The sequence below is a fragment of the Pomacea canaliculata genome, linkage group LG12 (assembly GCF_003073045.1).
Source record: "Pomacea canaliculata isolate SZHN2017 linkage group LG12, ASM307304v1, whole genome shotgun sequence".
NCBI lineage: Eukaryota > Metazoa > Mollusca > Gastropoda > Architaenioglossa > Ampullariidae > Pomacea > Pomacea canaliculata.
Genome location: NC_037601.1, coordinates 7,684,251 through 7,828,429, shown reverse-complemented (window position 1 = coordinate 7,828,429; position 144,179 = coordinate 7,684,251). Strand labels below are relative to the sequence as shown.

Below are 144,179 nucleotides of genomic sequence, written 5' to 3'. Positions count from 1 at the left end.
CGCATCTTACACTCGTGAATGAACTTGTCTACTGTCGTCAGCAAGGACGGGGAAGGGTGGGGATGGATGTAGGGTAGGAGTTGGGGACCATGGTGGTTTGAGCAAAGAGGATGCCCTCACCTAAGTAGTACTGGAGCTATCAGTCGTAGAGAAGACAGGACTGGACACAGCATACCCCCTCATAAGAAGATCCCCCTCCCTAGTGGACAGCCGGTCCACTACTTGATTTAAGTCACACAGCGTTTCTTTTGTTTGCCTCGGTGACCACCGCTTTCATCGCATCCGTGAACCGTCTTCAGTAAGATGACATGTCGGACCGAGCCACACCCACCTCTGTCGCTTGACGGTTAGAGGTCCTGTGATTGACTGTTTACCTTGCCGTGGAAAGAGTACCTGACTCCGATTTTGAAGTCAAGGAGGGTAGAAGAGATTAAGAGCTGGTTCCTAGCAACGTGAGGATTCTTACACCTTTCTTCTCCCCCACCCACCAAAACCCTATGGTCACGTGCACTCTTTATCTTTTGAGAAACGAATTCAAAGTCTCCCGTCAGTAAATCCACACTTATTTCATTTTGTTGCTATTTTTCATTTTATTATCATTATTTTGATTTATTTCTTGTCAGCGTTGGGTTGGTCAACTTTCACGAGTGACAGAGGCAGCACCATACTTAAACTCAATAGAGTGCAACGATTTTTCTTTATGATCTGGTTAACTTCATTTTAAAATAATAATTCCTAAACTATGAGTACATAACTATGCTTAAGAAGGCCAATAGAAGTAACAAATGGTCCACCAAGAAAACAAACTTTTCTGGCTGACGTGTATCAAGACTTGAAGGTAATGACAGCCTGCTCAAAGCATCTCCCTGTTTCTTGGTCGACCCTGGTCTATAGCTGATGGTGAAGATGTGTTCAGATTACCTAATGGCCCAACGTTAGAGAATTCTTGGATAGGTTTGTGTTCATTGCACAAGTTGGTGATCAGTGTACACCTAAAAATGACACACAAAAAGACAGTTTTTGAATTTTTATTTTTACACTGAATATAACAGCAAAGGCTTCTTCCCATACAGTGTTTGAATAGTTTCGTTTAGTCTGGTAGAATGATTAAGAAGCATGATAGGCAAGTCGCTGTCATCTGGCAGTCTGTGAACAATAACAGCGCCAAGACCCACTCCCAAACAGTTAAAGGGAGCCTATTCTGGTTTTAGCACGAGCCTTTCAAATTCTTTTGATTACCTCCCTGGTCTGGAGAAAAATAATATTTAAATGGCACCAACAAGAAGCTTATCTATAATGACAAAATGTGTGAAGCCAGGATATAATATAGAGTATGAACATTTACGTAAATTATTTTATTTTAATGTTCTTGGTAGTAATGATATTGTTCTTAATGTTCATGCTATTATTGACTTCGCATGTTCTGTTATTTCTCAATGTTTTTTTTTTTACTAGGCTCTCTTCTTTCTGCTGTGAGAATGCGCCACAGCTAAGCGCCTGAAATATCTCTGTTTCTCTGACCCCAACCCTCGCCTAAGAGGCCTCTGATTTATATCATACGGGTACTTTGCGACTTGTGTCAAAGGTTAAGTTGGATTTCTCAACGATCTACGCAGCAGACTACGGCAAAACTGCAAGCGCTCTTAGATATGCACCATCCTGATTGTTCAGATGAACCTGGTGTTTATTTAGGCACGAACTTTCAGTGTAAACAATTTTATTTTGAAAATGCAAATTCCTGGTACCTCATCACACAAGCACCCTGCTGGCGGCGTGTTTCTCACAAAACAGGATTGGCGAAGTTGGAGTACATCCTGAACTGAGTAAAGTGCACAGTGTGAGCTCAGCAAGGTGCATATTGTGATCTCTGAAAGCTCACGGAGATGCCTCCACCCCCCTGGTCGCTTGGAGGTTTGAAGTGTGTTGTAAAAGCTGGTGGCTCTGGCCACTCATGTCAAACAAGTTCAGGTGAAGACCATAAAGGTGTCGCCATGTTTTACAAGAGTCGGCCCATGGCAGGCACATGATGATATCGATCATGGTGTATGGCACAGTAATTACAGCCATGTACATGTGTTTGTGTACATACGAAACATGATATATGAGTTAGTCAAGAACAGTAAACGTGACTAATATATAAATGAGTCATGTTTATAGAATAGGGCATATGACTAGTTTCCAGGGGAATGGGCGAGGCAGGCAGAAAGACAAATATGGGGAGATTGATATGGGATGCGAAATATAAAGAATAAATGTGTGTGTGTGTTGGTGGACGCACACTTACTGTAGGTTTTAAATTGCATGAGTCAGTTTTTAGTCAGTCTTTTCTTTCTTTACCTCTCCACCACACCCTGCTGTGCTACAACTGTATCATGGTGTTACCAAACTTTTACAACATTTTTTTCCATCAAACACGCCTATTTCTATCAAGACGTGCCCACAGCTATGTCACCCATATTAAACAGTGTCAAAGCTCCTCTTCTACAAGGCTATTATCTACATAGTATTTTGCAAAGCTTTAAAAGTCAAATTTCACTGAGAATCTCCTTCCGTGGCTGAAGCAAGACTTGGAAAGGCGACAAGTCAAACCATAAAGTAAGGGGGACGGGTTTCCACATCAAAAATGCCCCAACCCTCATTCCATCCTCTACATAAAAACTATTGAACAAGAGAAAAACTAGAGGAAACTATAACAAATCCGGATTTAAAAATTTTTTTAAATGTGATTAGAAGGCGGCTAACACTCGCTGATATTGAGGACACAACGGTAGAACAAAAGATCAAGAGTCCAGCATGCACAGCGTTTACCTGTATCCCCAAAACATGGCCGACAGACTAAACCTGTGTCTTTGCTTGTTCCACCACATTTCCCAACTTGGGTCATATGGAGGAGGCTTAAAAAAAAACACTAGAAGGAAAAATCTAACCCATAGAAAAAACTTTCCCAAGATTGGACGTCTAAAAGTGGATTTTAAATGCATTCTGAGCACCTGCAGACTTATTTCCGTTTTTAGTCAAGGTAGTCATAAATGTACTCTTGAGTCACAGGCACGCAGACGTGTAGAGGAGGCAATAAATTTTTACAAAGGCAGAACGGCATAGACTACGACAGGAGGTTTATAGTAAAAGATGTGGCTGCGAGAAGAAAGAAGAAAAATATAGAACATTTAGGGAGATGGACTTGAGAATAAAGTCGCGAAGAGATAGATAGAGAGAGAATAATGGAGGAACAAGAAATAAAGAGACAGTGAAGAAGAAATCAAGGTAAGTTGGGAGTCGGAAAGAAGGGACTCTCTTAGGTCAAGATCCCCCTCAAGGAGGCAGCACAAAAATACGATCAAACCGAGAGTAAAAAAAAAAAAAAATGTGCCAGTTACTGTCTTCGGGGTTTTCACCAAGGAGAGTGGTAGGAGAGGATAAAATCCCATCATGCTCTGTTCTTGACACACATTGTTGTTACTTTCCTGTTTGCTTCTTTGGAGCTTAGGACAACGTGGATTAACTTTACCGTCAGTCGCAAACGGAGAGTTCCGGGTACACAAATCCACCCTACATTTTCAATCTGCCTCTGAATGTAGCTCAGAGCAATTTATTCAAGCCTTGAAGGTTTACAGTAGCTGTGGTCTTAAAGACTGTGTGGCGCCTTCTCACCCACTGGAAAGTAAGATGAGCAGTAAATACCCTATGTAGCTAGACCAAACTGTTTCACGACTCAACTCCTATTGTGCAGGGTAGTGCAATACATCTCGAGTCCCTCTGATAGATCGCCAAAAGATTTGTCTGATAATTGAAATTAATAAGATAAAATTATCGATACCCCATTGATAGATTTGGCATGCTCAAAACACACAAAGCCTTTTACCCGACCTCCCCTCCACAATCTTTTTGTGGCTTGAAAGTGCAGTTAACAGGACAGTATAAGGGAAAGGACAAGTTTAAAACCAAACTAAAAAGAGTCCCACACATAATGTGCAGGTAGAGAAAAAGAGGTGGCCGAATATTGAGTAAGGAGCTGTGGGGTGGGGGACTTGTCATTTATTGAGGATATTGCCTCCATCAGCTGTTACTAGTGAGTGACCCAGGCCACATCACAACAGTCGATTCATGACTACTTTACTACTGGCAATAGCGATAGACTCAACATGCTTTCATCATTCGTAGAGAAAAGAAGAAAGATTTGAATATTTTGGTTTATTCCTTTCAAAATATGGAACAGATCACTGAAATTTCTGTTTTTTAATTTCCTCTCGTTCATCTCCAGCTCGGTATAATTTATTTTATTGTCTTACTTGCTAGTGTATTTCAAATTAATGTAGTCCATTCCTCTTGTCAGAAGGTTCTGATCGTTAGATAAAAAGTGTGCTGTTTCAGAGCTAACCTGTATGACTAAACATGTTCAACTGGTTGAATTGCTAAGAGAGAACACCTTTTGTATATTTTGGAAACAATATTTGAATAGGGAAATTTGGGTTAAAGACTGTAGCATACTTTACAAAAAATTAACAAGTAAAGTCAGCGCAAGAACCCTAAACCCTAATGGCCATGGAGAAGCGGAGGCAATAAATTGTGAGTGGATCGCTGCGTGAGAGGCAGGTATTTCTGTAGGTGGGCAAAGGGAAATTTCCATCGTCATGGGCGCTCAAGAAGCCATAGTACTCATATAGTATCCGCACTTGATGCATCGTAAATACCTAGAGATCAACTCATCGCTTACCTGGGCTGCAGGAACTAACCGCTTGTCTCGGCCCTCCACATTTTGAGCCAGCGAGCGGGCAACAAGCTGTTGCTGCGTTCCTGCTTTCCCCAGGCAAGGATGGCTAGGTGATGACGACAAGCACCTCACAGTACACCACGGAAACACTGACGTCACTACCTAGCGTCACTCTCTAACCTTGCGCCGATAAACCTCGCCAGCTATTCGTGTGCACATGCGCAGTGCGCATTAATCGCTCTGAGCCTCACCCGTAGTGGACAATTCGACGACTGTTGTTGCTGCAGTTCACTTTCTTTGTTCTGACCAGTTTTGGTTCTGGAATGGATTAAGACAAAAGTTTGGTGGTGTATACCTGTTGTCAGTACTCGGATTTCTCGGCAAATGTGTGTCAGGTGATGAAGTGGGGTTTGGTTTAGGGACCACTGAAGGTACATTCGTGGCTGCAGTCATCAAAAGGTCATCGAGCAAGCGACCAGGAAATCGGGGTGTCACTACAAGATGGCGGCCAGGAGACCCATGCTACCAGTCGTGGTCTCGATGTTTGTAGTTTTGTGCACTTTTGTCTCTGCCGACAAAGGATTTGGGGAAAACTTGAATTCATTGTCATTGCCAGAAAAAGTCGCCGGCCAAAACTTTCATGAAAAAAACTTCTGGTCACAAAGCATCGACTCAGACAACATGCAGAAGCGATCCTTTGTCGTGGATTCGAAGGTCGCTGATGCGAGCTACTTTGGCTCTCCGGGTTCGTCTCTCGTGGCGGGGGAACCCTATGATGACGTGGTGGCTGCTCTATCTCGGTCTCGTCAGAGGCGAGCAGTGAGAGAGATCACGATCCCTTTATACGAATACTACGTGAATCAGTCGATATCGCTGGCTGACTATTTTCCAGGCAACGTAGCGAGAACGTACACCCTCGTCTCCTCTTCCGTAGACATCAGCCTGTTCTCGCTGAACATCACCACCGGCATCCTCAGCCCGAGAGCAGCACTGGATTTTGAGAACCCAAGCGCGAGGACTGTGATTCTGGAAGTCAGTGCAACAAGTAATACCGACAAAACGGGTGAGTTGTCAAAATTATGGTGCAACATTTTAAGTTTTTAAGTAACAGCCAGTTATTGCTAAACGAAAGCTTTAGGCAGTGGGGACGCAAAAATTAGGGGATGGGGAACGAGAGGAGACTTGTCTATGACTTGTCGGTTAACGTCTGCTCGAACTGGTTTTAAATAAAGCTTTCCATAAAACTGTTCCCACTTTCCTCATACACCTCATATTTTCTTTTAGCTTGAAGAAAATGGTTCATTTGAAAAATAATTTTTTTTATCGACTTATTCTATTCTTTTTATAATTTTAAAAATTTTATATGTATATACATTTCTAAAGAACCAAAAACAGCTCACCGAACTGAAACTGGTCTGGAATTTTTCTTACCGATTAAATAGATTAACCTTTTCACCCTTCAAAACAACAACGTGGAGGACAATAAACAATAATGTCGAGTCTTGAGTAATAGAGCTTCATTGCTAAATGTAACAGGTTTACTTTATCTTAGACGTCATTGAGACTTTGAATTCCACTTTGTAAATTGACAAAAGGAAAGGGTTATGAGGATAAAAGCAGGAAAGTGTTATGGATATACCTGAGAGTGGAAAAGAAATCATGTAGACATTGGCCTTGTTAGTACTGCGAAATCACACGCCAAGGTGCTACATACATACCTGGACCTTAAGGCCAATGAAAATTCTACAACTCTATAAACATCTGGAGCAACTATAGCAAAAGTAATATATATTTCAAGTATGCTTAGTACTGTACAGCTGCAAAGTCAATATAAAGTCTGTGTGGTCTCAGCAGAGCAAAAGATTTATTTTCCACAAGAATTCAAAAGACAACATAGAAAAGAAAGAAGACACAAGCTCTATCAGCACTTATAAACTACTTTTTAATAATGAGAACTCATCATCATTTGATGACCAGCTATCATATTTTTAGAGCAGGGTTTGTGCATAAAATCGCAACCTTTAGCAATATGCTGTCTGGAACACACTGGAAATCATATGCACGGATATTAAAGACAATTTACACAGGAGCAGTTTGTCCAGTTTTGGAATGTGCTTTGTCAACAGCAACCAAGATACATACCAAACACGCTAGACTGAATCTAGAACTAAGAACAAATCCGCTGACCTACCCATTTGCTCACACGGAATAGAAGTCAAGTCGGACACGAAAGAAGAAAGAAGAAAGAAGAAAGAAGAAAGAAGAAAGAAGAAAGAAGAAAACCTTACTGTATGACAACGCAGATAACGACAATGATAGTAAAAGTTTCCATATCTTTATGAAAGTTTGAGTCTCAAGTCTAGCTGTGCAAACCACCGCTGCTGTCTTCTTAAATTGCCCACAACTCATTAACCAAAATTTAATTATAGATTTGTAACAAATATATACCAACCTTTGACTGTCGTCATACGCATGTTATTAGCGAAAAAAATAATCCTGCTTTGAATTATAACAAATAACTAAAACAGGGCTTCTGCTTACGCAAAAAATTGCGTACAGTACGCATTAAATTTTCAGAGGACACCTTCAATTTTCGTCAATGGGGTCCCATTCAAAGTTGGGCGAAGAACAGGGACCCCTTAAAAATCTGAAGAAGGGGTCCCTGGGACCCCAAAGAATTTAGGCTTAGCAGAAGCCCTGCTAAAAGTTTATAGTGCACCTTTATATATTTGGCATCCTAACAAAATAAATTGTAATCGAATATTTTAAATTCAAGTAAGCTTTTAAATTAATTTTTAGTTCAATTTTTGAGCACATATATATATATAGTGCGTACACGAGTGCCTCTGTGTGTGTGTTTTCATGTGCGTGTCATACCTCAGATGATATTTTTGAAAGTACAGAAGGATATCTAAATCCTGTTGAAACAATTTTCCTAGCTGCCTATTAAATAACTGCGTTTTAGAAAGTTCCTGGTAATATCATAAAGGAACTAGAATAACAAGCTCTTCACGATCTTTTCGTTGTAATTTCCACTCTAATCAAGCCCCTTCAATTGAATAAATACATCACAGGTTGTGTTTTAAATAATGTTCTCTTGTGTCTTGGCGGCGAGTAATTTGAATAATAAATACTACTTTACTTGCACTGCTTCTACATTGTCTTCCGAAACTTGATACTCTTCTTCAAATTAAAACGACTGATGCAACTTTTGCCCTGTGGATTTTTTTGGATGTTGGAAAAGTCAGATTATTGATTGAAGTTCATTAGACTAAGATCTTTTGCTAGCAACGGACATTATTACTCTTGCAAGCCATAAAAAAAGTGTACTAACACATTTAAAAACATCTGATTCTAGGGTAATTAATAGGCTAGACCTCTTTCATGAAGAACGGACTCAATGAAAAGAATGCATTACAATATGTTGTAATATTAGCAACACTTACAGATTCTTAAATCTTTTCCATTTGTGAAAAAATACTTCATAATCAACCCAAAATTCAGAATCAGCTGTCAAAATACATCTGACATTATAATTCGCTGCCCACAAAATAGATAATATATGACACCATCGGCTGACCACGAAAGGAGAAAAAATGATATTCACCGCTACTTTTTTTTTTTACTCTCTCTCGTGTGTATGTGTGAGCGCGTGCATGCTCATGCATGGTATCTTGTGTATATGTCTATGTGTATGAAAACTTTGAACCCGCTTTTATTTAACGCTACATTAATTAGCAATATGTATTTCTTTTATTTATAATCTGTTGCTCTTAGCTCATTATTGATTATACAATTCTTTCTCTGCACGGGTGTAGCCTGTAAGATAAACACGAGAAACATTATTATTGCCTTTTATCAGAAAGTCAAATAATATTCTTTCAATCAGCTAAATACAACTGCTGTCTTCTATAACTCTGTGTGCTTTGAAAAGCGATGTGATGTCAATCTTTGGCATTTAAGATTTATCCCTTTCAAATAAAATGGAAATTTCTTAACAACAGCAGTATTCACATATTCATGAATATTTAGCGTGATTACAGAGTGGTCATGCTAAGAAGACAACACTATGTGAGGACGCATGCAAGAGTAGGCGTCTATCAGAGCAGTGAGCACCGGTTCGAAAACCGTGTGGTGCAGCAAACTTCTCAGTTAATCCAGTGGTCTCGGATGAGTACCTGACTTCAAAGAGGATACGGGGAAAGTCACGTTTTTGCGAGATGGATACCAATGCTCAATTTAAAAAAAAAAAAAGACCATGAAAGAGGTGCGGTTTCTCACCACCTATTGCCACTACGACCAAAAGGTTAGGGGACGACCTTTACTTGTTTACATACGTGAGACTTTCGCAGCATGTTCAAGTCGTTGAATTGTTTCCCGTGGCAGATGTTAATGTCACCCGGGTCCTGATCACGTCATGAACGTCAACGAACCGGCGATATTCGTCACCAAGCCTCAGCCATACCTGGCCACCCTTATGACCAATGTTATCCCGGGAACTCGTATCATCCAGCTACAGGCCTATGACCCTGATGAAGGAGCGGTTGTCGGGTACAGTCTGACGTCAGGTTTGTCAAAACACACACACACGCGCATGCACACTGCAATCTTTAATTTGCTTTCTATTATTAATCGCCGTTGTTTCTTATATTTTATTCTATTTCTACATCAGAGTACGCTGCGGTTCACGTTTATCGTCAGTTCTCCCAACCCTTTTTAGCAGAAAAAAAGAAGTGTATTCATGCCCGTGTACCCCAACTTAAGAAGCTTGTCAGTTATCTGGGATTGAAGTTTATTAATTTTATTCCTCGTCCAGTTACACCAAGCGAGTACTTTAATCTCTTCGAGCTGAGAGAGGCTGTAGGTGCTGATGGTCTTCCATACTGCGAGATTCTCACAAGCAGCTCGCAGTCTCTGCCGGAGGGCAAGTAATCAACATCACTGTCACAGCCAAGGACAAGAACTCGGCATCGGGTGCCACGACCACGACGGTCAGCGTGCTGGTAGGACTCCGACCCCCGCAGTTCATGGAGTCCCTCTACTGGGGCTACGTCCTGCAGAACAACCACCCCCAGCAAATGTGAGTGCAGAGGTTGTAATTAATATTCTTGTTTTCCTTGCTGTTTCTGTTGTTGTCCATTCATCTTTATCATTCTTTATTGCTATTTTCATGCTTGTTGTTGTTGTTGTTTATTTACTTGTTGACGTCTTCTTTAATGATTTTTGTTTTTCTCTGCTTCACGCCCGCTTACTTATAAACACACACACATCGACGTATTTACTGAGACGATCTGTGCAACACCAAAATTAGAGGAGGAAACCACATATTTCTGTCTGTATGTCAGGGTTTACGCACAAGCAGATGGTAGCAGGGGACTTACAATAGAGAGCAAGTTGTTCCAGCCTGATGAGCCAGTCACCTACAGCCTGCTGGACTCCACGGGCCTTCCCTCCGCTGACTTTGCGGTGGACGATGATGGACTTGTCATAAACCTACATGTAGGTGGTCAGAGTTCTACACTCCGACAGTAAACAAGACTTTTAATGACATCACTTTCAAACAAAGTTGCTTTCTACATTTTTTTTTTCACTTCGTTTCAAAGTCCTGGGGACAATAATTTGTGTTTAATCAAACAGATTTTTAATGGGAGGAATTTTTTTTTTGTTTTTGCTTGATGGATCGTGAGAGAGAAAAAAAAGAACCTTTCTTGAAACATAGATATGGGGAGTTAAAACATTTTTGCTCTAAAATTTTGTTTTTTGGAAAAACTTTATTTTAAAACATGAAAGCAATGTATAAATGTTTAGATTGTTTATCTGTCTATATCGTATGATCACACGTCCTAATACTTGTCTTTATTATGCTTGTTGTATCTATTACTTTCTTGTTGAAGACAAAGTTCCAAGTAGATAAATCAATATGTGTTGCCTTGATACGTCACTGTTTTCTCTGAGAAATGTTTTAAAAAAGTACCGGAAATATATGTCTATTGCTTCTCCTCAGACAATAGACTACGAGAACCCGCCAGCTCCTCTGGCACAGCTGGAGGTCAGAGCTGTGCAAGCTGTGGGGACTGTGCAGCTGACCAGCATTGCTTCCGTAAGTACAGTGTACACCGCTTTTTTTACCAATGGCCAGTTACTTAAGTGACATGGTCAACATATGATTTAAAAAAACAAAAAACTGGCTGAACTTAATTTCTAAAGAGTGAGCATGAGAGCTGTCGAGCGCTCTATCTCAAGCGATTAGTCCAATACAAATATTTGGCTGGAATCTGCGTATCTTTGATACACATAGTAAACCTTCATCATTTGAAATTTATAGGAATTTTTATGCTCCTGCAGCTTGTTAGGATATTTAGGCTTTTTTTTACTACTACTTCTTCTTCTTCTTCTTCTTCTTCCTATTATTATTATTCCCTTCTAACATAATAAAAACTGTCTTCTTAACAACAACAACAACAACAACAACAACAACAACAACAACAACAACAACAACAACAACAACAACAGAAGTACTCCCTTCTAACATAATAAAAACTGTCTTTAAAGTCGAAACCAGATATTTAAGGAGTTAAAAAAATTCTTAGGCTATATGTTATGTTAGTAAAGTTAAGAAATGTTATTTATATATGTTATTTTATATATGTCATAAATATTATTTTGCACGAAACTGCTTAAGTTTGATATGTCGACAAACATCTCAAGAAACATTTTTATTACCTTTCCTTTGCTTTATATAGGTATTTATTCGGATTGGAAACATCGATATCGGCCCGCAATTCGAAACGCCTCAATACGTGACAACAGTGCCAGAGGACACGCCTGTAACCACACAGATATTAGAAGGTGACGAACGCATAACTACGTGTGTGTGTGCGTTCGTGTGTGTGATGGTGGTTAAACATTAAACATGAATGTATTATGAGGGTAATAATGATACAGAGACAAACTGACTGCATTTTTAGCCCACAATGTTACCATGCCCTAGGAAAGCTGGTTAGTGGTCCGTGATCTCTTTGACCAAAGGAGGGCCTTAAAGAAAGAAAGGAAACCCGAAGAGTGAATTGTATCATCAGGAAAGGGATGCGGTAGCTAAAGAAAACTTTGACGCACAAGTGATAGGTTTTGAGTTACAAGAACTACATGGTATTTTTATTCATTTATCCCGGTTTCAATCAAGATATACAATCAACATAGGACACGCGCATAAATGCAGAATACTGTTTGCTCCCATTCAGGAGCCCCCATATTTATGTATGCTCTTTAACTGATGTCATACTTTGTTTTTCAATTTTGATTGGCAATATAAATGATTACAGATTTTTAATACTGAATTAAATGATTACAACAGGGGCACAACAATTAAAAGTAGATATTTTATGCTCTATTTAGTCTGTTTTGTATAGCAATTTTCTAATGTTTCAGACAATCATTTTTGAAAAGAGCATTCATAAATATGTTTTGTATTTGTATTGAATAAGGTCAGAGAAAGAATGTAAATACATCGGATCCTGCCGCAGATGATAAAGATTTATCTTAGTGCTGACTGTCAAGCTTTCCTAATTCGGTTCAAGAACGAATACGTCACGTGACAATGAACTCCTCTTTGTATTTTGCAGTGAAGGCTCGGGATTACACGAATGCCAACGCAGAGATCAGCTACAGTCTGAATGATGCAGGGAATTTCTCCATTGTGACTGAATATCGCAACGGCTTCTACGTGGGAATCATCTCGATAGAAGAGTAAGGAAATATTTTACAATACGTTTACTAATGTTGGGAAGAACATATTTTTTGCAGATATTACTAGAGTCTAAGACGATTTGTTTCTCAAATCACTATCAGATCGAGAACCTTTTTTGTGAACTACTGAACCACAAAAATCCCAGCAGCAAAGCAAACTCTTGAAGTAAACATTTACACACACACACAGAGAGCTGAATGTTATAATGTCGGCTTTCACTTTCAGGCGGCTGGACTACGACAGAATACCTACTCATTATTATGAATTTGTTGTGGTGGCTGCTGTTAACGGGCAGCCAACCTCCAGAACGAACTCAGCAAGTGTGCGCGTGTATGTCACCAATGTCAATGACGAGGCTCCTGAATTCGTCCACATGCCAGGCAAGATCTTCAACATCTCGGTGAATCTTCAGCCAGGCTCGGTGGTCACGCAGTTTCTGGCTTTTGACCGCGACGGAGACGGAGTGAGCTACAATTTTACCGGTTGGTAAACGGAGGAGCCGTCCTTCCCTTCTTAAGCTCCATTTGATTATCTGAAATGCTGAATTTAGAATTCCGTTATTCTCTTATTTTCGTGTGTATCTCATTTTAAGCAATGTTGTTCCACTAATCCAGGATGTTTGCATTCTTACGAACTCCGTCGGCGTTCATAGTCTTGGTGTGTAATTAGATGTCCAAATGGCTATGGACGTCCATTTATATGTCAACCAGCTTTGTAATTTAGCCCCAGCTTATCGGGAAGATTTTTAAGCCAGGGCTTACAGAACTATGCAGAACTTTCAAAGGTACCTTAAACACATTTTCCCCCAAATACTAACCAGATTGACTTGTATGTGTATGTGATTTTGTTTTGTGCGCGGAGAGAAGTTTGTAGTTAGAAGTAGTCGCAATAGAAAAGTTCTTTTTATTCTTATTTGTATTAGAATGTTTATGCGAGGAAATTCAAGCATGTGTGCACACACGTTGTATAACAGAAGAACTTTGTTGAATTCATGCAAAATACTCGTTTTGTGCAAGTACTAATAAAACAGATTTGATTCTAGGCCCAGCAGTGGCCTACTTTAGTCTGGCTCTAGAAAGCGGGATTATCACACTGATGTCAGCCTTTACGGAGGACTTCTATGAGTTTGTGCTGAACATCACGGCAAGTGATGACGGCTCGTGTTGTGGAGGGGGCAACTCTTTGAGCAGCACGACGACATTTATGATTCGGGTGATGGGCGCCAACGCTCACACGCCCACCTTCACCAACTGCTCCGACTACGACCTGACTAGCGTCATTGAGGAGTCGGCGAACTACACGTTCGTCATGCAGGTAGGGTTTGTGTGCAAGGAATTTTAACTTCCTGTACCATCTTAAGTACCATACCATTGGTATACATAGAGGGGACTGTGAAAATGCCTGTAAATTTTCAGGTGTATTTGTACTGACTTTTTTGGGGGGAGAATTGAAAGTCGATTTCTGACAACCACTTTTTGAACTTTGTTCACAAAATGCTGAACTGCGATCAAGACATTGACGAGATCGTCCTCGACGGAGAGCGCAAAGTCATGAACGTGTAGTTATACTCCAGACCTTGAACGATAGACTTCTGATGAAGTAAATTTTGATATTTAAGAGAGTAGGAGAGAGAATTCTGCCCGGAGGACACCCATTTCCAGTTCCCAAAAGTTAGACAATACAGACCCAACTCGAGTTTTTACAAAAATACAGATACAGACCAGATTGACCCAGGCAGCAGTATTAAATCACGACCAGTCGATTGTTTAGTCACACCCGCCTATAGAAGAAGTCCTACCCAAAGGGTATGTTAGTGTGATGGATGACAACTGATCAAGGACTTCGACATCTGACATTGGTCGATTCACGTCAAATGTAGGAGGAGTAGGGAGAATTGGTGTTTTACCCCGAGCCAGCAACTAAGGCTATACCACGGCAAGACAGCCAGCCCTGTAAACACATGCAACATGCAGAGAAAGAACAGCATGCCTGAGACGAGAACTAAACCCAGGACAGGCAACCTTCACTGTAATGGTGACTGGCACTAACCGTTGCGCCATCGGACCGCCCTCAACGCAGGGGGACTAAAGGAGGCCACAAAGAAGGGATATTAATGGACAAGAAGGTGTGACACAAAAACATATCTGGTAATGACAAAAGATAGCAAGGATAAAACAGAAGTGTAAAAATACGAGAGTTTGTTGGAAAAGAATATAAACAAAAGGGTCAGTAAGAGAATAAAAGTATAAAAGAAAGGGGTGGGTCAGTTAGTCACCCAGCCAGACAAAGGCTGGGTGAGACACACCCAACCACTAGAAGCTGGGACAACAGCACAACTATAGTGCAAACAACAAACAATATTCCTTGGATAGGGAATTGCAACGCTGAATTAGTAACAATGCAAAGCAGCCAACCCTGAAAACAGGTCTCGCATACTAGGAAAGAAAAACAGGCCCAGTATAGTCACTCAAATAAAAACAGATCAACGCAGAAAGATACAAATTCGAGTCGGTAAAAAGCAGTCAGCTGCATGGACTCGTACACCTGGAATAAAACACATCTTGATGGATGATGTAGATCAGAGGTCATTGCAGAAGTTTTCAATAAATATTTTTAAAAATGTAAAGCAACTTGGACTTTACAGTAGCCTCCCCTAGAGTCCTTCGCGGATACGAAGCTCTTTGCATTGGCCAGTTAGTGCACGTGACATGTTGTCGTCTGCCGATTGTCTTCGAGTGAATACTGTCACTGGACTTGCACTTGAATAAAGGTAAATCTAATCAGTAGACTGGCAATTAATGTAATGTGCAACCAAAAGTAACACTTTCTTTTAGATAAGAGAACAGCTTGTAGTAAACTCTACAACTTCGTATTGCATTCTTTTCTGTCTCGACTTCCTACCACTCCGAGACGAGTCGTCTGCTAACGTGTGGAGTGCAAGGCAGCGAGTCACTGATTTTAAAAGTCCTCGAATGTTCGTTTAACATAAAGTTAAGATAAATATGGATAAAACAATACAGATATAAAGGGGTTATTTTCTGTGTTATTTTATTAAATAAATCAGAAACCGCTAAGCTCAATGTGCTATACAGAAAAGAAAAGATCAAATCTAAGCGATATAGGCCATAAAGAATATAGATTTATAGATTCAAAAGACTACAACTCGGAAGTGTTGATGCTTTAAATTGTATATTTTAAAGTATACATAGTTAAAGGAATCAGAAAAGGAAATCAGTCCATGTTCTCTTTGCTCAAATTTACCGTAAAGTACCGAAACTTTCTAACTATAAACCGAAACTTTTTTCCCCAACTTTCAACCCTGAGGCTTAAACAGCGACGTGGCTTGTTCGCGGATTTTTCATATTCCGATTAATTTTTGGATGAGCTCCATGTTAAAGTTTCAAAATCAAAGTCGCAGATAATTTAAGCATCCAGCTTAGTTGATGAAGCACACACCCTCAACATGCCGAAAGCGAGACGAAATTCCTACGATGCAGCTCTTAAGTTGTATATATTTGCCGCTTATTTGTGAAAAAAAAAGTTGAGATTTTCAAAAAATTTAGTTGGTTTGGCTCATATACAGGTGAGCTCAATAGACTGAAATTTACGGTACCTAACAAAATAGATCTTCATTTGTCCATAAAAAAAAGCAATGTTTTATATATCTGCATACACCAGCAGGTTAAAAATAAATAAAGCAGCAAATGCTTATGTGCGCATTAGTGCCATTCACACCCATTTTCACTAATTTATATACTTAAATAATATATTTTAAACCTACTATTACTTCTTTTAAAACTGGAGATTTCTTTTTCACGTTTCACTGGAAAATGAACTGTAAAGGTAATAGAAATTATAACTGGTTATATTTAGTATTTAGGGAAACAAGTAATTCTGGAGTATAGGTAGTGATAACGTACAAAATCAGTAAGTGGAAAAGATAGATTTTTACTAGCTGCTTGAAATACAATCGATATTTGTGTTTTACGATCTTTGTTTTAATTTAATGCTGTTTCGATAAGTTACTCCATTTCTACAAACCTGGCTAGAAAAATAAAATTATTTTCATTGTATTGACATTTTCTCGCATAATATAAACTTAGCATTTGGTCCACTCGATAGCGTCTAAGCAAGCAGAAGTCAGACGTCAGCAGAGAACTTGACAATAATTTTTTTCTCTTGCATTCATTTTCTTTTTCTTTCATGGGTGAGATTCTGCTAAATTTTTATTTTGGAAAAGGAACGTTCGCTGACGGAACATTCAACATTGTCAGGAATTTAACTTAATTCAATTTTCTTAGCCTCCAAATTAAAGTCTGCATGTAGTCCTGAGCATCAGTATAGAAGTGCAATAATTTTTATCAGGCAGGAATAAAAGTATATAACTAGATACAATTCAATAAATTAAATAAAATGAGATTTTATTTCAGGATTGTCTAAGCATCAAACTGTTCGTTTAGGTATCAGCTGTGGATCCCGACAAAGGCGTTAACGGCCAAGTCACCTACTCTCTCGTCACCCCATCTCAGTACCTGAAAATCGAACCCAGCAACGGAACAATTTATGTGGCGGGTAGAATCGACAGGGAGGCACTTGGCACCGAACAGAATCTTCAGGTCTGATCTTGTTAGCATGTGCTTTTATCTCTTTTACAGTTTTTAATCGACACAAGTTAATTTATTTTCTTAATTTTTCTGCAGTATATTTCTTTCATTATACAACACGTCTTTTAATCTTTACATTATATTCCCTCTTGTTGTGACTTTTCATTATCACAGTAATCCAGTACAAATGTACTGTCTCATGAGCTAAACTTACATGCATTTTTGTGAGTAATCTACACGCAAATCATAAATTATCAACAACATCTATTTACCATTGCAAAAATATGACTGATATATATATTATCTCAGGTTATTGTTGTGGCCCAAGACGGTGGGATTAATCCCTTGAAGGGCGAGTGTGGATTTAGACTCCAAGTGCAGGACATCAACGACAACGCGCCAATATTTGACAAGAAGGAATACTTTGTGAACATCACCAGTCAAACCATCATCAGGACTACCGTGCTTGCGGTACTTGCATACGATGACGACTCCGGTTCTAATGCTGAGGTGGAATATTCTTTATTTTTTAACCAAGATGACACATTTGGCATCGTTACGTCCAGTGGTTCCATCTTCCTTAACAAGCAACTTCAGCAAATTGTAAGTACAAGATAAAGCTAGTCATATTTCTTTTTTGAAAACACTAGCAAATATTTAAAAAAGTTTGTAAACTAAAATAATCGAACATTCCATGTCAGTTTATTTGTCTGTCCGTGAAAAAGCATTGTTGGTTCTGGCGGTAAAAGAGAGTATTATTTTCGCTGCTTTCACTATTTTTGCAAACAGTTGACAAATTGTTTTATAAGAAATTTTTAGATACGATTCTGTTAGCTTTAAAGGAGACCGGAGAGGATTCTTTTGTGGGATCTAAGGAATTAGGTTTACTGTAGGACGAAAATCGTATGCTGCAAGATCTGTTAGGGTTTTATAAGGAACATATCGTTCATATTTTTATCCCTCCTTGGTAAGTTGCTCAAACATTCACACATTCTCTCCATAGATATAAATTCTTTTAGAATCAGTTTAGACAGTAATAAACATTGTTTGATGACGAAAAGAAAAGTAACTATTAAGAACATACTTTTGACACAGCCAACATCCCACATGAATACATAATCCTGATTTTACATCTGAAAACATAAGACATTAAAACACGAAAATAATCAATTTTTAAGTATATTATTGAATTCTTGAAAAATGAGAGAAGTTCTCAGGAATTTTCACTTTCTCTTTCGCTCTGAATCACTGGATGAAAGGCTCATATAGAACATAAATTCAGTTATTTTTCGTAAGCATTGTTGTTGTTGTTGTTGTTGTTGTTGTTGTTGTTGTTGTTGTTGTTGTTGTTGTTGTTGCTGTTGTTGCATTCCTTACATTTTATGCTTGTGCATTTTTGGAGTTTTTCAAAAAAATAATTTTGCAGCCGACTTCTTATACCTTCATGGTGATGGCGAAAGACAAGGGCATACCCCCACTTAACAGCACAGCCTCTGTGACCGTTAAAGTCTATGTCAGCACAAACAAATCCCCCAGCTTTGACAAGAATTACACAGGAATGGTGTACAATGTGAGTCAAAATTTTCCTACTCTCTCCGTTCTGACGATGCTATATCATCATTTCAAATTTAAACTACTGACTACACTTTTCAAAATATTAGAGTACATGACCCATGTAATAAGTAAGTAATGTAAATTATTTATTGCAATGACACTTCCAGTTAAGAACGAAAATTTAAAAATTATAGTACAGTTTTACTTTTGTTGTGAGCTCAGAATGTCTTGCACTCATTCAAAAGTTTTATTGATACTATCTCTCTATTAGATCATTTTAAGTACTCCATTCACCCCTTCACCCTTCACCCCACAAATGCAAGCATCCCTTCACAGATACTAGCTGTAGTACATTAATTTGTAATTTTAAATCTTGCATGTGCTTCGTTCCCTGTTGGATCGTCGCCAGATCAGCGAAGCGATTGCCCTGGGATCCTCAGTTATTGACAACATCATTTGTAACTCTAACGTAAATGACCCGCGCGTGAGCTTCATTTTTATCGACTCCAACTCCGCTCAAAACAATTTTTTTAAAATCAAAGAAAACGAATTATTATCTACAACAGTCAACATATCCGCCAACAACCAATTCGACTTTGAGACCAAGGAAAACCACGTCGTTCGTCTACTTTGTGTGGTAAGGCTGCAGCTGATGATTATTCACAAAGCTTATCAATTATTATTGACTAAACAAAGAAGGTATTTTAACTGCCAGACATTCCAAATATCTCCATAGAAACGAAATCAAGGCTCGGTTTAACGAAAAGCCCTACGTAGGACTTGGCATTAAGCCCAAGGTTTTCAAATTAACTTCCAAGCATCTCCTATGGCTTGTCGTGATTTCTGATTTATTTTCACGACCTCGACTACAGTCACAAACAAATGTTTTAATACTGTTTACAATAGCATGGTCTTATGTTTATTATGTAAACAAGTGTTATCCTCTCTGTTGTATAGAACTATGACAGTGTGACCTTGTCATCTGAGGTTGACCCGGTAGTGCAATTGATAGACGCCAACGACAACGTCCCAACTTTCATCGGATTGTTAGACTCGGTTGGACGATTAAACGGCTTTGTGTCGGAGAACTTGGACGCGGGCAAGAGTGTCTGACCATCATTGGCCAGGACTTGGACGTCACTCCACTCTTCAGCAAAGTAATTTTATGAAAATTCTTCTAACGAACGTTTTTCGTTTTAAACCTTTTACACACCGTGCGTGCCTGACAGCTAAATACAGTCATTACACATTGTACAAATGCTCTTGGGTCTAAAAACCAACCACACAATAGAGTTGTCAATAGGGTTTCAGTACATTATGCTTTATCCATTAGAGTACTTAACATTCTTTTTTCCTTTTAAACTCTAAAGCAACTTACCAAATAAATGTAGTCTCATGGACTGAATGCTGATCGACAGACGAAATCTGACAAAAGTTTCCCCCAGTGAACATCCACAAATTCCTCGCTTACATCCAAACCAGAAAACAAAATTTTAATACAGGCACATGTCCTTATATACTTAACGTTTCCACAATAAATTAAAGATCATACCGATGTTTCTCGTGCAATTATGGCTTGGCCAGTGGTGCTAAAGACAAAAGGTCTGAATAATTAAGTTCTGCTACAGTTCAGTTGTATGTCCTGATACAGGCCCCGCTGCGATGTTATGCGGTATTCCTGCCAGGGAAAGACACACCACGAAATATTTCCGCGTATGCACATTAGCAATGTTTGATAAAAGCATTGGATAATAACAATGTCAAATCAACGTACCAATATCTGAATCTCAATTGCTTCAAGTTTGCTTGCAGGTCTCGGCCTGTCGTACTTAACAGCCAAAGAATGATTACAAACCCTCACACTAGCTTACTGCAGTCGGCTGCCCAAACATCGATCCGATATGAGATCAGATATTACACCATCGCTTATTTCAACTGCACAAAGAAGGGGACGGCACTTAACATAGGTGATTAAGCACACAATATAGATGTTTGTGTTAAAGTGGGGAAGGGAATAGCCGAGAGATTATATCACTTGAGTCCAAACCCTGAATTATGGGTCTCTGGTCATAGGACTCAAGCAGGCAAACATGGTATAATCCTCTAATATTAAAACATTGTTTTATATATCTAAGTGAGATATCTATGGTAAGCTCATAGAGTTTTCGAGACCGTTATTGCGCTTGACGTCAATAAACAGCGAACGGAACGACAACCTGGTTACAATAAAATTACAAAACTTTCCTTACCTAATAAGGATTGTAAATCCGCATAAGCGATTCCCTTCTTTAGTTCAAACTTCTGGTGTCAAACCTTCCAACGACTTACTGTGGGAATAACATTACAATAGTAATCGCTCATTCACCACGTGTCATTCCACCTTGCAATTTAAGAGGACACAAATTAAAAAAAAATAAACAAAATTTTGACTTATACATCCTACAAACTTCATTGCACAATTTTTACGAAAGCGCTTTACTTTAGAAAGCAGTCTTTCGCATTAAAACAGCCAGTTGCTGACACCATCTGGACAGAAACGGGGGCCGAAAAGAGCATTGAAATCAGCAAATGCCTCCCTGACCGTCATAACTGTAGAGAAAGTGGCAAAAAGGGTTGCCGGGGGAGGGGAATGATGAAGGAACCAGGACTTCTCTTTTCATATACTGTGTTGAGGCGAATAATGGCAGCACACTGGTGGTCAGCTGATAGTGTGAAGGCCAAAGGGATATTTCAAGGGAAGTAACTAGCGAGGGTAACTACGCCTTCGAGTATAACGTGTGATATTCGAAAGGGAGGGGTTGTTTGGATGATCATATCAGAAGGTAATGCCACTCCTATAGTTACTTCGCCTATTAGAATATAAAAAGAAATTCCGCGATGAACACTACCTGTGGCTGAGAACTAGGTGGTATGCAAATATGTTTTCCCCTTTCTCTCTGCTTCGCAGTATTTTTTTTTTTTTTTTTTTTTTGACTTAACACTGTTTCTGTTTCACATTTTTACATTCTGCTTGTCTCCTTTCTCTAATTTTTTTTATCAGCTGACATTTGAGATTGCTGGCTCCGACAACAATATGGACTTTGAACTAGTCAGGAAAGATGACCGTTCTACTGTCCTCAGAAGCAGACGATCCTTCGACCGCGAGACCGAAAACGTTTACCTGATAAAAGTCGTCGTTAAGGACGGAGCACCCTCAGCGCGTCCAGACTACTTCCCCAACCCAAATTCAGGTAGAGATCACACACACGCACGCAAGCAGATATTGTTGTTGTTTTTTTTTTTTTGTAACCTTTGCTTAGTTTTTCACTGCCGTCGCCCTAAAGAGGATCCACATGAAACACAAAGTGTGCCTGCTCCCACCCAGTGTTTTTGCAAGTGCATCCACGCACAGTATTTGCACACTATTGCATTGGCATATCTCTTTTACAAACTGTCTTCGTTTTCGTTTCATTCTATGGGGGCTGGGGGAGGGAAGTATAAAGGTCTCCGCTCTTACGAAAGTTTTTTTTTTAACTTGCTGATGTATGTCCCTGTGTTTCGTTTGTAGGAAGATGAAATGAAATAAGCTCCGTTAGCTTTACTAGAGTTGATAAAATCTTTCCAAAATTTGTCATTTTCCCACTTTCAAATCATATAGTTCATCCATAATTACCTTATAATGACGACAGTTACGTAGGGTGTAAGATTCTCTTCCCTTCAAGTAGTCACTCAGTATGTCTCCGCAGATTTTATCACCGTCAGGGTCGACATCGGCGACGTGAATGATAACCCACCGTACTTCCATTATACCAAGTATACTCTGAACGTGTCCGAAGATGTTGAACTCAACCAGACCATAGAACCCTATATTACTGCTGAAGACCCAGACGAATGTAAGGCCTTTTAATTTTTTTAAACTTCACACTCATTCCATCCACTTCCTCTTTCCTGTTTACAAGCTCTCGTCTTTCTTTTACGTGTTTTGTGAAGTAGTTAGCTGGTTTCAAGGCTTGTTAGTTGTTGTATATTCTCTATTGTTCCTACTTTTTTCTAAACATGCTCAGTTTTGTTCCTATTTTATCTTTCTTTTAAATTATTTTTATTTCGTTTTCTAAAAGGAGTTATTTTGCTATGTCTTTCATGATATGCTCTGTTATATCTTTCTGTGTTGGTAATTATCTACAATCTAGAGTACTTTTTATTTTAACTGAGTCATGTGTATGCTGATCGAATTTCCCACTTTGATAATAGCTAAGACTAATTGACATCTTGATGTGTAGATGCTAAGGTAATGAATTTGTGTTTATTTATTGTTTATACCTCTGAGTATATGCGAATATATGTTCATAACTTTCAGGGGACAAAAAAATACTGTCCTATTTCATTGATTCCGGTAACGGACCAATTCCAACATTTGGTGTGAGAGAGGGCAGTGGAGGTCTGTTTCTCGTGAAGAAACTCGACTTCGAAGCTGGCACCAGGGTAGGACACGTAGCAGAGAAAATAAAATCACTTATTCAACTCAGAGACTGTGGACAAACTACCAGTACGACTATCGCAGAAAAGACATTTGCACAATTTAGTAGAGATAACCAATGGAAGTCCTATCGCGGATAAAACAGGCTAGATATCAAATATGTCAGACATAGATTTAGGAAATATTTCATACAAACCGTGTAAAGATACTTTCCTTGATGCTGCAGAAAGATGAGTTAAGTTTAGTTAGTTTAGTCCTTGCTATTCCTTGACGAGCATAATGCCACAACAACACCTCGTCAGCGGACCCGGTAGCCCACCTCGTTGGGGCCCATGTGGTTCTGAGGTTCTTTGCCTCACTCTGTCTACTGTTCTTTTCCAAGTCTGCTTTGGTCTCCCAACTCTTCTCTTCCCCTGATGGTTCCAGTCAAGTGCCTGCCTGGCAATGGTGTCAGCTAATTGGCCCCACGTCCGCTTCTTTGTTCCTTGGCTAGTGGGATTTTTTTCCCCCGCAGGCTGCTGTTGGAGATCTTTTCAAGTCATCTAATTCCCAGGATATAGCGTAGGCATCGGTGGGTCTGGAGCTTGTTGATGGTATAATATAAGCAAAACTGCATTATTTAGAAAGTATAGTGACAGTCAGCTTCTCATGCAAAAGTCCGTTACTCAGCGAAATAAACGCACAACCGCCGTCCTTGGAAAAGGTCACGCCCAGATACTAAAGGATTGCACCTCCTCCAACTTCATCCCGTTTATCCGGATCTCTGTCTTGCTAGACCTGATGGTGTTGACCATAACTTTGCTCTTCTCCGTGTTGATCTCCATCCCGTAAGCTCGCACTGGCAGCGAGTTTATCCGCGAGGCTCAGTCACTAGCTGCTGCTGCCCGCCATGAGATCCATGTCGTCACTATGTTGTTTTGATTGCGCTAAAACCAATCGAGACATTTCCATGCTCAGAGAGGCCATTATACCAGAACAAGAATAGTGCACGACTCTCTTACCAGGTATACTCCGCGTGTCATCGTGCATCTTCCTTTGGCCTCTTCATGCGCACTTGAAGTTTTCTTTCATTGCAGCCTTTATATTTATACCAAAATCGTGATACACCATAAAACAATTAGGTACATCCCTATTAAAATGTATCACGTGCTTCGATGAATAGTAGAAGTCGACATACCGTTCTGACTGTGAAGAAATGTTCACCAACGCAGTACACAGAAAGATAGCCTCAAAAGATATTGTTACTCTTACATTACACTGCCTGTTTAGCAACAGCATAATTATTAATTCGATCGTTCTCATACTTTTTTTTAAGCGTGACGAGGTAATGTGGGAACAGCGTCCGTGACATATTAAGAATGTCATTTCCCTTGCAAATAGATATTATATGGTGAAGCACACGATTGTAAAATATTTTGAAAAAACATCATCGCGGTCACAAAGATATTCACAATTTTCCTGTCGCTGGAGCTTTTTTGTTTAGGCTTAGTGTCCACTGCAGGGGAATTTTCTGATTTCTCATGAATTGTGAAAGCTATATAGAGAGCTTTTGATATCAAATTCTAGACACTTGGTAGATTCACATTCCCGCGGCATTTTCTTGCTCTTATAAGGTACAATGCTCGAATGGAAGAGACAGGCAACAGTCTTGACAAAGTCTGTGCTTCAGATTGTTCTGATGCTTTGATTATCAACCACTGCGCATACGTGCGTGATTCTCCGAGATGCCGAATAGTAGACTAACGATTTTGTGCAAAGTGGTTTTCATTTTACGATTGTGAGAGCATAAGGATTGCATAAAGATATGCATAACCATGAAGATAACAAATTTCATAAAAATGATTAAACAAATACTCTACTTTCTAAGGTACACCATTATAACAGTATTTTAGTTCCTTTGCTAACCGTAACGGTTATAACCTTAAATTTCAATTTTACGTTCTGGAGTATTTAGTTTTCGATCTGTTTCAAACAAGTCAAAAAGCATCTTCAAAACGTTTTCAGTATTAGTATTATAAAAAGTGGGAATTAAACGAACTATTCATGTTGTTGTTATTGTTAACAACAGTTCTTTCAACTAACACTTCGAGTGTTTGATGGAATCAATTCAGCAACTACGACAGTTGAGGTGAACGTCTTGAACGCCAACGACAACAACCCTGACTTGTCTCCACCGTCGCTCATCATTGAGGACACCATTGAGGAAGACACGAGTGTCATCGGAAACCCAAGACTGCTTCTAAAGGTATGCTTGGGTCTTTTTAAAAAAAAAGAGATCAGATTGAGTTTACTTCTAAATAAGAAATTTTCAGTAAGAAAGAGAAAATCGATGGACTGTATTGGAAATTGAAAAAAAAAAGAAAGCTTTATGCAAACTCATGTCTTGGCCTAATGCAGCCAGATTTTGGCATATTTTACTTTCTTTCTTTTCTTACTTCCTAAAACTGTCGTTTCTTCTTTCCGAAAATTGTGGAAAAAACTGTTTTCTAAAATCTGTTTCATCATTAAGTTTTCGATTCAGCGCACATTTGCATGCATACGACCGAGTATGTGTTTTATGCCTAGAATGCTTTTGTTTCGTGTATTTAATCTGAGAGATTAGAAGTATTCGAATGTTTTACCTAACTTTCGGCAGGTAGCATTTCAATAGAAGGTGTGGTGAATGGCGTACACAAATGTAGAAAGGCAAATAAAGCAGAAAACATGGGCATTTTTCTGTGGAAAAATTAATAAATTGCGGTTTTATGTTCCTGTGTGTGCTTGCGTCTATGCATTTCTTTGTCGGCTTACACACTTCTCTGGAAACGTACTTTTGTGATTGCAGTTCAGCGCAGCCGACGCTGACTTGGACCGTCCCAATAAATTTCAATTTTCGATCGATGACACCTTTGCCAGCCAATTTTTCGAAATTAGAAGCGACACGGGGGAACTGTACCTTATCTACCCTCTCGACCGCGACTTACCTTACGGCCGGGCCAACTTTACCATCAGTGTGCGAGTGACCGACGAGGAGGTTAATCCCAGGACCAGCTTCGCCTTTGTCTTTGTCATGCCTCTAGACATCAACGACAATGACCCCGCATTTCTCAACGTCCCGCTGGTGGGAGCCGTCAACGAATTTTCCGAAAACGGCAAGCTGATTCCCTTTATCTTGTCACCCGATCATCTAACTCAAACCCGACCTATGTACTCCTTCCTTTTAGCAAACACTTGTGTAGAGGCACGATTTTTTGTCCCTACCTGCTGCTTTAGAAAATATTCAACATTTTTATATCTATAAGACTGCTCATCGCCTTTACGCACTCACAGACTCACTTGCTTGTTCGCTAGTCCACATTTTACAGACTGTGACTCGCTTCCTCTCTTGTCCTTATCAGTCGCCACGAAACCGTGACACATAATCAGGTGTGTCGACAGGGTCTTTTGTGATGGTAGTCAGTGCTTTCGACCCGGACTTTATGGAGAACGGCACCGTAGTCTTCAGCATTCTCCGCAGCTATGACACCAACAATGCCTCCGGCAGCTATTTCACCATTGACTCCAACACCGGCAACGTCACTACCAACGTGGCCAAGGAGTTGCTGGATCGCGAGAAGGACCGCGCCCTCTATATGGTCGTCAAGCTTGCCGACAAGGGAACACCCCCTCGCAGCACCACTGGTACCTTCACTGTCGTCCTCCATAATGTCAATAGCCGCCCTCCAATGTTCGAACAACGTTCATACACGTAAGATATTGCTACAATCAGGTGGAGGTTCAGTTGATAAATGACTTAATTCTTCCCCATTAGACTCATAATCAAACATTTTATTACACACTTAGCATTTTTATACTTTTTGAAGCATGTGTGGATATGGAGCTAGGAAAAGTCACTCTGCATACCCAACTTCTACAGTACATGATCGTGTATCTGATTTATCAGCTGAGGTACAAACGCCAGAAGGAGAGGTAAAGCTCCGCTTTCCACATGGCGTGTCCTGGATACGGTGGACTACGTTCTCTGCCTACAACCTCTATGCTCTGGAGGCTTATATATTTATTCCTTACAGTTTTCTTGCGATTTCTAATGAAATCTTCACCTCTTCACGATAAAAGTGTAATAGTATTGGTTAACGAAGTTCAATTGTTCTTTATTTTATATGATTTCCGCCTATGCAGAACAAAATACAACAGAATACTTTAGCACACAGCAACACAGTAATACTGTAGTCTATAGCTATCAGATATGAAAATTTTTTGTCGCACACTATTTAACCATGTTGGCAAGAGTGATTGTTTTTGGTCTCCTAGAGTGGATATGTCAGAGGCACTGCCCAAGAATGGAGAGGTCGTGACTATCACAGCAACTTTATCCGACAATGTTTTGATCTACTGGCTTCCAGTAGCAACTGACAGGATACACTTTGATATCACTACAGATCAAAGTTCTGGAAAAATTATAGTGCGCAAGGTAAAAAAAAAAAGGTCCTTGTTCATCGTAATGCCCATTCTGAGTACCGTGATAAGTATCTGCATTACTTCAGGGTCAAAAGCTGGCGTCGAAAGTTACCCTGTGTGTAACTTATTGCTCAGCCTTTTCTCTTTTATGCTTATTTTCTGGCTGACTTGGAGCTATTTCCTCTGCTTTAAGATCTCTTTCTACACTTTTTAACCACACTTTGGGCTTAAATGTTTCACTGGAAAAGCATTTTTATCTTTTAGACTTACTGTCACCGGACTGATCTGCTTCACGAGAACGCTAAACATTACTATAGCTAAACCGACAGTCCTAATGTGGCTCCTAAAAACCTCAATCAGTTCAGGGAAGAGGACAGGAGTTCCCAAAGAGAATTTTAAGCGAAAAGTTTACCACTTCTAATGTCGAGTGTGCTACGTCTTGTTTATCTTATTTCAGAATTAAATTCTTATTCCATCTACATAATACTTAAACTTAGCCGACCTTGGAGTCCACAGAAAACCCTACTTTATCTCAAATGTGTTTTTTCTTCGATGTGCTATTCAACTCCGGATCGAATGGCTTGTTTGCCTCGTACTGTGTAATTAACAACTACTTTCATTCAAATTACATAATTGTTATTGTATTTATTGTATTTATTCGGACGTACAACCACAAGTATTCTTGCCGTTTCATGTAAACACAAAACGGATTTATCAGCAAACATTACATTCGCGTTGCGGCAATTAAGATACACGGTGGGGAAAGGAAGGACCCAACATGTTAAAGCGAGCAGTGTGCAGGTACTCGGTATGTCACCCGCCCAATGTGGCTCGCGCGACCAACCGAGGTGCAGGAAGGGAGTTCAGGGTGCAGACAGGCGATACCTCTACATGGGAATCCTGGTAGTCTAAATGTTAAAATAGTTGCTTGTCACAACTGCTGTGAGAACTGAAAGGTTATGGTTTTAGATTTTGTTTAGAGACACTCGCTAAGTGTTATTCCTGTTCGTAGGGCTGGCCGATGGAGTTTTTCTCCGGGTATTTCGGTCCTCCGCACCCCCCACCCCAATCCATTATATTTTTCTCTAATAGTGTGAAATCACTTCTTTAGGTGGAGGCATCTTTCAACCAAAGAAACCAACCATAAACTCGACTAAGTTATATGTGATCTATTCCCAACTCAGTTCACAAACTTAATTTCTGTTTGTGTTTTGAATTTCCGAAGACTAAAGTGCATCGAATTTGAAACTGTCAGAACAAAAAAAAACAAAAAACAACAACAAAAAAAAAAAAAACAACAACAACAAAAACCCGAAACACTAAGCAAAAAAATAAACAAACATTAGCCAAACGAAATAAATAAAAACCCGGATTGCACCGCAAACATATCTTCGCGGCTTGAACAACATTTAAACACATATTTGAGCAAAGAACTTTTCTGCGCCATGGCTTAGTCTGTGTAGTGTATTTCAGTAGTTGTCACAGATTGACCTGAGCAGATTAGCAAAGTATCCAATTCAACCAGTGATATGCCATTTTTTATTCCTCAATCAAACGCAGATGAATTATAGTCTGTCAGCAACAAGTACCTATCTGCCAATCATTTAGTATGTCAGTCAATCCACCATAGGTTTATGACTAATGCTATTCAAGCCAAATTTCTTAAGCATTATTTACCTAGTTTTCTTTTTCTATTTGCATTATTCATTATTGTGCAATTTATATTTTTTAAAAGGAACTTTTAAATAAAATATTGAATTTACATATTTAACATTAAAATTCTTCTGCTTCAAAACGGCACAGCCCGTTGACTATGACCCACCTTGGAATCAGAGGTTCTTCAACCTTACGATCTCAGTGACTGATGGAAGGTTCAGTGATACATGCTACGTGGCGATCAATGTGACTGATTTCAACGATAATGCTCCTCAAATTGAGCCCCGAAGCGTCAATGTCGCATTGTTTGAAAATGCACCAGTTGATACTTTGGTTGCCAACTTTTCGGCAACAGACAACGATGAAGGAATCAATGCCAAAATCCAGTGAGTAGCCTTCATTTTTTTCTAAATGTTTGCGTGGGACTAGTGGAACGAAGAGGAAGAGAGAGAAACCACACTAATTTAAGCATGTAGCTGTTGCGTTTGCACAATTTCTAAGGTCAACTATTTCCTCACATCATTTGCTGATAATGTTTCAATCTGCACAGATTCTCGATTGACCGAAAGACAGACCCACTACGTCAGTTCACCATTGACCCACCAAGTGGTGTGGTCCGTGTTCGCCGCCATCTTGACCGAGAAACTACTGCTTCGTACATTTTGCGCATACTTGCTATTGACCAAGGTCAGGGTCTAAAATGTAACCATATGTTACACATTCCATAGCATGAACACGTGTTAGCATGTAATGTTTTCTGTTTCACCTTTGCTGCTTTTATGACCACGACGAGATACGCACTCTTTCTTCTGGAATTTCTCGCTTGTTTGTGACCATACTCAGAAGCAATCTGCCTTTACATTGGATATTTTTTTCAAGGAGAGATCGTTCCGCATAAGGAAATGATCTCTGCGAGTGAATGAGCTTGAGATCGTTTGAGTTTCACTGATATTAATTTCGTTTTATCTTAAAATCTTTGTGCTTTTGAATGATTGTTTATTTTAACAAAACGGGACACATCCGACCGCTTGTTGAAATTCATTCTGCTGTTACCAGTGTTTTTTTTTTTTTTTTTTGTTTTGTCATCAGCGTGAGCAGCTCACTCCCGAAACCCCTTTCCACAAACAAAGCACACCACACACGCACGCACACACACATACACACCTTTCCCATTATCCGCGAAGCCAAAAGGCCCACGCCATGTGAATTTCGACTATCAAGAGTTACAGGGAAACATATTTTTGACAGATACATTTATGACGATAATGAAACAGAACTGCGATCTCATTCTGTCCTTCAGCTGCCATCGAAGTGTAAACTGTTTGTGTTGTGCGAGCATGCTATATATTTTTCGTACAGGTAAACCCCCCTTAACTGGAACAGCAACACTGAACGTCACTCTGGAGGACGTGAACGATAACTACCCGACTTTCTTGAACGACTACCAACCTCATGTGCCGGAGAATGATCCAGATTTTCGTAAGGACATTCAGGTGAGTAAGCTGCCTTATAGCCAACACTTTAGCGTTAGCTGAAAGAGCAAGATTTATTCAAATTCTATTATCGGAATGGTGTTAGAGCCGTGTAGGTTATGGGAAAAGTGCCACATGGCATTAAGGTAACTAAGACATCATTTCTTCAATTTGATAAGACAAGTGTTTAGGTTGGACTTCTAAGTGTATTTTGTGTTGAAACTAAAAGGATTGGTTACATATTACTAGCACAGTCCGTTACTACTGGGAACTGAAGTAATGGTTCATTGCTTGAAATTAACAGAATTTATTACTTTTTGGAACTAATAAAATAAATCAAAACTGGTGGCTAAGAGCAAAAAATAAATAAATGAAAATAAAATAAAATAAAAAACAAAAACAAAAACAAAAACGAATTCTAGAGCCATAAACCTATGTGATATGGATGGAGCTTTATGCCAAAAAAGCCGTAATGGACCCAAGGCACTTGATCACATCGGATTAATAATGCAGTGGAATTATTCCTTTGACTTTTCAAGCCATTAAGCACGGGGAAGAAAGATATGTTATACTTTTATGTCTCCTTATCACAGTTCTATAGCCATGCACATTAGATTAAAACTCCAACAAACAATATAAATTGAAAATGAATGTAATATTAGAAATAAATCAACATTCACAATGTATAAAAACAGAACAGTCATCCTCTTCTCCGCAGTTAAAGCCTTCGATTAAAATTTCACATGACAAGTCCGCTTCTACAGTCTTTCGTCGTTGCCGCTCCCATTGGTTAGATTCAACGTGCCAGCCCATGTCGAACATAGCAGATAGAAAAAAGAACTGAACAACAAATGCACTACTTAAAAATCTAACAACCATATAAAGACATTATACTACTATTTTCGCCAAAAAGGTACAAACAAAACTTCAAAAATTTAAAACCGTGGCAGACTCGCCTCAACAGGTTTCACATTAAAATTGTATACCTTTTATTAGTTTGGTCAAGACTTTACAAATGTATAGTCAGGACTTAAATGCAGTTCTGGAGAGAACGGTCAAGTATTTCTCCCGTCACAGTCAAGGCCACGTGCACCAAACAACAAAAATCGCTCTCTTCCCTGGCACTCTTAATCTTCAACATTTATAAGAAATGAGCCACTCAGTGACGCTGTTACATCTAAGAAAAAGGGACCGTCGTTAGACGCACACACCCATGCTCGCGCCCACGCACAGACCAACGCAAAACACTCACCCATCCGCCCACGCTTTCAGTTCTCAAAATAAAATATGAACATAGCTGGTTTATGATATTCTGCATTAACGGCTCTTCGTGGATATTAATCGTTAAGTCTTCTAGTCTGCAACAAATCAGTAGATATGTCCAATATCTACGTGCGAAAAATAAAGATGTTAAAAGTTCACCACGGCTGTTAGCACTATTCTTCTTATGTTACAAATGATTCTGAAAAAAAACGTGAGAGAAATATGACTACAAAACGTCTACAATGATTGTTAAAGAGAAGGTCATCTGATGAAATCTTCCCGGTGAATGATGGTTGTCTGTTATTCAACCGCTGTGAAAATCTCCCAAGCGTTCCTTTTCACAAAACCATGGTACCTGTCACAAACGTTTGTTTCAGCCTGTCATTTATGCAAAGGATCCAGACTTGCCTCCATACAGTTACCCCTATGGTTTTAGTATCTGCAAAGACGGGTCGGACACCTGTCCATGTGACGGGAGACCTTCGTGTCAAGCCTTCGGTCTTCGAGAAAATAGAAGTGAGAACACTGTAAATCTCTGTTTCACTACTACTGCTTATCCCGCCGACACAATTATCCTTCTCCATGCAGCTTATAACAAATGGTTAATTTGCATGTAGGTGCATTGAGGTGACTCAAAAGAAGCTGCCTCACAATTACTATTAGCGTTTATTTATGACAGCATGAATGCAAGAGACATAGCAGCCTACAGATCTAATCTGTTTACTCTTACATGTCCGACGCAAAGCACCTCCAGCAGTCCTGTGCATATTTCATGTTTTATTTTTATCTCGCAGCTGGAGACAACGGTAATGGGGTGGCCATCATATATACAAAGATGCAGTATGACAGAGAGGAACAAAAATATTACGAGATACCCATCATTATGTGGGACATGTACGGGTCCGGAAGTTCATTGATTCAGACTGGAACCAACACTCTAACTGTCACTATCGCTGACAAGAACGACAACCCCATGAGAGAGGGGCATCAAGATATTTTCGTCTTCAACTACGAAGGTTTGCATTTTTCGTTTAAATTGATAAAATAAAAGAATAAGCCGTTGGACCTAGGCACAAGACAGGATATCAGAAGTCTGAGAATTCAATGACATGGGAAACTTACAAACGCTTGATTTTAATCATTCACAGACACAATTTCTGTTTCGTGTTATTATATGGCGTTCGTCTTTTTTTGACTCCTATAGTCGGTCGAAGGAAGTTTAAATCTGGTCTATATCCTATCTTTTTTGAATTGAAAAAAGTCTTTTATACCTAAAATTGTTCCTTGATATATAATCTTGGTAAGATAAATAAATATTAAATATGTTGTCCTATTTTCACGCGGAATGTAGATGCCCTCTTAACGAATTTAAGTAGAATAAAGAATAATCCGGGTCATAAGCTTGTAATTCTAGGTGTAAAAACAATAAAGATAAGGTTAAAATTAATGAGATAAATTTATTAACAAGAGTAGCCAATTAACTAGGAAGTTGTAAACTATTTGTGAGCTGCAAACTAACAACGGAGATTGCGACAGGTATGTTTGGTCCCATCGACATCGGCCGCGTTTACGTGAATGATCCTGACGACTGGGACTTGCCCGACAAAACCTTCACCTTCCTGGAACCCAAATGGATGGAAGCCTACTTCCAGTGAGCAGCAACGATTTGTCTTTCTCTGGACTTGAAAGTATGGAAAACACACACACACTCATGCGCGCGCGCAAGCACGACTTAAGCAGGGCAAATGAAACCAAACATTTCTTCTGTGCAGGGTACTGAGCAACGGGACCATCGTCATGGAGAAAGGTGTGCCTAGCAATAGCGACAAAGAAAAATACACCTTTCGTGTCCAGGTGGTAGACAATGTCCGAAACGAAAAGGTCGTCGCGACCGTCTCTGTTGTTGTGAACGATCTAAGCGACGAGGCCGTCAGGTCTTCTGGCGCTGTACGTCTTCAAGGTAACCAATACCCATTGTGCAAGTCAGTAAGATAACCGAGTTTATGCAAAATTATAGTTTGTATCATTTGAGACAGATGATTTTCCCATCCCTTGCCAGGAATCTCTGCCGAGGATTTCATCAAGCGACCGCCGTTGGACGCCAGCACGTACGGCGAAAGCCCCTACGACAAGTTCCGGAAGTTGTTAGCGGAGAAGCTGGGCACGGCGCTGGAAAACGTTCTGATCATCAGCGTGCAGGACGTGGAGGGCGGTGTCTACACCGACGTACGCTACACGGCTCACGGCTACCAGTCCTCGCAGACCGACAGCGTGGTCGTCAACAACCTGCAAGAGGTAAAGGCCGCACAACACATCGCCTCTCTCCTAGTACATGTGGTGGCCTGTACCCTTTGTCACATCTGCACTAGAACGCCCTCCATTCGTAGCTGTGGAAAACTTGCTATGCTACTGCGGCTTACAAAACCTTGTTTCCCACAGTGTTGAAAAATAATACTAGCTGTGATTCACTGATGCTGGCTGTATTACACTTTCCTTTTGTTGGGCTAGGCTTCTGCGTAGCTTCAATGCATTTTCTCATCATAGCTATAATATTATACAGCGTTTTGATAATCATAACTATTGTCCTTTTCTTGTTGACTGTGAATTCTTTTCTTCCTTGCCTTCCTTCTGTTTTGATGTATCTTTAGTTGTTGACTGGCTGTAAGAAGCCAAACAGCTTTTTTTTTTTTCTCTTTGTCGCTAGCTTTTCTCGTTATTTTTAGATGTTGGACGAGAGAGAGAGTTCTAGTACTATGCAAGTTCGCATTGACTGTCACAAACAGTTAAACTTATTTTTAACAGTTCAATAGTACCGAAGGCATCCACATCGTCCAGGTTCCCATCGATATGTGCGCGGAGGAATTCTTTGAAGGTGGATGCTACAATTACCTGGACATCACCGGTCATCCTGCCATGATCAATTCCAACGGAACGTCCTTTGTGGGAGTCGAGGCATTCGTTTGGGCGAGGGAGGGGTGCCGTGCGCGTGACTTTCCTGACCCCGTGAAATGTTCTGGAGACTACTGTTACAACGGAGGAACCTGCAAGCAGGATGACTTTGGAGTTCTATCGTGAGTGCGCGTGCGTACTGTAGAGGATGCTTCTTCTTGGAAACATTTACGGATGAATGGTAATGCGGGTGAATGATTCTGACGGAGAAATAAGTAATTCATTATGGGTCCATCAAGGAAAACTTTCATTTTGCAAATTATTGTACTAAGGTTCCTGAGCCATCACGCGCGCACGTGTGTGTGTGTGTGCTGTAAAATTACTGTAAAATTACGAACAGGTTTTTAAGGGATGATAACATTAAACGATACGGCCCATTTGTTTTAGTCTTGTTTCCTCTTCGGCGTAGGATATTTATTCCTCCGAGAAGGGAATTCTGATAAATTTGCGAGGTGTCAACCAAAAATACAAATGAAGGCACGTGACTGTGCAGGTGCCTGTGTTTGTCCGGATTTGATGGCCCGCGCTGTCAGCAACTGCGGCACAGCTTTGACGGCAGTTCGTATGCGATGTACCCGCCTCTGGAGCAGTGCGAGGACAGCGAGACCTCAATTGAGTTTATGACCAACCAGGTATCATACATACCTGAGCAGTAAGCGCATGATTGTGCTTTAATGAGAATCTGGAGGCGTGTCAGGGTGCGTGTGTGTGCGCGCGTGCGTATATGTTTTATTTTTGTTGTTGTTATTGTTTGAACATTGTTTATGTGACTTAGTCTTAGAAGGATCCCTGATCTGCGCTGATCGTTACTATAGCATTATACTTTCCCATATGCACTGGCTTGCGTCAATACATATCTCTGTGAACGTGTCCGTGTCCGTGTTAGCAGTCGGATGGTCTCCTTCTCTACAATGGACCTAAGGCCAATTCTTCAGACCAGCCACGTGACTTCATCTTGCTGGAGTTGAAGGGTGGTTTTCCTGTCTTGTTGATCGACCACGGGACAGGTGCTACAAACTTGACCATCGATGGACTTAATTCGAATAAAATTGTCGTCATGAGCAGCCTGGCAGATGGCAAATGGCACCGCATCGACATCATCCGCACTGGCAGGGTTCGTATTTGGTTCATACATTGAAAAGGTTTTCGTCCCTTGGCATTGGCTCACGAGAGGCCACCTGGCAGTCTAGACGAAGAATGAAACAGTAAAAGTAGTGGAGAAATCTCTGGGCAAAATCCCCTCCTCTGGTTTATTTTCCCACTACTGACAATCTATATAATCTTTTGTTTTGACATTTTGTCTGTAAGATTCTTTTTGAAATTTTAAAAGCTTAAAAAGAAAATGAATCCATCATGATGCTAAATGCTTCCATTCTTAGGATAGAACATTCTGTCTAAATTTTGCTATTAGATATAGCTTTTCTACTCATCTTGAAGTGGTTGCGGCTACATACTGTTGTGGTAGTATTGTGTGTACGTATGTGTGGCTGTTGTCTACAATTGCTGTATGGTTGTGCCTGCACAATGTGGTGCGGCTGTGTCTACGCACTACGGTGCACTGTGCCTACTCGGTTCAGAGCTTTGTATTTCCCTTTGTTGATAGCACGTGGAAATGATCGTAGACTTCTGTGAAAGCGCGGCGTCGAGAAATGACCACCCTTGTCGAGCAGCAAGCGACACCCCAGGTGACTATACTTTCCTCAACGTCGGTACTCTACTTCAGCTGGGTGGAAGGCAGCCAGATACAACCTACCCGCCTAACTTAGTGGTTGGAGGATTTAACGGCTGCATACGTAACCTTCGCCACAACAGCAAGGTGAATACCCAATTTTTTTTTTCTGCCGTAGAATGCTGGAAAAATATTTGAAACAATGTGTCAGATCATTAAATATTTAGATTTGTCAAACTGTACTGATCAGAAAGTTTAGAGTTAGCGTCCACGTCAATAATTTGACGTGATTATTTTTGAATGTTTTGGAGTGCGTATGAAGTTGTTAAACTGTTAAGAAATAAGTGTTTTTATTCCTCGTCACAAAGTGCCACTGATGTTGGGCCATCTATGCATGTGTTAAAATAGTTCAAACGATCAGATAGTTTACAGACGCGAGTCTATGTTTCAGCTTTACGACCTGCATTACAAAGAAATCCCAGGAGTCTCCTCTGGTCAGAACGGCTGCCCACGCGAGGACGAGAACTGTGGGGCTACCTGCGGTGTGAATGGCGTGTGCACAGCTGGTCTTACACCTGCCCAGGCCCCTACCTGCGTCTGCAAGCCTGGATGGCGAGGAAACCAGTGTTCCACAGGTTAAACGTTTATTCTTGATAGTAGTAAAACTAATACGATTCCATAACCACACGAGGACATGTGACATAATAATAACAGCTATTGACGAAGAACACCTTTCGATGTAAAAGTCAATTTAAATGTAGAAAGCAAAACATGATCGTTGAGTTAATTTTATATCAGCTAGTTTAGTTATTGACACCGCAGTTATCGCAATAAGGGAGATCCAAAATTCGTGGATTTATCAATAAATTGCATTTTTCTACATATCTTGTGCCAGAATGCACGCAAATAAAATGAAAGAAATTCAGAATTTGAAACCAAAAGCACATTCAATGCAAGCATCGATGTTTTTTGAGAAGTTACTATTTATTAACTACATATTTAGATAAAGTTTTGTTTCGTGTGCTTAATTATTTAAAGGTTTTGACTGTTTTGAGGATTTTCGAAGATATTTATGTTGCTTAAGTACATGTAATATGTATTTTCAGCGTTTGCCGAGGGTTCCTTTCTCACATTATTAAACTGAACTCTGACAGTAATCAATTTTTCACTCGACTGCTCTTTTTTTAATCGATTAGAAATATATTGCTTCTGGCCTCCGGTGGTTGAAGACCTATTGAATGTTTTGGCTGTGAGCGTGTTTACAAGTGTGAATTAGTTTATGCCTGCGCAGACCCGCAACACGATTGCATAAAGATACCTTTTGAATTGTGTCCTGATGCCCAGAGACCACTATTCGAGACCTAGGCACCTCCAGTTATTTCAAGTGGACACTGAGCCCCAACTTCGTTTCTACCAGCGTCCTCCCTTACAAGATAGAGATGCAGGCTATGTTCCGCACACGTGATGACTCCGGGGTCATCTTCGCTATCTTCGGCACAAACAACAACCAGTACATCACACTTCAGGTGAGCATTCGTGACTAGCGCGTCGCACTACATGGCAAAAGCACTGTATAGGTCACTGGTCTCGAACTAAAAATTAGAATGTTCTTTCTTTCTCATTGAGTCTGTGCAAGCAAACCTCTTTAAGTGTCATGTAATATCAAGTGCTCATTTCTTTATATAATTATTTATTGTTCTAGATGTTCTTCTTAAGTAGTCAAAGTATTTCAGTATCTTGAACTTTTTAAGACCCTTCAATAATCTTTTCTCAAGTGACCATACATTTCAAAATCTTTTGAGACGCGGAACGCTTGGAGAATATGTCTACACGTCAGGAAAGATAAAGACTACGACTATCATAGGTTGATTCAGCGGTAACCACTATGCTTGCATTTCAGATAGCCGATAGCAAGCTGCAGGTCAGATACAATCTCGATAACACGGAAGAGGTTCTAGAGCTGTCCCTTGCGGCTGTCAGCAATGGACAGTGGCACGTGGTCAAAGTCGCGAGAAATTTACAGCACGTGACTCTGATCTTAGACGGAGGCGAAGGACGCAACTACAACTACTCTCGAGGAAATCCTGATGGAAGCTTCTTAATGGCTCTATCAGACACCACCTACGTGGGTTGGGTTGTGAGCAGTCGTCAGGGAACAACTGACCAGGATCTTGCTGACAGTATGGTTCTTTCTTCTTTGCTTTCATCTTTATTTCCCCTTAGCTCGTTCTTTTCTTTCTTTCCTTTAACCATTTTTCTCATTACTTCTTGCCACTTCGTTCAATTTTTTTGTGCATGCGTCTTGTTATATTATTTCCTTCCTTTCATCCTCTGTATAACTCAATTTCGAATGAACCATGAAAGTTTACAATATAACAGTAAAACAGATGGCACGCAAGTCAGTATCACTAGTTTCAGGCTTACACATTCATAACACGATAATCCATAATGTGTAATTTTACACAGTTGTTACTAACGTAGTAAGCAAGCGATTAATCTGTGAATGGAAACCTTTGATGGACAGTCTTGTATTTGTTCATATGTGAATATGAGCACAAGTGGTGGGCAGATTGCAGCATTTTGATTGACCGTGTAGTTTCCCACAGCGGGCATACTTCAGTATGTTGACTGACCATCGATCGTCTGATCAACGCCAGATTTCGATTGACCAACGTCTGACTTCAGTTAACTTTTTTCATGATACCAACAGCGTGCGTCCAGGACATCCGACTCAATAACGTTGGGTTCCCGATGACTCCGTCAGAGAACGCTGACGGGGTGAGTCTGACGGAACAGGTAAATGTCAAGGACGGCTGCGCACGTGACGACTGCACTGGTGTCAGCTGCCCAGCGGGTACCTTCTGCTACCCTTTGTGGGGAAAACATGAGTGCAGGTGTGTGAAAATATCCCAGAGTTGGGACTGATGCTTGCGAAATTTTTTTCTTATTTCTTTGCTTTTCTACAGTTTTCGTTTTCTTTCTTTCTTTTCTTTTTTCTTTCTTCTATTCATTGCGTCCTCTCAGCACATGCTGTACGCTCGTGATATATCCTCTATTCACAGATGTAATGATGGCACTCACTCAAGTGGTACAACATGCGTGTCCGATTGCACGTCCAATCCTTGTTTTAACAACGTGCCCTGCAGCATAAACAACGGAAGTGTGATCTGCGCATGCCCGCCTGAGTGGTGTGGACCTCTTTGCCAGTACTATATAACGTCCTCAACCTGTAGCGGTGAATCGGAAGAGGCCTTGTCTGCCGGGCTTACAATAGGTGGCATTGCCGCGATTGTCGTTTCCATCATCGCCGCGTTGCGTGAGTTTTTTCGATAACTGATACCTTAGGGATGCGAAAAAAAGAGAAATAAAAGACCTGCTCTTAAAAACCTTGCTCTTCTAGCATTTAATCATCTAATTACAATATTTTGTAATAACTGTTTACTGCGGTGTGTTCATTGCTGTTAGTTATCATGAAGCATGTATTTGCCATTCACAGTAAATCGTTCATGCTTTCGCTTATTTTCTGTCTTCTTGCAGTCATTGTCTTATTTGCCATCATGTGCTTCGCCTATTGCCGAAAGAGGGCGCTGGAAAAGGTGGTTGTAGAGACTGACGATGACTATGACATCAGAGAAAATGTTATGTACTATGACGAGGAAGGAGCAGGTCTGTACGATAGAGTTTCATTTTCTTTTTTGCCTGTCTTTCTGTCCCTGGGTCTGTATCCCCTTCGTTTTTAAACTATATGTGAGTAAGGAAGTTAATGCTATTTATGCCTTGTGCATGGAGTTATTTACGCCGTAAAGTTTGGAGCTCCGGTATGAAATGGAGACAGACACAGTCACACCTCTCAAAATCCAGCAAAATCCAGCAAAATCCAGAGCACCAATATACGAAGAACACACAAATAAAAGAAAGTAAAACCTAAAGAAAAATACAGTACTTAAAATCTTGCCATCGTTCTATCAAATTTACAATGCTACTAATCAAATATTCCACAGTTAATAATTTACATTCTCTCAGCGTACAGACTAAAAAGATTCAGAAACAGAACTAAAACTCACTTGAACAGGTTTTCAAGTAAATAGACCAACTCTTTTAACATGTCTACTCATGACTTAGCACCACAGCACCAAGGAAAGCCGCCAGGTTCCCCGATCCTGTCAACGCAGAGAGTACTCCAGAATGAAACGCCAAACAGGAGCAAAAATCACTCGTGGTCTCAGCCCTAACTTTTCGGGCCTATCAATGATGACGCTTACATGAAAGAAAAAGTGACCGTCACGAGGCGCTCACACCCATGTACACATCCACTCACTCCCACGCAAATCCCATGCCTTACTCCCACCTTTTCTACTTCCCATTCCGTTACCATTTGAATGATTCAAAAATAACAGGTTTGTGACAATCTCTCTTTCACACACACACATTATGCTATTCCTTCTCTCATCGCTTACTAGCTTCCCACCATTTTTTTTCACTCTCCTGGATGCGCGAGCGAATAGCCAGCCATGTGCAGTCCTCTTTCCCTTCCCGTTTACCAGGAAAATTTTCATAATGAATGAATATTACAAAAAAGCTTTCACATCGCTCTAAAGCCCACTAAAATACCATTGACCAATCGTGGGCGATCTTACAGGGGAGGAAGATCAGAACGCCTACGATCTGGACACCCTAAGAAAGCCTGTCAGACAGCTCCAGCCGGACATCAGAAACGCTCCCTTGCGGCGAGAACCTCAATTAGCCCGAGGTGAGACATTCTTGCAACAGGCAGACACTCTACCCAAGCACCTGCATAGGGAGGGAGGGAGGTCAGAAAGGTCTGCAAGACAAAATGTCTCACTTTCGTTTCAGCTGTTTCTGAAGACGTGGGTGACACCATCCACGACCGCATGAGGGATGCCGACGACGACCCCGACGCACCCCCATTCGACACGCTGCACGAGTTTGCCCTGGAAGGAGGCGGAAGTGACGCAGGCAGCCTAAGTTCGTTGGCTACCAGTAGCAGTGACGCTAGCCAAGACTATGATTACTTGAACGAGTGGGGTCCCAAGTTTGCCAAACTGGCGGACATGTACGGCGCAGTCCGGGAGGAGGACGCATGATGGAAACCCAGGCTTGCTGGGGAAGTAGTCCTCGGTAACGCGGACGGTGGAGGAAATGAAGTGATGAAGTTCTGAGTTCTCATGCAAGAAACTGACCAAATGCAAGTAAATAATACGAGTGAGTGAGCGCGAGCTATAAGTGTTTGCGCATGCTCGCTTGTGAACGTGCGTTATCGGGAATAATCAGAGTGCCATGAAAAAGCTTAGTGGAAGGGATTTCGTGGTCAAGGTAGGGAACGTCTTCTCCTTTGACACCAGATTGTTACTAATATATCTACTGCCATTCTTATCTAAGTTATCATAATAATAAAATATTGTATGTACAGTGCTGCTCTGTTCTGATACAGTTATAATGCATGTGTATCATTTTTATCATGTAAGGACACATTGCAGTACCTGTTTACATTAAATATTTGGATCCCTCCACTTACTGGAAAATTTATGTTCTTTAATTTCTATAAAGATGTTCATTCTCGATTATTTGGGGGATGGAGGTAAGGGGGAAGGGTAGATGTATTGGGGTTTAAATGTAAAAGTACTTGTACAAGTAGTTTCGATGCTGATTTTTTGTTACGATGTGCTTGCGAATGTTATTGTCTTGCAAATTTTAGCAGAAAAAAACATAGGCGAGACTGATGGCTAAACGTTTGATTCCTCAACAAATTTCTTCACCTTTATGGACACATGCTACTCTCTGCAGTAGAGAACCGATTTTTGTCATACGACATATCGCCTATAACTTAATCTTTTGCGATTAGCTAAATTTAAAAAAAAATTTTTCTGCTGCATATTGCAAAAAAATTCAATCTTGTTGCTGGTTATTATTATATAATATATAAATTTAAATTTTGAAATATACTCTATCTGGAATATAGTGGCTTTCATGTAATTAATTATGCCCCTTTGCACTTGAATACGTATTAATCTCACAATTTCAGTCGCTGCTTGCTATTTTAAAAGACTAGCCCATGGGGCAACTTTGAAAGTTAAGTTGGCACTTAATCACCAGCATACAGAATGGAAAATCTTTGTATGAAAGTAAAAGATCAGAAACTGTTTTTGACATAAAATTATCCTGTTTTGTTCATCTTCATGTTCAATTTACCATGCGGCTTGCAAGGTTCAATTGTGGTGTGTTCAATTTTTGTTTTTATTTTCTGTGCTGAAGTTCAAATTCCGCTGTATTTTGTTCATCTCATACTTATAGCGTGTAACTTAACAATTTGCATACATTTTTTAAAACAAATTTTTCTAGAGATTTCAATATTACCCTATTTTGAGATTAAGACAAAACAATGTCTTTAAGATATACTATATACATCTTTTTGTAAAAGTAATAGAATGTTATTTTTTTAAATCCTTAAAATTGTAGGCTTTTAGAGTGATTGACTTTTCTTCCAAAAGACGCTGATGTCGTCATATTTTCATAGTCCCTAGAATTCTGAAGCTAGTCGATCACATGAGTTTGCTCCTTTTCTTCAGTGTTATTGACCAAAAGATTTTTACTGTAATTGCTTGTGAGCATGGAGCGTATTAGTCAGCGCCTAACCTAGAGTTAAGACACATGAACAGAGTTGCGTTACCTTAATCCTGTGCAAAACACTGTCAATGATTAGGTTTATATATTCTAGCTGAGTATGCCTTGCTGCTAGGGAAGGCAAACCTGATTTTTTTAAAATCTTATATCGCACTGTTGGAAAATGCAAATTCATCTGAAGGCAGAGAAGAACAATTTGCCGCTGCTTGGCACATTCATTGCTAATACTACTAATAATAAATACTAACCAAATGTAATAACAAAGTTTATTGGAAACGCAATGCTGCTTTCTTCAAACAAAGGTGTTAACCCCTTTTAGGTGTTAAAGGAAAATTTAAAAAGCAAATGTTATAAGCTAATGTTATAAAAACATCTTTCGATCTTTGGAAATCAGAAGCATGCTTTGACTGTTGGCATTATTTCTCAGTGCATATATAATTCCCCTTCCCTTTTTTTCAAACCATATAAACTATGCAGATGTTCTTTATTATCTTCTATGCCGACACTTTCAATCACACTTTCATAGATATATTGCGAAACGATTTAAAGTTGATCATACACTGATTTTTTTTCGCGTATAAAATTAACCAAGGCACAAACAGTGGATGTTTCTGGATATTTGTGTTGATAAGCCAAATCCATAAAATGTTATCCAATTTAAATAAGGTCATAAGTACTATTCTGTCTGAAGTAGCATGCATGGCATGTACTACAAATCTGTTGTACTTCTAAAGCACACGTTTTCCTATCAGTACTTGGCTTAACGAAGTCCGCGCAACAGTTCAAGTCAACAAATAAGAACCAAATTTTCCAAAACCTTCATGCATATTACCCAGACCTATGGCGCCTTGCGTCATCCTGATGCAAAAAAAAAAAAAATGTCATAGGTGCGTCATGTAACTTCTGGTCTTGTAATAATTGAGCGAAGGTAGCTATTGGAATGAGCACCGATCCACCTGAAGTCCGCATCGTCGACAGCTGACGAAAATGAAGTGTTAATGATCTGTGCATGTCACCCTACTGACAAGTGGAAAAAGATGCAAGATATACCTTGTACACGTAACAGGTTTTTATATAAAGCGTCGCTGTGTTATTGTGCTGGGGCTGAGGAATCATTACTATTTTTGCCTTACTTCTGGCAGCATAGCTTGATCTATGATCTATAAAGATTTTTTTGTTTTAATTTTCTTACCTGTAATGATTTTAAAGTCTAAAAGTATTTAATTTGAGCTACTTCTAGTCTTCTTCCTGAGGCACATTTAGTTTCAAACTACCTGCTGAATTTACTCATTTTTATTCCAAAAGATATAAAAGGTTAAAAATTTTATGACCTTCTAAGTATTTCAATTACTGTGTGTTCCATGACCACTATTTTTTTTTTCTGGGTTAAAATCGTCTCTTTTGTGCAATCATGAAGAATTGTTTTGATCATGCCTGGAATTCTGGCTATAGAAAAGCCGTTGGCAACTCTCCTGTGGATTTGAATCAACAAGAAGTAAATAAAATCTGCAAAGCATAGCACAGCAAGAGTGGAGTAACTACCAATCTGGCAAATTGGAGAAGCAAGGAGGTAAGCACAAACCTACCAGAGATGGGAGTACTGTACACGTTGACGTCAGCAACTTCAACACCTCACGCAGCGCTGATATTCGCACATTCTACAGTGAACCCACTCGGACACACATGCATGACGCACAAACAGATGCAGAGACATAGTTACAGTGTAAACATTCTCAAGCAGGCTTACTCTTGCAAGCCAGACTAGAGTTACTCTAGTAAACCAGACATTAAGAACTACCAATGACATATTTCAAACAACTGACTTAATGACAACAGACGGAGGAGTTTACAGACTGATTAAGTAATTAGAAACATTATTTGGAAAGAAGAGAATGAGAAAGGAAAAGTCTTCTCACAGCAAAAGTTATTTTCTTAGTTTGTACGAGCTGGTTATTGTGTTTCACTAATATCTTTCTTTTATACCTTTTATGTGACCAGAAACAAAGGACCAGTACAGGCGAAGATTACAGGGAAAGAGAAAAGATTGAGAAGAAAGAGAGGGGCTAGGAAGAGGCGTAGAGAGAAAGATGAAGAAAAATAAAAATGTTTTTCTGACTGAGAAAAAATAAAAATGCATATTTGTTCAAAATATCTACATGAGTTTTTATTTTGGAATTATCCGAAAATTTAGTTTATTTAATTTCTTGACCTTTCTTTGCTGTTTGGGTGGCATAATTCTATAAGCAAGCTATTTATTGTGTGCAGATTGTCCATACCACCTTGCGACAGTCTGTCGGAAGAATATCGCTCGCGTCGGCTCGCTGTACACAAACAGTTTTTGGCCTTCGGGAACAGGGAACAAAGATAGATTCTGAAACAACGGTCGACATACCTGATAATCACCTTGCCGATCGTTGATAAGTAAACTGTGTGAGATGGGAGAGGGAGGGAATTTGTGTTTTATGCTGAGCCAGCAACTAAGGCTGTATCAGGGCAAGGCAACCAGCCATGTAAACAGATGCCACATGCAGGGAAAGAACAGTGTGCCCGAGACGAGAGCTGAACCCAGAACAGCAAACTTTCACTGTATTGGTAACACTATGGGGCGCCAGGAGGGAAATTTTCTATAATTTTCTTTTTCTAGCTACAAAAAGCACCTATAGCAATACAATTCATTCTAGACTTACAGAATGCATTCGATATTTATAGAATTGACTCGGTACGATACGTTTGACTGAAGTGCTCGTTATCTCTGTAGTCATAATCTTTATCTACAACAGATCCAGTTGCTTCTGTCGACTTTCTACCAAATTCATCTCACTTCGACAATTTTTTTGCAGCACTAAATTCCCGTTCTTACGCGTTGCCGCCACTGGATCTCAAGGGTTTGGCCGCGCCGCGCCTACTACGTGAGAAGACGACATCACACATACCTGTACACGTCTTGGCCGCAAATTGTGGATCTCAAACACTCATGCAAGTCCCAACGACAGCCATCCAGCGAGCTTAAACTGCGATCCCTGACAGGTAGAGCGATCACAGACTTACATGTAGAGGTTGCCGAGTGGGATACGACCGAAGCACCTGACGACTGAATAGGGAGCCAGGTTTGAAGTAGCGCGAGTACTAGGAAGCAGATTTACCTTAGCATCAGCGAATAAATCTTCTCTCGGCCGGCGCACAGTTAAAGGTGGAGGAGCAAGACACAGAAAGTCTGTGCTCCACTCTGTCACGTATTAAACAGGCAAGCCTCGCTTTGCTTTGTTTCTGCTACCCGCTATCTAAGATTATTATACAATGCAAGCAACTGTTAAAGCGATTTCGTCAGACCACGTACCTGTATAGGTGGATTGATGACTGTCGAGACCAACGCCTAGCCTCCTGCGAAGTTCTCCGCTGTTAGTCTCGGTGACTTATCCGGAAGCTTTGTACACACCAGCCTCGTTTTAGTAGTTAAATGAAAAAAAAATCGTCTGCTAGCAGTCCATTAAAACAAGTTTGTGGTGAGACTCAGAACTTCTCTTTGATTCAAATAGTTTTTTATGATGTTCATGAAGCTGAAATCTAAAGATGCTAAAAGTGACATTCTCAATTACCGTCTGGTATGCCAGCGCCGAACAGAAACAGAAAGTCCTACTCAACCTGGAAATGCCTGCAGCTAGCAGCTGTGACATATCCCCTGTATGCACAGTCTGTGCCCATCGCAGTCTGTACAGAGCGACCATGACAGACGGATGTAATCCACCCGCCTATGACCTATTTGTCTCATGACCTCTGAGGTCAGGTATAATCACAACCAGGCCAGGCTTCCTGGTCGAACAAAAAACATTTATGAGTAGTTTCGTCTTTCAGCGGAGTGCGTCTCGTCTTTCGGGTCATAACACCAGGGGTGTGTACTATTTATACCTGTTTTCAAAACTCTCAAAAAGCTAAGAATTTGTCTAGTAAAGCTTTGGTATAGGGACGATTGTGAAGGGCCACACGAACTCCCAACAGTGAAAACGAAATCGTGGAGACATTACAAGATGGCGGCGATTAAGGCCGCTCTCCCAGTCGTCGCCTTGTTGTGTATAGCTGTGTGTGCTTTAGCCTCTGTCCACGAAAGGTTTGGAGAGCAACCGAAGCCGTTGTCATTCTCTCAAGACAAAGATCTTGATCATAAGATCGACAAAAGGGATGTATGGTCACGGTACAATTACATCTCACTCAACAGGCGGAAGCGATCCTTGGTTGTGGATTCGAACCTTGCTAATGTGAGTTACTTAGATATTCCGCTTTCGTCTCTCGTGGTTCATTCTCGGCAGAGGCGAGCAGTGACGGACATTCCAGAAGTCAGCGTTCAATTCAGCGAAAACCAGGCTGGTCAGGTGCTGTCGTTTGCTAACTACGTGCCTCGGAATGTATCGAGGACGTACATGCTCATGTCCTCATCCGTAGACAGCACCTTGTTTACCCTGTCCAGCACGGGAACACTCAACTGGATATCAGCAAATTCTCTGGATTATGAGACAACGAAGACCGTCACAATAGTTGTTAACGCTACGAGCACTGTTGACCAAGCGGGTAAGTCAAGGGTAGCAATGGCTTAGCTTAAGGGGTGGATTTGGGGAAAAGGACAGTAGTTGTAAGGTATTGATGCTTTCGGGTGTGCGTGTGTGGGTCTGTGGGTGAGTATGACGAGTGGAACACTTGTATGTGAGTATTTGTGCTAAGTATATCTATATATATCTCACAAGTATTGTGACCCATCCCTTTTCATGATATCTTTAGTATAATAGCACAAAATAGTAAATTATAAAATGGCGGTGGTTATGTCAAAGAAGAAGAAGAATACTTCCAAAAAAAATGTTAATGTCCCGTGTTTCGTCTCAGTTTTTTGGAATTCCATGGAATTCCTGGGTCTTTCGGATACATCTTATTCGCACGCACGCGCGCATCCTTCAACGTTCTCATCTTGAGAAGTATAAACATATCTTTCTAAATAAGAAATTTGTGAACTTAGTACATTTGCAGTAAGCTTACACAAACACATGGGTACTCATGTACATTAGTACATGTAATTATATATTCATAATAGATACAAAACGCGAGAGCGCACACACAAACTAGAAATGATGCTCGAGTAAGGCACGACGATTTAGAAATCTGAGCACCCCAGTCTCGAACGTCAAGGAATCTATCCCCAAATTTACCCGAATAAAAATCTCTCGTGCCAACCTTAGTGATGTCAGCAAATTCTTAAGACAGGGACAATGATTAGAAATGTTAATAGTTCACTAGAAAATTGTAATATGTGTGTTAACTACCAGATACCACTGCCTCTGCTCCATTAGTATTTCGCCTCGGGAAAGAAACACAAGGGATTAGATAGACTCTTAGAATGCATGTAAATGCTTGATACACATAAAATAAAATAGAGAAAATAGAATATCAACGCTAATAAACAGAGAATTAAAATTGAACGCTTTACATAAAAGCATCCGTAATAGATCTACAATTCTTTTCATTCATTCGTCCCTTGACTGGTACCGGTCGTTGCGGTGAGCACATGGATAGACACGGCAGCCAACAAGGCCCGCCATTCTCACCGTCGTGACGTGACTGGGCGGGATTGCCTCTACATTCATGTACAGTGGAACCTCGGTTAGCGAACGCCTCGGATAGCGAATTTTTCGGATAACGAACAAAAATTTCGTCAAAAATTTGTCTCGGATAGCGAACAAAATTTCGGATAACGAACAGCCACGTGAACCACACGTGACCGACCAGCATGTTATCATTCGCGCTTGAGACACAGTTACGATCTCTAGCTCTTTATCTGTGCGCATCCTTCTTACTTAGTGATTTTTGTGCTTTATTTTAATAAGACAATCCTCAATCATGGCTCCAAAGAAGATTAAGAGCAATAGTAGTGAAGTAATGACAAGGAAGCGGCCAACAATTGAATTGAAAGAGGAAATGATTTCAAAGTATGAAGGTGGCATGCGTCTGTCGGATATGTGATGTCGTATTACCGAAGAGTTTTACAAAAAGGCAGAAGGAGCAGACACTGGACAAGTTTTTTTCCTTTAACCTCAAAGCTTCAGAAAAAGGAAGTTATCCCCGATTTTATTATGCCACGTGTGCTCATGGAGGGGGAATCCAAGCAGTAATTCCACCCCTTCCTCCCCACACCTGCTTAAATGCTTTCGTTAATGATTTTTTATGTTTATTTAACTCCATTTATATTGCATTATAACTGTTCTCATTAAAACAAATACCTTTATAGCCTGTAACTTTCAAATATTAGCGAGTCAACAGGGGGTGGGAACCAATTAAATCTATTTCCTTTATTTCTTATGGAAAAAATTGTTTCGGATAACGAACATTTCGGATAACGAACAGCTTTCCAGAACGGATTAAGTTCGTTAACCGAGGTTCCACTGTACTTTGAATTTCGACAGCCAACGGGCAAACGAAGGGATTTTGTGTAATGTCACCTTAACGGTCATAACGGCTTACCTTTGCACGCCATCTTAAGGGGTGGCTTACTTGGCGGTCAGGTCACGAGGCTGGCAGCTTCTGATAAGTGTTTGCCTTGACTGGAGATTTAATAAACATAATCCTTAACCATGTATGTTCTCTATCTCATTGATTTCACTGCTAGCGGGACCGTAGGCTTCGCGGGTTGGAGTGCCGCATTCCTTTGCCCGGCTAATGCGTTCAGTTTAGTATTCAGCAGTGTTCTATCTTCCAAATCGCAATCGAACATCTCAGAGAAAGAAAAACTGCAACATTTGGGATGTTTACATGACAATTCTGGTACTCACGCCCTCGCTCTAAGCACGTATTTGAGTGGACATGGCCAACATATGTCAACATTTTTTTTTCATCATCATAGTTGTTTTCTTTTATGTGTGCCACAGATTTAAAAAAATGAAGCTGAGAATATATGTAAATATACACAATAATAGGTGCATAGCTTTGAGGCTGGAGGAAGGAGAGGGTGACGTTAATAATCGAAACGAGAGCATCACCTTCTAGTTACGTGAAGGACTTGTATAAGGATACATGCTAGTGGTAAAAGTTGCCACATTACTGTAAGATCAAATAAGAATTTTCGGCAAATTTATTTCTCCCACAATGAAAAGAGTTCGGAGAAAGACAACTACTAGCTGTTTATCGATTATTATTATCATCTTACCCAATGTCTTGCAAAATTAGGTTGTGTCCTCGATAGCTCTGCTGCAATAACGCCTTCCGTTCCCGAGAATAGTCCCGCTTTGAAAACATCAGTAGGAGAGAAAATAAAATGCGTGCGCTGAGATTTGAGGTAATCGTAAACACCGAGATGTCTCGCTGAACTTTCACAGAAGGAAGCCACAACATTTACCACGTTGTCATTATATTTGTGCCGTTGCGACTACTGTGCAAGTTCCAGACCTAACTACAGATAAAGTACGATGTAGCTGACGGGAACAAAAATACAATTGAGTAAAGCGTGTGTGCCCATGCGAGTGTGTGTGTGTGAGAGAGAGATTCATTGTCAAGTGTCTTTATACTATTACCTGAACAGGTAACGACCAGATTCATGTGACGTATGTGACACTTCATGTCATTTAACCTTTGCTCCCGGCAGATGTTTACGTCATCCTTACCCGAATCAACGTCACGGATGTCAACGAACCGGCGGTCTTCATCACCAAACCCCAGCCATACCAGGCCACCCTTACGACCATCGCTCCCCAGGACACTCTGGTCATCTCACTCCAGGCCCAGGACCCTGATGCTGGAGCTTCTGTTGGGTACAGCCTGACTTCAGGTGTAAACACGTGCACTCTGGCACACGCCCTCCCGCCTACCCACCCAGTCACACACACACCATTTAAACATAAGTTTGTTTGCAGATACATCTTAATGTGTATATATGACTTATTTGACATTTTGTCAAGGAATGTTTTAAAAGATGAGGAAATTAAGAATCCTCTGGCGTACATAGTTTACTATTGATTAATACACTCTTAGACATGTAGTAATCACTCTTGTATAACAAAAGAATTAATAAGGATTCCTTTGATAACTCGTGCACTGTCTTTCCGCAAAAACCCTTTGATAAGTTTCCAGGGTTTGATCTCTCTCACAGTCAGTGTGTTTTGATCCTTAACTTCCTTTTGCACCGACCCCAAAAGGTAAGCGTCAGCGATCGCCTCTCCAGCATTCTGGTGTTGATCACAGACACACCAGAAGGCTGCGTCCTTTCTCCATTCCTATTCCTTTATCACCAACGACTGTGTCTCAGCTCACGGATCAATTCGGATGGTGAAGTTTCCTGATGACACCACTGTGGCAGGTCTGGGTACCGCCAGTAAGTGGATCACCTGGTGGTTTGATGCAGTGAAAATGGTTTACAGCTCAACGTTTCGAAAACCCAAAAGATAATGGCTAACTTTCGCAGAAAAAGAGGTCCTGTTGAGCCTCTCGTTATCAACGATGAGGCCATGGAGCAGGTCGACCATATCAGGTTTCTGGGATCCAATAATATCAGTTGGGAAAGCAGTATAATGTCGATTATCAAGCAGACATAACAACACCTTACATCCTGTGCCAGCTGAAAAAAAGAACTTGTCCTAAAAGGGAGATTCTGGTCTAGTTTTATCAGCCGGTGATCAAGAACGCACTGGCATTCTCAGTCACTGGTACGGTTCGCCACGCAGAAGCAGAAAGTCCTACTCGACGGGTGGTGCGTGTAGTTAACAGAAGTATTGGTTGTAACCTACCCCTACATGCACAATCTACACCCAGTGTGGTCTGTGCAGGAGTAGCAAGATTGTAGCTGATGCATCTCCTTTGACCAATGGCCTGTTCTGCCTCATGCTCTCTGGACATATAGACACATCCGGGCCAGAACTTCCGAAGTCGAAGCAATAACCTAACTGAACTCCGCCGTAGTTCGTGTCAGGACTAATAATAGCTCAATGTGTCTTCTCGTCTTCTGTGTGGGTTATGTGGGGTTATGTATAGTGCAAGCATCTATATGTGTCTTCTTGCATATATTTTGGTATGTATGGTGACTTTGAAATGTGTGGGTAGTGTATAGTAGTGTATGTGAAAGAAAGTGAGAAAAGGATGGAATGTAAGCTAGGAAGGGAGATAGTGTGTGTGTTGCATGTGTATGAGGAAGAAATAATCGTTTGGGTTTGTAAATATTAGTGCGAGTTGTGGCGCCAGCAAGAGTGTGTGTATGTTTGTGTTCTTGGTATTAGTCATATCAATTTCCTAGTGTGATATTTGTGGAAATAAACGAATCCTTCTCTCTCTGTGTGTGAGAGAGAGACCACCACTCTCGAAACATACATAAAGATAACAGTATTTGCGTAGTAGCCGAGTGATTAGAGCACTGGCGTCCGAACCAGAAAGAACTCTAATTTGATACTATACCTGTGTGACGAAGCGAATTTTCCCAACTCGACCCAGCTCTGAGGAATGGGTACCTGACTCCATAGGGAGAGGAAATAGGCACCGCCTTGGAAAAAAAAGAAAGCTGACCCCGAAATGTGGCTTCGCGTCAAAACACACCCACCCACAACTACATAAACAGAAAAAGTCTCATAGACGGCATTAACCTTTTTCCATTGTTTTTTACGCAGCATTTGATATACAATAAGCATACTTTACATGCATACTTCTTATGCGTGTGCGATATACTTAAGAATGAGTAGATTTGTGCTTCTGTACAAAACTTTTATTTATTATTTACTTTATACATTTAACTATCATACCTGGTCTCTGTACTATTACATTATAAATTAAATTTGGCTTAAAATTAAACTTTGAAATCTGAATAAAGTTTACGGTGATTATTATTTGTCCAGTGAACCCGAGCAACCTCAGAAGTCGGTTCACTCTGATCGAGGTCGGCACTAGTGGAGCTCGCTCTTGTGAGATTCGCACTGTGGGTAGCGCCCAGTTCCCGCAGGGTCAAGAGATAACCATCACCGTCACGGCTAAGGATAACAATGACGCCACGGCCAGCCCCACAACCACGACGGTCAGCGTGTTGGTAGGATTTCGCTCCCCGCAGTTCATGGAGATTCTTTACGAGGGCTACGCACAAGAAAACAACCAACCGCTACAGATGTAGGGGAAATTTTTTTTTCTCACTTTCTTCTTTGTTTTTACTTCGGTCTGTCTTCCACTTCTCAAAACACACACAGAGGAGCAGATATTGAGTAAGGATATTTTTCGGCTTGCACGAAAATGAGGGGGCCATGATTAAAAACTGCAGCGAGTGTTGAACCAAGCTTTCAGCTTTATTTTCGGCGCACCAGAGAAAGCCTGTGTGATCACTCTGCTTGTAAAGTTGCATTTGTTTTCCGTCTCTCAATATGTATATATATGATATAATGAGGTGTACAGTGCTTGTGTGCAACGACTTTGTACGTCTGTAGGCACACTGGTTTTTTGTTTTTTGTTTGATTGTTTGGTTTTTGTTTTTGTTTTGTTTTTTTGGTTTGTTTTTTTTTTTTTTGGGGGGGGTTGTAAATGTTTTAAACTTTCCCGCCAAAGAGAGATATTTTCGTAATGATGATGATGATAATGATGATGGGGATGATAGTTATTATCTAAGTAACGCTTACGAAATAAAGACTACAAACTTCTCAGAAATAAAAGACACACATGCTTTTGCACTATCCCTGAAGGTTGGGGTTAGAAACCCTCTGTGATCACTCTGCTTGTAAAGTTGCATTTGTTTTCCGTCCCTCAACATATAGATATATATATATGATATAATGAGTTCTACGGTGCTTGTGTGCAATGAATTTGTACTTCTGTAGGCACACTGGTTTTTTGTTTTTTGTTTGATTGTTTGGTTGTTTGGTTTTTGTTTTTGTTTTGTTTTTTTGGTGTGTTTTTGTTTTTTTTTTTTGGGGGGGGGTTGTAAATATTTTAAACTTTCCCGTCAAGGAGAGATATTTTCGTAATGATGATGATAATGATGATGGGGATGATAGTTATTATCTAAGTAACGCTTACGAAATAAAGACTAGAAACTTCTCAGAAATAAAAAACACACATGCTTTTGCACTATCCCTGAAGGTTGGAAGGAAGTGCAAGAGAGAGAGAGATATCGCAAATCAACAGTGACAACAATACAAACATCTCAGAACCAACTCATCAGTCGTTAGAGTAATCAAGCATTTCTCTGTGTCCTTAACAGGGTATACACCCAACCAGACGGCAATGTGCCGCTTAAAATAGAGACCAAATTGTTCCAGCCGTCACCAGTTACCTACAGCTTGCTCAACTCCAACGGCCAACCCTCCTCCGACTTCACGGTTGACAGTGATGGAGTCGTCAAAAGTCTCCAAGTAATATTTCATTGCGATATCCATGTTATGAGTACCCGTGTGCTGTACAAGCAAAAACGTTAGCCTGACTCTAACCTAATTCATTTTTAACACATCTCTCTCTCTTTTTATATATTTATGTTTTTTCAGATCTTCTCATGACAGGTAGTTGTTATTGTAAGGCAGATTTAAACGTAGTCACTGTAGTTACTTTTCTCATAAAAGTAATGTTGATTCCTTTTCCTACATAGTAACATTATTTTTTTGTATGCTTGTCTGATCTGTTTATTTTTCAATATTGCTTGTTAGTTTCATTATTATTTATTATGTGTTTACTTTCGTTATTAGCTATTATTATTATCTACAGTTATAAACACTGTTGTTTTTTTTTTTTGTTTTTACAGACGATAGACTATGAGACAGCCCCGTCTCCACAAGTACAGCTGACTTTGAGGGCTGTGCAAGTTGTGGGGACTACTACTTTCCCCAGCACGGCTACAGTAAGTATCTCGCCTGCTTTCGCTGTACGCAGTCCAACCGATCACAAAATGCGTTCCATAGTTTCTTTTCACAGGTATAAGTTTCAATTACTAACTGTAGTTTCCAAAATTGTGGTCTTTGTCGTGTCTTAATTTATATTCTCACATACCAACCAAATGTATTGCTATTTTCACACTTTTATTTAACTCACTATGTAAGTCTGTGAGTAGAGCTAGAATTTTATAAAGGGTTAATATATTTTTTAAAATCTTAGTTCTCTGGATGTTCTTTAATAATAAAATATAAAAGAGTAAGGGGCACTCTTTCATTGTCATGTTCCACCTTGCAGTTAAAGTCATTGAAGTGTTGCCTAATAAATCGTTCCAATCAACCATAGATTGATGTTTGAACCATGACTTGACAGATTTGGCAAATGATGATGATTGTGGTGCCAGGCAATCTTTGAATCCGTTTGACAAGAGATTTATTATAGCCTACCACTAGACCTTTAGATCGAATGTCTTGAACACTTTTTATTTTAGTCCTCTGTCTGATGTAGGTGTTGATCAGGCTTGTAGATATAAATGACAACAGCCCTGAGTTTGAAATGTCTCGATACTTGGCCACAGTACCGGAGGACACAGCTGTAGGCACTTCTATACTAGAAGGTATGATAGTACCTATGTATCATTGATTTGTGGAGCTGAGGTTGTTATGACCGTGAGCAAAAGTGTTTCCGATAGCTCTCGATATTTCTCCCTCTTCATCCTTTTCCTTTCTTTGCCTCTTTCTATACTTTCTGTGTGTATGTGACCATGTCAACCTGTGGTAAGTCTTGAATGACTAACACGACACTTAAAATGGTAGTATCGGAAATGTTTATCCAGTTTGGGGTTTTGTTTTTTTTCAAGAACTTTGTACTGTAGTATTCATCGAGATCAAGGAGTTCACCTACAGAACCATAACCTGTGCCTGTAGTGACCTTCAACTGATCTTTGTATATTACAGTAAAGGCCACCGACCGAGACTCGGGTACCAACGCCATGATCACCTACAACCTTAGGGATACCCAGGACTTCTCCATCACGACTGTGACAAGGAACGGCTCCTATGTAGGAATCATGTCGGTCAAACAGTAAGCAGGACTATCGCCTTTGGAGGGGGAATATGAAGATCTCTGAGGTCTTAATGTGCGGTTTGTAGATTACAAGAATGTGTTAATCTATAGATAAACATTGGAAGACAGATGAGTTGAAATGGGGAACAATTAACTCACAGTTTGCTGCAAGTTCATCATTATAGCACTCTGGGGTAGGTGTCGTAACCTGCTTTTCAGTATGGTCAACCTTAGAGTAAAAAGTCCTTGACATCGTTGACTCTCCTTGACAACCCTGCGGAAGCTGCTGGACTGGTTGGCGAATCGACAGAACCCAAAAAAATAACCTGCTCAGAAAATTACTGCCCAATGATAAATCCTTATCCACACCTGTAGAAATGTTTCATATTCAAGGAGAAGATGTAGTTGTTTGTCTATATTACTGCAGATTTATAATTTAAATACTTTTTATTACTTTCAGGCGCCTTGACTACGACAGAACGCCCAACCATTATTATGACTTCGTTGTGGTGGCTGCTGATCAAGGGAAGCCAACATCCAGAACGAGCACCACCAGCGCGCGGGTGTTTGTTCGAAACACTAATGACGAGGCGCCCATGTTCACCAATGAACCCGGCAAGACGTTCACTGTGGCGCAGGGACTTCCGGTCAATTCGGTGATCGCGCAGATTCAGGCCACCGACCTCGACGGAGACAGGGTCCGCTACTCTTTCACAGGTCGGTGAATAGGGAGCGGTCTTTTATTTCGAGGCTGGCACTTTGGTTTTGTTTTTCTATATCCACTATTTGTTGTTTTTTGTTATGGGTTTTTTTTGGGGGGGTTGTTATTTTTTAACTTGTTCATCTTATTGCCAACCCACTTTTGGCTACAATGTATATTCTTCCATTTATTTATTCGTCTAAAGACATTTTAGGGCTTTAGGCTGTTTCTGTACTGTTTTATGAGCCGACGTGTGACTTCGTTTCTTTCATTGTGGGGCACTTTATTTTCGTTCTGGTGCTCAGTTTTTCTAGTTACCGTTACATGACTGCGACGGCTGGATTTCGTGTTTAGTCTGTAAATAGCAGTCAGACCGTCCAGACCGATAACTTAGCTCTGTCAAAAATTTTACATTTTGGCCATTTTGAGATTACTTCATAATGTCAAAGTTTATATTTTGTTCTATTCACTCACGAAGTGGTTTTTCATAGAACAATCCGGCCCGCCTCCTGTCTCTGACCGGCCCGCCCGCTGGCCGTCCACCAGTAAATATATATACAGTATTGGGTAAAACTGAGTTAACTATATTAGTCCGGCCCTCTAGAACCATCCCAGTTTCTCATCCGGCCCCTTGGGAAAATTAATTGCCCACCCCTGATCTAGAAATATGTCTATTTTGTCAATGAAAACATCTACTTCTATCCTATTTACTTTTCCCGAGCGCAGAATTAGCGAGAATAGAGAATGTTTGAGACATAGCAACACACCTCGCCACGTGGGCAACTGTGTCACATCGTATATCGGTCGAAAGGTCAAGACGTGAGTCAAGGCAAGGCTGAGTCAAAACCCTTAGAAGGCCCCAAGCTATGATACAAGCTCTTTTCTAGACGACACAAAGGGTCGGAAACTTCCTTATATGGACGCATGCGTAACATACTTTGCATATAGCCAATCAGAATTCACTAATGCCAACCTAGACGGGGTCATAGGGCACACGAACACGCTTCGGCTGTGCTCGGGTATCCCGCAATGCATCTGTCATGGCCTCCGGATGTATAAACAAATGGCGACAGCAACTGAAAGCTAGTTCAGTTATATTTTCTTTCTAAGACGTTAACGTTAATATTAAATGTTCATTGTGCCTGTCAGACGCTCATTTCTTCTCACAATACCACGTGCGAAAAAATAAAAACCACGTGGACATTCTTAGACCGTCGTAGCAGCTAAAAAAAATAACTTAGTGAACCGAAATCTGCTGTCGAAATCACCATCAGTCATGTGGTAAGCGAGCTGAAAATAAAGCGAAGTTTTAATTTCTGCTGCAAAGCTCGGTAGTAATCAGGACTAGCTGCGAACATTTACACATTTGAGTCAACTTGCAATGCTAGTTATTTATGTACTTTGTCAGGAATGTAAGGAATCAGAGCTTTACATCATTAACACAGATAACAAAGGTTGGGTGGGGGCTGGATTGTCTTACTCAAACCAAATGTAACAAACAGAATGTGAAGACAATTATGTGTAATATTCCTAACAAACAATGAAAACTGCTATCTAGTCAAGTTTGTAGCCATTCAGTGTCTAGAGAGTACATCATTGTCAGCCCCCTAAAAGGCCAGACAGCTGGTGCTTTTCCCAGAAATCTTTGACAGAAAATAAGATACCCCCTAGCCACAAAAATCAAACATCTTTAATCCATGTGACTACAGAGGTAATTCATAAAATAATCCTAGCATACAGAGGAACACAACATGAGCAGCTGCTTAAATTCTGGTGCACCAGTGATGTATCTCTAGATTTCATGAATAGGTTATTCTTATTCCTATTTTCCCCCAGTGGAGCATAGGGCTGCAAGAATTGGTTATACTCCCCTATAAGCTTTTGAAATAATTTCTTTAATTGATGTTCATCCCATCACCCTGCAACTGAAGGCTAAGAAAGATGAGAGTGTTTCCTACTAATGCTGCTACTTCAGTAGATGCTCGCAAAAATTGGAAGCAATATGTGTGACATCGCGCATCACTAAATGTTAGATAGCAAAAGACCAAAGATGGCAAAAACCATGAAGCTAGTAGACACTGAACTTCTATATAACTGACTAAACCTATAACTGTGTTGCTCAATGTTTGCAAACACCATTGTTTTTATTACTGTGTACTTCTCTGAAGCCTGGTCAGCATTTGGGTACACAACACAACCATGTTGACTTTTCTAAAAGTGAATAAAATAATTAATTTTATTAGTTATGTTAAAGTTATATGTAGTAACACATTGAAAGATGGTTATATTTTTCATTCAACAGGTAAATTACATGAAAGGCTTAGATAAAACAAAGTTACTAAGCTTGAACTTTGTGATCTCACTTTTTCCGTTCCTTTGTTTTTGTTACAGTTTGTTTACTTAAAATCCCTATAACTTAATATTGACATGTGATACAGGCCTAAAATTTGAACGAAGTTTTCTTTATACATATTAAAGCATTTCAGGGAGAGGTTTTTTAAAAAAAATTAGTGGTTTAGTAGTTACTAAGCTTTCACTTTGTTTTACCTCGCCTTTTCAGTTTCTTGTTTTAGCAAGCTTGTTTACTTCAAAAGCTTATAACTTTATATTGACATGTGATACAGACCTAAAATTTGGTTGAAATTTTCTTTATTCATATTTAAACATTTCTATGAGAACTTTTAAAAAAAATATTGAGTAGTTTAGTAGTTACTAAGCTTTCAATTTTTCTGTCCTCGTTTTCTCAGTTTCTTGTTTTGGTTAGAGACTGTTTACTTCAAAAGCTTACTCCTTCTTTTTGACAAGAGATATAGATCTGCAATTTGGTTGAGCTTTTCTTCATATAAATTTAAACATTTGTAGGAGAGCTTTTCAAGAAATATTTAGTATTTTGGTAGTTATACCGTTTTAAATATAAATTTCTTAAAATTTAACACAGTGTTTTACAAAAAAATTCATTAAAAAAAAACTAAGCCGATTTTGCAAAATCCCCCTCCTACATTTGTAGATCTTACTTTTAGGTAACTATTTCAAACAGAATTTTGAGTCTACTCACAAAATTGACGAAGTTATAAGCTTTTTAAAATGTTTGTTTGGGCGCCATTTTGGATTGTTTCCATGGCAACCGATAGCGCGACGAGTGCAGTAAAACCATTTTTTGAAACTTCATTCAAGGGCTAAATAGCTGATACAAAAAAATCCGCGCTATCCCATGAAACAAAAAACTTTTTTTTTCGACCGGTGTCTAACCTTAACTTGTTCATCTTATTGCCAACCCACTTTTGGCTACAATGTATATTCTTCCATTTATTTATTCGTCTAAAGACATTTTAGGGCTTTAAGCTGTTTCTGTACTGTTTTATGAGCCGACGTGTGACTTCGTTTCTTCCATTGTGGGGCACTTTATTTTCGTTCTGGTGCTCAGTTTTTCTAGTTACCGTTACATGACTGCGACGGCTGGATTTCGTGTTTAGTCTGTAAATAGCAGTCAGACCGTCCAGATCGATAACTGAGCTCTGAGTACTTTAATGAGGCTGCGCCTAATAATCATGGATAACCTGGAAAATGAATAGCCATTATGAAACCTTACTCCATCTTGTCAACTTTCTTTCGAAAGTCCTTTTCGTTAGTGAGCCATGTGCCTGCATCGTTCGAACCTGTTAGTATTTGCAAGCGTATCTGTACTTGTGTGAATAATAGGAAAACATTTGAATGCTGGAAAGAATCTGCTGACCTCACCAACAGTTCTTCGTTTTCTGCGACCAACATTTGTACCTCTTGTTGACTCTATTCCCAACAGTGCCCCAGAGCAAGTTCAGTCTGGCACAAGACACTGGGATTATCACGCTGCAGTCAGCGTTCACACAGGACGACTACGAGTTTGTGCTGAACATTACGGCCAGGGATGACGGCTCGTGCTGTGGTGGTGTCACCTCACTAAGCAACACGACGTATATAGTTATTCAAGTGATGGGCACCAATAACAACAAGCCCACCTTCACCAACTGCTCAGCCTACGATTTGTCTAACGTCTTTGAAGAATCTCCGAACAACTCTTTTGTCATACAGGTAGATGGCGCCATACATTTGTGTGCTTTTGTGTTGGGGTAAGGGTGCGTGCGTGTGTACATATGCGCGTCTTAGTGCTTCCTTGTAATAAGATTGTGGGTTTGTAAATGCGCATATCGAATTAAAGTTGTTCCGGTTACAACTCCAAATTACGATTATTGAATCATTCTTTTAGGTTTCTGCTACGGACCAGACAGAGGCCTTAACGGTAGACTGATCTACACTCTCGTCCGCCCTGAACAATACCTGAAAATCGTACCCACCAACGGAACTATTTATGTGTCAGGGAGAATCGACAGAGAGGCGTCTAACATGGAGAAGTATATTCAGGTCTGTCGTTTTTGTATTTCCCAATTTTATTACCACATCCTTCCCCTTTTCCTTTTTTCATGTTGTTTTGTTTACCTTTTTTGTTAAGTTTACGAAAACAACTTTGTCGTTTTGTAAAATTTAGATTTAAAATAATAATATTTTATAAGTGATATATTTTCACCATATCACATCGTTTATTGTAAACATGATCGATGACCACAGGTGACTGTTTATGCTGAGGATGGTGGGAATCCTTCCTTGCAAGGCTGGTGTGCATTCAGACTCCAAGTGCAGGACATCAACGACAACGCGCCAAAGTTTGACAAAACCCAGTATATTTCCAACATAACCATTGACACCAGGGTTGGAACAACTTTCCTGACAGTCCGTGCTTACGATAACGACACAGGTGTTAACGCTGAGGTCGAATACTCCTTCCTCGATAGCTCTAACGGCACCTTTGGCATCGTCTCGTCCAACGGTTTCATCTACCTTGACAAACAGCTTCAGCAAGGGGTGAGAAACAATGTTATTTACAAGCAGCAAAATACTAATTAACTGTTTTCTCTGTTTTTCAGCTTATTGCTCTTATTCAATCAGTGCTATGCTGTGTTTGTTTCACTTTCTAGACTCTAGACTTCTACTTTGTCGCTTCCACCCGATTTCGCACGTCCGCACTCTCCCGCACAGATAACGTCTTTCACACGCGTACGCAAACAACCGACAACAGAAAAAACCCCAGTTTAAATAGATATTATTAAACAAAAATGGTTAACATGAAATCAGATACGCCCATAAAGTATAGTGGCGAATATTTAAAGTTAACAGTTAGTTGTTTGTTTTGGAAGGGAAAGTGCTTTCACCTCGCGGTGATTTTGCACTGTGGGGGATGGGGATTTGGGGGAATGTGGTTATGGGGGAGGTGGACGAAGTAAGGGAAGGTTTGGGGAGGTGTGAGGGAGGGTCGCTGTTTTGTGGCGCCACAGGTGTTGTCTACTCTTGCTTGTGCCCTCTTTTTTTCTGTTGGTGTCTGTGTTTGACAAGTCTGCATTGTGAACTGTGTTAGTGCCCCTTTTACCTATTGTTAATCTATGAGACCTGCTAAGCTTGCATTGGTGGTATGGTGTGCTGATGTACCGTTACTTGCTATCGATCCTGTCATCCTTCTCTGTGCTGACTAGTTTATTTGGCTTTCTGGGATTTTTTCTTCTATTAAAATGTAAATGGTTATGTTATCCAGTTTCCTTAGTGATTTATTCTATAGGTTTCTGTCCTGTTTCTGTCAGTACTGCCAGGTTTGGTTTATTTGCTGGTTATGGCTTTTTTTCCTGCTGGTGAGATAGCAGTGTCTAGGTTGGCATTTGATTTCGTTATGATTTTATGCTGTAGGACAGGCTAAGCTCTTGCCAGGGTACGTACGGTCCTTATAGGTACTATTTGTGGATGGGGTGGGTGGGCAAAGTTAGGCCTTAGAACTAGAAGTGCTTATGGATCGATCGAGGTATAACAATGTACTTCTATCCCTTCAGAAAGTACCTGTAATAAATGGAAATTAAATACAGGTATGTGCACACACATATATCCAACTTCTTTTTTTTTTCTTGTCTGCTCACACATATATGTATCCGCCACTTGGAAAAACCCATTAAATTTATGTCTTATTTTATAATTAAATACCTCAAAAGAAAGGCAGGGAGTCAGTTTATTTTCCCAAGTTCAGCACTGCATGTATCTCTACAGTTTTGTATTCATTACTGTACCGTTTTCAGTTTGTATTCATGCCTTGTGCTATATGTGCTCTGCATTCATGTTATTTTATTGCGGTTTTTTTTCTGCAGAAGACTCAGTACAGTCTGAGAGTGATGGCAAAGGACAAGGGTGTACCCCCCCTTAACAGCACAGTTTCAGTTACTGTGAACGTCATAACCAGCTCCAACAAACCACCCAGCTTTGACAAGAACTACACGGGAATGGTGTACACTGTGAGTAGAACTTTTTCCTTTGCCCTTAGGCAAGCCCGCACTGTCATGAATATATTGAATATTCTAAAAGAAGAGGAACCCCCACCTTCAATCGCGATCTCTGTATATCAATACATTTGTTGTGTGTGTGTGTGCACACTGTACTGATGTGTATTTCACATCATCAAATCAGTTGCCGCTGTTAACTGGTTACATATCTTATTTTTAGCATTATGCTTTAATCGGGGTTGAGGAAGTGGGAGAAGTGGATAGCCACTGGCATCCAAACAAATTACACAATGTGGCGTAAAGAATTTCCTCCCTGTCCCCCATATAGGGCCAGAAAAAGTAAACCAGCAGGCGAAAGAAGAGCCGGAAGTTACCAGACCTCTACAAACAATTACTCTTCTGAAGTAAAATCATTAAATTAAAATAAGTTAATCGCTATTGTTTTTCATGCATGCTTCATATTCGAATTCTCACCAGGTGAGTGAAATGGCGGCACAAGGTGTCCCCATTATCCAAGACATCACGTGCAACTCCAACATAGACGATCCGCGCGTGGACTTCCAGCTCGCCGATGCCAATTCGGGAACCTTCGACACTTCACAATTCTTCTACATCAGGAAGTCCGACAGTTCCCCCAACAAGGCCACCGTCTACTCCAACGGCGTCTTCGACTTTGAGACCAAGCAAAGTCACATCGTTCGCCTGCGCTGTCTGGTAAAAGATGAACACGAGATTCACCGCGATTTTTATTTTCAGTTTTGTTCTTTTACTATAGGGTGGTATGACAAATTGACAATATACCCAAAAAAGAGTTCAATAATGTATTTGCCACGGCGAGCTCTAAAATAATTATAAACAAAACGAAATTTAAAGCATAAAAAAGCACTGTATCTTTTAGTTATAAAGACAGTATCAATTATCCATCATTCACAGATATCCATGTACAAACGCACATCCATCAACAGTAGGTCGACTGGTAATAGCTTTCCTAATATTTTACAAAACCTGTCCCATTACGTTTTTCAAAATGAAATATTATACATACATTTTGTTTCTGTATAATAATTAAAACTCGTAAGAATTCGGACATATTTGTATAATCTTACCAAAAGCATCATATTTTCCAAAATTAAAAAAGAGAATGACTCACCACCAATACTATAATTATTACATTACTAGAAAGTCTCCCTAATCGTACAAGTCTGATCGGAGCCATTATTTAAATTATTTAGTGGGATTGGTGCTCACAGATGCAAATTGTGAATTTTGCAAACTTTGTAAACTGGTCATTTCATATCTACGAAGTATGTCTACATCGCTAATTGTCTATCGATATATGTAAAAGAAAATACGTCACGTTGTCATAAACTGTGCTTGTCTACACTGTTTAGAATTATGGTTCGGTGACCTTGTCCACTGAGATCAACCCTGTAGTTCAGCTCTTGGATGCTAACAACAAGCGGCCGACTTTCGTTGGAACTGACGGTGATGGCCGCTTCCAGGGCTCGGTGACCGAGAACTTGGGTCCTGGGCAAGAATGTCTGACCATTACCGGCCAGGACTTGGACATCACAGCAAACTTTAGCAAGGTATCTTCTGCCAAGTTCTTTATTTCGAGCAGCTTCTGTATTGGAATTAGATTTCCATCTACCAGCCTTACATGCAGCATACTTTGTTTTTCGTATTGGTTTTCGCTCAAGATTTATGTAATAAAGCATCACAGATAGTGCTTTCGCATGTCAACAAAAGGACTTTTACACACATGACATCTTGTTAATGATTTCCTCTACTGTGTATTTATAACTGATATTGTGTGTTACGATAAACTATATTTGTTCTGCAAGAGAGAGAGAGGGAGTGTGTATTTGTGTATCTGTGTGCGTGCGAGATATAAAGAATGGTGTCACACGCAAATGTGTAATTGTATCCATGTTTTGTGTGGGTGGAGTTGACTATGATGAGTATGTTAGTGAATGATTCCAAAGAGAAAATGATATGCTGTTTGTTTTTCGAATTCGTTCGTTTCTGTTTAAATTTGTGTTTATTTATTCTTAGCTGACATTTGAGATCTCTGCCGCCGACAACGGCACTAACAACATGGACTTCGAACTCGTCCGGAAAGATGACCGATCTGCGGTTCTCAAAAGCAAACGATCCTTCGACCGCGAGACAAAAGAATTATACTTGATAAACGTCATCGCTAAGGACGGGGCACCCTCAGCGTATCCAAACGTCCCCTAATCCAAATTCAGGTAGAGACAATATATGCAAACATATACACCTGGGCACTGACCTATACACATGAATCTCACATACATGAAGGTACGACACGCACGTACGTATAGACATAACTTACAGGTAGGCGTGACACATACGTATTGACATAAAACTCACATATATAAATGACTAAGGTGGGCAGATGCGCTCGTGCAGGTTATAAATTTGTATCTCTTAGTCTCTACGTTACTGTTATGTGAATCAGTAAATCCATCTCGGCGCTCGAGCACACAAAAATGAGCGCGCACACACACACAAATATATGCACCCTGTATGTTTTATCCTACGTGCACACGCTGACGTGTCGCTTCTGGTATTTTTCTTCGGGGTCAGGAGCTCATAAGAATAGCATACCATGGAAGACAATGAAGGGAGTAAAGACATGTTACTCACGTTGACGCCATTGTCAATTACTCTCTTTGTTGCCACATTCCCCTATCGTGTTTGTTTTTATACCCTTAATTCTAATCTAGAGAATATCGTTATTAGAGTACCGCCAGCATTTGTCCAGCTGTGTCAAGGTTACCACTAGTCATTATCTGTTTGTTGTCGCAGCTTCCGTCTCTGTCAGAGTTCTCATCAATGATGTTAACGACAACCCTCCATACTTCGAACAGACTTTGTACAACCTGACTGTGCCTGAAGACTTTAACCTCAACACGCTCATCGAGCCTTATGTTACGGCTAAAGATCCCGACAGTTGTAAGTAAATATTTCTTCTGTTCTTCTAGCCTTATCTTACAGCTGGAGATCACGGCGGCTGTGTGTAATCTTTCTTCTTTGATCTCTACTTGTTAGTATTCGTTTGCTTTTCCACTTCTGTATTTAATTTCTCAATTTTTTTGTTCTTCCTGCACCCAATCTTGGTTTTTTGTTTTGTTGTACCTGGATCTTTGTGTTTGTTGTTTGCTTGTTTGTTGTTATTATTATTATTTCTCTCTTTCTTTCTTTTTAATTTAACTCTTCTTATTCATAACCGATTTTCATTTTCCATTTTCAGCGGACAGTAATAGACTGTCTTATTTCATTGATTCTGGTAACGGACAGATTCCAACATTTGGTGTGAGAGAAGGCAATGGGGCTCTCTTTCTCGTGCGGAAACTTGACTACGAGAACAATGACAGGGTGAGAGCTAGTTGTTAACAGACAGACTGACCAGGCCTGGATTGGGTAGGAAAGTCAGTTGTAGGCACACAAAAAGAGGGAAATTATGTACAGCCGATATTGGAACGAAATGCATCAGAACATTGATTCTCAAACCTCTAAAAAAAGAGAGACGGGCTTCTATCATAAGAAGAGAAAAAAAAATCCCTTCCTATAAATAAAAACTAAAGACTGCGTATAACTATTTCCTAATGTTAATATCTACCATTCAACGCCAGTCATTATCCACTATTAAGCCCATCATTCATCTATTTTTTTTAATATAGTTTTTTCAACTAAAACTGCGAGCGTTTGATGGAATACATTCAGCGACCACGACAGTCAATGTGCTTGTTACGGATGTCAATGACAACAGCCCCGTCTTATTACCCTCGTCGTTGATCATCCGAAATATCGTTGAAGAAGACGATAGCGTCAGGGCCAACCCAAGGCTTCTGCTGCAGGTATGAAGGACGCCTGCTGTAAGAGAATTTAATGGGAAGACCTGCCTCACTGCATCTTCTCTGCAAGCTCGCTTTCTTTCTTCATCCCTTCGTTATTTCCATTTCTCTTTAAGTTTCTGTCTTCCGACTGTTAATTTATTCCATCGTTCTATTAAGTCAGCTTAAGTTATTGCATAAAGACCTTAGTCTTTCATTTCACGTAATGTTACTGCTGTTCTCGTACCAATCTCTGAATGTGTGTGTGTGGTGATGGTGGTGGCTGAGGGTGTCTGTGTTTGTGCCTAAAGGATCTGTGTGCTTCAGTTAATGTTCCTTTTCCATAACTTTTTTGTAACAAGATCTATGAAAGGTCTAGGTTAAATGAACCATGCAAAGGACTTGTTAAGAAAAAAAATTAGGTTAACAAGCAGAAGACAAATAAATTTTTCTGAAAAGCTGTAAAATGCTATGTAATGTTTGTGTGTGTGTGTCCGTTTGTGTGCACTTTTTCAGTTTAACGTAACTGACGCAGACGTGGACCGCCCAAACAAATTCCAGTTCTCTATCACCAGTACATCGCTATTGAGCTTCTTTAGAATCGACAGCACCACGGGACAGCTGTTCCTCACCGACAAACTCGACCGTGACCTGCCCAACGGGCGTGACACGTACATCGTAGACGTGCAGGTGACAGACGAGCTGACAAATCCATTGAGTGGCTTCGCCTCTGTCTCCGTCCTGCCGCTAGACATCAATGACAACGACCCCAAGTTCATCAACGGCTCTCTAGTGGGCAGCGTGAACGAAAATTCAGAAAAAGGTAAGTTGATTTCTGTTCTCAGTCACTCGACGTTTATATGATCCATTTGTATTTTTTTTGTTTACGTATATTGCCGGACCCTCGGCATGGCTCGCCTCAGAAATTCATGAATGCTTAACAGTAATAAAACCGACTGTCCACTCTTTTTTTTGTATCTTGGCTGATATTGGTCGTTTGGGGGAGCACGTGGCAGCTTACAAGGCCCACACTCACGCCTGTCATCAAGAGATAATGAGAGAGTCTTAACAGAAAACGATCAGTCCGGTCCTTCGCATGTTTAAGCCCGTTCTTCTTCTGACCACCTCGGCGTCCAACTCCAAGGTACCTTGAAAGAATGTACTCGACAGAGTGGCGTGCCTGGTCATGAGGCCAGTGTATACTGCTTTACTTTTGCGAGTAGTGGATCCTGATGTCCTATGAGTGTGGCATTCGTGCATCGTAAAATGTTTCGAGATCAAATCGAATCAAATCAGACTTTATTGTCTGTCGAGAAGACCCAAGACAGAAATTTTTCTTTTGCTAACAAGGCAGGCATACATACTCACACAGACATTTAACACACACAGTTAGGAGTAAAGGTACATTATCATGGTAGTCTGGATCTCCGTCAAATGGTCAATGAAATTTCAATACTTTATATTTCTTCTATATATTTAAAAAATGAGTTGGCATTGCACACTGTAACGAAATGTGTCTGAACTGCATTTTCTTCATCCTCTTAGTAATTTGTCAGCTGATACTACTATCTGTTCATCACCTGTAGGCAAACAACATCCCGAGCAGTTTCTCAGGCATTTGTTCTCGAATTATTGGATTCTTTTGTAAGTGTTAGCATGCAAAGTCGACGATTTACATATTCGTTTGACAGGGTTGTCAATCAGACAGATGTACAGTCATTGGAGTGGAGTAAAATATATAAACACATAGGTCACATCGTCAGGAGAATATCTAGATGATCACAATGCAGACATTGGAGTACAATGTTGAAACACATAACTGTTTGGAACTGATATGAAGGGTCGACTTGTAAAAATGAAGAAATTGTGATGGTGTTAGCCAGAGAAGATTAAGGGCAGCAAGAGAGTTGATATTATCAGAGGAGTAAGTGAAAAGCCACAGTCAAGTACACAAGACACGACCACGTGTAGATAAGACCATTGTAGATAAGACAATGCCGATGACGTTCGAAAAAGGTGGTGCTCGGTACAATAGGTACTTCAACCACTAAAAATTCAAAAAAAAAAGCGGAAATGCGGAGAGAGACCACTTTTATAAGGATGTTTTAATGATATTAGTGTCAGTTATAAGCTGGAAGTTGTACAGGTGACTGCCACATTCAGTCTATTGGCTTAGTACGGCAGTTTTCTCTATGAGAAGATGGTATTTGCTGTCTCGATAACTGAGGTTTTGTGTTGTATATACTTCATATACTAGCAAAAGAGGGATGTAGGATGTTGGCTTATGCTAGAGGAAGGAATGGTACAGGGGGACACCAAAAAGACCTAGCAAATACTAATCCCTTGTACCATTCCTTCCTCTAGCATAAGCATATATTCTACATCACTCCTTTGCTAGTATATGTAGTTATATTAATTACAAAATGCATTGTCCCTGTATTTCTAAAGTATATTTTTCCTTTCTTAAATTGTACTAAGCACACTTATGTTCTAAACTAAGTAGCGTTTGCACATTAACGACCTCAGCACAGTTTACAGTTGTACTAACCAAAGTACAGTTAACATTCTCCTGAAACTCTAATCACTGACAAGGCCAGCTATTAAGATGGTTCATTAATAGATTATGATTTTGCAACATTCATGATTAGATCGGATATAGAATCAGTTTTAAAATTGTCTGAGCAAGACAATGTCGTCGGTATAATTTATTCCAGAAGCTGCAATACATCTGTTTGAGATATATATCACTTTGAAAAAGTTTTTATAAACCTTTACGTATTGTAATTAACAAAAAATGTGCTGAATATTTTCTTCCTCTCTCCCCAAAAAGTATAAAGCTCATCGTTCATTAAACGAAAAAAAAATTCTTTTCTACTCAGTACTTTATGAACGAATCTAATGTGAAACCAGCGTTCAGGTTAATAGCTTTCACATACACACACCCTAATAAATATGTATCTCCATATAACAGTTTTAGATACCATAGAATCCCACTCAACACAATAATTATGTTGAAGGCAGTCTAACATAATGTCGTAGTGGCACTTTTACGGAAAGAATAAATTACATTGTTTGTGCATGTGTCTACAGGGTCTTCTGTGATGCTGGTGCAGGTGTTCGACCCGGACTACATGGAGAACGGTACTGTGGTCTTTAGCATCCTCAATAGCTACAGCAAGAACGCCACTGGCAACTACTTCGCAATCGACGCCAACACAGGCTACGTCACTACCAACGTAGCCAAGGAACTGCTGGACCGCGAGAAGGACCCCGAACTTTACATGGTCGTCAAACTCGCCGACAAGGGAACGCCCCCTCGCAGCTCCACCGGCACCATCACCATCTCTCTCACTGACATTAACGACAATCCGCCAATATTCCAGAAGAAAATTTACAAGTGAGAACTCCTTGATAAAGCCAAAGTGTTTTTGTGACGTTCTTCGATTCCCCACTGGTAATTCAGTCATATATTCATGTCTTGATTGGTATCAGCTTACTGACTATTAAGCTGCTTCACCGGCGCTGCACGTCGAGAACAGCAGCTGTGAAGATGCAGTGGGTGATAAGGCTTACCGTCTTTATCAGGCCTAGTAAGCAGGTCCTACATGGAACAACCAGTCCACTCCTTAACATTTCTCACCAGTTTTTCCTCCGTCCATCTCGCCGTCGATTCCCACCGTCTAACGAAGAACGGTCCTCACTGCAACGTTCTAGGTCAAAGGCATTGGTTTGGCATTTTGTTATGTAGGGTTTTTTTAATAGCCTGCTCTCGAAAGCCTGAATTCTTCTGTATAGCCAAGCAGATTCAGTGTAGCGATGTACATCTTACTTACTTACGAACCCTGACATGTCTGACAGAGTGGAGATGTCGGAGTCGCTCCCCTTTGGCGGAAATGTCATCAGTGTAACAGCCACCGACGCGGACATTGGTGTCAACGCTAACTTGATCTACGACCTTCAATCGTCAGCTGACAGAAAATACTTTGATATCTTGACGATGAAGAACGTGGGAAACATCATTGTGTTCAAGGTATTTGAAAATAATATATTATTTCAATTACCCGAAGGTCGTGGTTTGATCTTAAAGTTTGAAAAATTGAAACCGGCATTACTGGCATTGACATCATCTGAAAAAGTTTGAAGACTGGTGCGATGGTTTGTTTTTTTTTTTTGTATTTTTTCCTTTGCAAGTCTACAGAATTGTAACTATAGTTAACACTTGTTTTCATTAGTTATTAATTTCAATACAGTTCCTAATAAAAAAAAAGTGTATTTCTGTCTGAAATAATTTTATCAGCATAAGACTTCACTGCTCACATCATGAAAAGACCGGGTGCAAAGCATTATTTATGAGAGGATTCATCGGTCAGTTGTCAGTACGTTTCTTGTAGTGCTCGTGGTTAATGCTGATTTTCTATCACTATCATTCTGTTGGCACTTATTGTATTTACTGCGCAGAGCAAAAACATTTGTCTTTCAGACTTGATTCTGAGATCACGACTCTTCTTTGTTTCACTGAAAAAATTATTGATATATTCACAAAAATATACATGTGGATATAACACTCTCCAACAATATTTAGCCACACATTTTATCTACAAAAAATATATAAGGTCGCGCAGTGGCTAAAACACCTGTCACCACGACACTGATAATCGGATGTCGGTGGTTCGTATTTCAGTTCCGACATAACAGCACAAAAAAAATCATCTTTATAATATAGACTATATGTATATTTTAAATAGCAGTAAGCTCTATTGTAATTTTTCCTGTGGAAAAAATATAGTTGTAGTCAAAATGGCTCTTTCTTGAAATTATCAGAGATATGGAAGGTATTGTCAAAGGACTAGTTTGCGAACTAAAATCAGTGCGAAAGTTAACAAAAAAATACTAGATCCTACCAATAGCTCAGACCATTTATTGTTCAAGTGTAATAATTTTTTTTATGATGATGATGATGATGATGATGATGATGATGATGATGATGATGATGATGATGATGATGATGATGATGATGATGATGATGATGATTAGTTTTTATGTTTCCGTCGATTTGCTTTTTTAAATAGTCTATCAAGGTGATTTGGCATTTATATAACATTGACATTTCAAAACATCACAGGCGGTAGACTACGACCCTCCCATGAATGAGAAGTTCTTCAACCTAACGGTCTCGGTGACTGATGGGAGGTTCACTGATACATGCTACGTGGAAATCAAGGTGACCGACTTTAACGACAATGCTCCTCAGATCCAGCCTCAAACTCTCACTGTCAACATCTCAGAGAATGTCGTCGTCGACTATCTCTTGGCTTACTTCTCAGCAACGGATATAGACGAAGGCATAAACAGCGTGTTCCAGTGAGTATCACTCACGCCTTTCAAAGCCAGAAATTTGTTAGTGGTGGTACAATAAAGTAGTTGTTGGGATCTAGACTAAAATGGCAACAATTATGAATGTGCGTTTTGTGCTCTATAGCATGAAGACAGAACAGAGAAGCAACTTGTTTTCAGGTTTTAAAACCAGAAAAAGCTTAAACCCGAGGATACCTCAGTGAATTGACACTGCGTTTGTGGTAGAAGTACAAATTTGTTCTCCTTTTGTCGGCAGCGCCTTTATTTATTAGGAAGCATTACAGAAAAGAGAAAGAGAGGCACATAGAATATTAAGTTACTCGTTTAGATGTACTTGCTCATTTCATTCGATCATTTCATTTTGTCTTCCAGATTTTCTATTGACCGCCAGACAGACCTGTTACGTCAGTTCACCGTTGACCCTTCCGGCGGTGTGGTACGTGTTCGCCGCCCGCTGGACCGAGAGACAACTCCATCATACAGTCTGCATATCCTTGCCATTGACGAAGGTCTGATTCTAAACAATTACACATTAGAATTGCTTCACTCCTTGTACTATGGACACGTGCTGAAGTCAGCTTCCGTAGCAAAATGAATCCTGGCTACAGACCTTCTTTTGTTAATTTACATCTACATCCATTACAAATATTACAGACGCTGTGATTTATTCTTTTTTTAGGGAGAAATTATATTCTAAAACCAATGTTTTTATAAACTCAAATGCTTAGCTTTGTATCGTGTCTTTTTTAAATTATTCTTTGCGTTAGTTTTTCAAATGGTGGAAACGGTCACAGTAATGAAGTTGCTGAAATGTGTAATCCGCATTATGCTGTGCAATTCGCCCTTTGCTGTTTCTACGTAGGTGACCCAGTGCAAACTGGAACAGCAACTCTCAACGTTATTTTGGGAGATGTGAACGATAACTACCCGACCTTTAAGGACAACTACCAACCGCAAGTGCCGGAGAATGACCCTAACTTCAGGGACATTCAGGTGAGCAAGTCTACTGATACTTCGCACACTCTCTGATCAGACTGGTACCAAATACAGTGGAACCTCGGTTAGCGAACGCCTCGGATAACGAATATTTCGGATAACGAACAAAAATTTCGTTAAAAGTTTGTCTCGGATAGCGAACAAAATTTCGGATAACGAACAGCCACGTGAACCACACGTGACCGACCAGCATGTCATCATTCGCGCTCGAGACACAGTTACGATCGGTCGTTCCTTATCTATGCACATCCTTCTTATTTAGTGATTGTTGTGCTTTATTTTAATAAGATAATCCTCAATCATGGCTCCAAAGAAGATTAAGAGCAATTAATAATAGTGAGGTAATGACAAGAAAGCGGCCAACAAATGAATTGAAAAAGGAAATGATTTCAAAGTATGAAGGTGGCATGCATCTGTCGGATGTGTGATGTCGTATTACCGAAGAGTTTTACAAAAAAGACAGAAGGAACAGACACTGGACAAGTTTTTTCCTTTAACCTCAAAGCTACAGAAAAGGGAAGTCACCCCGATTTTATAATGTCACGTGTGCTCATGGAGGGGGAATCAAAGCAGTAATTCCACCCATTCCTCCCCACCCCTCCATCCACCCACGCCGTCAAAACGGCAAGTTTTCTGATGTTTAAATGCTTTCATTAATGTTTTTATGTTTATTTAACTCCATTTATATCGCATTATAACTGTTCTCAATAAACAAATATTTATATAGCCTGTAACTTTCAAATATGAGCGCGTCAACAGGGGCTGGGAACCAATTAAATCTATTTCCTTTATTTCTTATGGAAACATTTGCTTCGGATAACAAACATTTCGGATAACGAACAGCTTTCCAGAACGGATTAAGTTCGTTAACCGAGGTTCCGCTGTACTTCTGTAGGGTACATGAGGCACTGAGGTAAATTGTTGTCAAGGGCTGTAAAGGTGGGAAGCCAAAAAGAATCCGTACCTTAAGCATCTGTAAGGGGTATAACGCTTGATCACAATTTGTAACTTTTCTCACCTGTACGTGATTGCTCTCTTATACTATTCCTTATTAGAAAAGTTGGTGGAGGTGAGGTGGGGTTGAAGATCTTACATTCAGTAGAAAACGTGGATTTTTAGACTCATACCATCGATCTTCCAAAATTTTTAATCAAACACAAATACCAATAACAGCACATAATACATTTGGTGGATTCATAAACTTGGTTTTTTACTTAACATTGGTAGATTTATAGTGAACATGTGTCACTCAAAATTCTACTTTTCCTCTATGTCACACAGATGTACACACGCGCGCGCGCGCACACACACACACACATATTCTCACGCACTCATACAAACAAACGTAGCATTTGCTGTCGTACTAAGAAGCGATTTTGCTCTATTTGGACTTCGTTCGGCAAAGCTGTAACTCCATTCACAAACTGTTGCAGAGTATTTTTGCTAAGGACCCAGACCTGCCTCCATTCAGCTTCCCCTACGGCTTCAATCTCGCGCCGTGTAACGACAATGACGTCTGTCAGGCCTTCGGTTTTCGGGTAGACAGAGGTAAGCACACATTTGAGACGTTCGGGCGGCTTAGTGGACCACACACACACGGGCTTGTACACACAGCTAACCATATACAATACAACTTTATAATCAGCATGGGCAACTACAACCCTGCATACAGAGCGACTAACGTGAAGGAGTGGACAGGCTGTTCACTGGGGGACCTTAGACGCGTAGATGACCGGACCAGCGGGCTTGGTAACCTGTGCTGCGCTCCATCAGATTGCTACCCACGATGGCGTAAGCTAGTGACGCAAGTAATAGGACAAACTAAACTGAACTGAACACATAACGACGTGGACTCTTAAGATATATCAGATTATATATATCAGATATATCTCACGATATAAGGACCTAATTCTCTCTCTCTTTTCTCTCTCTCTTGTTGTCTGTGTATAGCACACACCAAACAATATTCAGTTATCCCTTTCCGTCCTTAGAGTGCACACGTTTGTATATTTAACCTTGGTGCATATTTCTATGTACATGTACCTCCTGCTTTGATTTCACAGCTGGTGACAACGGTAACGGCACTGCTGTCATAACCTCGAAGATGACGTACGACAGGGAGAAACGCAAATATTACCTAATCCCCATCATTATGTGGGACATGTACGCGACCGGAAGTTCATTGTCTCAGACTGGAACCAACACTCTCACTGTCACCATCGCTGACAAGAACGACAACCCCATGAAAGAGGGGCATCAAGACATCTTTGTCTTCAACTACAAAGGTTTGCCCTTGCTGTGTGTCAGAAGGAATCGTGAGAGATTCTAACAAGTGACAGTCGATTAAAAGAAGTGAAAAAAAATTTAAGTTTGAAAAGGTTTAAAATTTAAGAGAACTATGCTGAGAGTTATCGATTTATTGGTAATTTTGAAAACTATAAAAATGTAAATCTTAAATCGCAACCTGTACTGAGAAACAATCTGTGCTTGAAATGTATTCTGTATCGTGAAGTGCAAATTGTATTGTGAGGCATACAGTGTCCTTCACACGCTGTGACTGTCAACAGGGATGTTCGGTCCCATCGACATCGGCCGCGTCTACGTGAATGACCCTGACGACTGGGACTTGCCCGACAAAACATTCACCTTCCTGGAACCTAAATGGATGGAGGCGTACTTCAAGTGAGCAAAATAAATTAAAATTATTTTTAAGTGGATGTGGAATGCGTTTTAGTTGGGATCTAAAGACACTTTTCTTCACAGGGTTATTTCTTCTTTTATCATTGACAGCACGCGGATTACACATTGCTACATAAACCTACGATTCATTTATTTCTAACATTTGTCAGTAGGCTTCAGCGAAGGGTCTGCAATCGTGGTTGAGTTGACGACGGGTTTGCACCCGCTGTTAAGTAGCACACAACACATACATACGTGCGAAAGACATTCAGTAACCAAATAACATAGCAGCACTTAAACATGCAACATAACACGTAAGTTTTCAACACTAAAAATAGTTACAAGTGAACTTTCCTGGCCTTCGTTGAAGCAAAAGCAGCAATATGTTCACTGAAATCTACTTCTCGAGAAAAATTGTTTCTCAATTGAGAGTATGGCCAAATTATTTAGACCATCTTGGCTCGGCCGTTGACGGCAGGTATGTTTGAATTAGTTTCATCTTCGAGAAACTTCGTTTTCCTGACGTTACTGTCACAGGTATTGTGAGGGAAATCCTTAAGTTAGTCCATAAATTTGGAAAATCGAATGATCGTCCTTTAATGGAGAGGAAAGTTTACTAAGGTCTCCATGTACAGAATATGGAAAAATAGACTTCAATGCATCCATTTTCTCGGCAAGCATGTACCCATAGTACATCATCCAAATTCTTACCACGCAACTTCAACACTGACTTTGGCAACTCTTTGAAGTTGCAGATAAATCCAAAAATTTGATTATGATTCCGTAATTGTTAAAATCTTCTTTGAGGAGACGCAATTGCTGAACCAATATCATGTTGAAGTACTTGATGTGGAAATCCTAGTGAGCATTTCTTCCTCTTTAATCTTCTTCGTATTGTTCATAATCAAACTTTCTGCTTCTGTTTCTAATTCGGGGTTTTAAAAGCTGGTTCTGAACCCAAATCTTCGCACTTTCTCTCCGTTAACCAGAGAGCTTGAAAATCCATTTTGACGATAATAGTTCAGCCATGTGCAAATTCCCTGCACGCCATTTAGGGCATCTGAAAAATCCGCAGTCAGACCTTAAAGTTCTTTACTGAACGTATTTATTCGAAACAACAATCCATACCAGAAGCACAAGGTAGACAAGGAATTTGAAATTCTTTAGCTCGTTAGCCAGTGATTCAGCACGGCCCTGAAGATACACCTTCGTATGCACCATTTCACTTTGTTTCTTACCTTGCTATTACAGATTTTACAGTTTCATCTTTATATTTTTCCAAAGGTGTCTGATAGAAAAAAGGTCCCTAAGATGCAGACTATGCCGAGTGAATTTTATTCTATCCTGCAAGAGAACTGATTCCTGTTGAAAAACTTTACATTCTTAGATATGTCTGCCTGTACAGTGTCACGTTATGTACAGGGTGCAGAGCAACGGTACCATCGTCATGGAGAAGGGTGTGCCTAGCAACAGCGACAAAGAAAAATACACTTTCAGTGTCGAGGTGGTAGACAATGTCAGGAAAGAAAAGGTCGTCGCGACTGTCTCCGTTGTTGTGAACGACCTCAGCGACGAGGCCGTCCGATCTTCTGGCGCCGTACGTCTCCAAGGTAACCGATAATCAAGGTGCAGATGGACAAACGCAAAGATCTATTATCGGGTGAACTAAATGGATTTAAACCTTAGCTTTGGCGCGATTATAATGGGACACGTTTATGATACTGTGCTTAGAAGTGGTGTCTTATGTTCTGCACAGAAATATTGAATTAAATAATATTTAATTTAATTTTTGTATTTGTTTTAGGGAAATTGCCGACACAAATCACTTAAAAGGGACGAGTATTTCCACTGTAGGTTATTCATTTTCAATAAGGGTATTTTTGTGTATGAAAAAATCTGTTCTTACATTTAAAATGTATTGTCTTTGAGATCAGTCATTGCCTTATGCCTTTTGTAAACCAATAAACTCTTTCCATTAGTTCTAATACAGTGGTTCTTAACCTTTTTTGAGGTACCGAAGTTTCATATGCACATTCACCGAACCCTTCTTTAGTGTCATCACGAATTGCGGGTGTGTCTTGACCTCCGTGGCGGAGGCTCAGTCGAACCCCTGAGACCGACTCACCGAACCCCTAGGGTTCGATCGAACCCTGGTTAAGAACCACTGCTCTAATATAAAGTGTCATTGATGAGGTAGTCCACAGTGGCGTGCTGGAGTGTACTGGTTAAAATAACTCGCTTCGGTTCAGACTTCGTCTATGGACACATATAGGTAACACCTGTCTAGGGTTTTCTTCAGGTACTCCGGTTTTCCCCCTTCCTCTCCCCTCATGGTGCGAAATCACCGCTAGGTGAAAGCATTTTTCCGACAAACCAACTAGACCTTAGTGTAATTATTTGTAACCATGACGACAAATTGTTCTTTATCTCGTGCCAGGAATCTCTGCCGAGGATTTCATCAAGCGACCGCCGCTGGACGCCAGCACGTACGGCGAAAGCAAATACGACAAGTTCCGGAAGTTGTTGGCAGCGAAGCTGGGCACGGCGCTGGAAAACGTGCTGATCATCAGCGTGCAGGACGTGGAGGGCGGTGTCTACATCGATGTTTGCTACACGGCTCATGGCTCGGCCTACTACCAGTCCCCGCAGACCGACAGCCTGATCGTCAACAACCTACAAGAGGTAAAGGCCGCACAGTACCTTTGTCCGTGACATCCTCTCTTTTATCATCTCTGGCATCATTGCTTTATATTAAAGTGACGACGTCTCGAAATCACGTGGGGAGTTGAGGAATTAAAGGCTTCTGTTTAGGTTTGCGATTTCGGCTTTCTGTTCATTTACAAAACTTATACTGTTCATGTCTGTTTCTGTCAGTTTGAGAATACTGCTGGTGTCAGCATTAGCCAAGTACCCATTGACATGTGCGCTCAAGAGATTTTTGAAGGCGGGTGCTACAACTACCTCGATATCACCGGCCGACCCGCAATGGTCAATTCCAACGGAACGTCGTTCGTGGGGGTCGAGGCCTTCGTCAGGGCGAAGGAAGGATGCCGTGCAAAGGACTTTCCTGATCTTGTGGAATGTTTTGGAGACTACTGTTACAACGGCGGAACGTGCCAAAAAGATGACTTTGGAGTTCTGTCGTAAGTACCCGTTTTCCTTTAAAAAATGGATGAGAGGACTAACGTTTTTACACACAGATTTCTATTGGAGAATCAGGTTTGGAGAGGACGCTTATGAAAGAGATAGAAGCCTCACTAACAGTACTAGCGGTTCGGGACACAAAGAAAACAGCTTATAAATGGCAGATATTTTGTTGGCCATAGAACAGGGGAATGGGCTGATTAAAAATCAATCTTTAAAGACATCACGATTTCTGAGCTTTTTTCGAGGGAAGTCGTAAAAACAAGAACGTTATGCCTCGTGACTGTGCAGATGCCTGTGTTTGTCCGGATATGATGGCCCGCGCTGTCAGCAGTTGCGGCACAACTTCGACGGCAAGTCATACGCGATGTACCCGACTTTGGAGCAGTGCGAGGACGGCCAAACCTCTATCGAGTTCATCACTACTCAGGTATTGTACATACCAGAACAAGAGTGGATGAGTGCGAAAAGATTTATAGGCTTAAACCAGGGCTTCTGCTAAGGCTAAATTCTTTGGGGTCCCAGGGACCCCTTCCTCAGATTTTTAAAGGGTCCCTTTTCTTCGCCCAAGTTTGAAGGGGACCCCATTGATGAAAATTGAAGGGGTCCTCCAAACTTTTAATGCGTACTGTACGCAATTTTTTGCGTAAGCAGAAGCCCTGCTTAAACTTTTATCTTGTCTATTCGCTTCTTTTTTCTTCTTAGACTTTGAAGCCAGTGTAATCTAATCGTGTCCATCTTTCTCACTACACATCGTCAGTTCTCTTTAACTTTTTATACATGCGCAACATGGACATCCAGAACGCAGTCTCTGTGACTTTTTCTTCGTGTTTGCAGTCGGATGGTCTCCTTCTCTACAACGGACCCAAGGTCACACCTCCTGCAGACCAGCCACCTGACTTCATCTCTCTGGAGTTGCGGGGCGGCTTTCCTGTCTTGATGATCGACCACGGGTCAGGCTCAACAACCTTGACCGTCGACGGGAAAAATGCGAACGGAAATGTCATCATAAGCACTCTGGCAGACGGCAAGTGGCACCGCATCGATATCATCCGAACTGGCAAGGTTAGTGTTTACTTCACTCATTGCGGGATTTTTTTTTTAATCGCAAGACACGGGGTAGTCAAAGGTTAAGTGCCAGAAAAATTGAGAATTGACACGTACGTGTAGACCATTAGTGAGCAAAATTAGTCACGATCATTGAAACACATAGCTAACAATAATAACTCTTTTGCTGCATACTCGCCACCGACGGATCAGCGATTAAAAATTGTGTTTTAATTTGTTTCTGCAAAGTTGATACTAATGCCAGATGTGCTTTCGCTACCATCGATTCAGTTGTCATATTCCAAGAATGTAGTATTGTAAAAATCAACTTAAAAGAATGTTTTCAAGAAAATAAAGACGTGATCAGCTAGTAGCGGATCATGAAAGGAAGATCCCTGCTTGGTGTCGACACAACAGTGTTTCTTTCTGTCTGCAGCACGTGGAAATGATTGTTGATTTCTGCGAGAGCGCAGCGGAGAAGAGCGTGGGCGGTACTTTAGACGACCGCCCTTGTCGAGCAACAGGCAACACCCCGGGTACCTACTCATTCCTTAACGTGGGTACTTTGCTTCAGGTAGGTGGAAGACAACCGTCTACTACCTACCCACCAAACGTTGTTGGTACACGGTTTAACGGCTGCGTGCGTAACCTGCGACATAATAGTAAGGTGAGCATTACTTGTTAATGTTTCGTTGTAGGATTCAGAAGGATTTTTAAGATAAAATATTGGGGTATTTCGAAAGCTGTATCTCGCATAAAATGCTTCTGGAGGCACACATAAATATTTGACTGGTTTGTAAACAGTTCTTTGCATTTTCGAAGTATTAGCAGTACCTTTTAATGTCTTTTGGCATCTTTAATACTTTATAGATGCCTTATATTTGCCAGACTCTAAATATTTTCATGGGTATAAAAATATCCTGTTTCCAACACTTGCTGAAGGGATCAGATAAACTGTATGTGTTTATCAGCTGCACGACCATTTTTAGGGGGTTTTTAATTTTTCAGCTGTACGATCTATATTACAAAGAAATCGCAGGCGTCTCTTCCGGCCAGAACGGCTGCCCACGCGAGGATACCATATGTGGCGCCACCTGTGGTGTGAATGGTGTTTGCACAGCCAGTCTTACACCTCCTCAGGCCACCTGTGTCTGCAAGCCGGGATGGCGGGGAGATCAGTGTACTACAGGTAACACCTGTCTGTTCTTTTTATTGGCCGTCCATTCATCTGCCTCTTTATCCTTAGCAACTGAAATAACATTGAGCAGACAGTTTTACTAAATATAATCTCCCTTTATTGGCAGAGCGTTCAATTAACCAATAATCATGTAAGCTACAGGTTGAATTGTAAGTATTCGTTTGCAAATATTGCTACATGCTGAACTGAAAAATCTTGTGGCTAGTGTAAAGGTTAAAATAACGTTTGTCTATCTGAGGTTAAAAAAAAACGTCAATTTGATGAATTTTGTAACTGTGTTATGATATTTAGCGACTACTATTCGAGACCTGGGAAAGGCGCCCACCTACCTGACGTGGACTCTGAGCTCCAGCTTTCTGACCGGCCTTCTCCCTTGCAAGGTGGAGATGCAGGCCATGTTTCGCACACGTAGTAAGACCGGTGTCATCTTCGCCACCTACGGCAGAATCAACAGCCAGTACATAGTAGTACAGGTAAATATACGTGACCAGCACATCACACTGCACGTAAACAAATGCACATCATAAGTCAGCAAATAGCCATCAGCGTATCACAGTACAGGTAAACAAACGGAGAGAGTAAAGAGCAACAAAATATTACCCTAGAGGTAATCAAACGGACACACGGTGACCAAACCACCATAAACTTCACAATTGCTTTCGTTTCAGATCCAGAACGGCACGCTGCAGGTCATCTATAACCTCGATGACATTGATAAGACTCTGGAGCTGTCGCACGGCAATGTCAGCAATGGACAGTGGCATGTGGTCAGAGTCATGAGAAATTTGCAGCACGTGACACTTATTTCAGACGGAGGTGAAGGACGCAACTACAACTTCTCTCGGGGGAGTCCCACTGGAAACTTTTCAGTGACCTTGCGAGACACCGCCACTGTAGGAGCAGTTATGAGCAGTCTTCAAGGCCAAACGGTTTATGACAGGAATCTTATTGACAGTATGTTCATTCTTGTCTTGTGTCCAATATGTCCTTCCTTTTAATTGATGAAAGTCGCTCTCAAAGAGAGAGAGAGAATGCGAAGAACGAGGAGGACAAAAGAGAAAGATTAAAAGGAGTGAAAGCATTTGATGTCAGCTTGAAAAGGAAGAGACAGACATACATTTACATCATGAAACCTATATAGTTTGATTGTATGACCACTTCCAGACTACAGCAATTTAATGTCATTTTCTGACCAGTTAGTAACACGTTGACTGTCCCAATAGCTGTGACCAGTGGGTAGAGTATGTTGACTGACTGTCATACTGTAGTTAACTTTCTTTCTGTGACCAACAGCGTGCGTCCAGGACATCCGCCTCAACAATGTCGGATTTCCGATGACTCGGTCAGAGAACACAGGCCAAGTGAGTTTGACGTTAGAAGTGAACGTCAAGGACGGGTGCACACGAAACGATTGTGCTGGTATCTCGTGCCCATTGGGTAGCTTCTGCTACCCTCTGTGGGGAACGTACGAATGCAGGTAGGGAAAAGAGGATCATTACCTGCTCTTGCTATTCTTCATTTATTCTGCCCTTTTCTGAGATTCCGTTACAACAAACAATAGACTGTTGGGGACAATATATAGAATTATAGCTTAAAAGTAATTTGGCAGATTAATGACCTTATAAGTAAACAATAATGATTTTATCATACCCGCATAACAAATTGTGCGAATTAAATTTTAGAGCCCCAGAATTTATTGCTCCTGCAGGTATTTTTTTTCCCTTTTTTATTGACTCTTGTACATTCAAATTTTCCCCGACTTTTGTGGTTAAAAAGTTTTTTTTTAAATGTAGCTTGCCATTATTCAACTAATTAAAAATGCTTTTTAAAACATTTTCTACACGCATTGCTTTTATCTTATTTAGAAAAGTGTCAACATAAGCTAGTCTGTTTCGTGTCACATCATGTGCATAAGCCCTGCTTCATTTCTGCGCCTGCAGATGTACCTCATGATATCTTTAGATGTAAAAGCACGCAAGGTGACATGATGTTTGCGGGTCCGGGTGTACCTATTTGGCTGTCTCCTTTTTCTCAGGTGTAACCCCGGCACTCACTCTAGTGGTAAGACATGCATGTCTGACTGTACACCCAACCCCTGTTTCAATGACGTGGAATGCAGCGTTAACAACGGAAGTGCCCTCTGCTCATGCCCGCCTGAATGGTGCGGGCCTCTGTGTCAGTACTACATGACGTCCTCAACATGTGGTAAATCAATTGATACTACCTGCGTCTGCAAGCGGGGATGGTGGGGAGCCCAGTGTACTAAAGATGACACCTATCTTTTCTTCTACTTGGCCGTCTATCTGTCTGTCTCTTTTCCTTCGTTTAAATGACTTTTTCTGTAATCCGATGGGCAGGGCATAGTTTTGACTGTCGAGTGGATTTCAAAGATGCTGTAAGCAGGTTAATCAATGGTTACGTCATTGTACAAAAATGTTTAGAAAAATTTGATTATATGGCCGTATTTTAAAAAGTGAAATAACAGTGAGCAAGTAGTTTCACTGTCTTCTCTGCCTTTATTGGCAGAACGTTCAGTTAAACGGTTTCCATATGTTCATGCTAGACTTAAGTTAAAAATCTTGTCGCGTAAAGGTTAAAAGTAATGTTGCTTATCTGAGGTAAAAAAAAAAATCAAGTTGATCTAGTCTGTTACTGTGTGCCGATGTACACCAATCAACTTTTGTATCAAAAGAAAGGCCATGAACTGTACATTGTAAAAATATACAATTAAATTACCGAGCTAAGACTCATTTTATCGGGGCGAGTCACAAATTCTCCCGGGGATCATCTGAGGTCATGCTTGCGAGCTGTTTATTCAACCAATGAGAAATGTGTTTTCTCTTCGCCCGGTAGTCTAAAATATTCGGCTTTCACTACTGCAGTTAGAAGACACTCTGTGTGACACCGGTTCGCAGGGCTGACCTTATGTGGTCTTCTCCGGGTACTCCGGTACTCCGGTTTCCTCCCCATCCCCAATAGTGCGAAATCATCTTAAGATGAAAGCACTCTCCATCTAAATCAATCAACTTCTATCGTTGCTGCCTTTCAAGCTTCTCCAGCTTGAAATCGCGATATTTGCTTATTAAAAATGGCAGGAAAACGGAAAGAAGTGCGAACTGGAGCGATGGTGAAATTACTGTTTTATTTTAAAAAAATTATCAGCTTTATGCAATCTGGGCAGCGAAAAAAAAGTGATCTGTAAATCACCATTACAAACAAAGTAAATTCCACTACTATAGGCCGCAGAGAACGAGATCAAGTAAAAAAGAAGTGGGAAATTTACTGTCCTCAGCGATTTCTTTTAGAAGTCGCCAAAACATCCACCAACGGGCGGGAGACCACCTAAAATCCCAGAGTGGTGGATGCAAAAAGTTTATTTGATTTTATGAGAAGAAAATGGGCACGTTATGGACGGCATCAACGTCGAAGGTTAGTCATTTTGTTTATATGCCTAGACATTTTTGTTCAAATGTTTTAATCACAGAGAAAGATACGAGGGAGTGGAAGTTATTTTGTTGTTGCTATTTGTTTTTAAAACTATTTTTGTCAAATGCAAATCCGAAAGCTCGCAAAAAAGCGTGTTTGATAATAGTAGGATTGGTATTACGTTGCAAAATACATTTGCTTAAGCTAATTTAGAAAACTTTGTTTACATTCACTTTAAATATTCCCTTTTGTCACAGGTGGACAATCACTTAGTTGATTTATTCAGAATAACAGATGGACACCAACAGAATTGTAAACCCCAGACACCACAAGGAGCGTCTGCGTACAAACATCCTATACTAGGAGTATGCATAAATAAGATGCAAAATCAGTCTAGAAAACACGTTTTGAAAGGTACAGCCTTGTGCAAATTAATTAAAACAAACGCCCGAAAAACAGCAAAAATTCAATTTGTTCAGTTTTTTGTAAAAATAACATTAATACACTCACATCAGTATATGATATGATCTGATCGATTCTTCGGCAACAATTGGATGCATTTTGGCATTGAATCCACCAATTTTGAACAGTCTTGCTGAATTTTGTTATCTTTGTATCACCTTTTATGAAGGTCTAAATCCGCTTCTTAAGGGTAGTGCAGTGCAGTCCAGTCCACGCAGGCGCTGCTTGCAACAGATCACACCTGTTAGTTCTCAATTGGTTTAAGATTAGAAGAGTTTACAGGCCACTACAGTACGTTTATTGGATGATCCTTAAAAAATTTCTTGATTTCTTTCGCAGTATGACACGGGGCCAGATCTTGCAGGAAAACGCCAGATCCGCCAGGGAATAACCTCTTCGGAACACGCCTTCTGCCGAGCAGCTCTGCCTTACTTTGAGGGCATCATGCCATTGACTGAGTGTAACCCAGATAGCATGAAAACATTTTAAAAACGTTTTAAAAACGTTTTTAAAACGTTTGCATGCTATCTGGGAAGGAACAAACGCCATAGTAGCTAAAATATCCCTAAAACATCTTTTGTGAGTGTTTCACGCATAGATCGATATGGGCATTCCGCAGTGCTTCTGGGTGACCTCTTCCCTCAGGACTGGTAGGTCTGCGGGTTTACTGGTTATAGTCTGTTTGTTTTGGAGGATGTTGACATCTGTGTTCATCTGGAAGTTGCAGAAGTCTTTAAAATATTCAATCCATCGGTTGAGTACAGCAGTTAGCTTCTGGCCATTGCGGTCTTTGATGACTGAGATCTTGTGTTGACCTGTCTAGGGGAGGGTTCTTACGAAGACTTTGTCTCCAATGCATAAATGAAATTTCTCCAGACTATCCTGATTTTTCTGGTCTGTCCTTACGGACTTATTTAGAGTTGTAGTTGTTAGACCTATAGCTCTAGTTCTTTTCACAACTGGAATCTGCATCTGAAGCTTGCGTTGTGGATGTTGGATTCATCTTCTCTGTAGAACTTTATGCCACCACATTATTCTAGCCTTGCCGTACGGCAAGAGAAGCAGATTTTTTAAAATTATTATTTTAGGCTCGCTGTATACCCTCCAAGCTCTTCTTTCCCGTTGTTTTGATCACCTTATCATGATGCTGCTCCATCTTTCAAACAAAAACAACTAGACTATAGCAAGTAAGCCTGCAGACCTACTAGAGCTACAGGAAGAGGTCGAAAGAACGTTACTCAGTCTGTAGGGACGAAAGTTGCCTGGTATTGACAATGTACCTAGTGAGCTGTTCAAGCACGGCTAGTAAGAAACTACGAATGCCCTCACTGTACTGTGCCAAGGAGTCTGAAAACGCAAAGAATGATAAAAAAACTGAACGCACTCACTATCTCTTTCCGAAAAAAAGGGAAAGCAGAACAAGAGAACATCCTACTCAATAACATGCGGTTCCCGATGATTTAATGAGAGAACACAGACTGGGCGAATTTGACGGAACAGATAACAAGAACGGGGGTACGCGTGACGACTGCGCTGGTGCCCGCGGTATACCTTCTGCTATTCTCTGTGGGGAAAACACGAGTGTTTTGTATTAAATTCCTTTGTACCTTTTTCTAATGCAGCGACCGATGCTCATGGACCTTCTTTCTTTCTTCGTTTCTTTTCTTTAATTTTCCTACATTTTTTTCAAATTTTCTCCCTTCTTTATTTTAATCTCTCTTTCTTGATTGTTTGTTCGGTTGCTTTCGAATTCTAACCCTGCCTATTTTTCTATCTGTATGATGTGTATTTTTTATATATTGCAATTTCTCGCAAATGCTGCATCTTCTCAGCACAGGCTGTATTCTAATGGCATCTTTGTTAAGGTACAAGTGTACGCAGTTACGTATGTTCATCAGTTCATAGACGCAAATGTACATGTAGAGTTGCGTCCTAATTTTACAGGCATTCATTCTAGATGGTACAACATGCGTGTCTGCTTTAACGCGCAATCCCTGCTTCAACAACGTGTCTTGCAGCATTAACAACGACAATGTGATCTGCACATGTCCGCCTGAGTGATCTGGACCTCTTAGCCAGTACTGCATGACATCCTCAGCCTGCAGTGGTGCATCGGAGGTTCTTAACTCCCAAGCTTACAATAGGTGGCTTCACGGCAAGAGTCTTCTCCATCATCTCCGCTTTGCGTAAGTTTTTGCGATGACTGACACCTTAATGTTGAGATCTTGATTCACGCCTAGTTTTGTTAAATTAAGCTCTCCATCCCCAGAACCGGACTAAAATAACCAGTTTTCCGATTCACAAAGCTTCGAGTTTTGTTACTGCAGAAAATTTATAGATCAATAATGTACATCAGGTGCGTGTAATCACAGTCGGTGAGTCTATGCGGGACAGTGAGTACAGGGGAAATGTAGAAAGGACTGTACAATTTATTGAAAAGCACTGAATATTCTAATCTCTTTTATTTTGTGTTAAATCTTTCCTGCGCTGAGTTTTACAGGTTTGAAGTGTATAAGTACGATATCGGCCATTTTTAGAAAGCAAAGTCAAAGTTTGTCACCAATCCCACAAGGTTGTTGTTTTTGTTTTAGCATTGCGTACTTCTAATATTTCAATTTACTACATTTTGCACAATGATAAAACGCATCAATCTACATCATTTCAAATCACAAGAATGTGCATGACATTGAGTATTCGTAAGTGTTTAATACCTTCTCCTGTTAGTTTTTAAAAAAACCAGCAGTGGAAAGAAAGGTGTACTGCTTTTCAGTCAGCATGCACACACCGAAAAAAGCAACAGAATGGTAAAAAATAAAATCATGTCCCTTTTCTCCTTTCAGTAGATGAATTGAGCGTTATCAATAGTTATTAATAGTGATGATTACAAGATTGATCAGAATTAAGTAAAGATAACAATTTTCATCAGTAAGATTCTTCTTTGCCATTCTCTCGCTTTATGGAAAACTTTGAAAGTGTGAAGAAAAACTAGCGGAAGAAACGAGTTGCCTCAATGTCAGCCAATGTCATCTCAGTGCATTTCTTCTCGTTACCAAGGATGTCCCTATTTGATTTTTTCATTGGATAGTGATTGTAGTTCATAGATTTGTTGATATAAGCTTTTGTAGACAGTTCTTACGATTTATTAATATTCAAGTCAGTAATTACACAGATTTAAAATACAGACTTTGGGTTCTCTGGTAAGATGTAACATGGTGAGGTTCTGACAGGGATACAGTTAAAGCGTTTGAATTTCGTCATTTTCCCCGGAATCGGGACTAATCATCGTTGGTTACCTTGATTAAAATGTATTTGAAGACCCTTTTTCACTTTTAACAGCAATGTATTTCACTGTTAGTTTAATAATCAAGCAATTTATTTTTACAAAATGTGAAACTGCACAAAGTTTGGCCCTAATCAGGTTTACAGAATTCTGCTACCAAACTGCTGTGTGCGAGTTCGGATTCATTTCGCATTTTATACTAGTGGAGATTCTCAATGACGCCGTTACAACAAAAAAGAAGCGGCCGTTATGAGATGCTCGAACCCACGCAGATACCCCCACATCCGCCCACCTTTTCCGCTTGTCGTTCCTTTATCATTTGAATGATTGAAAAAAGCAGATTTATGGCAATCTCTCTTACACAATTGCACGTACACACAAATAAACCAACCAACAACTGTGTACGCACACATATGCACGCGTGCACGCACCCACACACACGATAGTAATTCTCAATCTCATCCTCATACAAATACAAAGTTTAAATATTTTTCTTCTCTTATCGTTTACTAGTTTCTCGCAGTTCCTTTGGTTTATTTTGTGATTCACCTGGACGCGCGAGAGCACAGCTATCCATGAGCAGTCCGCATTACTTTTTCTTTCAACTGTGATGATTCTCTTGATAAATAAATACGTACAAAATAGCATTGATTCAAATCTTTCCAAAACGTACGAAAATACTATTGACTAATCGTGGTTGATTTTACAGATGAGGAAGCCCAGAACGCCTACGATCTGGACACCTTGAGTAAAAGAGCTCCAGTCCGACATCAGAAACGCTCCCTTGCGGCGAGAACCTCAATTAGGCCGAGGTGAGATATTTTTTATGCCTGTCTAGCAGCGTGATGAAAGGCAGAAAGGGAAGGTGGTTTTCTTAAACGCCTGCATGCTCATTGAGATGTGGAAGGTTGGAAAAGTCTGCACGATAAAATGTCTCTCTTCGATTTAGCTGTTCCTGAAGACCTGCAGGACGTGGTTGACCGCGTGAGGGACGCAGACGCACCTCCATAGGACACGCTTCATGAGTTTGCCGTGGAAGGAGGCAGAAGTGACGCAGGCAGCCTAAGCTCGTTGGCTACCAGTAGCAGTGAAGCTAGCTAAGACTATGATTATCTGAACGAGTGGAATCTCGATGGCCAAACTGGCGGACATGTACGGCGGGGGCCGGGAGGAGGACGCATAATAGGAACCCAGCCACACTGAGTAGCTGACAACGCGGATGGATGGAGTAAAAAACAGAGAAGAAGGGCTAAAGTGGTTTACAAGAAACTGTTCAAATACGAGTCAATAATTCGTGTCTGTGCAAGAATGCTGCAGCTTACGTGAAAACTTTCTATGAAAGTGAAGGCTCATTGACATAAAGTCATCCTGCTGTGTTCATATTTAAAGTCATGTGACCAAGCGGTTTGCAATGTTTTAATTAGGCTTAATAGGACGTTATATTTTCTTCCTGCTACTTTGTGTGCTGAAGTAGAAATTCCGTTGGTTTTTGTTCATCTCATACTTATATCTTTAATTTATGTATACATAATTTTTAAGCATATTTTTCGACAACTTGCCATATTTGCCAGACTATTGATTTACCCTTATTTTGTGAAAGATCAAGTCTGAGCAGTTTTGTCTCAGTTATACTATACCCTCTTTGATGAAAGTAATAGATTCATATTACAATACGCCATAAGATTTGCCTAATCCCTTGAATTCCGTAGCCAGCAGATCATCTGAAAGGAGTTTGCTCCCTTCCTTCAGTGTTACCGACCAAAAAGTAAGCGAAGACAGTGACGCATAATCGTCGCACCAAGGTTAATGGAGCTGAAAAGGAGATACAACAGGAGAAGGATGGATGAAAGCAGCTCAGAGATTTTTCTTAAAACAATATTTTACTGTAATTGCTTTTCAGTACGGGACGTAGCTAGAAAGAGCCTAACCTAGTATTGAGACACCTTACTGTGTCGTGTCTATATGAAAACGTTTGCCCTGGGTTGCATCCCTTTGATCCAGTGCTAAACGAAACTGAACAACGTCAATGGTTAGACTGATATGGTCTGGCAGCTTTGGTATCATGCAGTACTAGGAAGGCAAACCTGATTCTTATCTGAGGCACTATTGAAAAGAAGGCAGAGAAAATTTACTAGAAGAGTCCCTTGGTGAAAAAATACGCTTGTTGCTAACATTTGATAAAGGAAATGTAAGTTTTAAAAGATTTTGTTTCAAAATTTTGTACCACTCTGTCATAGTCCATATGTAAGGTACTTGAACTGAACCGGACACTGGATGGACGATAGCTAGCATATAAACTCCACAACTGACGCCAGCTTCAAAGTGTTTTTCAAGAACTATTTTTCTCTTTGTTGCTGTTTAAAAATTATTTGGATGTAAATGTTGCATTTAAAAATCAATTAATATTTTTCGATAAATAATTTTCTGTTGTTATATATACTCTAGTTTATAGCTTCAGAAAGTATTTAATGTTGACCAAGCATTAATAAATGAGAAAAATATAATTTTAAAATGTTGAAGAGACATTCATTGCAGTGTAACAGTATTACTACTAATACATATAAAGGTAAAATGGGCATAATGATTGTGTTCTACGCCGTGCCATCAACAAAGGCTATATCACGGCGATCAAATGGGCAGAAGATTAAGATCACAAGCTCAAAACTAATAAATATATAATATTAACTTTTACCTACTCCACCAAGAGCACACAAATGAAAGCAGAAATTGGGATCTACCAATTTACAGATAGTGATATGTTTAATTATGCCTTTTTTGTTTTATCTGGCTGCGATGGGATTGCCAGTCTTGCTTTATTACGAGGGCATTGTGCCTTTTCTGGGTATAAACGGATGAAATGTTTGTCTTTGCTAAAGATTATGTTTGCCTTTGAGTCTGCCTCTGCGATCGTTATTCAACGTCTCATTTTTCTCTTACCAAATATTAACTATTTACTGAGCTAAGCAGAGTTTGCTTCCAAATATTGACACCTATAGACAATATGAATCAGTAAATCGATTTGTCACCTTGCATACATACCAACCAAAGAAAATAAGACATAAATAAAACTTGAATGGATTTACTATACTTTTTTCATCTTTTTTCATTTTATTTTTTTGTCTACTTATCCGGCCACTAATATATGATACGAAAATCGTGCACATCATGAGCAGAAATCATTCAAATGTTGAAGATAAACCGAAACAAACGTGTGAATACTTGTCACAAATGTAAAAATTTGACATATATGAAGTTCAGAAACATGATTTGAAAATAGTATATGTCTAGAGACTGTCAATATTTTTTCTGTTTATTAAGAATGACAAAGCCATTGAAATATGTTATCAACCTTTTAAAATAAAGCCCACTAGCAAATACACACGATCACTCACACATCCCCTATCCCTTTGTGTACACTATGAATATGATACACTATGCTCTGTTAATATGTTATATACTCTAGACACTGTGGTAGGCAAACTGTTTGGAAGAAATAATGCATGCCAAAGACTGTTGATAAACTCTATGTTATGCATCAGTCCTTTATAGTTTTACGCTAAGACAAGAAAACACCGAACAGTGCTTCCACTGCAGACATCTATAGCTGTGAAATATATTAGTATTAAATGTGATGGAAAAACAGACATCACATATTACAGAAACAAAAATTTAAATGTTAAAGAAACAAAGCACACAGCAGAGCCTATTCGTGCATTGTAAGAAGACTGGCAAGCCAACAGCTCGTGCCAAGAAAATTTGGATGTGTAGCATGGTGAAAAGAGAGTAGTCTGATAAATAAAGAATTTAGATGCTGATATGCTCAAAAAACACTGCTGTTTATGGTAATTATGAGAGTAAGAAATGTAATGACAAAATAATTTATTATCATTGAATATATCGTTGAATATTATCTTTATTATAGGTTTATCTAGGAGTTACGAGTTTGTTGATCAACTGCCCACAATTGTCATTATTACTTAGAACAATCGTCCAGTAAAAAAAAACTTTTTGTGATGTGTATACTGTGTAAATACTTGCGTCTTTCTGCGAAGAGGCTTATCTTATTGCGAAATTAAGGTAGCTTAATTAATCGTAAACATTCAACCAACATGTCATCATCCTTACATTGGTACCAGCTGACAACCAGCAATGTAGGCTTGCTGCTGCGGGTTGTCGGGGATGCTTGTATAGACGCAGCGGCTGACAAGGTTTGCCACGTATGCATGGAATGACCAGCTCAGTCTTTCATGTCCGTCAGCCAGTTCATCCTCTGCCCAACTCGTCGTCGACCACCTTCCGAGTTACACTGAAGAAAAGTATTACACTGTTTGCCGGGTCTTGCTTTGGCAGTTGTTGTGGGGGTTAAAAGAGTGGGTCTGACGTATTAATTTTTTAAAAGTTGAAAATCAATATAAAATTGTTATGCAAAAGCTGATCCAAACTCACTGCCTCGTTGTTTTAATTCTCTTTCTGTGATCTTGATCGAAAAGAATCGTGTTTTTACTGGCCGTCGTATGATCTTTCTCTGTGTTTTCGTGCATTTCGTGCTCCTGTTATTAGGCAAAACCCTTTGACCCAGCTAGTGCTTATTTCTGCTTTACTTATGATAGTATAGCTTGCATTTATCGATTTACAATTGTTTTAATTTTTTTGACCTGTAACAATTTTAAATCTGAAGAAGTATTTAACACGAACTGTTTATAGACTTCTGCCTGCAACACGTTTAGTTTCAATCTTCCTGCTGAATTTACTAATCTTTTTTGTTCCAAACGACAAAGCAGGTATACAATTTTAAGATCTTCTAGTTACTTGAATTATAACAATAATTATTGTATGTGCTGACTATAACTGCTGCTTTTTTTTTTCAAAGGTGAGGATCATAACTTTCATGCAATCGTGAATTGTATTTCGCTCTAAGCTTTTATGTTTCCTGGAAATCCGGCTCTAGACAAGTCAGCATGAACTCTCCCGTGTATTTGAATGAACAGCAAGCAAAGACTGCAAAGAATAGCCATGACAACAAGACAACTACTGAGGTGGCAATGCCGAGAGACAAGGGAGGTAAGCATAATCCGATGAGAGATACGAGTACCAGCAAGAGGTGGATTTTGTCAGAACCTCACCAGTCTCTCTTACATTGTACAGTGAACCCACACACACACACATGCACTCACAAACACATACAGAATCACAGTGCAAACATTCTCAAACAGACTTTTGCTTGAGGTACTCTATAGTGCGCCAGGCATTAAGAACGGAAAGTAATGACGTGATCACAACAACTGACTTATTACTGATAATGGACCGATTGGTTGACTGATTGACTAATCAGAGACATGATTTGGAGAAAAAAGAGTGGAAAGGAGGAAAATCTTCTCACAGCAAAAGTTATTTTCTGTTTGCACGAGGCAGCCATTTTCAACACATTCCACCAGTGCGATCAACTTCGACACTTGGCCGTTGACGCTTGCCGTTAGCGTGTTTCACTAACATCTATTTTTATACCTTTTGTGCATTTCTTTCCAGCTGGTTGAGTTGAAAGGCTTTTTGGGTCTTTCTGCTCTGTCACTCTGATATATATATTTAAGAGGGTTTAGTTTTCTTTTCTGCAGTGCTGGACTTGTGATAAGAAGGTTTGCTTACTGAGAAATATATTTTATGGCCTGTACCTGAGGTCTGAGTCGATTTTGTTAGATTAGCTGCGCTTACTTTAAAAAAAAAAAAAACCCGACTACGTTCGTGTCGCCAGTTAACCCGAGATAAACGATTTGTCCCTTTCGTTGCAGTTCTTCTTACCTTTAGGTCGTATACAAGTAGGACCGGAACAAACAACCAGAGCAGGTTTAAATTTTTGAGAAAGGCCGAGAGAGAAGAATGATAAGAAAGAAATAGGGGGGTAGAAAGGAAAGAGAGACGGGGAGGAATGAGTGAGAAGAGGAGCGAGGGAGAGGTGGGGAAGGGAGAGGAGAGAGGAAGAGGGGGAAAACTCAACCGCATATACGTGTAATACATTTTTCTCACTGAGAAAAATTTAAAAACCTATTTTAGATTTTTATTTTTGTCTAATCAGATAAATTAAAGTTAATTTCTTGACCTTTCTTTACTTTTTATACTATTCTCCAATGTGTGCAGATTGAAACGTGCCTGGCGTCTATGCCGCCCTGTGACAGCCTGTCGAAAGAATGTCGACGTGTGCGTCAGCTCGCTCTGACTTACGCAGGTGATTTCTGGCTTTCGTAAACAGGGAACAAAGGTAGACCCGGAGCAATGGTCGACCCACCTGAAAATCAACTTGCCGAGCGTTGACGAGTAAACTGTGTGAGAAATGGCCTTGTACATCTGTACTAACGCGGGTGCGTTTGTCACTGTCCCAGAGAAAATTAATAGCGTGCTTTGTGAATATGTGTCTGCGCGCATACATGTTTGCATGCTTTCGTGCTTGTTGTGTCTATCCTTTCTCCTATCTTGCACACTGCATGTATATAGCTATGTTATGAAATTTTATTTTCTATAGCTACTATTTGTTTACATAATAAAATTGCATACTAAGTGTGTACTAAAACTATCAATAAAATTTTCACTTGGTGTTCCATATATTTGCATACTCTGTTTGTCAACACTGACCATACTCAGCGGCAGGGTCTGAGCATGAAGAAAGCGTGAGCGAACGGGTCATCGCAGCTCGGAAAGGATCGCAGTGAGAGAATTCAAATCAATCACACAAACACTCCCACTCACGGCGATGGGACGCCAGCCGGTGAAAAACTGCCCTCGAGAAAAGTGGCAAGGTAGCGGCAGGGTGGCGAGTAGACACATTCTTTCTTGAATAGACGCGCGCTAGGGAGATTAGCCCCAGTGAAGTGGCACAACAATGACCTTTCCGACAATGACCTCTTTGTTTTTAGTGCCTGAAACTTTTATGCGGGGGAGTGGGGAATGCAGGGATTATACAGCTTTCTACACAGATCGACTCGGTAGTAGGATATCTGCCAGAAGGATCGAGCGAAATTTGAAAATGTGTTTAAAGTGAAAACATTTTACGCTTGAGTCAAACTGGTCAATTTCTGGCACTCGTTTTGATTTTTTTCCCGTCACTATATCAATCGTCCCTTCTTTTTTGTGGAAGCTGTCGATTTACCGTTGTCACATCGAGCAGACACTTACAGCTTTTTTTCCAAGGACTTATATATAGTCTTTCGAATCTGCTTTGAGTCATTTGAACCGCATACAACTTTCTAATGACATTTTTTCGTCAGACATTTTCCTCTCATAAGATATGCATACACGGCAAAAGTGGACACTAACACGTAAGACTCGTCGCCAATAAGATGAGCAAAGTAGACTGGCAATAATGTGAATCGCGAGTTTCAACCATGTCATGAAACAAAAGGTTAAAGCGTCTGTGTCGCGGTAGAGACCCAAGTCTCTGTTTTCCCCTTTGTTCGAGTCTGTCGTTCAGCGGCAGAGGGCGAGGTGAGCGTGCAGGGGTCACCGCACCTGACGAGACTGTAGTGTCTTTGTCTCCTTTAGCTGCGAACACATTGCTCTTAGCCTCTTTGCTCTTATCGTCTCAGATATACTAACGTTAAGCTCTTTATCACACCTACAAAATCAGGTCTACGAGAACTTTGTAATGGAAATTGAAATACAGTTATTTGTTTATACATACAATAATTTATGACATGTTCTTCTCATATATATTGTAATCTAAATACGGCACAAAAGTCTTGCTAAATTTGTCTTTCTTGTTCATTTTAAATGCTTCGAAGACGAAAACACTTGTTGAAAAATAATCAGAAAATGGCCATGATTATAGCCATAGCAGTAGAAATGCAACGATGACGGTATTACTAATATTCACATAAGGTATTCACACATCATTGTGCAACTTTAGGACTACAGCCACCACCTATGCAGAAGTGACCTAGGTGAGAACGTGCAAAAACAGCAAACAGTGGGTCATATAACTGTACTTTACGACGTATGTTAGAAAAATGATCTCGAAATTACCTATGTACTTTGTCTTTTAACTGGAGTGGGTAAGTTAATGTTTTTGTAGCCAGACGCAGAAAAGGAAACGAACATGAAAAGAAAGTGTCGAACGTTAGCCACTGGCGGTTTCAGCGCATTATCAAACCGACCCCTACGACAGCCAGCCAGCCAGCGACAAACTGCGGTCCCACGCAGGTAGAGCGACGGTGGGAAAAGCCCAGCGTGTCATACCTGCGCGGCTGACGCACCTGACGCATGGGTTGGCAGCCAGGTATTTGTGTAACACGAGCTGTGCGTATGCAAATAAGGGCAGTGAGAAGAAGATTGACCGTAAGCTGATGATAGACGATTGTTGTTGCTGTTTGCTTGTAAAAGTATTTTTTCACTTTTGCAACTGTTTTGGTTCTAGAGTTCGAATATAACGAAATCTCGCGATAGGCGAGATGTGAGATGTCAGGCAGCCATATCTCGGCGATTGGACTGGTAGTACAGCGATCGTGATTTAAAAACGTGAGGTGTGTCATTGCTGAGGAACGCAGAAGTTTCCTACTTCAAACGGACTGTGTTCAAGTCTTCCGTGTCAGGACTACAGGTGTGTGGTGTGTATACCTGTCCTCAGTGCTCTCGTGTAGCTGTGAATATGTGTGATCTAATGAAGGTTTAGTTTAGGGACGATTGTGCAGGTACGTTTGTGGCTGAAGTCATCCTAAAAGGGGCCACACGAACTCCCAACAGCGCAATCAGGAAATCGCGGAGACATTACAAGATGGCGGCGATTAAGGCCGCGCTCCCAGTCGTCGCCTTGTTGTGTATAGCTGTGTGTGCTTTAGCCTCTATCCACGAAAGATTTGGAGAACACCCGAAACCGTTGTCATTCTCTCAAGACAAAGATCTTGATCATAAGATCGACAGAAGGGATGTATGGTCACGGCACAATTACATCTCACACAACAGGCGGAAGCGATCCTTGGTTGTGGATTCGAACCTTGCTGATGTGAGTTACTTAGACATTCCGCTTTCGTCTCTTGTGGTTCATTCTCGGCAGAGGCGAGCAGTGACGGACATTCCAGAAGTCAGCGTTCAATTCAGCGAAAACCAGGCGGGTCAGGTGCTGTCATTTACTAACTACGTGCCTCAGAATGTATCGAGGACGTACATGCTGGTGTCCTCATCCGTAGACAGCAGCTTGTTTACCCTGTCCAGCTTGGGAATACTCAACTGGATATCAGCAAATTCTCTGGATTATGAGACAACGAAGACCGTCACAATAGTTGTTAACGCTACGAGCACTGTTGACAAAGCGGGTAAGTCAAAGTGTAGCAATAGCTTAGCTGAAGGGGTGGATTAAGTGAAAAGGACAGTAGTTGTAAGATATTGATGCTTTCGGGTGTGCGTATGTGAGTCTGTAGGTAAGTATTACGAGGGGAACACTTGTATGTGAGTATTTGTGCTAAGTATATCTATATATATCTCACAAGTATAGTGATCCATCCCTTTTCATGATATCTTTAGTATATAAGCACAAAATAGTAAATTATAAAATGGCGGTGATTATGTAAAGAAGAAGAAGAATACTTCAAAGAAATGTAAATGTCCTGTGTTTCGTCTCAGTTTTTTTTTTTTCTCCTTTTACTGTTTTATCATTATCGTTGTGCAAGCATTGACGATGTTCGCCAAACAGCAGAAATCTGCGTTGATTATTCATATAAAACTTTTCCCGAGCTGAGAAAAAGCTTCTCCATGGTGTTGAATATGGAGGTTTAGTGCATTGTTTTCGCGTCTGGATTATGAGTCACTCTACTGGTATGTAGTTTCACGCATGATTTAGTTCAGAATTGTGTTGTCTGGTTATGGTAAAGCCTCTTGGCATACTAGCAATAGATTCATTGTCAAGAATCAAAAATGTTAATGAACGAAAATTAGAACATATTGAGCCAAGGTGGATTACTAGTCATGTCAGGAGGCAAGGATAGGGGGTTAAACATCTCTAGGGAAGAACAGACAACGTAAAACTGCTGGTCTATTAAGGTTTGTACATATTAGAAGGCGATTTCACTGGGCCTTGCTTTTTCTATTGCAACAAAATCGGATGTCGTTGAATGCAGATTTTTTTTCGTTGATGGTGACCTTCTGCACTTCTGACTAATCAGTGTGTGCATGGAATTCCTGGGTCTTTCGGATTTATGTTATTCGCACGCACGCGCGCATCCTTTGATGTTCTCATTTTGAGAAGTACAAACATATCTTTCTAAATAAGAAATTTTTTTAACTTAGTACATTTGCAGTAAGCTTACACAAACACCTGGGTACTTGTGTACATTAGTACATGCATTTATATATTCATAATAGATACAATATCGCGCTGAAGCTCGAGCAAGGCAAGAAGATTTAGAAATCTGAATACGCCAGTCTCAAACGACAAGGAATCTATCCCCAAATTTACCCAAATTAAAAAAAAAAACATCAATCGCCACCCTCTCCGTGCCAACCTTAGTGATGTCAGCCATAGGCTACGAAAATAAAATGTCGGGAATTAGAAAACATCCGGGTCATTTTTCCTTCGCCTTTAAACTGGCGAACTGAGTAGAGTCGCGATGACACACCGGTTTTAACTGTTGCGGGCTAGTTTGAGTTATATAAATAGGATAATTTTATCTTCACCCACGCGAGCGCACACAGTGAACATTGTGAAGACTATAGCTAAAGTCTATTGTTGGCTTCAAGGGAGAGTCATCGACGACTTTTAAAACAACCATACTGTTTTCTCAACCCGTACCCTTTTCTCTGATTTCTTACTCATTCCTTGGGTAAGCATAATAGATTCAGCGGGATGAGAGGAGACGAATGACCGACTCGGAGAACTCTGTTGTAGGTAACATTTAGTAGTTCTTTGAAACAGAGGAACAGAATTCAATTTAACAGTATCCCTCTTAAACAGTTTTAATCAGATAGAATATATAAATATAGACAACTTTTAAGACAGGGACAATGATTAGAGATGTTACTAGTTCACTAGAAAAGCCTCTGCTTCATAAGTATTTCGCCGCAGGGAAGAAACACTTAAGGGATTAGAAGACTCTTAGAATACTTATAACTGCTTGTTACACGTAAAATAAAAGTGAGAAAATAGAATATCAACGCTAATAAACAGAGAATTAAAATTGAACGCTTTACATAAAAGCATCCGTAATAGATCGTACAATTCTTTTCATTCATTCGTCCCTTGACTGGTACCGGTCGTTGCGGTGAGCACATGGATAGACACGGCAGCCAACAAGGCCCGCCATTCTCACCGTCGTGACGCGACTGGGCGGGATTGCCTCTACATTCATGTACTTTGAATTTCCACAGCCAACGGGCAAACAAAGGAATTTTGTGTGATGTCACCATAACGGTCATAACGGCTTACCTTTGCACGCCATCATAAGGGTTGGCTTACTTGGCGGTCAGGTCACGATGCTTACAGCATCTGATAAGTGTTTGCCTTGACTGGCGATGGCATAAACATAATCCTTAACCATGTATGTTCTCTCTCATTGACTTCACTGCTAGCGGGACCGTAGGTTTCGTGGGCTAGAGTGCCGCATTCCTTTGCCCGGCTAATGCGTTCAGTTTAGCATTCAGCAGTGTTCTCTCTTCCAAATCGCAATCGAACATCTGAGAGAAAGAAAGAAAAACTGCAACATTTCGGATGTTTACATGACATTCTGGTACTTACCACACCCTCGCTCTAAGCACGTATTTTGACTGGACACAGCCAGCGTTTGTCAACATTTTTTTCATCATCATAGTTGTTTACATTCATGTGTGCCACAGAAGCTACGAATATATGTAAATATACACAATAATAGGTGCATAGCGTTGAGGCTGGAGGGAAGGAGAGGTGACGTTAATAATAGAACATGAGAGCATCACGTGCTAATTACGTGCAGGACTTTCGTCTGAGGATACATGCTAGTGGTAAAAGTTGCCACATTACTGTAAAATCAAATAAGAATTCTCGGCACATTTATTTCTCCCACAACGAAAAGGGTTCGAGAGAAAGACAACTGTAAGCTGTTTATCGATTATTATTTACATCTTTCCCCATATCTTGTAAAATTCGGTTGTGTCCTCGATAGCTCTGCTGCAATAACGCCTTCGCGGAATAGTAAACAAGGAGAAAAAATATGCGTGCGCTGAGGGTAATCGAAAACACAACGATGTCTCGCTGAACTTCCACATGCTTCCGAAGGAAGCCAACTCATTTACTACGTCGTCATTGTATTTGTGCTGTTGCGACTGCATAAGCTCCAGAACCTAACTACTGATAAAGTATGAAATAGTTGACGTGAACAAAATCACAATTGAGTAAAGCGTGTGTGCCCATGCGTATGTGTGTGTGTCAAAGAGAGAGATTCATTGTCGAGTGTTCTTATAATATTACCTGAACAGGTAACGACCAGATTCATGTGACGTATGTGACACTTCATGTCATTTAACCTTTGCTCCCGGCAGATGTTTACGTTATCCGTGCCCGAATCAACGTCACGGATGTCAACGAACCGGCGGTCTTCATCACCAAACCCCAGCCATACCAGGCCACCCTTACGACCATCGCTCCCCAGGACACTCTGGTCATCTCACTCCAGGCCCAGGACCCTGATGCTGGAGCTTCTGTTGGGTACAGCCTGACTTCAGGTGTGAACACGTGCACGCAGGCACACGCCCTCCCACCTACCCACCCAGTCACACACACACCATTTTAAGTTTGTTTGCAGATACATCTTATATGTGTATATATGACTTATTTGACATTTTGTCAAGGAATGTTTTAAAAGATGAGGAAATTAAGAATCTCTGGCGTACATAGTTTACTATTGATTAATACACTCTTAGACGTGTAGTAATCACACTTGTATAACAAAAGAATTAATAAGGATTCCTTTGACTTTGACAACACGTGCACTGTCATTCCGCAAAAACCCTCTGATAAACTTCCAGGGTTTGAGCTCTCTCACAGTCAGTGTGTTTTGATCCTTAACGTCCTCTTGCACCGACCCAAAAGGTAAGCGTCAACGATCGCCTCTCCAGCATTCTGGTGTTGAGCACAGACACACAAGAAGGCTGCGTCCTTTCGCCATTCCTATTCCTTTATCACCAACGACTGTGTCTCAGCTCACGGATCAATTCGGATGGTGAAGTTTCCTGATGACACCACAGTGGCAGGTCTGGATACCGCCAGTAAGTGGATCACCTGGTGGTTTGATGCAGTGAAAATGGTTAACCCTGATGTTTCGAAAACCCAAAAGATGATGGCTAACTTTCGCAGAAAAAGAGATCCTGCTGAGCTTCTCATTATCAACGGTGAGGCCATGGAGCAGGTCGACCATTTCAGGTTTCTGGGATCTAATGATATCAGTTGGGAAAGTAGTGTATGTAGATTATCAAGCAGGCAAAACAACGCATTACGTCCTGTGCCAGCTGAAAAAAACTTGGCTTAAAAGGGAGATTCTGGTCTAGTTTTAACCAGCCAGTATCAAGAGCGCACTGACATTCTCAGTCTCTGGTACGGTTCGCCACGCAGAAGCAGAAGTCCTACTCGACCGGGTGGGCGTGTAGCTAACAGAAGTATTGGTTGTAACCTACCCCTACATGCACAATCTACACCTAGTGCAGTCTGTGCAGGAGATGCAAGATTGTAGCTGATGCATCCCCTTTGACCAATGGCCTGTTCTGCCTCTTGCTCTCTGGACATACAGACACATCCTGGCCAGAACTTCCCAAGTCGAAGCAGTAACCTAACTGAACTCCGCCGTAGTTCGTGTCAGGACCAATAACAGCTCGATGTGTCTTCTCGTCTTCTGTTGGGGTTATGTGGGGTTATGCATAGTGCAAGCTTCTATATGTGTCATCTTGCATATATTTTGGTATGTATGGTGACTTTGAAATGTGTGGGTAGTGTAGAGTAGTGTATGTGAAAGAAAGTGAGAAAAGGATGGAATGTAAGCTAGGAAGAGAGATAGTGTGTGTGTTTGCATGTGTATGAGGAAGAAATAATCGTTTGGGTTTGTAAATATTAGTGCGAGTAGTGGCGCCAGCAAGTGTGTGTGTATGTTTATGTTCTTGGTATTTGTCATATCAATTTCCTAGTGTGATATTTGTGAGATTTGTGCAAATAAACGAATCCTTCTCTCTCTGTGTGAGAGAGAGACCACCACTCTCGAAACATACATCAAGATAACAGTATTTGCGTAATAGCCAAGTGATTAGAGCACTGGCGTCCGAACCAGAAAAAAAAACTCTAATTTGATACTATATCTGTGTGACGAAGCGAATTTTCCCAACTCGACCCAGCTCTGAGGAATGGGTACCTGACTCCATAGGGAAGAGGAAATAGGCACCGCCTTAGAAAAAAAGAAAGCTGACCCCGAAATGTGGCTTCGCTTCAAAACACACCCACCCACAACTACATAAACAGAAAAAGTCTAATAGACGGCATTAACCTTTTCCATTTTTTTTACGCAGCATTTGAGATACAATAAGCATACTTTACGTGCATACTTCTTATGCGTGTGCGGTGTACTTAGGAATGAGTAGATTTGTGCTTCTGTACAAAACTGTTATTTATTATTTACTTTATACATTTAACTATCACACCTGGTCTCTGTACTATTACATTATAAATTAAATTTGGCTTAAAATTAAACTTTGAAATCTGAATAAAGTTTACGTTGATTATTATTTGTCCAGTGAACCCGAGCAACCTCAGAAGTCGGTTCACTCTGAACGAGGTCGGCCCTAGTGGAGCTCGCTCTTGTGAGATTCGCACTGTGGGTAGCGGCCAGTTCACGCAGGGTCAACCGATCTCCATCACCGTCACGGCTAAGGATAACAATGACGCCACGGCCAGCCCCACAACCACGACGGTCAGCGTGCTGGTAGGATTTCTTCCCCCGCAGTTCATGGAGCTTTTTTACGAGGGCTACGCACAAGAAAACAACCAACCGATGCAGATGTAGGGGACATTTTTTTTTCTCACTTTCTTCTTTGTTTTACTTCGACCTGTCTTCCACTTCTCAAAACACACACAGAGGAGCAAATATTGAGTAAGGATATTTTGAGGCTTGCAAGGAAATGAGGGGGCCATGATTAAAAACTGCAGCGAGTGTTGAACCAAGCTTTCAGCCTTATTTTCGGCGCACCAGAGAAAGCCTCTGTGATCACTCTGCTTGTAAAGTTGCATTTGTTTTCCGTCCCTCAACATATATATATATGATATAATGAGGTGTACGGTGCTTGTGTGCAATGAATTTGTACGTCTGTAGGCACACTGTGTACGTCTGTAGGCACACTGGTTTTTTGTTTGTTTGGTTTTTGTTTTGTTTTGTTTTTTGTTTGTTTGTTTTTTGTTTTTTTTTTGGGGGGGGTTGTAAATGTTTTAAACTTTCCCGTCAAGGAGAGATATTTTCGTAATGATGATGATGATGATAATGATGATGGGGGTGATAGTTATTATCTAAGTACCGCTTACGAAATAAAGACTAGAAACTTCTCAGAAATAAAAGCCACACATGCTTTTGCGCTATCCCTGAAGGTTGGAAGGAAGTGCAAGAGAGAGAGAGATCACAGATCAACAGTGACAAAAATACAGACATCTCAGAACCAAGTCATCAGTCGTTAGAGTAAACAAACATTTCTCTGTCCTTAACAGGGTATACACCCAACCGGACGGCAATGTGCCGCTTAAAATAGAGACCAAATCGTTCCAGCCGTCACCAGTTACCTACAGCTTGCTCAACTCCAACGGCCAACCCTCCTCCGACTTCACGGTTGACAGTGATGCAGTCGTCAAAAATCTCCAAGTAATATTTCATTGCGATATCCATGTTATGGGTACCCGTGTGTTGTACAAGCAAAAACGTTAGCCTGACTCTAACCTAATTCATTTTTAACACATCTCTCTCTCTCTTTATATATTTATGTTTTTTCAGATCTTCTCATGACAGGTAGTTGTTATTGTAAGGCAGATTTAAACGTAGTCACTGTAGTTACTTTTCTCATAAAAGTAATGTTGATACTTTTTCTACATAGTTACATTTGTTTTTTTTTTTTTTGTATGCTTGTCTGATCTGTTTATTTTTCAATATTTCTTGTTAGTTTCATTATTATTTATTATGTGTTTACTTCGTTATTAGCTATTATTACTGTCTACAGTTATAAACACTGCTCTTTTTGTGTTTTTACAGACGATAGACTACGAGACTGCCCCGTCTCCACAAGTACAGCTGACTGTGAGGGCTGTGCAAGTTGTGGGGACTACTACTCTCATTCCCCAGCTCGGCTTCAGTAAGTATCTCACCTGCTTTCGCTGTACGCAATCCAACCGGAACACAAAAATGCGTTCCATAGTTTCTTTTCACAGGTATAAGTTTCAATTACTAACTGTAGTTTCCAAAATTGTGGTCTTTATCGTTTCTTAATTTATATTCTCACATACCAACCAAATGTATTGCTATTTTCACACTTTTATTTAACTCACTATGTCTGTCTGTGAGTCGAGTTAGAATTTTATAAAGGGTAACCTATTATTTATTTTTTTTTTAGTCTTAGTTCTCTGGATGTTCGTTAATACATAAAATATAGAAGAGTAAGGGGCACTCTTTCATTGTCATGTTCCACCTTGCAGTTTAAGTCATTGAAGTGTTGCCTAATAAATCGCTCCAATCAACCATAGATTGATGTTTGCACCATGACTTATACTTCACAAATTTGGCAAATGATGATGATTGTGGTGCCAGGCAATCTTTGAATCCGTTTGACAAGAGATTTATCATAGCCTACCACTAGACCTTTAGATTGAATGTCTTGAACACGTTTTATTTTAGTCCTCTGTCTGATGTAGGTGTTGATCAGGCTTGTAGATATAAATGACAACAGCCCTGAGTTTGAAATGTCACGATACTTGGCCGAAATACCGGAGAACACAACTGTAGGCACTGCTATACTGGAAGGTATGATAGTACCTATATATCATTGTTTTGTGGAGCTGAGGTTGTTATGACCGTGAGCAAAAGTGTAGTGTTTCCGATAGCTCTCTCTCGATATTTCTTCCTCTTCATCCTTCTCCTTTCTTTACCTCTTTGTCTTCTTTCTGTGTGTGTGTAGATGTGGATGACCATACCAGTCTGTGGTAAGTCTTGAAGGACTAACACGACACGTAAAACAGTAGTATCGGAAATGTTTATCCAGTTTGGGTTTTTTTCTTCTTTTTTTTTCAAGAACTTTGTACTGTAGTATTTATCAAGATCCAGGAGTTCGCCTACAGAACCATAATCTGTGCCTGTAGTGACCTTTAACTGATCTTTGTATATTACAGTAAAGGCCACCGACCGAGACTCGGGTACCAACGCCATGATCACCTACAGCCTGAGGGAGACCCAGGACTTCTCCATCACGACTGTGACAAGGAATGGCTCCTATGTCGGAATCATGTCGGTCAAACAGTAAGCAGGACTATCGCCTTTGAGGTGGGAGGGGGGATATGAAAATCTCTGAGGTCTTAATGTGCGGTTTGCAGATTACAAGAATGTGTTAATCTATAGATAAGCATTGAAAGACAGATTAGTTGAAATGGGGAACAATTAACTCACTGTTTGCTGCAAGTTCATCACTATAGCACTCTGGGGTAGGTGTTGTAACGTGCTTTTCAGTATGGTCAACCTTACAGTAAGACATCCCTGACATCGTTGACTCTACTTGCCAACCCTGCGGAAGCTGCTGGACTGGTTGGCGAATCGACAGAACCCAAACAAATAACCTGCTCAGAAAATTACTGGCCGATGACAAATCTTTATGCACGCCTGTAGAAATTTTTATATTCAAGGAGAAGATGTAGTTGTTTGTCTATATTACTTCAGATTTATAATTTAAATACTTTTTTTTTTTTACTTTCAGGCGCCTTGACTACGACAGAACACCCAACCATTATTATGACTTCGTTGTGGTGGCTGCGGATCAAGGGAAGCCAACATCCAGAACGAGCACCACTAGCGCGCGGGTGTTTGTTCGAAACACTAATGACGAGGCGCCCATGTTCACCAATGAACCCGGCAAGACGTTCACTGTGGCGCAGGGATTTCCGGTCAGTTCGGTGATCGCGCAGATTCAGGCCACCGACCTCGACGGAGACAGGGTCAGGTACTCTATCACAGGTCGGTGAATAGGGAGCACTTAGGTTTTGTTTTTCTATATCCACTATTTGTTGTTTTTTGTTGTTTTTTTTTTGGTTTTTTTTTGGGGGGGATGTAATTGTTTAACTTTTTCATCTTATTGCCAACCCACGTTTGGCTACAATGCATATTCTTCCATTTATTTATTCGTATAAAGACTTTTTAGGCTGTTTCTTTACTGTTTTATGAGCCGACGTGTGACTTCGTTTCTTCCATTGTCGTCACTTCATTTTCGTTCTGATGTTCAGTTTTTCTAGTTACCGTACATGACGGCGACGGCTGGATTTCGTGTTTAGGCTGTAAATAACAGACAGAACCGTCCAGACCGATAACTTAGCTCTGTCCTGAGTACTTTAATGAGGCTTCGCCTAATAATCATGGAAAGCCTGGAAAATGAATAGCCATTATGAAACCTTACTCCATCTTGTCAACTTTCTTTCGAAAATCTTTTTTAGTTAGTGAGCCATGTGCCTGCATCGTTCGAACCTGTTAGTATTTGCAAGCGTATCTGTACTTGTCTGAATAATAGGAAAACATTTGAATGCTGGAAAGATATCTGCTGACCTCACGTTCCTCCTTTTCTGCGACCGACATTTGTGCCTCTTGTTGACTCTATTCCCAACAGGGTCCCAGAGCAAGTTCAGTCTGGCACAAGACACTGGGATTATCACGCTGCTGTCAGCGTTCACACAGGACGACTACGAGTTTGTGCTGAACATCACGGCCAGGGATGACGGCTCGTGCTGTGGTGGTGGCACCTCACTAAGCAACACGACTTATATAGTTATTCAGGTGATGGGCACCAATAACTACAAGCCCACCTTCACTACCTGCTCAGCCTACGATTTGTCCAACGTCTTTGAAGAATCTCCGAACAACTCTTTTGTCATACAGGTAGATGGTGCCATACATTTGTGTGCTTTTGTGTTGGGGTAAGGGTGCGTGCGTGTGTACATATGCGCGTCTTCGTGCTTCCTTGTAATAAGATCATGGGTTTGTAAATGCACACATCGAATTGAAAGTTGTTCCTGTCTCAACTCCAAATTACGATTATTGAATCATTCTTTTAGGTTTCTGCTACGGACCAAGACAGAGGCCTTAACGGTAGACTGATCTACACTCTCGTCCGCCCTGAACAATACCTGAAAATCGTACCCACCAACGGAACTATTTATGTGTCAGGGAGAATCGACAGAGAGGCCCCTAACATGGAGAAGTATATTCAGGTCTGTCGTTTTTGTATATCGCAATTTATATTAACACATCTTTCCCCTTTTTCTTTTATCATGTTATTTTGTTTACCTTTTCGTTAATTTTACGAAAACAATTTTGTCGTTTTGTAAAATTTAGATTTAAAATAATAATATTTTATCAGTGATATATTTTCACCATATCACATCGTTTATTGTAAACGTGATCGATGACCACAGGTGACTGTTTATGCTGAAGATGGCGGGAATCCTTCCTTGCAAGGCTGGTGTGCATTCAGACTCCAAGTGCAGGACATCAACGATAACGCGCCGTATTTTGACAAAACCCAGTATGTTTCCAACATAACCATTGACACCAGGGTCGGAACAACTTTCCTGACAGTCCGTGCTTACGATAACGACACAGGTGTTAACGCTGAGGTCGAATATTCCATTCCTCGATAGCTCTAACGGCACCTTTGGCATCGTCTCGTCCAACGGTTTCATCTACCTTGGTAAACTGCTTCAGCAAGGGGTGAGAAACAATGACACTTACAAGCAGCAGCATATTAATTAACTGTTTTCTCTTTTTTTCAGCTTATTGCTCTTATTCAATCAGTGCTATGCTGTGTTAGTTTCACTTTCAAACTCTAGACTTCCACCCTTTTGCTCACTCTCCCGATTTCGCACGTTCGCACTCTCGCGCACAGATAACGTCTTTCACACACGTACGCAAACAACTGACAACAGAAAAAAGAAAAAAAAACCAGTTTAAATAGATATTATTAAACAAAAATGGCTAACATGGAATCAGATGCGCCCATAAAGTATAGTGGCGAATATTTTAAGTTAACAGTTATTTGTTTTGGAAGGGAAAGTGCTTTCACCTCGCGGTGATTTTGCACTGTGGTTATGGTGAAGGTGGGGAAGGTAGGGGAGGTGTGATTAGGGGTCGCTGTTTTGTGGCGTCACAGGTGTTATCTACTCTTGCTTGTGCCCTCTTTTTTTCTGTTGGTGTCTGTGTTTGACAAGTCTGCATTGTGAACTGTGTTAGTGCCCCTTTTACCTATTGTTAATCTACGAGACCTGCTAAGCTTGCATTGGTGGTATGGTGTGCTGGTGCCCTTATTTACTGCTGTCGTTACTTGCTATCGATGCCAAGGGGACCTGTCAAGTCCGCCTTGGTGATGGACTGTGTTGGTTACGGATTCCTCGTGCTGATCTGCACTGGTTTATTTGACTCTGGAATTTTTTCCTTCTATATAAATAATTATCCAGTTTCCTTAGTGATTAATTCTGTTTCTGCCAGTACTGCCAGGTTTGGTTTATTTGCTGGTTATGGCTTTTTTTTCCTGCTGGTGAGATAGCAGTGTCTAACTTGGCATTTGATTTTATGATTTTAGGCTGTAGACAGGCTAAGCTCTTGGCAGGGTTCGTACGGTCCTTATAGGTACTATTTGCAGATTTAGGGGGTGGGCAAAGTTATGCCTTAGAATTAGAAGTGCTTATGGATCGATCGAGGTATAACAGTGTACTTCTATCCGTTCAGAAAGTACCTGTAATAAATGGAAACTAAATACACGTATGCGCACACAGACATACCCATTTCTTTTTTTTTTTTCTTGTCTGCTCACACATATATGTATGTGCCACTTGGAAAAAAACCCATTAAATTATGTGTTAAGTGTCTTATTTTATAATTAAATACCTCAAAAGAAAGGCAGGGAGTCAGTTTATTTTCCCAAATCAACATCTCTACAGTTTGTATTCATTACTGTACCGTTTTCAGTTTCTAATCATGCCTTGTGCTATATGTGTGCTCTGCATTCATGTTATTTTATTGCGGTTTTTTTTGGGGTTTTTTTTTTTTTTTGGCAGAAGACTCAGTACAGTCTGAGAGTCATGGCGAAGGACAAGGGTGTACCTCCCCTTAACAGCACAGTTTCAGTTACTGTGAACGTCATAATCAGCTCCAACAAACCCCCCAGCTTTGACAAGAACTACACGGGAATGGTGTACACTGTGAGTAGAACTTTTCCCTTTGCCCTTAGACAAGCCCCCATTGTCGTGAATCTATTGAATATTCTAAAAGAAGAGGAACCCCCACCTTCAATCGCGATCTCTGAATATCGATACATGTGTGTGGGTGTGCACTGTACTGATGTGTACACATGTATTTCAAATTATCATCTCAGTTGCCGCTGATAACTGGTTACAGATCTTATTTTTAGCATTATACTTTAATCGGGGTTGAAGAGGTGGGAGAACACTGGCATCCAAACCCAAATTACACAGTGTGGCGTAAAGAATTTCCTCCCTGCCCCCCATATAGGGCCGAGAAAAAGGAGTAAACCAGCAGGCAAAAGAAGAGCCGGAAGTTACCAGACCTCTACGAACAATTACTCTTCTGAAGTAAAAATCATTAAGTTAAAATAAGTTAATCGCTATTACTTTTCATGCATGCTTCATATTCAAATTCTCACCAGGTGAATGAAACGGCGGCACAAGGTTTCCCCATTATACAAGACATCACGTGCAACTCCAACATAGACGATCCGCGCGTGGACTTCCAGCTCGCCGATGCCAACTCGGGAACCTACGACACTTCACAATTCTTCTACATCAGGAAGTCCGACAGTTCCCCCAACAAGGCCACCGTCTACTCCAACGGCGTCTTCGACTTCGAGACAAAGCAAAGTCACATCGTTCGCCTGCGCTGTCTGGTAAAAGATGCAGACGAGATTCACCGACGATTTTTATTTTCAGTTTTATTCTTTTACTATCAGGTGGTATCACAGATTGACAATATACACATAAAACAGTTCAACAATGTATTTGCCACGGCGAACTCTAAAATTATTATAAACAAAACGAAAATTTAAAGCATTAAAAGCACTGTATCTTTTAGTTATAAAGACAGTATCAATTATCCATCATTCACAGATATCCATGTACAAACGCACATCCATCAGCACTAGGTCGACAGGTAATAGCTTTCCTAATATTTTACAAAACCTGTCCGGCTATAGTTTTTCAAAATGATATATTATACATAAATTTTGTTTCTGTAAAATAATTAAAACTCGTAAGAACTCGGACATACTTGTGTAATATTACAAAAAGCGTCATATTTACCAAAATTAAAACAAAGAATGACTCACCACCAATACTATAATTATTACATTACTAGAAAGTCTCCCTAATGGCACAAATCTGATTGGAGCCATTCTTTATATTATTTAGTGGGATTGGTGCTCACAGATGCAAATTGTGAATTTTGCAAACTTTGTAAACTGGCCATTTCATATCTACGAAGTATGTCTAGTTAATTGTCTATCGACATATGTCAAAGAAAATACGCCACGTTGTCATAAACATTGCCTGTCTACGCTGTTTAGAATTATGGTTCGGTGACCTTGTCCACTGAGATCAACCCTGTAGTACAGCTCTTGGATGCTAACAACAAGCGGCCGACTTTCGTTGGAACTGACGGTGATGGCCGCTTCCAGGGCTCGGTGACCGAGAACATGGACCCGGGGCAAGAATGTCTGACTATTACCGGCCAGGACTTGGACGTCACTCCAGATTTTAGCAAGGTATCTTCTGCCAAGGCCTTTATTTCGATCAGCTTCTATTGGAATTAGATTCCCATCTAGCAGCCTCACATGCAGAATACTTTACTTTGTCATATTGGTTTTCGCTCAAGATTTATATAATAAAGCATCACAGATAGTGCTTTTGCATGTCAACTAAGAGGACTTTTACACACATGACATCTTGTTAATGATTTCCTCTACTGTGTATTTATAACTGATATTGTGTGTTACGACAAAATATATTTGTTCTGCAAGGAAAGAGAGTGTGTGTATATATTTGTGTATCTGTGTGTGTGCGAGAGATAAAGAATGTGTAATTGTATCCATGTTTTGTGGGGTGGAGGTGACCATGATGAGTATGTTAGTGAATGATTCCAAAGAAAAAATGATATGCTGTTTGTTTTTCTAATTCGTTCGTTTCTGCTTAAATTTGTGTTTAATTATTTATTTATTTTCTCAGCTGACATTTGAGATCTCTGCCGCCGACAACGGCACTAACAACATGGACTTCGAACTCGTCTGGAAAGATAACCGATCTGCGGTTCTCAAAAGCAAACGATCCTTCGACCGCGAGTCGAAAGAATTGTACTTGATAAACGTCATCGCTAAGGACGGGGCACCCTCAGCGTATCCAAACGTCGCCCCTAATCCAAATTCAGGTAGAGACAATACATGCAAACATATACACCTGGGCACTGACATGAATCTTATATACATGAAGGTTTGACACGCACGTACGTATAGACATAACTTACAGGTAGGGGTGACACATATACGTATTGACATAAAACTCACATATATATATAAAACTAAGGTGGGTAGATGCGTTCGTGCAGGTTATAAATTTGTATCTCTTAGTTTCTACGTTACTGTTATGTGAATCAGTAAATCCATCTCGGCGCACGACCACACAAAAATGCGCGCGCACACACACACACAAATATATGCACCCTGTATGTTTTATCCTACGTGCACACGCTGACGTGTCGCTTTTGATATTTTTCTTCGGGGGTCAGGAGCTCATAAGAATAGCATACCATTGGACGACAATGAAGGGAGTAAAGACATGTTACTCACGTTGACGCCATTGCCAATTACTCTCTTTGTTGCCACATTCCCGTATCGTGTTTGTTTCTATACCCTTAATTATAATCTAGAGAATATCGTTATTAGAGTACCGCCAGCATTTGTCCAGCTGTGTCAAGGTTACCACTAGTCATTATGTGTTTGTTGTCGCAGGTTCCGTCACTGTCAGAGTTCTCATCAATGATGTTAACGACAACCCTCCTTACTTCGAACAAACTTTGTACAACCTGACAGTGCCTGAAGACTTTAACCTCAACACGCTCATCGAGCCTTATATTACGGCTGAAGATCCCGACAGTTGTAAGTAAATCTTTCTTCTTTTCTTCTAGCATTATCTTACAGCTGGAGCTCACGGCAGCTGTGTGTAATCTTTCTTTGATCTCTACTTGTTAGTATTCATTTGCTTTTCCACTTCTGTATTTAATTTCTCGCTTTTTTTTTTTTAAATTTTTTTTTTTTGTTCTTCCTTCACCCAATCATGGTTTTCTGTTTTGTTGTACCTGGATCTTTGTGTTTGTTGTTTGCTTGTTTGTTGTTATTATTATTATTTCTCTCTTTCTTTCTTTTTAATTTAACTCTTTTTATTCATAACCGATTTTCCATTTCCATTTTCAGCGGACAGTAATAGACTGACTTATTTCATTGATTCTGGTAACGGACAGATTCCAACATTTGGTGTGAGAGAAGGCAATGGGGGTCTCTTTCTCGTGCGGAAACTTGACTACGAAAACAATGACAGGGTGAGAGAGCTAGTTGTTAACAGACAGACTGACCAGGCCTGGATTGGGCAGGAAAGTCGGTTGTAGACACACAAAAAGTGGTAAATTATGTACAGCCAACATTGGAACCAAATGCATCAGAACATTGATTCTCAAACCTCTAAAAAAAGAGAGACGGGCTGCTAGCATAAGAAGAGAAAAAAAATCCCTTCCTATAAATAAAAACTAAAGACAGCGCATAAACATTTCATAATGTTAATATCTACCATCCAACGCCAGTCAGTATCCACTATTAAGCCCATCATTCATCTATTTTTTTTTTAAATATAGTTTTTTCAACTAAAACTGCGAGCGTTTGATGGAATACATTCAGCGACCACGACAGTCAATGTGCTTGTTACGGATGTCAATGACAACAGTCCCGTCTTATTACCCTCGTCGTTGATCATCAGAAATATCGTTGAAGAAGACCAAAGTGTCAGGAACAACCCAAGGCTTCTGCTGCAGGTATGAAGGGCGCCTGCTGTAAGAGAATTTAATGGCAGCCGCTAACTGGGAAGACCTGCCTTACTGCATATTCTCTATAAGCTCGCTTTCTTCCTTCATCCCTTCGTTATTTCCATTTCTCTTTTAGTTTCTTCCGACTGTTAATTTATTCCATCCTTCTATTAAGTCAGCTTAAGTTATTACATAAAGACCTTCGTCTTTCATTTCACGTAACACACTATGTTACTGCTGTTCTCGTACCAATCTCTGAATGTGTGTGTGTGTGGTGATGGTGGTGGTTGAGGGTGTCTGTGTTTGTGCCTAAAGGATCTGTGTGCTTGAGTTAATGTTCCTTTTCCATAACTTTTTTGTAACAAGATCTATGAAAGGTCTAGGTTAAATGAACCATGCAAAGGACTTGTTAAGAAAAAATATTAGGTTAACAAGCAGAAGACAAATGAATTTTTTCTGAAAAGCTGTAAAATGCTATGTAATGTGTGTGTGTGTGTCCGTTTGTGTGCACTTTTTCAGTTTAACGTAACAGACGCAGACGTGGACCGCCCAAACAAATTCCAGTTCTCTATCACCAGTACATCGCTGTTGAGCTTCTTTAGAATCGACAGCACCACGGGACAGCTGTTCCTCACCGACAAACTCGACCGTGACCTGCCCAACGGGCGTGACACGTACATCGTCGACGTGCAGGTGACAGACGAGCTGACAAATCCATTGAGTGGCTTCGCCTCTGTCTCCGTCCTACCGCTAGACATCAATGACAACGACCCCATGTTCGTCAGCAGCTCGCTAGTGGGCAGCGTGAACGAAAATTCAGAAAAAGGTAAGTTGATTTCTGTTCTTCTCAGTCACTCGACGTTTATATGATCCATTTGTATTTTGTTTGTTTACATATATTACCGGACCCTCGGCATGGCTCGCCTCAGAAATTCATGAATGCTTAACAGTAATAAAACAGGCTGTCCACTCTTTTTTTCTTTTTTTTTTTCTTTTTTTTTTTTGTATCTTGGCTGATATTGGTCGTTCGGGGGAGCACGTGGCAGCTTACAAGGCCCGCACTCACGCCTGTCATCAAGAGATAATGAGAGGGTCTTAACAGAAAACGATCAGTCCGCTCCTTCGCATGTTTAAGCCCGTTCTTCTTCTGACCACCTCGGCGTCCAACTTCAAGGTACCTTGAAGGAATGTACTCGACAGAGTGACATGCCTGGTCATGAGGCCAGTGCATACCGCTTTACTTTTGCGAGTAGTGGATCCTGATGTCCTATGAGTGTGGCATTCGTGCTTCGTAAAATGTTTCGAGATCAAATCAAATCAGACTTTATTGTCTGTCGAGAAGACCCAAGACAGAAATTTTTCTTTTGCTAACAAGGCAGGCATACATACTCACACAGACATTTAACGCACACAGTTAGGAGTAAAGATACATTATCATGGTAGCTTGGATCTCCGTCAAATGGTCAATGAAATTTCAATACTTTATATTTCTTGTATATATTAAAAAAAATGCGTTGGCATTGCAGACTGTGACGAAATGTGTCTGAACTGCATTTTCTTCATCCTCTTAGTACTTTGTCAGCTGATACTACTATCTGTTCATCACCTGTCGGCAAACAACATTCCGAGCAGCTTTCTCAGGCATTTGTTCTCGAATTATTGGATTCTTTTGTCAGTGTTAGCATGCAAAGTCGACGATTTACATATTCGTTTGGCAGGGTTGTCAATCAGACAGATGTACAGTCATTGGACTGGAGTAAAATATATAAATAATCAAACACATAGGTCACATCGTCAGGAGAATATCTCGATGATCACAATGCAGACATTGGAGTACAATGTTGAAACACATAACTGTTTGGAACTGATGTGAAGGGTCGACTTGTAAAAATGAAGAAATTGTGATGGTGTTAGCCAGAGAAGATTAAGGGCAGCAAGAGAGTTGATATTATCAGAGGAGTAAATGAAAAGCCACAGGCAAGTAAACAGTTAAAGACAATGTCGATGACGTTAGAAAAATGGTGGTGCTCGGTACAATAGGTACTACAACCACTAAAAATTCAAGAAAAAAGCGGAAATGCGGAGAGACACAACTTTTATAAGGATGTTTTAAGGATATTAGTGTCGGTTATAAGCTGGAAGTTGTACAGGTGTCTGCTATATTCAGTCTATTGGCTTAGTACGGCAGTTTTCTTTATGAGAAGATGGTATTTGCTGTCTTGGTAACTGAGGTCTTGTGTTGTAGATACTTCATATACTAGCAAAAGAGGGATGTAGAATGTTGGCTTATGCTAGAGGAAGGAATGGTACAGGGGGACACCAAAAAGACCTATCAAATACTAATTCCTTGTACCATTCCTTCCTCTAGCAAAAGCCAATATCCTACATCCCTCTTTTGCTAGTATATGTAGTTACATTATATACAAAATGCATTGTCCCTGTATTTCTAAAGCATATTTTTTCTTTTTTAAATTGTACTAAGCACTCAGATGTTCTAAACGAAGTACGTTTGCACATTAACGACCTCAGCACAGTTTACAGTTGTACTAACCAAAGTACAGTTAACATTCTCCTGAAACTCTAATCACTGACAAGGCCACCTATTAAGATGGTTCATTAAAAGATTATGATTTTGAAAGAATCATAATTAGATCGGATATAGAATCAGTTTTAAAATTGTCTGAGCAAGACAAAGTCGTCGGTATAATTTATTCCAGAAGCTGCAATACATCTGTTTGAGATATATATCATTTTGAAAAAGTTTTTATAAACCTTTACGTATTGTAATTAACAAAAAATGTGCTGAATATTTTCTTCCTCTCTCCCCAAAAAGTATAAAGCTCATCGTTCACCAAACGAAAAAAAATTCTTTTGTACTCAGTACTTTATGAACGAATCTAATGTGAAACCAGCGTTCAGGTTAATAGCTTTCACACACACACCCTAATAAATATGTATCTCCATGTAACAGTTCTAGATACCATAGAATCCCACTCAACACAATAATGATGCTGAAGGCTGTCTAACATAATGTCATAGTGGCACTTTTACGGAAAGAATAAATTACACTGTTTGTGCATGTGTCTACAGGGTCCTCTGTGATGCTGGTGCAGGTGTTCGACCCGGACTACATGGAGAACGGTACTGTGGTCTTCAGCATCCTCAATAGCTACACCAAGAACGCCACTGGCAACTACTTCGCCATCGACGCCAACACAGGCTACGTCACTACCAACGTAGCCAAGGAACTGCTGGACCGCGAGAAGGACCCCGAACTCTACATGGTCGTCAAACTCGCCGACAAGGGAACTCCCCCTCGCAGCACCACCGGCACCATCACCATCTCTCTCACTGACGTCAACGACAATCCGCCAATCTTCCAGGAGAAAATTTACAAGTGAGAAGTCCTTGATAAAGCTAAAAGTGTTTTTGTGACGTTCTTCGATTCCCCACTGGTAATACATGTCTTGATTGGTCAGCTTACTTACTATTAAGCTGGTTTACCGGCGCTGGTCGTCGAGAACAGCAGCTGCAAAGATGCAGCGGGTGATAAAGCTAACCATCGTTATCAGGCCTAGTGAGCAGGTCCTACATGGAACAACCAGTCCACTCCTTAACATTTCTCACCAGTTTTTCCTCCGTCCATCTCGTCGTCGATTCCCACCGTCTTACGAAGAACGGTCCTCAGTGCAACGTTCTAGGTCAAAGGCATTGGTCTGGCATTTTGTTATGTAGGGTTTTTTGAATAGCCTGTTCTCGAAAGCCTGAATTCTTCTCTCTCTGTATAGGCAAGCAGATTCATTGTAGCGATGTACATCTTACGAACCCTGACATGTCTGACAGAGTGGAGATGTCGGAGTCGCTTCCCGTTGGCGGAAATGTCGTGAGTGTCACAGCCACCGACGCGGACATTGGTGTCAACGCTAACTTGATATACGACCTTCAATCGTCAGCTGACAGAAAATACTTTGATATCTTGACGACGAAGAACGTGGGAAACATCATAGTGTTCAAGGTATTTGAAAATAATATATTATTTCAATTACTCGAAGGTCGTGGTTTGATCTTAAAGATTTACAAATTGAAACCGGATAATTGGCAATGATTTCATCTAAAAAAGTTTGAAGGTTGGCGCGATGTTTTTTTTTCTTTGCAACGTCTACAGAATTGTAACTATAGTTAACACTTGTTTTCATTAGTTATTAATTTCAGTACAGTTCCTAATAAAAAAAGTGTATTTCTGTCTGAAATAATTTGATCAACATCAGACATCATTGCTCACATCAGGAAAAGACCGGGTGCAAAGCATTATTTATGAGTGGATTCATCGGTCAGTTGTCAGTACGTTTCTTGTAGTGCTCGTGGAGTCGTGGTTAATGCTGATTTTCTATCACTATCATTCTGTTGGCACTTATTGTATTTACTGCACAGAGCGAAAACATGTGCCTATCATGCCTAAACATGGTGTTATCTAAGGTAAACGCCGATTGCTTTTGTACTTAAGCAATCGATTGATCGGTTTCAAAAATCGATCCGAGATTCAGACTTGATTCTGAGATCACGACTCTTCTTTGTTTCACTGAAAAAATTATTGATTCATTCACAAAAATATACATGTAGATATAACACTGTCCAACAATGTTTAGCCATACATTTTATCTCCACAAAATATATACGGTCGCGCAGTGGCTTAAAACACCCGTCACCACGACACTGATAATCGGATGTCGTTGGTTCGTATCTCGGTTCCGACATAACAGCACCAAAAAAAAAATCATCCTTACAATATAGACTATATGTATATTGTAAATAGCAGTAAACTCTATTGTAATTTTTTGTGTGAAAAAAAATAGATTGCAGTCAAAATGTCTCTTTCTTGAAATTATCAGAGATATGGAAGGTATTGTCAAAGGACTAGTTTGCGAACTAAAATCAATTACGAAAGTTAAAAAAAAAATACTAGATCCTACCAATAACTCAGACCATTTATTGTTCAAGTGTAATAATTGATTTTTTATGATGATGATGATGATGATGATTAGCTTTTATGTTTCTTTCGATTTGTTTTTTAAATAGTCTATCAAGATGATTTTTGCATTTACATAACATTGACATTTCAAAACATCACAGGCCGTAGACTACGACCCTCCCATGAATGAGAGGTTCTTCAACCTAACGGTTTCGGTGACTGATGGGAGGTTCACTGATACATGCTACGTGGAAATCAAGGTGACCGACTTTAACGACAATGCTCCTCAGATACAGCCTCAAAGTGTCACCGTCAATATCTCAGAAAACGTCGTCGTCGACTATCTCTTGGCGAACTTCTCAGCAACGGATATAGACGAAGGCATAAACAGCGTATTTCAGTGAGTATCACTCACTCCTTTCAAAGCCAGAAATTTGTTAGTGTTGGTACAATAAAGTAGTTGTTGGGATCTAGACTAAAATGGCAATAGTTATGAATGTGCGTTGGATGCTGTATAGCACGAATACAGAATAGAGAAGCAACTTGTTTTCAGGTTTTAAAACCAGAAAAAGCTTAAACACGAGGATGCCTCAGTGAACTGACACTGCGTTTGTGGTAGAAGTACAAATTTGTTCTCCTTTTGTCGGCAGCGCCTTTATTTATTAGGAAGCGTTAAAGAAAAGAGAAAGGCACATAGAATATTAAGTTACTCGTTAAGATGTATTTGCTCATTTCATTCGATCATTTCATTTTGTCTTGTATATTCCTGCTGTCTTCCAGATTTTCTATTGACCGCCAGACAGACCTATTACGTCAGTTCACCGTTGACCCTTCCAGCGGTGTGGTCCGTGTTCGCCGCCCACTGGACCGAGAGACAACTCCATCATACAGTCTGCATATCCTTGCCATTGACGAAGGTCTGATTCTAAACAATTACACATTAGAATTGTTTCACTCCTTGTACTATGGACACGTGCTGAAGTCTAAAGCCTTGAAGTCAGCATCCCTAGCAGAGTGAATCCTGGCTACAGACCTTCTTTATTTGTTAGTTTACATCTACATCCATTACAGATATTACAGACACTGTGATGTATTCTTTTTTTTAGGGAAAAGTTATATTCTCAAACCAATGTTTATTATGAACTCAAATGCTTGGCTTTCTATCGTGTCTTTTTTAAATTATTCTTTGCATTAGTTTTTCTAATGGAGGAAACAGTCACAGTTATGAAGTTGCTGAAATGTGTAATCCGCATTATGCTGTGCAATTCGCACTTTGTTGTTTCTACCCAGGTAACCCAGTGCAAACTGGAACAGCAACTCTGAACGTTATTTTGGGAGATGTGAACGATAACTACCCGACCTTTAAGGACAACTACCGACCGCAAGTGCCGGAGAATGACCCTAATTACAGGGACATTCAGGTGAGCAAGTCTACTGATACTTCGCACACTGTCTGATCAGACTGGTACCAAATACTTCTGTAGGGTATATGAGGCACTGAGGTAAATTGTTGTCAAGGGCTGTGAAGGTGGGAAGCGGAAAAGAACCCGCACCTGAAGCATCTGTAAGGGGTATAACGCTTGATCACAATTTGTAACTTTTCTCACCTGTACTTGATTGCGCTCTTATACTATTCCTTGTTAGAAAAGTTGGTGGAGGTGGGGTGGGGTTGAAGATCTTACATTCAGTGGAAAACGTGGATTTTTAGACTCATTCCATCGATCTTCCAAAATTTTTAATCAAACACAAATACCAATAACAGCACATAATACATTTGGTGATTCATAAACTTGGTTTTTGACTTAACATTGGTAGATTGATAGTGAACCTGTGTCACTCAAAATTAAACTTTTTCTCTATGTCACACAGATTTAGAGGCGCGCGCGCACACACACACATATGCTCACGCACTCATACAAACAAACGTAGCATTTGCTGTCGTACTAAGAAGCGATTTTGCTCTATTTGGACTTCGTTCTGCAAAGCTGTAACGCCATTCACAAACTGTTGCAGACTATTTTTGCCAAGGACCCAGACCTGCCTCCATTCAGCTTCCCCTACGGCTTCAATCTCGCGCCGTGTAACGACAATGACGTCTGTCAGGCCTTCGGTTTTCGGGTAGACAGAGGTAAGCACACATTTGAGACGTTCGGGCGGCTTAGTGAACCACACACACACACACGGGCTTGTACACACAGCTAACCATATACAATACAACTTTATAACCAGCATGGGCAACTACAACCCTGCATACAGAGCGACTAACGTGAAGGAGTGGACAGGCTGTTCACTGGGGGACCTTAGACGCGTGGATGACCGGACCAGCGGGCTTGGTAACCTCTACTGCGCTCCATCAGATTTCTACCCACGATGGCGCAAGCTAGTGACGCCAGTTAATAGGACAAACTAAACTGAACTGAACACATAACGACGTGGACTCTTACGATATATGTATATAAGGACCTACTCCTCTCTCTCTTCTCTCGTTATCTCTGTATAGCACACACCAAACAAGTGCCTATTTCTATGTACATGTACCTCCTGCTTTTATTTCATAGCTGGCGACAACGGTAACGGCACTGCTGTCATAACCTCGAAGATGACGTACGACAGGGAGAAACGCAAATATTATCTAATCCCCATCATTATGTGGGACATGTACGGGACCGGAAGTTCATTGTCTCAGACTGGAACCAACACTCTCACTGTCACCATCGCTGACAAGAACGACAACCCCATGAAAGAGGGGCATCAAGACATCTTTGTCTTCAACTACAAAGGTTTGTCATTGCTGTGTGTCAGAAGGAATAGTGAGAGATTCTAACAAATGACAGTCGATTAAAAGAAGTGAAAAAAAACTTAAGTTTGAAAAGGTTTAAAATTTAAGAGAACTATGCTGAGAGTTATCGATTTATCGGTAATTTTGAAAACTATAAAGATATAAATCTTAAATCGCAACCTGTATTGAGAAAAAGTCTGTGCTTGAAGTGTATTTTGTATCGTGAAGTGCAAACTGTATTGTGAGGCATAAAGTGTCCTTCACACGCTGTGACTGTCAACAGGGATGTTCGGTCCCATCGACATCGGCCGCGTCTACGTGAATGACCCTGACGACTGGGACTTGCCCGACAAAACATTCACCTTCCTGGAACCTAAATGGATGGAGGCGTACTTCAAGTGAGCAAAATAAATTAAAATCCTTTTAAGTGGATGTGGAAGGCGTTTTAAAGTATTCCGCATATTACTCGGCATTATATGATAGACAGGCCCGCTCTTAGCCCCCGTAGGGCCCTCGACACCACGATCGTCACGGTTTTAGTTGGGATCTAAAGACACTTTTCTTCACAGGGTTATTTCTTCTTTTATCACTGACAGCACGCTGCATACACATTGCTACATAAACCTACGATTCGTTTATTTCTAAGATTCGTCAATAGGCTTCAACGAAGGGTCTGCAATCGTGGTGGAGTTGACGACGGGTTTGCACCACACATACATACGTGCGAAAGACATTTAGTAACCAAATAACATAAACATACGACATAACACGTAAGTTTTTGACACTAAAAATAGTTAAAGTGAAATTTCCTGGCCTTCGTTGAAGCAAAAGCAGCAATACGTTCATTGAAATCTAATTCTCGAGAAAAACTGTTTCTCAATTGAGAGTATGGCCAAATTCTTTAGACCATCTTGGCTCGGCCGTTGACCGCAGGTACGTTTGAATTAGTTTCAACTTCGAGAAACTTCGTTCTCATGACGTTACTGTCACAGGTATTGTGAGGGAAATCTTTAAGGTTAGTCCATAAATTTGGAAAATCGAATGATCGTCCTTTAATGGAGAGGAAAGTTTACATCTTACTGAGGTCTCTATGTACAGAATATGTAAAAAGTAGACTTCAATGCGTCCATTTTTTCGGCAAGCATGTACCCATAGGACATCATCCAAATTCTTACCACGCAACTTCAACACTGACTTTGGCAACTCTTTGAAGTTGTAGATAAATCCCAAATTTGATTATGATTCCGTAATTGTTAAAATCTTCTTTGAGGAGACGCAAATGTTGAACCAATATCATGTTGAAGTACTTAATGTGGAAATCCTAGTGAGCATTTCTTCCTCCTTAATCTTCTCGTATTGTTCATAATGAAACTTTCTGCTTCTGTTTCTAATTCGGGTTTTAAAAACTGGTTCTGTATCCAAATCTTCGGCAATTTCTCTCCGTTAACCAGAGAGCTTGAAAATCCATTTTGACGAAAATAGTTCAGCCATGTGCGAATTCCCTGTACGCCATTTAGTGCATCTGAAAAATCCGCAGTCAGACCTTAAAGTTCTTTACTGAACGTATTTATTTGAAACAACACTCCATACCAGAAGCACAAGGAGACAAGGAATTTGAAATTTTTTAGCTCGTTAGCCAGTGATTAAGCACGGCCCTGATGATACACCTTCGTATGCACCATTTCACTTTGTTTCTTACCTTACTATTACAGATTTTACAGTTTCATCTTTATATTTTTGCAAAGGTGTCTGATAAAAAAAAAGTCCCTAAGATGCAGACTATGCCGAGTGAATTTTATTCTATCCTGCTAGAGAACTGATTCCTGTTGAAAAACTTTACATTTTTAGATATATGTCAGCCTGTACAGTGTCACGTTTTGTACAGGGTGCAGAGCAACGGTACCATCGTCATGGAGAAAGGTGTGCCTAGCAACAGCGACAAAGAAAAGTACACTTTCAGTGTCGAGGTGGTAGACAATGTCAGGAAAGAAAAGGTCGTCGCGACCGTCTCCGTTGTTGTGAACGACCTCAGCGACGAGGCCGTCCGATCTTCTGGCGCCGTACGTCTCCAAGGTAACCGATAGTCAAGGTGCAGATGGACATACACAAAGATCTATTATCTGGTGAACTAAATGGATTTAAACCTTAGCTTTGGCGCGATTATAGTGGGACACGTTTATGATGCTGTGCTTAGAAGTGGTGTCTTATGTACTGCACAGAAATATTGAATTAAATAATAGTTTAATTTAATTTTTGTATTTGTTTTGGGGGAATGCCGACACAAATCACTTAAAAGGGACGAGTATTTCCACTGTAGGTTATTCATTTTCAATAAGGGTATTTTTGTGTAGACAAAAAAAAATCTGTTCTTACATTTAAAATGTATTGTCTTTGAGATCAGTCATTGCCATATGCCTTTTATTAACCAATAAACTATTTCCATTAACTCTCCTGTAATATAAAGTGTCATTGGTAAGTTAAGAGTGGCGTGCTGGAGTCTACTGGTTAAAATAACTCGCTTCGGTTCAGATTTTGTCTAGGGACACATATAGGTGACACCTGTCTAGGGTTTTCTTCGGGTATTCCGGTTTACCCCCTTCCTCTCTCTTCATGGTGAAAGTATTTTTCCGACAAACCAACTAACTAGTCCTTAGTGTAATTGTTTGTAACCATGGCAACAAGACAATTTGTTTTTTATCTCGTTCCAGGAATCTCTGCCGAGGATTTCATCAAGCGACCGCCGCTGGACGCCAGCACGTACGGCGAGAGTCCCTACGACAAGTTCCGGAAGTTGTTGGCAGCGAAGCTGGGCACGGCGCTGGAAAACGTTCTGATCATCAGCGTGCAGGACGTGGAGGGCGGTGACTACACCGACGTACGCTACACGGCTCACGGCTCGCCCTACTACCAGTCCTCGCAGACCGACAGCCTGGTCGTCAACAACCTGCAAGAGGTAAAGGCCGCACAGTACCTTTGTCCATGACATCCTCTTATTTATCATCTCTGGTATCATTGCTTTATATTAAAGTGACGACGTCTCGAAATCACGTGGGGAGTTGAGGAATTAAAGTCTTCTGTTTAGGTTTGCGATATCGGCTTTCTGTTCATTTACAAAACTTATACTGTTCATGTCTGTTTCTGTCAGTTTGAGAATACTGCTGGTGTCAGCATTAGCCAAGTACCCATTGACATGTGCGCTCAAGAGATTTTTGAAGGCGGGTGCTACAACTACCTCGATATCACCGGCCGCCCCGCAATGGTCAATGCCAACGGAACGTCGTTCGTGGGGGTCGAGGCCTTTGTCAGGGCGAGGGAAGGGTGCCGTGCAAAGGACTTTCCTGACCCTGTGGAATGTTCTGGAAACTACTGTTACAACGGCGGAACGTGCCAAAAAGATGACTTCGGAGTTCTGTCGTAAGTACCCGTTTTCCTTTAAAAAAAATGGATAGGTTGGTCTGCTGAGAGGACTAACGTTTTTACACACAGATTTCTTTGGATATTCAGGTTTGAAGAGGACGCTTATGAAAGAGATAGAAGCCTTACTAACAGTGCAGCGGTTCGGGACACAAAGAAAACAGCTTATAAATGGCAGATGGTTATGGCCATAGAACAGGGGAATGGGCTTATTAAAATCAGTCTTTAAAGACATCACGATTTCTGAGCTTCTGATAATTTTTTCGAGGGTAATAGTAAAAACAAGAACGTTATGCCTCGTGACTGTGCAGGTGCCTGTGTTTGTCCGGATATGATGGCCCGCGCTGTCAGCAGTTGCGGCACAGCTTCGACGGCAAGTCATACGCGATGTACCCGACTTTGGAGCAGTGCGAGGACGGCCAAACCTCTATCGAGTTCATCACTACTCAGGTATTGTACATACCAGAACAAGAGTGGATGAGTGCGAAAAGATTTATAAGCTTAAGCTTTTACTTTGTCTATTAACTTCTTTTTCTTCTTAGACTTTGAAGCCAGTGTAATCTAATCGTGTTCATCTTTCTCACTACACATCGTTAGTTCTTTTTAACTTTTATACATGCGCAACATGGACATCCAGAACGCAGTCTTCTGTAACTTTTTCTTCGTGTTTGCAGTCGGATGGTCTCCTTCTCTACAACGGACCCAAGGTCACACCTCCTGCAGACCAGCCACCTGACTTCATCTCTCTGGAGCTGCGGGGCGGCTTTCCTGTCTTGATGATCGACCACGGGTCAGGCTCCACAACCTTGACCGTCGACGGGAAAAATGCGAACGGAAATGCTGTCATAAGCACCCTGGCAGACGGCAAGTGGCACCGCATCGATATCATCCGAACTGGCAAGGTTAGTGTTTACTTCACTCATTGCTGGATTTTTATATTGCAAGAAACGGGGTAGGCAAAGGGTAAGTGGGAAAAATGGTGAGAATTGACACCTATGAGTAGACCCTTAGTGAGCAAAGTTAGTGACGATCATTGAAACACAGCTAACAATAATATCTCTCTTGCTGCAGACTCTCCACCGACGATCAGCGATTGAAAAGTGTTTTAATTTGATTACTGCAAAGTGGAAACTGATGCCAGATGTGCTTTCGCTTCCATCGATTCAGTTGTCATATTCCAAGAATGTAGTATTGTAAAAATCAACTTAAAAGGATTTTTTCAAGAAAATAAAGACGTGATCAGCTGGTAGAGGATCATGAAGGGAAGATCCCTGCTTGGTGTCGACACAACAGTGTTTCTTTCTGTCTGCAGCACGTGGAGATGATTGTTGATTTCTGCGAGATCGCTGCCGCGAAGAGCGGGGGCGGTACTTTAGACGACCGCCCTTGTCGAGCAACAGGCAACACCCCGGGTACCTACTCATTCCTAAACGTGGGTACTTTGCTTCAGGTAGGTGGAAGACAACCGTCTACTACCTACCCACGAAACGTAGTGGGTACAGGGTTTAACGGCTGCGTGCGTAACCTGCGACATAACAGTAAGGTGAGCATTAATTGTTAATGTTTCGTTGTAGGATTCAGAAGGATTTTTAAGATAAAATGTTGAGGTATTTCGAAAGCTGTATCTCGCATAGAATGCTTCTACAGGCACACATAAATATTTGACTGGTTTGTGAACAGTTCTTTGCATTTTTGAAGTATTAGCAGTACCTTTTAATGTCTTTTGGCATCTTTAATACTTTATAGATGCCTTATATTTGCCAGACTCTAAATATTTTCATAGGCATAAAAATATCCTGTTTCTAACACTTGCAAAAGGGATCAGATAAGCTGTATGTGTTTATCAGCTGCACGACCAGTGGTTTTTTTATTTTTCAGCTGTATGACCTATATTACAAAGAAATCGCAGGCGTCTCTTCTGGCCAGAACGGCTGCCCACGAGAGGATGAAATATGTCGGTGCCACCTGTGGTGATAATGGTGTTTGCACAGCCAGTCTTACACCTCCTCAGGCCACCTGTGTCTGCAAGCCGGGATGGAGGGGAGATCAGTGTACTACAGGTAAGACCTATCTGGGTTGGGGTTTTTTTTTTTTTTTTTTTAATTGGCCGTCCATTCATCTGCCTCTTTATCCTTAGCAACTGAAATAACATTGAGCAGACAGTTTTACTAAATATATTCTCCCTTTATTGGCAGAGCGTTCAATTAACCAATAATCATGTAATATACAGGTTGAATTGTGTACATGTATTCGTTTGCAAATATTGCTACATGCTGAACTGAAAAAAATCTTGTGGTTAGTGTAAAGGTTTGTCGATCTGAGTTTAAAAAAAAAGTCAAGTTGATGAATTTTGTAAATATGTTCTGATATTTAGCGACTACTATTCGAGACCTGGGGAAGGCGCCCACCTACCTGACGTGGACTCTGAGCTCCAGCTTGCTGACCAGCCTTCCCCTTTACAAGGTGGAGATGCAAGCCATGTTTCGCACACGTAGTAAGACCGGAGTCATCTTCGCCACCTACGGCAGAATCAGCAGCCAGTACATAGTAGTACAGGTAAATATACGTGACCAGCACATCACACTGCACGTAAACAAATGCACATCATAAGTCAGCAAATAGCCATCAGCGTATCACAGTACAGGTAAACAAACGGAGAGAGTAAAGAGCAACAAAATATTACCCTAGAGGTAATCAAACGGACACACGGTGACCAAACCACCATAAACTTCACAACTGCTTTCGTTTCAGATCCAGAACGGCACGCTGCAGGTCATCTATAACCTCGATGACATTGAGAAGACTCTGGAGCTGTCGCACGGCAATGTCAGCAATGGACAGTGGCACGTGGTCAGAGTCATGAGAAATTTGCAGCACGTGACACTCATTTTAGACGGAGGTGAAGGACGCAACTACAACTTCTCTCGGGGGAATCCCACTGGAAACTTTTCAGTGACCTTGCGAGACACCGCCACTGTAGGAGCGGTTATGAGCAGTCTTCAAGGCCAAACGGTTTATGATAGGAATCTTATTGACAGTATGTTCATTCTTGTCTTGTGTCCAATAAGTCCTTCCTTTTAATTGATTGAAAGTCGCTCTCAAAGAGAGAGAATGCGAAGAACGAAGAGGACAAAAGAGAAAGATGAAAAGGAGTGAAAGCATTTGATGTCAGCTTGAAGAGGAAGAGAGAGACATACATTTACATCATGAAACCTATATAGTTTGATTGTATGACCAATTCCAGACTACAGCAATTTAATGTCATTTTCTGACCAGTTGGTAACACGTTGACTGTCCCAATAGCTGTGACCAGTGGGTAGAGTATGTTGACTGACCGTCACACTGTAGTTAACTTTCTTTCTTTGACCAACAGCGTGCGTCCAGGACATCCGCCTCAACAATGTCGGATTCCCGATGACTCGGTCAGAGAACACAAACACAGGCCAAGTGAGTCTGACGTTAGAAATGAACGTCAAGGACGGGTGCACACGAAACGATTGTGCTAGTAACTTGTGCCCATTGGGTACCTTCTGCTACCCTCTGTGGGGAATGTCCGAATGCAGGTAGGCGAAAGAGGATCATTACCTGCTCTTGGTATTCTTCATTTATTCTGCCCTTTCTGAGATCCCATTATAACTAGCAATAGATTGTTGGACGACAATGTATCGATCACAATAGCTTTAAAGGAATTTCGCAGAATAATGAGCTTGCATGTTAACATTTTGTTTGTTTGGTCATATTTCTATATCAAACTTCGCATATTAATTTTTAGAGTTCTGCAATTTATTGAGTATACAGATTAAAGACAGAGAATTCTCCCCCACACACACACCCTTGTTTTAAACCATATACATTCAAACTCTTTCCCGACTTTTGTCTTTAACAGATAAACAAAATGTAGCTTGCCATTGGTCAGCTAATTAAAAATGCTTTGTAAAACATTTCCACAAGCATTGTTTCCGTCTTATTTAGAAAGGTGCGTATGATATCTGTATCATTAGATCATGTACCAATCATCTACACAAGAGCCAATGATAACATATTCCGTGTCAGATCACGAGCATAAGGCCTGCTTCCTCTCTGTGCCTGCAGATGTACTTCATGATATCTTTAGGTGTAAACGAACGCAAGGTTGCATGACTTTTGCGGGTCCAGGTATACCTATTTGGTTGTCTCCTTTTCTCAGGTGTAACCCAGGCACTCACTATAGTGGTAAGACATGCATGTCTGACTGCACGCCCAACCCCTGTTTCAATGACGTGCAATGCAGCATTAACAACGGAAGTGCGTTCTGCACATGCCCGCCTGAATGGTGCGGGCCTCTGTGTCAGTACTACATGACGTCCTCGATGTGCGGCGGCATTAACGATGATCAGTACGACTCTGCTGGGATCACAGCAGGAGGCATCGCCGCTATTGTCGTCTCTATCATTGCTGCATTACGTAAGTAACCCACACAGGTAGCGATTTGTTTCCACATAGTTCGTCCAAAGAACTACTTTCTTTAGCTCTAGTAATACTGTGAAAACAGTGACGTAGCTTTCGATTCTCGGCACAGCTCCAGGAGTCCACGGGATCAGCTGCAACATACGTTTACTGAATTTAGTCTAATCCATGTCTCCTACAACTAGTCGTTTCCTGTAGCTAGTCGTGATGCTGCATGAGGTCAAGGACCAGAAGTTTACTCGAGGCTAAGCTTTGAATGAGAAAGACAAGCAGACACACAGACTTACAGACACAGGAACAGACGTTGGGAAAATACAGAGGTAGAAAGTTCCATGAGAGAATACCGGTATAGCAAACGGGATTTAATTCTGTTAATACGCTGTATTGCTGGGTTAATGTTATTACGATCGTTTAATTGCCATGGATACCAGGTCATTTCTGTTTTTATTTACTCGTTACAGTCATTGTCCTGTTCGCTGTCCTCTTCTTTACTTATTGCCGAAAGAAGGAACTGGAGAAGGTCGTCTTGGAGGACGAGGATGACTATGACATCCGAGAAAATGTTATCTACTATAACGAAGAGGGTGCAGGTCAGTACTTCAAGTTTCCGTTTTCACTGTGCATTTCTTTCTGTCATTATCTTCATACTTTGCTTGACTGTGTCGCTTGTCACTAATTTCTTATTTCGGTAGTCTGTCTTATTTTTCTCTTTCTTCCTTGCCCTCGACAACAACAGAAAAAACAACAACAAAACTCGTATTTGCTTAGGTACTTTATCAGATCAAACCGTAACAAAGGGTTCCACTCAGGGCTTCTGCTTACGCAAAAAATTGCGTACAGTACGCATTAAAAGTTCGGAGGACCCCTTCAATTTTCGTCAATGGGGTCCCCTTCCAATTTGGGCGAAGAACAGGGACCCCTTAAAAATCTGAAGAAGGGGTCCCTGGGGAATTTAGCCTTAGCAGAAGCCCTGAGTTCCACCCCAAAAAGTTCGTTGCACAACATGTAGTTGACCAACCGTGGTTGATCTTACAGGCGAGGAAGACCAGAACGCCTACGATCTGGATACTCTGAGGAAACCCGTCAGAGAGCTCCAGCCCGACATCAGAAACGCTCCCTTGCGGCGAGAACCTCAGTTAGGTCGAGGTGAGATAACTTAACACTTAAATTTCTTCGATTTCTAAGTTTATCAGCGGGTGAAGGAAATTATTCTTGCCAGCCATCGGGCAGTTTTCGAGAGGAAAGGTCTTTAAGACAAAAAGTCTCGTTTCAGCCGTTCCTGGAGATCGACCAGACGTGGGTGACACCATCCACGACCGCATGAGGGACGCCGACGACGACTCCGACGCACCCCCGTACGACACAATACATGAATTTAATGTGGAAGGAGGCGGAAGTGACGCAGGCAGCCTTAGCTCATTGGCTACCAGTAGCACTGATACTAGCCAAGACTATGATTACCTGAACGACTGGGGTCCCAAGTTTGCCAAGCTTGCGGACATGTACGGCGCTGGCCAAGATGACGAGGCGTGACGAGAAGGCTGTGGGTCCTGACGATGTTGAGCAGGAGGGAGGAAGCGGGGAAGGGGAAAGGGAAAAAAACACCGACGCAGTGTTCTGTTCCTTGCGCAAAACTGATCAACGTGAAGAAAATAATATAGAGGAGTGTGTGTGTTTACGCTTGTTTGTGTGTTTGTTGACATGAATGTGTGTGGGCTAAAATGTGCCGTGAAAATGTCATAAGGAGGAAAGTCTGTCGAGCAATGAAGTGGTAGTGAAACGAGCCGTGATAATTTACAGGATGCTGAATCTTTTGAATCTGCTGTCACATGTAAACAAAGCGATGCGATGGGGGAAGTCAATAAAGTGTTAAGTGTATTACCTTACTGGTCCATCCCACTGATAGCATTGCTTTATTATTGCCACCACAAGTGATATTGTGATTGCAGGTTTTTTATATATATATAAAATTTTGATCCATTCATACCTTGTCCATGACAGCACAATGTAAATGTCGGTAACTTTCCATCCATGTTGAAACGTTCTGTTGATGGGTGGGGATAGAAAGATGATTTGGATGCAAATTTTAATTTTTTCACACAATTGACCGATTTTACCTTCGCAACAGAGATCAGTTCTCTAATGTTGAGGACTGTCCCCCGTCTGTTTTGTGATCTTAAGTTTTGGCTACTGATTCTAGGGGGGAAGGGAATGCTGTTTAAGAAACCACGTATACCACAAATCAGAAATCTACGTTCTGGCTCAGTGTATGCAAGAACGTTAAATATTTATTTTGAACAGGTCTTCAGTCTGTGGAAATTATCAAAATTATTTTAACAGTATTTTTAAGATTTATTATTATCAGTTTTGAAAATTTTAGCACCTTTATTATACTTAATAGTATTCATTTTGATAAATCTAAACAAATGACGCTTTTTTGTTGTTAAGTCGAGAAATGCAAAGAATTTCAGCTGCTCTAGTTTATGAGAACAAGTTTTAAGAGATTGATTTGAGTAGGTTCTGATTGGGACGTCACATACCTTTCTATAACTGCTAAAGGTCAAACCCCCTTTGCATCATAGTCGTTCTGATGTGTTCATGTTATCTACGTATAGTTTTATAATTTTTCAGTTTGGTGATTATATTTGTAGTATTAATGAGAGTGGTTTTTTCCTCTTCAGTGTATTTCCTTGTGCGTTTTTTCATTTTTTTTTTTTTTTTCTTTTCGGCTTGCAAAAATGTGATTAAAGTATGAAAATATTTTCTGTAAAATTATGCAAAGCATCCTCTACATGCCATAATGTATTAACGATAATTTGTCAATTTTGCACGACTTGCATTTTAACCAGCTAATCGGCTGTGATGGTACATAAGACATCCATGAAAGGCAGGAGGTCTGAACAATTTACTCATAGGCATACAAACCCTAGCGAATAAACTGAAACAAACATGATCAACATTTAGTTATTTAAAATTATTTATATAGATACAAAAAGTAATTTTGTAATTATTTCACTTTTTATGTTTGGAAAGTTCTCTGCTACAAGATGATTAGTTCACAAGCTTTTCGGAGCCTTTTATTCTTCGCTGTATATTTTTATTTCCGCTTTGGGCTTTTTGTTTTAGTACTTGTTATTAAACTTGCATTTCTTTCAAAAACATATCGTACACTCATTTCTTAATGACTTTGCCTCTGCTTTGTAAATAGCCTCCTCAAAAGTCGAGTTTCGAGGTTATCACCAGTCAATATTCAACTTTCTGTATATAGTTCCGGCTATCGTTCCACAATTCCACGTACTGTATGTAATCATAAACTCGTATTTTCAGACATTGTTCAGTTCAGCTATTCTTCCCTTATCAATGTATGAATGCCCTGGAGGCTGTGTGAATGTTGCTTCAACATCTATTCCATGTTTGAAAAAGAAATCTGTGGAATAATAAGTCTGGGAATATTGTTACATATCGAAGTGCCTAAAATCAATAACGCTGAAAAGCATTTCTCTCTGTTTTGGCGGTGTTTGTACATTTTTAAAAAAAGGTGTTCATATTTAGTTGTCGAAAAATCAATCACACAGCTCGGAAGGCGTTATTATGTTCATACTATTCAGTCCGGCTTACCTAAATGGCCTTTCGAGGTGGACGCATGGTCGAATGACCGGTTAAGATGACCTTTAAGAAGTAGTGTCGTCGATGTGGCTTTCAGAAACGTCTAAAAGGGTCTTCTTAACTGGACACTCGCTACCGAATATGTGACTATGGTAATTTTTCTTTCCTGATCATCATGTAAGATGCTAACCTGAGCGACAGTATGAAAACCCTCGAAAGTAAACGGTTCAGAATTTGAAATTCAAATCTGGCGTCCTCGATCAAATTTAAACAAATTAGAGGTTTTTTTTTTTTTTTTTTTTTAAAAGTCTTTGTTCTTCTTGATTTGTGCATAAAAGACAAGCGGCCCTAACACATACTTGGTCCCTATGCCATAGAATGGTATGCTAGAAGCAAGCAGCGGTTATTAAAGAACAAGTCCCATACGCTGTAGTGTCTTTCTATTGGCCAAATCCCGCGACTGCAGGGGGCCTGTGCGATGCACTTCACAAATATTAGTAAGACGTAACATCAGATGTTGCTATTATTCTGTTGTAATACGTTACGAAAATGTTTATGATGGATCTGTACCTCAGGGTGTGATTTTTAGGTCTTTTACACTTCTCACATATCGAATTGGAAATTATTTAGTTGATATGATGTTTTACATTTTGTAATAAATTAGAACCACAGTTTTGTAGATCGTTTTCTTAAAGCAGCTGTAAAATAAAGTTTCTTTGTGACAAGAAAGATGGCATTATTGGTATTATTGCTGGCAAGGAGTAAAACACAACATACAATCAATCAAAAAAACTAAATTACGTGGAATGTGGTTGAAAGAGACGAAGGAAAGATTTGCAAACAACAGAATAATTGAGGGGTAGGGGGTTAGTTAATGGAGGTATTACAAGAGCACAAAAGCATCGCAAAACTCAAAAGCACTTTTTTCGGGTATAAATGGTTCAAGATAAAAGAAAAATCTGACAAGCTTATATCTGCTGTCTCGTTCTTCACCAGCTACTTTAATTTTAGACTGGTTTGTTATTCCCATGCGCTTGCTGGTAAACATTTTGTTCAAACTTGGACTAAAAGAACTTTGGCTTATTCTTACAAAAGACGAATTCTCTTGTACCCCTCAAGGCGAGCTGTAAGGATTTTAGTCTAGGGGCAGCCACTCCGGAGATTCTGGGGTTTCTCGCATCCTTGTGGCAGCACGAAGAGGTCTGAAACAATCTGTCAGGGAAAGAGGCTGTGCAATGGCAGGGGCACTCCCAGGGCCTCCCACGACTGCTAGCATGTCAAGGGATCCCCATACAGTAGCTTGAAGCGTTTTGACAGCATCGAGTCATCGTCTCTATCATCGTGTCGTACCTCTCCACCTCCTCCTGTCATCTCCTGGTCTTTCAAACTCTTGCTGGCTCGTTACTAAGGACTAAGTCCTAAGCCAAACTTTCATCGATTCCATCAGTTTCTCTTTTCCCTTCCTTCCTTTCAAGTTTTCCTCCCGAAGTGAGCCCGTTTGGACACTTCCGGTTAGTCACCTGAGTAATTACCTTTACGTCAATAAGTTATTGTTTACGTCAGTCAACTTCTTGCGACTGACTATTCTCTCGCGAGGATGGTTCTTTGCCGAGACTGACAGCAGAAACACCAGGGACATGACACTTCTAACAGCCGCAAGATCTTCCGAAGCCAGCAAGCGGTGCAACAGAGAATACACAAAATATTGGGGTAAGAAAGAAATTTATTATCTTCTGTTCGAATAAATTTACGCACGATTTCTCTCTCTCACACACACACACCCGCACACACACACATATGTGCAATTGCAGCTGGAAGTATTAAAGCAAAAAGTATTTAAAAAATTGTCTTCTTTTAAACATACTTTACAATTTCTCATCACGATCGACGACGGTGATGTGAATAAATGTAGCTGTGGAATCACAAATACTGAAAAGCTTTATCAGCAGAAAATAGTCATGACTACGTTGAGTGCATTTGAAACAATTCCACACGAAAGCAGAAAGAATCGGGTGTAGAGGTCCGAAGGCACGAAAGGGTTCAGAGCAAATGGCGAAGGACAATCTTTAAAAAGCTTCTAATCCTCCTTCTCCTCTCTCTTTCTTATCCTCTCTTCTTTTTGTTTTCTTTTCTTTCTTACATCTTTTCTTGTCACACATGCAGCAAATCGTATGCAACATCGCCATCATCATCGTTACCACCACAGCCTCCTCAAGCAATGACCATGATTACATCGACGTAAATGCTGAAAAAAGTGCAGGTGACCTCTCATTACCTTGAAAAGACTATCGCATCAAAGAACTATGATTGTTTCCACCTCGAGCTTTACAGTTCAAAGATCTCCCTTCTTCATTTCTCGAAAACATCGCACGATGCTGTGATCGCCATCTTCTTGCACAGCAGAGACAGTACAAAGATTTCAATGTCGACCACTTCAATCAACAACCTGCCAACTCTCCCCTCCACACACAACACACTTTACTTATAGCCTAACCCTGACTGCCCAGGCATGTGAACTTTATCTTCCTAAATTATGATTAAAAAAAACACTGAGTATTTTGTCTTCTAAAACAGTATTTTGATGATCCACTTTTTAGACGACTTGAGTGAGTTTGGTATCCGTTACAAAGTTTAATCTCTTTTTGGAATTATTTTGTCGAATTTGAACACTTCTGATGGTTAAACACGTGATATCTTGATTGTCTGACGACCTTTACGATGACCTACGAGGTCATAGGCGCCACAATTAGCGCTTGGGTCGAGTTCATTCTCGACAGAGTTCGTGCTGTACCCCTCCCCTTCCCAGCCTCTTTGCAGCTCGCAGAGGTGTTCTAGAATCTTGCGCCTGAGCAGGTGATGTTTCACAAGTACGAGCTACAACTTTGTCGAGTCTTTGGGCTTGTCTGTGTCTTTCTTGCAGCACATGCAAGCCTGGAAAAGTCGATCGTAGGGCTGGAGGCTGCGCAGCGGAAGAGGCAGAGCCTCCCATGACTGCAATCTCGCGGGGAGTACGTGAGGCTTCCAGCTCCTGATAAGGTTGACGATGACGACGAAGACGATGAGCAGAATGATGGGCGCCCCGACTCCCAGCAACAACTGTTGGATTTTACACAAAGGGGAATTAGTACTACACGGTAACATAAGTAAGCTGTCTGTGCTGTTGGCTCTTAGAACCTTTCCCTGGGTTTGGATATTGGCGTGTTTGTCTTCCGATGTTTCACAATTTTTCAGAATATTATAATACAGTTTAACCCCACTCCCATTCCAGTTATTTCTTTTGCATTACTCTAGCAAAGCACATCGGTACTCTCAGTAAATTTAGTGAAACGCCCAGTCTCACCCATTGTTTGTGCCTTGAGGAAAGCGTCAGAAAAACATAATATCCATAACACCCTCTTTAATAACATTGAGGCCTATCCACATTATATTTCTGAGTGCGAAAGTTTACTTGTATATTGATGTTGTTTCAAGTGTTTGGATCACAAAGTTACGCTTTTTTTCTGTCATAGTACATGCATCTTTAAGGTACAAATACCTAGTTTTAAAGTATTCAAGCTCTCACCTCCCAGCCAGCCAGGGAGAGGCCGAAGACTGCGAGCGGTAAGATAAAAAACATGGCGACGAGGTAGACACCCGAGAACCAGCGGTAGATGAAGACGGTGTCCCCTAGGTACTTGGCCATCTTGAGGGGTGTGCGGCGCATGAATGGTACCGGATACCATAGTACTATGCCAGAAATGTTAAAGAACAAATGGCACAAGGCGACCTGAAAAACAAAAAGAGAAGACACGATCTTTCAGTGTTGCTAAAGCTGAAATATTTTCCCGCGATCTCAATGTATATGAGTTCTCTCTTAATCTCTGTGTGTGTTTAATCAGTACCTGAAATGAGTTCCTGAAGCCTGAGGGACTCGATGCCAGAGCTGCTAGGATCCCCGTGATGGTAGTACCTATGTTTGATCCCAGGGTCAAGGTGTACATCTTGTCGACATGTATTGCACCCATCCCCACCAGCGGAGTCAGGGCCGAGGTAAATACAGAACTGCTCTGCACCAAAATTGTGAGACCAGCGCCGACCTGTCGAAAAACATAGAACACATATATCCCTTCCCTACACTTTCCTCTGGTTTGTATATTCCTACTTTCTACCTCACAGTCCTTAATCATAAAATTTCAACCTCAAAACAGTTTTCTTTTTGATTTTGTGCTAGGTGTTTTTACCTATATTTATTTCCTTAAATCCAGAAATTATTCCTGAAAACTAAAAACATTGTGTTCAATTATAATACAATTTTTTATGTGTCAGATTTTCGTGCTGGAAAATGAAGACAGTTTACAAATCTGATGTATGATGGCGATCGCTACACCAGCCTAGAACTAAACAGAAATGTTTGACCGAATTTATATTCCAAAACCAGACTCACAGCCATGAACACAAAGCCGATGAGAGTGTCAAAAGGTTCAGCGAAGCTGTAGTTGACAATCCGGCGAAGAATTTTGGCGATGGTGCCTCGTAACAACGTCGACAACAGTTTGACAACGAGAATGAGGCACACGCACAGTAAGACCAGCGAGGCAGCCAATAGGATTCCTCCTGCGGCTTCGTCACTTCCGCTCCAGTTATTAAAGATGTGCTCACCTGCAAAAAATGAGACAGATGAGAATCGGAGAGGACATGATTTTCTCGATTCTATGGTCACAAATAGGTGTTAGATAACTACCAACATCTATAGACCAGTCTGTGCTTGCTTTACCGAGACACGAAGACTCGTAGCAAAGATGGTAGGAAACAAATCACTGCTGTGCACACGTCTTAACAGCTAAATACGAAGTGTTTGAGGAAAGTTGTCTCACCTTCGGAAATGAGACTGCCGTTGACGGCGATACCCTTGGCGATGTCCCGGATCTTGGAGGAGGAGAGCTGTAGATTGAGCAATGATGCATAATTTTATTTTAAAAGAATTTAAACGTTGTTTGAAAAGAGGCAACATTAATTTCATTATCATTCCAGGATTGCTCTCCAGCACACGCGATATACACACACACACTGTCTCTGTCTCTCTTACAATACACAAACACAAGCTCACAGGGATAGAGAAAGAGGACTTGCATTCACCTAAAAATTCACCTAAAAATAAGACAAAACAAAACAAAAACTGCAAACACAAGCGCAAGCTACCTTGACAACCCTGTCTGTCAGCGGCTGAGTGATGACTTTGAGAAACTGCTGCTCTTCCGCTCCGGAACTCAGTTCCATGGACCCCACGATGGCTTTGGTCAGGTGAAACAGGTAGCCGGAGGCCCACTCCAGGGGCAGCAGGACCAGCACGGACAGCCAGTTGAACATGTCGTGCACCGTGGCGGCGGCGAAAGCTCGGCGGAAGTCCCCTCTGTCCCCGGCCTGACCCAGAGCCACGATGGTGTTGGTCACCGTTGTGCCAATGTTGGCTCCCATAATCATGAAGATGGCCAGGCGGACGTCCAGAACTGAGTGAAAGATACAAAAAGACTTAAGTTGCCACAAGATGCATTACTATTCATGACTTAAGCTCATAGATTGACATACAATACAATGAACAGTTGAAATTTTAATTAGCATTGAACTACAAGAAGTTGTTGTGGTTAAAACAATCGTTTGAAGTACAAGGGAGTTGGTTTCTGGACTGCGTAACGTTAACCGGTATCCAGATGAAGAAACAAAGAGATTCTTACTGTCTGAGGACACCATGGAGACCATGATGGAGGTGGATGTGGAGGAACTCTGCACGAGGACGGTGCACAAGATGCCCAGCATCAGACCCGCAATGGGGTTGCTGAACAGCACTGTGTTGGTCATGGCTTCACCTGCTGCCTTACCTGCAACGACCACATCAGTCGTTAAAATACGTTTCATGACTGGTCTTGTGCTACAAGATATCTCTCGAACATGGATCACAGATTTAATTTAAGCAAAGCATTTCTGGAACCCTCACTTGAAAGAAAAACTCCTTGATTTCGTTACATTTCAAGAAAATCACATTTATGATGGACACACATTGTTTTCTGTAAAAAAGACGGATCTTTGCAAAGTCCTCTCTAAAAAGGAGAGAGAATGAAATAATTTGCAAACAACGAACTTGGTCGCTTAACATTTTAAAACACTCCATAAGAACGTCAGGCGGCATTTAATGGCTGGCAGTGACCTTCCATGTAGCGGGTTAAAATGGAATTAAAAAAGAGTTTCATGCTGCTAACTTAGAGTAACCTTAATCTGAAAGTTGGTTTTATTGCCTAACGAAGGTTAGTTTAGAAACAAGGTGCAGCCTCGAGACAAGAGGAAACGTTACAAACATTGGTCTTTACTTTTGTTTCTTTCATTACTTTTTCTTTCATTCGGTCATTTTTTCTTCCTTTTTTCATGCATTTAATTACATCAGCATGTCAAAATTTAGACTTTATCGTGAAGCCATCGATTCATTATATAGATATAAGCCAGAGATGTATACTCTGATTTACTCGTGTAATTAAAAAGACCTTTTGAGAATGTAAACAGCTTGGATGTAATATTCTTGTGTAGACGTTAATACCTGCATATATGTCTACGTTAGCTGCTGTACTTGTGTGTACTTTAGCTGCATATGTGTGTTTGTTAGCAGCTGTTCTTGAGTGTGTATGTCTGTGTGTGTGCGCGCCGCTGTTTCGGGGTGTATGTAAACAGTGATACAGATACTTGTTAATAGCCTCGAACACGAGATGGAACAAGCGTCCACCGACCTCCTAGCAGTCTGAAGGCCGAACTGAGAATGTCCAGAGAGCAGATGAATGTGTACAGCAGGCCGCAGAGAAGCACCAGCTTGATCACGTGACACGTCACTCGCTGCGCGCGCTGGAGTGTGTTCAGTTCTGTGCACAGCGCAGGCACACCCACAAACAAACATGCGTACAACACACATACAGAGCCGAGGGATGACCAGCATTAGTTGGCTTGCTCAGTAACATGGTCAGTAACATGCAATATTGGCAACCACTTCTCTCACTTCACAATTTATTTTAATCTCTTTTGTTTCTCCACATCGCTTGTCGACCCACACACCAGTGCACATAAACCATTCATGGACCAGTCTAGAGACTACAATCTACTATTCATGCATGTGAAGAATTTATCAACTGTTTGAGTTCATAAATGTTTGTTACAGAGACCAAAAGCACACTTTTTTCACGATTATTTCTTTTAAACTCTTTACCTTTCCAAGGCGTGGAAGTGTCTGCTAGTTCTGGGAGAGTCCATGGATCTTCGATGGTATTTCTATTACAATTTTTGTCTCCTTTGAGTTCTCGTCAAGGCTGTCCTTGATGTCCATCTTCTGTTTCGAGATTTCGGGTACAGTGTGACCATTCAAGCTCAAGCCAACTTTGACCTTTTCTGAGACGTCAGCATCTTGACCGTTCATCGTGTGTTCGGCGTATTTGGCTGCAAATGTGCAAAGGAGGTTACCACGATAAACAAACATGTAATCTATCTAACATCGTTTTTTAAGGATGAAAAAGCGCAGTTTATATGATTACAGAAAACAATGTTAAAAATAAAAACAGAGCCAAAGACACTGAAAATCAACCTCAGTCAAAAAGAACAAGACTGTCCTGTCGCAAACACTTGGTCGAAGAAAACAAGAAGTCAGAAATTTAAATTTAAAAAAAAAACTTACTTCCGATCAAGGACATTAAAAGTCAAGATTAAAATAAAATAGCATGTGTCCTCATTAGAATACGGCAGCTGACCTATGGGTAGTAATTTGTGAAAATATGTAGAGTGTGGAGTGATATTTACACAAGACATGTGTTGACTTGACATTGCCGTTCTCATCACATGGAGTCTCGCTCATCTCAAGGTTTGTCGTCTGCTCGCCCTTTGAGGAAAGAGGAATTCATTTCAATCTATAAAAGCATTCGGGAAAAAAATATTAGCTGCTGCTAATGCTGGATAAATAAGAAGAACGCAAAAAAAATAGACATTTTACTATCGATGATATGGGGTGCTTTCGACGAAAAAAAGACGATAATTTGTTATTAAAAAAGAGGATATTTGGATGAACATCTTCAGTATCTGTGTATGTCTCGTTAATGGACAGCTTGAGCATGACGCATGCTTCAGAATGCCATTCGCAGTTTTTTTAAATGTAAATGTGAACTATTCCACACTTTCTAAATGAAATGCCACGATGAAGCAATAAAAATGTAGAACTAAGTAGCTAGCTCCACCCTAATTTAAATGGCTGTAGTTTGTTAGCAGAGTAGAGACTTTTAAACAGAATATGCAATCGTATTTCAATAGGAATTAGTTTTTGAAGCAAACTACAAATGTATGGAGTGCTCTAAAACAAAGAAAAGAAAAAAAAGATAAAGAAACATAAGTAGTTTTTTTTTACATGGATTAGCGTCTCATACAATTCGAACAATATCACAGAGCAGAAAAAGAAGGAAAGTTTGAAGAAAGTGGAATTAATATGAATATAAATATATTATATATATACATTAATATGCTGAGGGAACGAGAAAGCTAAATAAAAGTTTTGATTAATGTTTATCGTTTAAAAAAAAAGACTTTAGACACATGAGGAACAAGGTGAAGAATATTCATGACCAACATTTGTTAAAAAAATTATGATACTATATAAAAACTCATTTGAGAGAGAGAGAGAAAAAAAAATAAAACGAAAAAATTGAAAAATAAAAAATACAGCTGAAAAAATTTAAATCATATTTTTCTGCTAACATGAACAGATTAGGTAAAGGCAAACCTCCATGGCTTGTGCCGACTGGTCAGTGGAACACGAGAGGCTGTTCGTCACGAGCTCTGCACCATCCTCCTTATATGCTACAAGGGGGCACCCGGTGATTTACACTCTGCAATAAATACAATGTCTCCTATATTCGGCTCTCTCCTCCCCCTTTTTTTGCGCGCAAGTGTTTGTGAATGATCTCCAGAAACTGCTCTCACGTGGTATCATTCAGTAAATCTGCCAACAGAGACCACCAGAGCTAAACTTTCTCATATGCATAAGAATGTCAAGTACACGAGACTGTGCATAACCAGGTCTCCCATGACATCCCTCTCTCCCACTGATTGTGTGTGTGTGAGTGGGAAACATTGCCAAGCATTTGGTTTTAATCATGCTAAACACGAACACTTCATAACCACTGTCGGAACCATTTTGTACGAATGTCAACGGCAGACGATAGGAGGATGAAATGAATGAGTCATTATCATCGCCACAAAGAGTTATAAATCTGAAAAGTTTTAGGTATGATAAACCATCATTTATAAACTGAAATAAATTATCTAAAGGTGAAAAAACGTCTCGCAAAATTACACATTGAGAACATTCTGGTTTAAGGAAGGGATAATAAGTTTTGAATAAACTTAGAAATTATTTGCATATGCGTATTAATTTTACGGCTTAAAAAAAGAAGATTTTCAAGAATTGCTACATGCAGCGTAAAATAGAGAAGAATTTCATCATGTAGCTTAAAGAAAACACAAGACACAAATTTCAAATTCTGAGTTAACAAATATTTTTAACTTGAAAGTGAAAATAGAGAAAGCAGTCAAACTGGTTGAAATAGTTATATTTTTAGAATAGCTTTAGGCTCAAAAGACAGAAAGAAAGGAATACAGTCTCATATACTTCGCAACATGTTGAGGTTGTTTCTATTTCGTAGGCCGCAAATCCCTCACTGTGATCAAAGACCGTTGATATTTACTGTTCTTGTTGTGCTGACCGGCGTTGACAATGGAAGCCGACACTCTTGCTCGAACTAATGGTTGATTGGTTGGTTGGTTTATTTAGTAGGAAAGTGCTTCCACCTTACGGGGATTTCGCACTATTGGGGGAGAGGGAGAGGGGAGGAAGCCAGACTACTTAGAGAAAATCCCCGACGCCAAGCCCTGTGGACAGATGCCACATACAGAAAGTGTCCCGAGAAGAGATTTGAACCCTAAGCCGCTCGCTGCAGTGGTGACAAGCGAGTGTTTTAACCGGGTGCGCCAAACATGATTAACAGAATGAATCATTTCAAGAATTAATGAGAGGTGAGATAAATAACCTTCTCGTTCATTAACACAAGTTGAGGAAACGAACGAGAAGGTTTTTTACACCTGTATAAACTAATTCTGGAAACAAAAAAAAATTTTTTTTTTTAAAGTGTGGGGGGGGGAGAGAGAGAGAGAATCATCAATCTTTTTTTTTTTCACTTCTTTCGTGGACTGTCGTATGAGCGTCTCATAACTCGGATGAGTTATCTACCATGAGTGGTTTATCGCTCTTTGCCTGTCGTCACCACGTGGTTGTGGAAAGTTTCACTGCTGCCTGCACTTGACCTGACGCACCACTCGAGGTCGGCAGTCAGCAGTGTTGTCCCTTTGCGCAGGAGTGATTTGTCTGCCCCAGGAAGTGCAGAGACGTCCCAGTGCTCAATGGCTCATCACGAACTTATAGCCCCATGGGTTCATGAACTATATGAAGGGTGTACCGGTGACTTACAGCTTATCACGATGACCCTGGACAAAGTTATGAGCTGGGAAAAGGTGGTCGGGTAGACAACGCATAAGACGAAGAATATGATCTCTGAAACTACAGTCCGCAGTTGTCATGACTACACGGAGACTGGCACATCTTCCGCTTAGTGTATCTTAGTATGTTCTGGAATGTCTTAGTGCATCTTAGTATGCCTTCGTATGTCTTGCTGTGTCTTAGTATATCCTGGTATGTCTTAGTGTCTCTTAGTAAGTCTTCATTCAGAAGTTCATATTCACTGAATCAGAATTACCGACTTCTAAAAATCCTGCAGAGCCATGGCATAGAAGTGACTGAACAGTACAAGTGTAAGTGTGGTAACTATCTATTAGTTAAAGACATTAGTTAATATAAGTGAATCTTCTCAGGGCATGTCGTCTTGGCAGGAGAAGACTGACGAAAGACGACAGCGAGAGAATAAGACAGACTAAGGAGGTTGAGAGAGTGCGAAGAAAAGAGTGAACATAGGAAGGAGAACAAAGATTAGCCGAACCGTAACTATATATAGAGAGAGAGAAAAAAAGAAATCCAACTATTCAT

General features: G+C 40.5%; 5 protein-coding genes and 1 pseudogene across 5 annotated transcripts; 5 read left to right on the top strand and 1 right to left on the bottom strand.

Annotated features, from left to right (window-relative positions):
- Nucleotides 1-9,104: 9,104 nt before the first annotated feature.
- LOC112553379 (neural-cadherin-like) lies at nucleotides 9,105-12,963 on the top strand. Its single transcript, XM_025220551.1, has 7 exons — nucleotides 9,105-9,279; nucleotides 9,528-9,791; nucleotides 10,057-10,210; nucleotides 10,716-10,811; nucleotides 11,455-11,560; nucleotides 12,334-12,457; nucleotides 12,684-12,963. Exons 2-7 carry the CDS (start codon nucleotides 9,739-9,741, stop codon nucleotides 12,946-12,948), a joined length of 798 nt encoding a protein of 265 aa, XP_025076336.1. The 5' UTR covers nucleotides 9,105-9,279; nucleotides 9,528-9,738; the 3' UTR covers nucleotides 12,949-12,963.
- A 6,678-nt stretch (nucleotides 12,964-19,641) lies between these two features.
- Nucleotides 19,642-42,826, top strand: LOC112553377 (neural-cadherin-like). Its single transcript, XM_025220549.1, has 29 exons — nucleotides 19,642-19,773; nucleotides 21,657-21,846; nucleotides 22,342-22,488; nucleotides 22,953-23,077; nucleotides 25,141-25,317; nucleotides 25,897-26,203; nucleotides 26,490-26,799; nucleotides 27,363-27,522; nucleotides 29,313-29,551; nucleotides 29,716-29,852; nucleotides 30,525-30,658; nucleotides 32,278-32,416; nucleotides 32,695-32,916; nucleotides 33,437-33,551; nucleotides 33,673-33,860; nucleotides 33,960-34,195; nucleotides 34,703-34,971; nucleotides 35,343-35,481; nucleotides 35,736-35,872; nucleotides 35,903-35,963; nucleotides 36,453-36,665; nucleotides 36,970-37,153; nucleotides 37,863-38,044; nucleotides 38,419-38,698; nucleotides 39,229-39,412; nucleotides 39,581-39,834; nucleotides 40,056-40,184; nucleotides 41,158-41,268; nucleotides 41,373-42,826. Exons 2-29 carry the CDS (start codon nucleotides 21,690-21,692, stop codon nucleotides 41,621-41,623), a joined length of 5,187 nt encoding a protein of 1,728 aa, XP_025076334.1. The 5' UTR covers nucleotides 19,642-19,773; nucleotides 21,657-21,689; the 3' UTR covers nucleotides 41,624-42,826.
- Nucleotides 42,827-46,949: 4,123 nt separating this feature from the next.
- LOC112553378 (protocadherin-like protein) lies at nucleotides 46,950-61,527 on the top strand. The gene is made up of 11 exons (XM_025220550.1): nucleotides 46,950-47,723; nucleotides 50,779-50,961; nucleotides 53,012-53,276; nucleotides 54,358-54,508; nucleotides 54,892-54,987; nucleotides 55,527-55,635; nucleotides 55,976-56,102; nucleotides 56,545-56,801; nucleotides 60,584-60,852; nucleotides 61,028-61,182; nucleotides 61,387-61,527. Exons 1-10 carry the CDS (start codon nucleotides 47,186-47,188, stop codon nucleotides 61,067-61,069), a joined length of 2,037 nt encoding a protein of 678 aa, XP_025076335.1. The 5' UTR covers nucleotides 46,950-47,185; the 3' UTR covers nucleotides 61,070-61,182; nucleotides 61,387-61,527.
- Nucleotides 61,165-85,790, top strand: LOC112577335 (neural-cadherin-like). The gene is made up of 29 exons (XM_025260390.1): nucleotides 61,165-61,182; nucleotides 61,387-61,680; nucleotides 63,003-63,146; nucleotides 63,612-63,848; nucleotides 64,526-64,723; nucleotides 65,190-65,356; nucleotides 65,983-66,113; nucleotides 66,412-66,536; nucleotides 66,842-67,018; nucleotides 67,511-67,817; nucleotides 70,085-70,391; nucleotides 70,853-71,024; nucleotides 72,117-72,355; nucleotides 72,722-72,858; nucleotides 73,212-73,342; nucleotides 74,779-74,893; nucleotides 75,409-75,630; nucleotides 75,913-76,027; nucleotides 77,447-77,634; nucleotides 78,462-78,706; nucleotides 78,899-79,167; nucleotides 79,460-79,598; nucleotides 80,006-80,233; nucleotides 80,652-80,789; nucleotides 81,224-81,404; nucleotides 81,705-81,886; nucleotides 82,082-82,367; nucleotides 82,707-82,774; nucleotides 85,641-85,790. The coding sequence occupies exons 1-29, from the start codon at nucleotides 61,165-61,167 to the stop codon at nucleotides 85,788-85,790; spliced, it is 5,310 nt and encodes a 1,769-aa protein (XP_025116175.1).
- An 11,005-nt stretch (nucleotides 85,791-96,795) lies between these two features.
- Nucleotides 96,796-133,816, top strand: LOC112577334 (annotated as a pseudogene).
- Nucleotides 133,817-134,844: 1,028 nt separating this feature from the next.
- On the bottom strand, nucleotides 134,845-140,948 carry LOC112577333 (sodium-dependent phosphate transport protein 2B-like). The gene is made up of 10 exons (XM_025260388.1): nucleotides 140,845-140,948; nucleotides 140,310-140,371; nucleotides 139,840-139,968; nucleotides 138,799-138,942; nucleotides 138,266-138,573; nucleotides 137,941-138,007; nucleotides 137,511-137,725; nucleotides 136,969-137,163; nucleotides 136,650-136,853; nucleotides 134,845-136,183 (listed from the first exon to the last, which is right to left on the bottom strand). The coding sequence occupies exons 1-10, from the start codon at nucleotides 140,946-140,948 to the stop codon at nucleotides 135,962-135,964; spliced, it is 1,650 nt and encodes a 549-aa protein (XP_025116173.1). The 3' UTR covers nucleotides 134,845-135,961.
- Nucleotides 140,949-144,179: the final 3,231 nt, after the last annotated feature.

Excerpts from the sequence above, each read along its gene's own strand:
- LOC112553379 (XM_025220551.1), top strand. The coding sequence starts at position 9,739 with ATGGAGTCCCTCTACTGGGGCTACGTCCTGCAGAACAACCACCCCCAG. Across the intron at positions 10,211-10,715 it reads GACTTGTCATAAACCTACAT|ACAATAGACTACGAGAACCC; the intron begins GTAGGTGGTCAG and ends GCTTCTCCTCAG. Across the intron at positions 11,561-12,333 it reads AACCACACAGATATTAGAAG|TGAAGGCTCGGGATTACACG; the intron begins GTGACGAACGCA and ends TGTATTTTGCAG.
- LOC112553377 (XM_025220549.1), top strand. The coding sequence starts at position 21,690 with ATGGACTTTGAACTAGTCAGGAAAGATGACCGTTCTACTGTCCTCAGA. Across the intron at positions 33,861-33,959 it reads TGGCGCTGTACGTCTTCAAG|GAATCTCTGCCGAGGATTTC; the intron begins GTAACCAATACC and ends ATCCCTTGCCAG. Across the intron at positions 34,972-35,342 it reads GATGACTTTGGAGTTCTATC|GTGCCTGTGTTTGTCCGGAT; the intron begins GTGAGTGCGCGT and ends GTGACTGTGCAG.
- LOC112553378 (XM_025220550.1), top strand. The coding sequence starts at position 47,186 with ATGGCGGCGATTAAGGCCGCTCTCCCAGTCGTCGCCTTGTTGTGTATA. Across the intron at positions 50,962-53,011 it reads TGGGTACAGCCTGACTTCAG|TGAACCCGAGCAACCTCAGA; the intron begins GTGTAAACACGT and ends TTATTTGTCCAG. Across the intron at positions 56,103-56,544 it reads GGAATCATGTCGGTCAAACA|GCGCCTTGACTACGACAGAA; the intron begins GTAAGCAGGACT and ends TATTACTTTCAG.
- LOC112577333 (XM_025260388.1), bottom strand. The coding sequence starts at position 140,948 with ATGAGCGAGACTCCATGTGATGAGAACGGCAATGTCAAGTCAACACAT. Across the intron at positions 140,372-140,844 it reads TCACAAATTACTACCCATAG|AAATACCATCGAAGATCCAT; the intron begins GTCAGCTGCCGT and ends AAATTGTAATAG. Across the intron at positions 138,943-139,839 it reads GGCCTTCAGACTGCTAGGAG|GTAAGGCAGCAGGTGAAGCC; the intron begins GTCGGTGGACGC and ends TGGTCGTTGCAG.
- LOC112577335 (XM_025260390.1), top strand. Across the intron at positions 66,114-66,411 it reads GGCTAAAGATCCCGACAGTT|CGGACAGTAATAGACTGTCT; the intron begins GTAAGTAAATAT and ends TTCCATTTTCAG. Across the intron at positions 67,818-70,084 it reads GAACGAAAATTCAGAAAAAG|GGTCTTCTGTGATGCTGGTG; the intron begins GTAAGTTGATTT and ends ATGTGTCTACAG.